This window comes from Haliotis rufescens, unplaced genomic scaffold (genome assembly GCF_023055435.1).
Source record: "Haliotis rufescens isolate VD_foot unplaced genomic scaffold, xgHalRufe1.0.p SCAF_38, whole genome shotgun sequence".
NCBI classification, from domain to species: Eukaryota; Metazoa; Mollusca; class Gastropoda; order Lepetellida; family Haliotidae; genus Haliotis; species Haliotis rufescens.
In genome coordinates, this window is record NW_025964090.1 from 2,480,469 (window position 1) to 2,604,509 (window position 124,041).

General features: G+C 41.1%; 7 protein-coding genes across 7 annotated transcripts; 6 read left to right on the forward strand and 1 right to left on the reverse strand.

The window, feature by feature from the left end:
- Positions 1 to 55,686: 55,686 nt before the first annotated feature.
- LOC124118493 (macrophage migration inhibitory factor-like) lies at positions 55,687 to 58,447 on the forward strand. The gene is made up of 3 exons (XM_048381352.1): positions 55,687 to 55,850; positions 57,118 to 57,300; positions 57,837 to 58,447. The coding sequence occupies exons 1-3, from the start codon at positions 55,687 to 55,689 to the stop codon at positions 57,913 to 57,915; spliced, it is 426 nt and encodes a 141-aa protein (XP_048237309.1). The 3' UTR covers positions 57,916 to 58,447.
- Positions 58,448 to 69,506: 11,059 nt separating this feature from the next.
- LOC124118497 (macrophage migration inhibitory factor-like) lies at positions 69,507 to 74,270 on the forward strand. Its single transcript, XM_048381340.1, has 3 exons — positions 69,507 to 69,977; positions 72,873 to 73,045; positions 73,670 to 74,270. Exons 1-3 carry the CDS (start codon positions 69,870 to 69,872, stop codon positions 73,746 to 73,748), a joined length of 360 nt encoding a protein of 119 aa, XP_048237297.1. The 5' UTR covers positions 69,507 to 69,869; the 3' UTR covers positions 73,749 to 74,270.
- Positions 74,271 to 75,797: 1,527 nt separating this feature from the next.
- LOC124117819 (macrophage migration inhibitory factor-like) lies at positions 75,798 to 82,876 on the forward strand. Its single transcript, XM_048381339.1, has 3 exons — positions 75,798 to 76,136; positions 81,901 to 82,073; positions 82,591 to 82,876. Exons 1-3 carry the CDS (start codon positions 75,813 to 75,815, stop codon positions 82,667 to 82,669), a joined length of 576 nt encoding a protein of 191 aa, XP_048237296.1. The 5' UTR covers positions 75,798 to 75,812; the 3' UTR covers positions 82,670 to 82,876.
- A 3,642-nt stretch (positions 82,877 to 86,518) lies between these two features.
- On the forward strand, positions 86,519 to 93,805 carry LOC124117820 (macrophage migration inhibitory factor-like). The gene is made up of 3 exons (XM_046479847.2): positions 86,519 to 86,970; positions 92,353 to 92,525; positions 93,078 to 93,805. Exons 1-3 carry the CDS (start codon positions 86,863 to 86,865, stop codon positions 93,154 to 93,156), a joined length of 360 nt encoding a protein of 119 aa, XP_046335803.1. The 5' UTR covers positions 86,519 to 86,862; the 3' UTR covers positions 93,157 to 93,805.
- Positions 93,806 to 103,213: 9,408 nt separating this feature from the next.
- LOC124117829 (macrophage migration inhibitory factor-like) lies at positions 103,214 to 106,107 on the forward strand. Its single transcript, XM_046479857.2, has 3 exons — positions 103,214 to 103,616; positions 104,785 to 104,957; positions 105,660 to 106,107. The coding sequence occupies exons 1-3, from the start codon at positions 103,509 to 103,511 to the stop codon at positions 105,736 to 105,738; spliced, it is 360 nt and encodes a 119-aa protein (XP_046335813.2). The 5' UTR covers positions 103,214 to 103,508; the 3' UTR covers positions 105,739 to 106,107.
- Positions 106,108 to 111,644: 5,537 nt separating this feature from the next.
- Positions 111,645 to 115,405, forward strand: LOC124117830 (dynein axonemal heavy chain 10-like). Its single transcript, XM_046479858.2, has 4 exons — positions 111,645 to 111,650; positions 111,942 to 112,122; positions 112,716 to 112,825; positions 113,895 to 115,405. Exons 1-4 carry the CDS (start codon positions 111,645 to 111,647, stop codon positions 114,039 to 114,041), a joined length of 444 nt encoding a protein of 147 aa, XP_046335814.2. The 3' UTR covers positions 114,042 to 115,405.
- A 1,628-nt stretch (positions 115,406 to 117,033) lies between these two features.
- On the reverse strand, positions 117,034 to 121,280 carry LOC124117833 (macrophage migration inhibitory factor-like). The gene is made up of 3 exons (XM_046479859.2): positions 121,053 to 121,280; positions 119,014 to 119,186; positions 117,034 to 117,858 (listed from the first exon to the last, which is right to left on the reverse strand). The coding sequence occupies exons 1-3, from the start codon at positions 121,158 to 121,160 to the stop codon at positions 117,786 to 117,788; spliced, it is 354 nt and encodes a 117-aa protein (XP_046335815.2). The 5' UTR covers positions 121,161 to 121,280; the 3' UTR covers positions 117,034 to 117,785.
- Positions 121,281 to 124,041: the final 2,761 nt, after the last annotated feature.

Sequence of the window (124,041 nt, forward strand, 5' to 3'; positions counted from 1 at the left end):
CGATCGGTCAGTATTGCTTTTACTGGATAGCACAAGTTACACCCTCATCATGGCTAGTACTGCGAGAGCACCTAAACAGTGGTGTTTAACCAAACACGAGACAGTTAATTCATTTGAGAACTGGCGTCAAAATCTTTTGTATACATTGTCACTAGATCGGAACTTTGCTTCATTCCTAGCGACAGGTGCTACATGGCTCAAGAAAACCGCCCATGCTCCCTTGCGTGGATTTACGGATGATAATGAGGAGGTTCCCGTCGCGTTGCGACGAACAGCTCTACAAAAGGTCAGTGCCCTGGAACTTATGCTTGGACAAGTAGCCAATTATTGCCCCGTTATCTCAAGGAACACTATGGTGAAGAATTCTACATCCATTGGTCAGATCTGGCAAGTTATCAGACTCCATTATGGATTTCAGTCTACCGGAGCTCACTTCATAGACTTTTCTGACATTAAGCTTGACCCTGAGGAACGCCCAGAAGATTTATATCAGCGCCTCATGGCCTTTATTGAGGACAATCTCTTGCGTCGGGAGGGTGCTATTACGCACCATGGAGTGATAATCAACGAGGACGAGGAACTTTCTCCCACTTTAGAGAACTTTGTTATACTCACATGGCTACGATTGATTCACCCTGAATTGCCAAGACTGGTCAAGCAAAGATATGGAACCGAACTACGCTCACGGACCTTAGCTTCCATCAAACCGGAAGTCTCACAGGCGCTTTCATCTCTCCTAGATGAAATACGGACAGGGGATGACGTGAAGATTATGAGGGCTGCAGCGTCCTCAGATGGCAACCGAAGATCTCCATTTACCAACAGACCTCCAAAGACCTCCCCCCAACGCCCAAACAAGATGTGCCCTCTGTGCAGCCAAGCTGGTCGTTCTGACATACGCCACTTCCTCAGTGTGTGCCCACACCTGCCAGAACGGGACAGGAAATACATGACGAAGGCTAGACAGATATCGCACATTTTAGACATAAACGACAATGACAATGAGGAGACAGAGGATGTTTTCACCATCGAGCCCCCAACATCATCTAAGTCTAACCTCTCAGCACTTAGGATCCAGGTCCGCCAATCTCCATATATTGATGTTTTCCACCATCATCATGGTGTCCGTCTCACACTCGACTCTGGAGCAACCGGCAACATGATTCGCCTGTCAGCCGCAATACGTCTAGATGCTAAGATTACCAAGTCATCACAGTCAGCCCATCAAGCAGATGGATCCTCTCCCCTAGAAGTCGTTGGAGAGACCTGCATGACATTTGCGCGCGATGACAGACAGTTTTTGTTCGAAGGCTTGGTGGTTAAGGACCTCGATGTCGATGTCATTGCAGGAACCCCCTTCCTTGAGTGCAATGATGTGTACACTCGACCAGCTAAACGACAAGTGCACGTCGGTGACAATGCTACATATACTTATGGCTCTACCGACGAACCGACCACTCGTCACACTGTGCGGCGTGCAAGCCTTATACGAGCTCCCCGTGTTGCTACAGTATGGCCTGGTGAATATCTGGAGGTCAGCCTTCCCGACGACATGTACTCTCAAGATGGAACCGTGGCAGTTGAGCCACGTATCGACTCTAGACAAGTGACTACAAAAGACGACTACATGTGGCCTCCACCTAGCCTCTTAACAAGTGTCTCAGGCAGGATCCGCATCCCAAATTTGACTGATAGTCCACAGGCCGTGAGACGACATGAACACTTTTGTCAAGTCAGACCAGTTGCTATCCTACCGGACAACAATGCGACAGCCCATGACCCTCCAAATTCGTGTCTTAAAACCTCAACTGTTCATCACCAGGGCGCAAACTACTCTAGCCATGTCAAGTTAGATCCTGATTCTACTATTCCCCCATTGGTAGTGGCCAGTTTCAAGTCGCTTCTTGAAGAGTATGACACTGTTTTTGACCCCCGGTTCCAGGGTTATAACGGGAAGTCTGGTCCATTCCAAGCTGTTGTGAACATGGGACCTGTACTACCGCCGCAGCGCAAAGGACGTGTTCCCCAATATTCCAGGGACAGACTTTTAGAACTACAGACAAAGTTCAACGAACTCGAAGACTTGGGTGTCTTCGTCAGACCTGAGGATGCCAATATCTGCGTAGAGTACTTAAACCCATCCTTCCTAGTCAGGAAGTCTAGCGGAGGCTTCCGGTTGGTCACTGCCTTTGCAGACGTTGGACGTTACAGTAAGCCACAACCATCCCTGATGCCTGATGTGGACTCAACGTTACGCCAAATAGCCCAATGGAGACACATCATTAGCACAGACCTCACAAATGCCTTTTACCAGATTCCACTCTCACGTGAGTCTATGAAGTACTGTGGTGTAGCGACCCCCTTCAGAGGAGTGAGAGTCTATGCCAGGTCAGCCATGGGCATGCCGGGGTCAGAAACTGCTCTTGAAGAACTCATGTGCCGAGTGCTAGGAGAATTACTTGAAGAGGGAGTAGTTGCTAAACTTGCTGATGACTTGTACTGTGGTGGGGATACCCATGAAGAGCTCTTACATACATGGAAGCGTGTCTTACAGGCCCTACACCGGAATGGTCTCCATCTGTCAGCCGCTAAGACTGTTATCTGTCCTTCTACGGTCACGATTCTGGGTTGGATATGGAACCGAGGCACCATTCACGCTAGCCCCCACCGAATAGCGACCCTCTCGACATGCGCTCCTCCAGAGACAACACGGGGACTTCGTTCGTTCATTGGAGCTTATAAAGTACTAGCCCGTGTCATTCATGGATGTGCCACCCTCATTTCACCGTTGGATGAAGCCTTAGCAGGTTCACAAAGCAAAGACAAAATCATATGGTCAGACGACTTGTCAACAGCCTTTGCTAAGGCCCAGGCTGCATTGAGTTCCAACCGTACTATTGTGCTCCCACGTCCGGAGGATCAGTTATGGATCGTGACCGATGGTGCTGTCAAGTCTCGTGGTGTCGGAGCAACACTTTACGTCACACGCGACAGTAGGCAACTTCTTGCAGGTTTCTTTAGTGCCAAACTTCGTGGACGCCAGGTTTCATGGCTTCCCTGTGAAATCGAAGCGCTTTCTGTTGCTGCGGCCACGAAACACTTCAGCCCCTTCATCATCCAATCTCACCACAACACATGCATTCTTACTGACAGCAAGCCTTGTGTTCAGGCATTTGAGAAATTGTGCAGGGGTGAATTCTCAGCGAGCCCACGCGTATCAACTTTCCTTTCCACAGTCAGTCGATATCAGGCTACTATTCGTCACCTGGCTGGATCGGCAAATGTACCCTCAGACTTCTCAAGTCGGAACGCCCCTGATTGTACTGAGCCAACTTGTCAAATTTGCTCCTTTGTCCGGAAAACTGAAGACTCGGTTGTCCGTACAATGTCAGTTCAAGAAATCATCGCCGGAGATGCTAAGTTACCCTTCACCAGCAGAGCTGCGTGGCACGACATACAATCTGACTGTCAAGATATGAGAAGGACCCATGCTCACCTGCTTCAGGGTACCAGGCCATCTAAGAAGCTCACCAACATCAAGGATGTCAAGAGGTATCTCCATTCAGTCACCATAGCTAAGGATGGATTGTTGGTTGTGCCAAGAGTTGAACCTCTAGGCCCAACTCGTGAACTCATAGCAGTACCCCGCAAAGTCCTAGATGGTTTACTCACATCCATACATATCCAGTTAGACCATCCCTCCTCCCACCAACTTAAACAGGTAGTGCACCGTTTCTTCTATGCTCTCGACATGGATAGAGCTATAGATCAAACAACGAAGAGTTGCCATCAATGCTCATCATTACAGAAGATGACCCATACCATCATAGAACAGTCGACCTCTGACCCCCCAGAATCAATAGGTACGTCGTTTGCTGCAGATGTCTTGAAGCGGTCACGACAACTCATTCTTGTCTTGCGAGAAACTGTAACCTCGTACACCAGCGCATGTCTCATCGAAAATGAGAGGGGAGATACACTACGCGATGGTCTCATACGCCTTTGCGTTGAACTCAGACCATTAGACGGTCCAGTAGCTGTGATCAGAACAGACCCTGCCACCGGATTTGCCTCTATCATCAATGATAAGCTCCTTCACAAGCACAGAATAAATCTTGAGATAGGGAGAGTGAAGAATGTCAATAAAAACCCTGTTGCCGAAAGAGCCGTCCAAGAGCTAGAAGAAGAACTTCTACGCCAAGATCCTTTGGGTGGCTCTGTCACAGTTCTGACGCTTTGTGTGACCCTAGCCCGGTTGAACGCTCGTATACGGGGACGGGGCCTATCGGCCAGAGAAATGTGGACACAACGGGACCAATTCACTAACAGTCAGTTACCTATCAGCGACAGGCAGTTGATAAATGACCAACATTCCCAGCGTTCCAGTAATCACCGCCACAGCCAGAAGTAAAAAGCCCTGAAGGGAGTTCTACCCTCTAGTGCCAAGGTACAGGTTGGTGACCTGGTTTATCTCCACACAGACCGTAACTAGACTCGAGCTAGAGACCGCTACCTTGTGGTCCACTCAGATGGTTCTTGGTGCAACATTCAAAAGTTTGCCGGGAAGCAGTTGAGGAGTGCTTCATACAGAGTGAAACAGTCTGAGTGCTTCACAGTACCTAATTTCATGCCGCTGACGTCAGTACGCACTCATGCAGGGGCCGATGAGGATGACGAAACTGAAGGAGACAAGTCAATGGCAAGCTGCCATCAACCACCAGACCCCCCTCATATTCCTCTAATCCTTTCTAGTCCTCCAGAGAATGACCCTATACCTGAGTATCAGACTCATGAGATGCCTGCACCAGCCTGCAGTTCCCCTACAATCCAATCAGACCAAGAAGATACAGTCAGCGATATTCCCGGCCACGTCTACACCTCTGAACCCGTGACTAGTCAGGTACAGACACAGAGGTACCCTACACGCTCACGTCATCTACCCAGCCGTTTACGTGACTATGTCCTTGACTGATATAGACAATCTGTGAGTTTATTCTCAAGCGAGTCATTGTGGACTCGCACAGTGTGTTGGGCAGAATAATCCCATAGACTTGAGGGCGGTCTACCCTATGACGGTCTATCCTATGCTTCATACATTTTGTTTGTCACTATTCCCATAATGTGACCTTTTCTCGTACATTATAGGCAATGTTTGTGTTACATTTAGTTCACACCGCGGTTAGTGTATGGTGCCACCATTATGTCCATCTTAATTCCCAGGCAGAAAGCCCAATTCTTTACTCAGTTTCTGTTACTGGCCTTCTGGAGAAGGAAAGAAGAAGTTACGCCAATAGTGTTGGCTGGTTATTAGCGGTACGGAAGACTCCCGAGTTACCTCCCTTGTCTTCGCTCTTCTCGCGCTCATTATTTTGTACTCGCCTCGTGTTGTTCGGAAATAAAACCTCTCGCAACCTAAAAGCCTCTCCATCTTGTGTCCCAATCGTCAGTGGCCTAAGAGTGTCCGTCAAACCTTACTGGCGCTGTGACACACAACAAAGGGCAAGTTTACTCTCAAAGTCATACTCGCACCATGTGATTGTTCACGTGCTAATCTCAAGAAGAAATAGTTCCTGCTTGTACATACGACGTAAAGACAGACAGATAAACAAACAGACAAACTCACAGGCATGTTTATTCAGTTGTAGGGCACAAAAGCCAAAATTACAAATACAATGCAATAACTTTAGCTTCCAGTTCTAAACATAAATTGATGAAGCGTACATAAAAGTATGAACAAGGAACATAGCTCAACACAACTGCAAATTTACATGTTGAATACATGGTTTTAGTAAATGGCAACAACTTTGATTGTACGTTGCTGCTATGACTGTAAAATACTTACAAGGTCTTATTTACATTATAAGGACGAGCAGTATTTGGTAAATACGTATTTCGTAACAACAGGTATTTGTTTTACTCTTCAATATAATATGATACGCATCTTACATTTAACCACAATTACAATCTGTACACAATCAGACTCCTGTACAATGGATCCTTTTATCGGAAAGTTTCTTTTTAAATTGTGCAGAGATATTTTCAATTTACAGAGTGACCGTCTTAAGGATTTATATGTCATTAACATTTTTCTAATGAAGTGTTTCTGCATATTAAACTTCAAGGTCACATAATTAGTAAATAAGGAGTCATCGTTGTTCTGGAGAAGATTGTCAGGAGTAGATTGTGTTATGAGGAAATACTCATTTTTCAACTATGAACATTAACACAATGAGTGTGCCACATGGAGTCATGTTAACACAATGAATGCGACACACCGAGATATGTTAACACAATGCATACGACACACGGAGACGTGTTAACACAATGAGTGTGACACACACGGACACGTTCACACAATGAGTGTGACACATGAAGACATGTTAACACAATGAGAGTGCAACATGGAGACATGTTAACACAATGAGTGTGCCACATGAGACATGTTAACAGAATGAGTGTGACACACGGAGACATGTTAACAGAATGGGTGCGACCCACGGAGACATGTAAACACAATGAGTGTGCAACACGGAGACATGTTAACACAATGAGTGTGCCACACGGAGACGTGTTAACACAATGAGTGTGACACTCACGGACACGTTCACACAATGAGTGTGCCACACGGAGACATGTTAACAGAATGAGTTTGACACACGGAGACATATTAACAGAATGGGTTCGACACATGGAGACATGTCAACACAATGAGTGTGCCACACGGAGACATGTTAACACAATGAGTGTGGCACAAGGAGACATGTTAACAGATTGAGTGTGACACACGGAGACATGTTAACAGAATGGGTGTGCCACATGGAGACATGTTAACACAATGAGTGTGCCACATGGAGACATGTTAACAGAAATAGTGCGACACATGGAGACATGTTCAAAGATTGAGCATGACACATGGAGACATGTTAACGCAATGAGTGTGCCACATGGAGACATGTTAACACAATGAGTGTGCCACATGGAGACATGTTGAACGAATGGGTGCGACACACGGAGACATGTTAAAAGAATGGGTGCGACACACGGAGACATGTTAACAGAATGGTAGCGACACACGGAGACATGTTAACAGAATGAGTGCGACACACGGAGACACGTTGACACAATGATGCGACACATACACACCACACACACACCCGCACACTATCACACCGTACATGTTGAGACACACTCAATCATACCAACAACCTTGCGCTGTGTTCGGAAAACCGTGCATGTTTGAAGCGTTTAGTTTCGACTTACAACCACCCCGAAGGGAATTAAGGGTAATCCTGTTTTACAAGTAGAGGTGTAATGTCAAACAAACATGACACACGAGGGACCGTCAGGCCAAGCGGGAGTGGGCTAAACCCAGCCATGTTTAGTGTAACTGATTTACTGAACATCATTCACGTGATTAATATGAGTTATATATGATTACAATTTTGTCTGAAAACTATGATACAAATATTCACCATCGTTCATTTTGACAGTCAGACGTGTTTAGCGTTTCCCAGCCTGGGGGTGTTCTCCGGCCCTGTTCTTTTCTGTATATAAACCTGTGGCCTTACATCCAACTCAAGTCTTTGTGTTTTTTCTTGCAATGGTGCAGCATCTACTTCTGCTAAAGCATTATCCTAAAATAATCACCATCGTTCACCTTGACAAGACGATCAGTATAAAATATGCACTTCATACTGACAAAAGCAGATAATTTATTCAGTAATAACATCCATATTATGAACAACAAGATTATCACCTGTTTGCATTAGCAAGATGAACTTCATCACAGAAGATTCAGTGTAATATGGTTAGAGGTACTTTCTTCCTACGGTGGCACAATATTCACATATAAACATAACATGGTATTCATATTAAATATATATTGACATTTTGGAGCCACGGAAATAGCAAAATCGTTCATAATGAGGAACTGAACCCTGTCTTACAAGCTCTACTCTTGAATGGAAAATGTTCCATCTCCACTCTGCGATACATATTTAGGTAATAGGGAATGCCGCTTGTTAAACAAAGATTTAAACCGCCTGTTATATGACGGTCGAGTTTCACGACCTACTGGAGAGTACATCTAGTAAATGAAGGGACTGTTAGGACTTTTTCACTGTGCTCAAAACACTTTTCAACATTTTATTTGGATGCCTATATGTAGCTATAATTTGCAACTCTATTTTCTTGTAGCACAATATGCTCGTACACGTGCTGGCATGATTGGCATGTTTAGGTGTTACCAAGAATATTATTAATTAATCAGTAAAATATTTCAAACCTTCTGGTGTTTTATCAACTCCACGAAGACTACCAGACGTGTTAGACAATTAAGTTTCTGTTCAGGCACAGTTCGACGTACACACACGAACATGTATTTCATGCAAATTCGGAAAACATGCCAACCCATGTCAATATTGTGTGGTCGCATTCTTGAGGGGTGATAAATGAATGAATGCTCTTTATTTCCCCCAATGATTTGGAGAGTAGAACAAACAATTACATTACATAATTTGACAACGGCAATGACAAAATACATACAAATACAACAGATTGAGCTGGGTAAGCACTAATGAAGTGATGCGTGAAACTATATTTACATGATGTGTGACATAGCTTCACAAATACAATATGGATGTTAAGGTCCATGAGCTGACCTGTTTAGCCACGATACTAGTCCTGACGTTACAGGTAATATGCCGAGCTTTACAAGAGCATATAGAAGAGGGGAAGCAATGTCATACCATACACACAGAGACCAGAGACGATGTGGGGCAAGGCGGGTGTGGATAGCACTAAACCTATGCATGTCTGGACGCTGTTGCAAAGTATTTCTCCAATTCATATTTTCAGACTCACTAATAGCTCGTTGTACCATGCTTTTCCATACACTTTTAGGTGGAAATTCCCCAGAGTTGATTAGTTTATCTAAGACGCCTGAGAATCCATTCTTTTGAGCCACATTCAGTAGATCATGTGTTATGGATCTGGTACTGTGTCAGAGAGTGGTGATATACTGGAATAATCTGAGATAGAAAATCGGCTTCACAATGGTTGTGCCTGCCTGCTGCTCTACAGAGTCGTCCCAGAAAGAGAAGCCTCATTTTCTCCACCTTGCACAGCATTGACCATAATCCTAGAACCTGAGTTGTAGCAGCTGTAGAGGATCTCATGTGAAGGTTTTGGACTCGTTGTGCAAAGTAGCGCTGTAGGGTTTCCATCTCAATGATCTCACGATCGTTGATATTAGGCCAGAGCTCACATGCATAGAAGGCAGTGGGGAAGATCACTCGTTGCCAGATATTCGATGAAGATACTGGGCTCAATCCTCCAGCTCTAAGACCAACATTTCTTAAGGAGTTGATTGTCTGTCGCGCCTTAGCACAAGCTCTAGTAGTTCGTTCATTTGCTCTTTCCGTGTGTAACAGAGAGCCGGCATAAATCGTACTACTTTGGAACTTCATTCTCACAACGCCAATTCTGAACACAGGTCTATTACAATGTTTTCTGCTATTGCTAAAAGACAAGACACAGTCAGTCAGTCAGTCAGTCTCCAGCGCCGAGCATACTTGTGGATAGTATCAAGAGACATATTCAGTCCATGTACACTCGTACTCACAACAGTAGTGTCATCAGCTCCTTACCAACAATTAGTCCACATTGTAGATTATCAAGCTGAGATATCAGGTCATTAATATAGACTAGAAACATCCATGCTGAGAGCACGCGACCTTTTCCTACTCCTTGTTGAACATTGAACAAATCACTTGTCCTCCCATTGTATTTAACACAAGCACTTGCTTCGTGGTAAGATTGACGGATAATGTGCCATGCACGGCCTTTCACTCCAAGATTGTATAGTTTCAGTAGCAGCCCCTCATGCCATATCCTGTCGAAGGCCTTTTCGTTATCCAGAAAGGCAACATATATATTTGAGTGTCTATCTTGTTAATAGGAAATAGCCTCTTTTAACATATGTAGCAACACTGGCGCCATGCTCTTTCCGGAAGCCGCACTGGAGACGATGTGGGAAATCAGGATTAATGGTTTTGATGTAGGATTCCAGTCTGTCTAGCAACAACCTCTCAAATACCCTCCCAATCACTGATGTTAGAGTGATACCGCGATAATTAGCTGGGTTGCATTTACCTTTATTATTCCCTTTGCAGATGGGAATAATAGTTCAAGTTCTCATCATGACAGGCGTGTAACAAGTACTGATCATCATATTGTAGAGGTGTGCCAGATGTTTAAACAGAAGATTGTCAGCTTTATAGAGGCGTTCTACAGCAATACAGTCTGCTCCAGGAGACCTTTTCGTTTTCAGCCTCCTAATGGTTGATTTCACTTCATTAGATGCAATACTTGTCGTCAGGATTGGATCGTTCTCAGATATGTTACTGTTTGCTATATCACAAACCTTTGATTTTGTTTCCTTATAAAAGTCCGTTTCAAACTCAGGCCAACCGAGTGGAGACAGCAGATCCCCATAGTAATCAGTCCACATATTGCAGATGTCCTTGGGTGTGCTGGCCGTCTTGTCATTATACAGTAGAGATGTACATGTTATATTAGTCCTCCTCTGTTTCCTGACAGTTCTATAAAATTCACCAATGTCCACTTCACAGGCAGAGTTCAGCTCTGTATACTTGTGTCTGTCCCATTGCCGTTCGGCTTTTCTTTTCTGTCGAGGGAAGTTGCATCTAACTGCCTTATACTGTTTATAAGAGCCATGTGCATCTCCTCTAGGTTTACCTTGATATATCCAAGGTCTGTAGTATCCTGTTGGGATGTACATTGCTGTTGACGTGTGGAGAGAGCTCAATATAGCATCAAAATAAAATTCCATCATATCGCTGTCAGCATGTGTCATGCCTGGAAGGGTGTCACCAAGTATTTTGTTAACTTCAGATGAGTACATCTTCAGTTCAAGGCCATTCGCCTTCTGTCATTTGTAAGTTGGGGGAGTCATTAGCTTTTGCTCTGTTATGAACGCATCAATTGAGGAATGATACCACTACTGGTGAATTATCCGATATCTCGAAATCGATGTTGTTATTGACAGGGGTCGTCAGCACAGATGATTGAAGAGCATCTGGCAAGAAAATATAATCGATCAGAGATGACTGTGTTCCAGCCCTGTTGCACCATGTCTTGAGGTGACCTTGAATGACACCACAGTTGTATGATGGTATCATGTTTCCTGTATTCAAGTATGACTGCAGTACAGTGGAGCGAGGGGATGCTGGGTAATTTACAAGATCTGTATTAAAATCTGCACAAAGAACAACATAACTGCTTTCTGATAGCTCATCAACCACGTCAAACACTTCCTTGACACTCGCCTCATACACTGCTGTGTTGTGATTAGTGGGGGGGAGGGTGCACGGGTGGCCCAGTCGTCTAAGGCGCCGCGATTCGCTGTGCAGAGTTACGTCCCCTGGACACGCCAGAAACCTATGGTTGTGGGTTCGAATCCCGGTTCACCCAGATTATGTTTCTAGGTTTGTCAGCACCATACCCGTGCTCGTGGGTTTCACCGAAGTGGTAAACGTCTGGGACCTGCATCACTTTGGTCTTTCCTCCCACATTAAGCTGACTAGCCGTGATATAACTGGAATAATGTTAAAAGTGGCGTTAAACCCAACTCACTCACTCACTCACTAGTGGAGGGGAGCACACACTACATACATATCAGCACACTGGGGACGGGAGAGTCTTACAGCTACAACACTATCATACTCACATTCACATATATCAGTGTACCTGTATATATTTTTCTTAACTAAAATTGCCACACCGCCCTCCCCTCTACATCCTCGATGGTTAGCCTTAACCTTAGCCGCGACGTCAAACCTATCATTAAGACAGTCAAACCAGCTCTGCCTAGTATAGATTAGGGTCAAAAGATCATTACCTCTTTGTGTATCCAGCAAAACTATCTCCAGGTACGTTGGTGGGACGTGCGTTTGATTTGCCTTTGCTGAGTACTTATTTTTCCAGTATATAAGAGGGGATTGTGTGTGTAATAAAAAAACATAGAGGCAATATACATCCGACACATATTTCTCAGTCACAGACTTCCTGGAATGTTCTCTTTGTACACGTTTTGGTTGATATCCATTTGGGGTATCGTGTCGAGTAGCCTTTGCTACGTCATAAAGACTTTGTCTCACTTCGTTTAGTTTTTCTTCATCATCATTGAATATGTCCAAAAGTTCAGTTTCAAAAGAGATTCTATCTAGTTGTCCAAGACGTCTGTGTATTTCATTGAAAATGCCATTGTCCACATAACCCACGCTTTGTGTAGCGTATCGAAGGTCATCTTCCTCGCTGACAGCGCTACTCATTGCTTCACTTACTCTACTTGGGCTGCCCATTGTTTGTTGATTAATCGGACGCTCAGTCAATCAGCACTGGTCCACTTGTGTAAATTCTCCTTCACATTTCTACATATTTTGGATACTTGATTTTAAGCAAAACCTAAAACCATCTTCATGATTCACTAACATGAGTCCATTGTAGGTATCTTCACAATCACCTTACCTGACTTTTGCGTCACAATATCTGATAATGATACAGGTATAAGATGATTTTGGTGGAGAAGACTTTTCAGCGACTTGCTGTTCTGACGCATGCGCATTCACCGAAGTGGTAAACGTCTGAGACATGCATCATTTCGGGCTTTCCTCCCACTTTAAGCTGACACGCCGTGATATACTGGAATACTGATATATTATACGCAGATTATACTGGCACTTTAAAGTGATTTTTGGTATACCGACAACGACTGATTACTCTTGACGAGGTCATTGGACCCGAGGACCCGAGGACCCGAACCCTTCGTCAAGAGTAAGTATTTGTATAATGTTCTGGGGCTATGTCTTCAGCCTCTGCTTCAAAACATACAATGTATTTCTGTGAAATGAAGAGCCGAACAATGAAGGTTTTCGACATTAGAGTATCTTCAAGAAACACAGCAAGCTCCAGGCAATTGGCTTTTGGGGAAAACCTGAGGTCAAATTGATATCTTCCATTTTTTCTGGAACAAATTATTAGTTCAAAAACAACTCAAGGCCCCTCCCAGAATATAAAGACGGTGGGTGCCTTAGTGTCAGAAGAGGTATTTCGTACAGAAGCTTGCATTGTTATGTGTAAGTTGGAAAAATGGATAATAGCAATGGAACTATGAAAATGTATTTATTGACAAACTCTTACAGTACATATCACCGACTTTACAACCTAAACTTAATTATATGTCAAACCTATAATCCCCAAATCACTATATCAGGGACACGATGCTGTACAGTTATATCAACTCTTTTGCCGACTTCAAATAAACGAAATGAGTCCAATAATCTACTGCTATATGATGGACATATATGGAGGTTCAAATATTCGTGTGGTGGAATATGTAGGAGATGGACTCACTGTGCTTTCGATGTAGAGCTAGGTTACTTGTAGATTTAACCGCAGTAAACTGAATTTGGAACCGAACGCTCATCGTTCCGAAATATGCCTACCGCCAATGACTTAAAACAGTACTATTCTATTAACATTAGCTAATCAAATCGGCTATTTCAATCAGAGTGGCTTTATTGTGATATGACAACCTCAGATTGACCAATCAAAATCGAATAATTTCCAAATTCATGATAGAATAAGAGATAAACGTACATGCTCCTCACAGCGATGTAAGGTGTCACGCGCTGGGAAGGAGCTCGATAAACATAAACGTACTGTGTTTTAATCCACGCAGCGCATACATATTATCGCTCATTGTGACGCAAATGATGTGACGTCACAGTCGGATATAGAAAGGTGCCTAATTTAAGCTCACTGTTGTCCCCAAAACTTAAAATACAATCACTCAGTTTGATTCCATTGTGTTTTCCTTCCATTGTCTATTGCCACTCGTGCTTTGAATGGCGGAACCTCTGCACTTTTGTAACGTAGATTTATACCATATAATGTACAAAAAAATGTCTAACAAAGCTTGAGAAAAAAGTACTTCTATAAATATCAGTTTCCATGGTGATGTGGACGCCAAATCATCTGTTTAAATCAGCTGTTGGTTATTGTAATTCGAAATTACTGAGTTGAGTATTTTCCAAATTCATAGTAGAATATACATCATGGAATTCAGGGAATCAAACACATAAGTAACCTACTGACCCCCTTCATGGATATTGACTGGAGAGTGTATGCAACAGTGTTGTATGTCACATCCACTGCACCTACAATAGTAGAACTCCAACCACTGAAGTAGATGGTGCCTCTATACAGTCTCATGTTCCAGGGTCTAGCGGTCAGTGTGGCCACCTCTGTACTCAAATGAGTGGACACTGCCATCTTCATCAGTTTTTTATCAATGTTATAATACAACACACCAGCTGTCTGATCTAGGGTTATAGCAAATGTGTTAGTTCCTGTGGCTAATGTTGCCAGACCTTGACCATCATAGGTCACTGTGAACAGTTTCCCGTAATTACACCCATATATCCTCTTTCTCTTTGTGTCAAGTGTTATTTGCCTTGGACTGCTTCCGTACTTGGATAAGTCAATGATGGCTGTAAAGTCTTTCCCCTGTGTAGACATGCTGCTGATTGAGTATTGTGGTTGATGCGTGGCTATGAATACAATGTCCCGATCTTCATCCACTGCCATGCCATATGTCTCTACACCTTCTCTTAGCACCGTCACGTGACTTGTATCCAGTGGAGATGACACTATTTTATCAGGGATCCGTAATCCTATCAGAAGTTTCTTTGTCTTAGCTATGTATGCAACATATGTCACCAGCTTCATGGTGTGATACTGATAGACACTAAGTGAGTTACTGTGAATGTTGAGTTGACGGAACTGGTGCTGGGTGTCTGACCAGCCTGGAGCAATCAGGACCCTACTTTTCGTCTCCTCTGGCGTGGGTGTCGTCACTGACGTGGTTGACACTGGTGATTTGGGGATTGAGGTGACGTTTACAGGTGCGGGGGTTGAAGTAGGCACGGCAAGAGCTGTTTTCAGTTGTGATATTTTGGACTGGCATGTCTCGTTCAATACCATGAATCGTTCAGTACTTTTCTGTAGATCAGCAGCACAAATATCACACTTCAGTAGTTCTATTTCCAGTCTGTGTTTATCTCTGACACAGGTATCACTTGAGTTTTCTCGATTCCACACATCTGCTTTCTTCAGCACAGATTCATGAAATTCACCCGTCTCGTCCTGGAAGTCTTTGAGGGATCTTGAGACATGACGCAATTGCCTCTTCATCTGATGGTAGCCCTGTTTCAGATGCCACACTTCAGAGACAACCTGACTTTTCACCATGTCCTGAAGAGACTCTCCTTGTAGAATCTCGGCCATGGCTTCTTTCACCTGATCCCGCATGTTTTCCTTCAATTCTGCTCTCAATGATGTCTTAGCGACATCTATGATATTAAGTATCCTTTTCTCCATACGGATAATGTCCTCCTTGTTATCAAGCAGTTCCTCTTGAAACTGATCTAGTCTCTGTATGACAGACACAATACTGTCCTGGCAGTTACAAACACAGATCAGGTAGGTACATAACAGCAACCAGGAAAGACATTTAAACTCGGCCATTCTCAGAATGAACAATATCCCCTGAGATGTCCTTGTCCGTTAGCGTGATGTGTGCGTGTATCTCTTGGTACGACACGACGTGTTCTGCTACTGACTGGCTGTCTTGAGGTACAAGTACATGTATACACAGATTGGGTTATCATTACGCAGTCCGTGTCACCGTGTCCCGGGTGCAAAGAACACTAGGTTATCTCAACTTACCTGATGTGGCATACAGTCCTGTCATTGGTGATCTAAGTATGTAGCAGCATATACTTCAACACTGCACTTTACATGTACTGTATTCACATATATTAGATGTAAAAAGTGGTCGCCCTTATTAAAATAACGCATGGTTTAGTTCATCACAGCAAACCATGATATCGACGTCTCCTCCCCATTGTGATGCAAAAGATGACTGCACATTCTCTCTTGCCCCTAAAATTTAAAATCTGCATTTTCATCACCTTTTCTAATCAAAATATATTGCAACATATAATTTGAATATTTTGTTCTCAATTCTGCAATTCTTCCGTTTTCTCGCTTCTCACTTTGCAAGACTGATGAATAATTCTTGGCCCAAGGGAGTAATTTTATCTATGATCTCACCTTCAACTAAATGCCCCAAGTATCACATGCTTGTCGAAGGAGCTAACTGATAATAAACACGCGCTCGTACCTGTGACACACAACAAAGGGCAAGTTTACTCTCAAAGTCATACTCGCACCATGTGATTGTTCACGTGCTAATCTCAAGAAGAAATAGTTCCTGTTTGTACATACGACGTAAAGACAGTCAGATAGACAAACAGACAGGCAGAAAGCCCAATTCTTTACTCAGTTTCTGTTACTGGCCTTCTGGAGAAGGAAAGAAGAAGTTACGCCAATAGTGTTGGCTGGTTATTAGCGGTACGGAAGACTCCCGAGTTACCTCCCTTGTCTTCGCTCTTCTCGCGCTCATTATTTTGTACTCGCCTCGTGTTGTTCGGAAATAAAACCTCTCGCAACCTAAAAGCCTCTCCATCTTGTGTCCCAATCGTCAGTGGCCTAAGAGTGTCCGTCAAACCTTACTGGCGCTGTGACACACAACAAAGGGCAAGTTTACTCTCAAAGTCATACTCGCACCATGTGATTGTTCACGTGCTAATCTCAAGAAGAAATAGTTCCTGCTTGTACATACGACGTAAAGACAGACAGATAAACAAACAGACAAACTCACAGGCATGTTTATTCAGTTGTAGGGCACAAAAGCCAAAATTACAAATACAATGCAATAACTTTAGCTTCCAGTTCTAAACATAAATTTATGAAGCGTACATAAAAGTATTAACAAGGGACATAGCTCAACACAACTGCAAATTTACATGTTGAATACATGGTTTTAGTAAATGGCAACAACTTTGATTGTACGTTGCTGCTATGACTGTAAAATACTTACAAGGTCTTATTTACATTGTAAGGACGAGCAGTATTTGGTAAATACGTATTTCGTAACAACAGGTATTTGTTTTACTGTTCAATATAATATGATACGCATCTTACATTTAACCACAATCACAATCTGTACACAATCAGACTCCTGTACAATGGATCCTTTTATCGGAAAGTTTCCTTTTTAAATTGTGCAGAGATATTTTCAATTTACAGAGTGACCGTCTTAAGGATTTATATGTCATTAACATTTTTCTAATGAAGTGTTTCTGCATATTAAACTTCAAGGTCACATAATTAGTAAATAAGGAGTCATCGTTGTTCTGGAGAAGATTGTCAGGAGTAGATTGTGTTATGAGGAAATACTCAGTGTTCAACTATGAACATTAACACAATGAGTGTGCCACATGGAGTCATGTTAACAAAATGAATGGGACACACGGAGACATGTTAACACAATGCATACGACACACGGAGACGTGTTAACACAATGAGTGTGACACACACGGACACGTTCACACAATGAGTGTGACACATGAAGACATGTTAACACAATGAGAGTGCAACATGGAGACATGTTAACAGAATGAGTGTGACACACGGAGACATGTAAACAGAATGGGTGCGACACACGGAGACATGTTAACACAATGAGTGTGCCACACGGAGACATGTTAACACAATGAGTGTGCCACACGGAGACGTGTTAACACAATGAGTGTGACACTCACGGACACGTTCACACAATGAGTGTGACACACGGAGACATGTTAACAGAATGAGTGTGACACACGGAGACATGTTAACAGAACGGGTGCGACACACGGAGACATATTAACAGAATGGGTGCGACACATGGAGACATGTTAACACAATGAGTGTGCCACAGGGAGACATGTTAACACAATGAGTGTGACACACGGAGACATGTTAACACAATGAGTGTGAAACATGGAGACATGTTAACAGAATGAGTGTGCCACATGGAGACATGTTAACACAATGAGTGTGCCCTTAGAGACATGTTAACAGAATTAGTGCGACACACGGAGACATGTTAACAGATTGAGCGCGACACATGGAGACATGTTAACAGAATGGGTGCGACACATGGAGACATGTTAACACAATTAGTTTGACACACGGATACATGTTAAAAGAATGAGTGTGGCACAAGGAGACATGTTAACAGATTGAGTGTGACACACGGAGACATGTTAACAGAATGGGTGTGCCACATGGAGACATGTTAACAGAATGAGTGTGACACATGGAGACATGTTAACACAATGAGTGTGACACATGGAGACATGTTAACAGAATGAGTGTGACACACAGAGACATGCTAACACAATGAGTGTGACACACGGAGACATGTTAACACAATGAGTGTGACACACGGAGACATGTTAACACAATGAGTGTGACACACGGATACATGTTAACACAATGAGTATGATACACGGAGACATGTTAACAGAATGAGTGCGACACACGGAGACATGTTCACAGATTGAGCGTGACACATGGAGACATGTTAACGCAATGAGTGTGCCACATAGGGACATGTTAACAGAATTAGTGCGACACACGGAGACATGTTAACAGATTGAGCGCGACACATGGAGACATGTTAAACGAATGGGTGCGACACATGGAGACATGTTAACAGAATGGTAGCGACACACGAAGACATGTTAACAGAATGAGTGTGCCACACAGAGACATGTTTACACAATGAGTGTGCCACATGGAGACATGTTAACAGAATTAGTGCGACACACGGAGACATGTTAACAGTATGGTAGCGACACACGGAGACATGTTAACAGAATGGTAGCGACACACGGAGACATGTTGACACAATGAGTGCGACACATACACACCCGCACACACACCCGCACACACACCCGCACACTATCACACCGTACATGTTGAGACACACTCAATCATACCAACAACCTTGCGCTGTGTTCGGAAAACCGTGCATGTTTGAAGCGTTTAGTTTCGACTTACAACCAACCCGAAGGGAATTAAGGGTAATCCTGTTTTACAAACAGGGGTGGCATGTCAAACAAACATGACACACGAGGGACCGTCAGGCCAAGCGGGAGTGGGCTAAACGCAGCCATGTTTAGTGTAACTGATTTACTGAACATCATTCACGTGATTAATATGAGTTATATATGATTACAATTTTGTCTGAAAACTATGATACAAATATTCACCATCGTTCATTTTGACAGTCAGACGTGTTTAGCGTTTCCCAGCCTGGGGGTGTTCTCCGGCCCTGTTCTTTTCTGTATATATACCTGTGGCCTTACATCCAACTCAAGTCTTTGTGTTTTTTCTTGCAATGGTGCAGCATCTACTTCTGCTAAAGCATTATCCTAAAATAATCACCATCGTTCACCTTGACAAGACGATCAGTATAAAATATGCACTTCATACTGACAAAAACAGATAATTTATTCAGTAAATACATCCATATTATGAACAACAAGATTATTACCTGTTTGCATTAGCAAGATGAACTTCATCACAGAAGATTCAGTGTAATATGGTTAGAGGTACTTTCTTCCTACGGTGGCACAATATTCACATATAAACATAACATGGTATTCATATTAAATATATATTTACTTTTTGGAGCCACGGAAATAGCAAAATCGTTCATAATGAGGAATTGAACTCTGTCTTACAAGCTCTACACTTGAATGGAAAATGTTCCATCTCCACTCTGCGATACATATCTTAGGTAATGGGGAATGCCGCTTGTTAAACAAAGATTTAAACCGCCTGTTATATGACGGTCGAGTTTCACGACCTGCTGGAGAGTACATATAGTAAATGAAGTGACTGTTAGGACTTTTTCACTGTGCTCAAAACACTTTTCAACATTTTATTTGGATGCCTATATGTAGCTATAATTTGCAACTCTTTTTTCTTGTAGCACAATATGCTCGTACACGTGCTGGCATGATTGGCATGTATAGGTGTTACCAAGAATAGTTATTAATTAATCAGTAAAATATTTCAAACCTTCTGGTGTTTTATCAACTACACGAAGACTACCAGACGTGTTAGACAATAAGTTTCTGTTCAGGCACAGTTCGACGTACACACACGAACATGTATTTCATGCAAATTCGCAAAACATGCCAACCCATGTCAATATTGTGTGGTCGCATTCTTGAGGGGTGATAAATGAATGAATACTCTTTATTTCCCCCAATGATTTGGAGAGTAGTATAAACAATTACATTACATAATTTGACAACGGCAATGACAAAATACATATAAATACAACAGATTGAGCTGGGTAAGCAGTAATGAAGTGATGCGTGAAACTATATTTACATGATGTGTGACATAGCTTCACAAATACAATATGGATGTTAAGTTCCATGAGCTGACATGTTTAGCCTAGATACTCATGAATGTTGCCCAGCTGTCAAGTGTCATGTCCTAGACCACAGGAACGTGTCAGAAGCTTGACGTTATCACTAGACGTGTCCTCAAGTCTGAGACAGGTGTCAAGCTGACATTGTCAAATAGAGACTCACTAAGCACATTTCTCTGTTCATTAGGCCATCCAGTAAAACAATTGGTGCTTAACAATGCCATCACATTCACAGTTACAGATAAGACACAATCCTGACGTTACAGGTAATATGCCGAGCTTTACAAGAGCATATAGAAGGGGGGAAGCAATGTCATACCATACACACAGAGATCAGAGACGATGTGGGGCAAGGCGGGTGTGGATAGCACTAAACCTATGCATGTCTGGACGCTGTTGCAAAGTATTTCTCCAATTCATATTTTCAGACTCACTAATAGCTCGTTGTACCATGCTTTTCCATACACTTTTAGGTGGAAATTCCCCAGAGTTGATTAGTTTATCTAAGACGCCTGAGAATCCATTCTTTTGAGCCACATTCAGTAGATCATGTGTTATGGATCTGGCACTATGTCAGAGAGTGGTGATATACTGGAATAATCTGAGATAGAAAATCGGCTTCACAATGGTTGTGCCTGCCTGCTGCTCTACAGAGTCGTCCCAGAAAGAGAAGCCTCATTTTCTCCACCTTGCACAGCATTGACCATAATCCTAGAACCTGAGTTGTAGCAGCTGTAGAGGATCTCCTGTGAAGGTTTTGACTCGTCGTGCAAAGTAGCGCTGTAGGGTTTCCATCTCACTGATCTCACGATCGTTGATATTAGGCCAGAGCTCACATGCATAGAAGGCAGTGGGGAAGATCACTCGTTCCCAGATATTCGATGAAGATACTGGGCTCAATCCTCCAGCTCTAAGACCAACATTTCTTAAGGAGTTGATTGTCTGTCGCGCCTTAGCACAAGCTCTAGTAGTTCGTTCACTTGCTCTTTCCGTGTGTAACAGAGAGCCGGCTTAAATCGTACTACTTTGGAACTTCATTGTCACAACGCCAATTCTGAACACAGGTCTATTACAATGTCTTCTGTTATTGCTAATAGACAAGACACAGCTCTTATTGACGTTATACGTCAGTCTCCAGTGCCGAGCATACTGGAGGATAGTATCAAGAGACATATTCAGTCCATGTACACTCGTACTCACAACAGTAGTGTCATCAGCTCCTTACCAATAATTAGTCCACATTGTAGATTATCAAGCTGAGATGTCAGGTCATTAATATAGACTAGAAACATCCATGCTGAGAGCACGCGACCTTTTCCTACTCCTTGTTGAACATTGAACAAATCACTTGTCCTCCCATTGTATTTAACCCAAGCACTTGCTTCTTGGTAAGATTGACGGATAATGTGCCATGCACGGCCTTTCACACCAAGATTGTATAGTTTCAGTAGCAGCCCCTCATGCCATATCCTGTCGAAGGCCTTTTCGTTATCCAGAAAGGCAACATATATATTTGAGTGTCTATCTTGTTAATAGGAAATAGTCTCTTTTAACATATGTAGCAACACTGGCGCCTTGCTCTTTCCGGAAGCCGCACTGGAGACGATGTGGGAAATCAGGATTAATGGTTTTGATGTAGGATTCCAGTCTGTCTAGCAACAACCTCTCAAATACCTTCCCAATCACTGATGTTAGATTGTCAGCATTATAGAGGCGTTCTACAGTAATACAGTCTGGTCCAGGAGACTTATTCTTTTTCAGCCTCTTAATGGTTGATTTCACTTCATTAGATGCAATACGTGTCGTCAGGATTGGATCGTTCCCAGATATGTTAATGTTTGCTATATCACAAACCTTTGATTTTGTTTCCTCATAAAAGTCCGTTTCAAACTCAGGCCTACCGAGAAGAGACAGCAGATCCCCATAATAATCAGTCCACATATTGCAGATGTCCTCGGGTGTGCTGACCGTCTTGTCATTATACAGTAGAGATGTACATGCTACATTAGTCCTCCTCTGTTTCCTTACAGTTCTATAAAATTCACCAATGTCCACTTCACAGGCAGAGTTCGGGTCTGTATACTTCTGTCTGTCCCAATGCCGTTCGGCTTTTCTTTTCTGTCGACGGAAGTTGCATCTAACTGCTTTATACTGTTTATAAGAGCCATGTGCATCTCCTCTAGGTTTACCTTGAGATATCCATTGTTGACTGGCATGACGCATCTGGTAGTGGTAGTAGTCTAGACTAGATCCTCTCCAATAGGGTCGAAGGTATGATCTTTAGTATCCTGTTGGCATGTACATTGCTGTTGACGTGTGGAGAGAGCTCACTATAGCATCAAAATAATATTCCACCATATCGCTGTCAGCTTTCTGATAGCTCATCAACAACGTCGAACACTTCCTTGTCACTCTCCTCATACACTGCTGTGTTGTGATTAGTGGAGGGGAGCAGAGCACACACTACATACATATCAGCACACTGGGGACGGGAGAGTCTCACAGCTACAAAACTATCATACTCACATTCACATATATCAGTGTACCTGTATATATTTTTCTTAACTAAAATTGCCACACCGCCCTCCCCTCTACATACTCGCTGGTTAGCCTTAACCTTAGCCGCGACGTCAAACCTATCATTAAGACAGTCAAACCAGCTCTGCGTAGTATAGTATGGACCCGAGGACCTGAGGACTTGAGGACCCGACCCCTTCGTTAAGAGTAAGTATTTGTATAATGTTCTGGGGCTTTGTCTTCAGCCTCTGCTTCAAACCCTGTAATGTATTTCTGTGAAATGAAGAGCCGAACAATGAAGGTTTTCGACATTAGAGTATCTTCAAGAAACACAGCCCGCTCCAGGCAATTGGCTTTTGGGGAAAACCTGAGGTCAAATTGATATCTTCCATTTATTTTTGGAACAAATTATTGGTTCAAAACCAACCCAAGGCCCCTCCCGCAATATAAAGACGGTGGGTGCCTTAGTGTTAGCAGAGGTAATTCGTACAGAAGCTTGCATTGTTTTGTATAAGTTGGAAAAACGGATAATAGCAATGGAACTATGAAAATGTATTTATTGATAAAATCTTACAGTACATATCACCGACTTTACAACCTAAACTTAATGATATATCAAACTTATAATCCCCAAATCACTATATCAGGGACACGATGCTGTACAGTTATATCAACTCTTTTGCCGACTTCAAATAAACGAAATGAGTCCAATAATCTACTGCTATATGATGGACATATATGGAGGTTCAAATATTCGTGTGTTGGAAAATGTAGGAGATAGACTTACTGTGTTTTCGATGAAGAGCTAGGTTACTTGTAGATTTAACAGCACTAAATTGAATTTGGAACCGAACGCTCATCGTTCCGAAATATGCCTACCGTCAATGACTTAAAACAGTTCTATTCTATTAATATAAGCTTCCGCGGTGATGCGGCCGTCAAATCGGCTGTTTCAATCAGAGGGGCTTTATTGTGATATCACAACCTCTGAATCGAGTAATTTCCAAATTCATAATAGAATAAGAGATAAACGTACATGCTCCTCACAGCGATGTAAGGTGTCACGTGCTGGGAAGGAGCTTGATAAACGTACTGTGTTTTAATACACGCAGCGCATAAATATTATCGCTCATTGTGACGCAAATGATGTGACGTCACAGTCGGATATAGAAAGGTGCCTAATTTAAGCTCACTGTTGTCCCCAAAACTGGAAATACAATCACTCAGTCGGTTTCCATCGTGTTTTCCTTCCACTAGTACTATCTATTGCCACTCGTGCTTTGAATGGCGGAACCTCTGCACTTTGTAACGTAGATTTGTACAATATAATGTACAATAAAATGTCTACCAACAATGACTTGGAAAAACGTACTTCTATAAATATCAGTTTCCATGGTGATGTGGACGTCAAATCAGCTGTTTAAATCAGCTGTTGGTTATTGTAATTCGAAACAACTGAGTTGAGTATTTTCGATATTTAAAGTAGAATATCCATCATAGAATTCAGGGAATCAAACACATAAGTAAAATAGTAGCACCCTTCATGGGTAGTCACTGGAGAGTGTATGCAATAGTGACCGCCAAATGAGCTTTTTAATCAGAGATGGTTTTTGTGATTCTAAACGACTCAGTTGAGTCTTTTCAAAATTCATGGTAGAATATCCATCATTGAATTCAGGGAATCAAACACATAATTAAAACAGTAGCACCCTTCATGAATAATGACTGGAGAGTGTATACAACATTGTTGTATGTCACATCCACTGCACCTACAATAGGGGAACCCCAGCCACTGAAGTAGATGGTGCCTCTGTACAGTCTCAGGTTCCAGGGGAGAGCGGTCAGTGTGGTCACCTCTGTACTCACATTAGTGGACACTGCCATCTTCATAAGTTTTTTCTCAATGTTATAATACAACACACCAGCTGTCTGATCTAGGGTTACAGCAAACAGCATACTTCCTGTGGCTAATGTTGCCAGACCTTGACCATCATAGGTCACTGTGAACAGTTTCCTCTCATTACACCCATAGATCCTCTTTCTCTTTGTGTCAAGTGTTATTTGATATGGATAGCTTCCGTACTTGGACAAGTCAATGATGGCAGTAAAGTCTTTCCCCTGTGTAGATATGCGGTTGATTGAGTATCGTGGATGATACGTGGCTATGAATACAATGTCCCGATCTTCATCCACTGCCATGCCATATGTCTCTACACCTTCTCTTAGCACCGTCACGTGACTTGTGTCTAGTGTAGATGACACTATTTTATCAGGGTTGGCTAGTCCTATCAGAAGTTTCTTTGTCTTAACTATGTATGCAACAGATGTCACATACTTCATGGTGTGATACTGATAGACATTAAGTGAGTTACTGTGAATGTTGATTTGACGGAACTGGTGCTGGGTGCCTGACCAGCCTGGAGCAATCAGCATCCTACTTTTCTCCTCCTCTGGGCTGGGTGTCGTCACTGACGTGGTTGACACTGGTGATTTGGGGGTTGAGCTGACATTTACAGGGGCGGGGGTTGAAGCAGGCACAGCAAGCGCTGTTTTCAGTTGTGATGTTTGGGACTGGCATGTCTCGTTCAATACTATGAATCGTTCAATATTTGTCTGTAGATCAGCAGCACAAATATCACACTTCCGTAGTTCTATTTCCAGTCTGTGTTTATCTCTGACACAGGTATCACTTGAGTTTTCTCGATTCCAAATATCTGCCCATTTCAGCACAGATTCATGAAATTCATCCGTCTCGTCCTGAAAGTCTTTGAGGGATCTTGAGACATGACGCAATTGCCTCTTCATCTGATGGTAGCCCTGTTTCAGATGCCACACTTCAGAGACGACCTGACTTTTCACCATGTCCTGAAGAAACTCTCCTTGTAGAATCTCGGCCATGGCTTCTCTCACCTGATCCCGTATGTTTTCCTTTAATTCCGCCCTCAATGATGTCTCAGCGACATCTATGATATTATGTATCCTTTTCTCCATACGGATCATATCATCCTTGTTATCAAGCAGTTCCTCCTGAAACTGATCTAGTCTCTGTATGACAGACACAATACTGTCCTGGCAGTTACAAACACAGATCAGGTAGGTACATAACAGCAACCAGGAAAGACATTTAAGCTCGGCCATTCTCAGAATTTACACTATCCCCTGAGATGTCCTTGTCCGTTAGCGTGATATGTGCGTGTACCTCTGGGTAAGACACGACGCTTTCTACTACTGGCTGGCTGTCTTGAGGTACAAGTACATGTATACACAGATTGGGTTATCATTAGGCAGTCAGTGTCACCATGTCTCGGGTGCAAAGAACACTAGGTTATCTCAACTTATATGATGTGGAATACAGTCCTGTCATTGGTGATCGAAGTATGTAGCAGCATATACTTAACCACTACACTTTACATGTACTGTATTCACATATATTAGATGTGAACAGTGGTCGCCCTTATTAAAATAAGGCATGGTTTAGTTCCACACCGCAAATCATGATATCGACGTCTCCTCGCCTATTGAGACGTTAAGATGACTGCACATTTTCTCGTGCCCCTAAAATTTAAAATCTGAATTTTAATCACGTTTTCTAATCAGAATATTTGAGTTCTCAATTCTGCAATTCTTAATAAACATGGCTGTGAGTTTGTCTGTTTGTTTATCTGTCTGCCTTTACGTCGTATGTACAAACAGGACATATTTCTTCTTGAGATTAGCACGTGAACAATCATATGGTGCGAGTATGACTTTGAGAGTAAACTTGCCCTTTGGTGTAGGTCACAGGTACGAGCGCGTGTTTATTATCAGTTAGCTCCTTCGACAAGCATGTGATACTTGGGGCATGCAGTTCAAGGTGAGATCATAGATAAAATTATTCCCTTGGGCCAAGAATTATTCATCAGTCTTGCAAAGTGAGAAGTGAGAAAACGGAAGATTCAGTTGTAGGGCACAAAAGCCAAAATTACAAATACAATGCAATAACTTTAGCTTCCAGTTCTAAACATAAATTTATGAAGCGTACATAAAAGTATTAACAAGGGACATAGCTCAACACAACTGCAAATTTACATGTTGAATACATGGTTTTAGTAAATGGCAACAACTTTGATTGTACGTTGCTGCTATGACTGTAAAATACTTACAAGGTCTTATTTACATCGTAAAGACGAGCAGTATTTGGTAAATACGTATTTCGTAACAACAGGTATTTGTTTTACTGTTCAATATAATATGATACGCATCTTACATTTAACCACAATCACAATCTGTACACAATCAGACTCCTGTACAATGGATCCTTTTATCGGAAAGTTTATTTTTAAATTGTGCAGAGATATTTTAAATGTACAGAGTGACCGTCTTAAGGATTTGTATGTCATTAACATTTTTCTAATGAAGTGTTTCTGCATATTAAACTTCAAGGTCACATAATTAGTAAATAAGGAGTCATCGTTGTTCTGGAGAAGATTGTCAGGAGTAGATTGTATTATGAGGAAATACTCAGTGTTCAACTATGAACATTAACACAATGAGTGTGCCACATGGAGTCATGTTAACACAATGAATGCGACACACGGAGACATGTTAACACAATGCATACGACACACGGAGACGTGTTAACACAATGAGTGTGACACACACGGACACGTTCACACAATGAGTGTGACACATGAAGACATGTTAACACAATGAGAGTGCCACATGGAGACATGTTAACAGAATGAGTGTGACACACGGAGACATGTTAACAGAATGGGTGCGACCCACGGAGACATGTTAACACAATGAGTGTGCCACAAGGAGACATGTTAACACAATGAGTGTGCCACACGGAGACGTGTTAACACAATGAGTGTGACACTCACGGACACGTTCACACAATGAGTGTGACACACGGAGACATGTTAACAGAATGAGTGTGACACATGGAGACATGTTAACAGAATGGGTGCGACACACGGAGACATATTAACAGAATGGGTGCGACACATGGAGACATGTTAACACAATGAGTGTGCCACACGGAGACATGTTAACACAATGAGTGTGACACACGGAGACATGTTAACACAATGAGTGTGACACATGGAGACATGTTAACAGAATGAGTGTGCCACATGGAGACATGTTAACACAATGAGTGTGCCACATGGAGACATGTTAACAGAATTAGTGCGACACACGGAGACATGTTAACAGATTGAGCGCGACACATGGAGACATGTAAACAGAATGGGTGCGACACATGGAGACATGTTAACACAATGAGTGTGACACACGGAGACATGTTAACACAATGCGTGTGACACACAGATACATGTTAACACAATGAGTATGATACACGGAGACATGTTAACAGAATGAGTGCGACACACGGAGACATGTTCACAGATTGAGCGTGACACATGGAGACATGTTAACGCAATGAGTGTGCCACATGGAGACATGTTAACAGAATTAGTGCGACACACGGAGACATGTTAACACAATGAGTGTGACACATGGAGACATGTTAACAGAATGAGTGTGCCACATGGAGACATGTTAACACAATGAGTGTGCCACATGGAGACATGTTAACAGAATGGGTGCGACACACGGAGACATGTTAACAGATTGAGCGCGACACATGGAGACATGTTAACAGAATGGGTGCGACACATGGAGACATGTTAACAGAATGGGTGTGACACACGGAGACATGTTAACACAATGAGTGTGACACACAGATACATGTTAACACAATGAGTATGATACACGGAGACATGTTAACAGAATGAGTGCGACACACGGAGACATGTTCACAGATTCAGCGTGCCACATGGAGACATGTTAACGCAATGAGTGTGCCACATGGAGACATGTTAAACGAATGGGTGCGACACATGGAGACATGCTAACAGAATGGGTGCGACACACGGAGACATGTTAACACAATGAGTGTGCCACACAGAGACATGTTTACACAATGAGTGTGCCACATGGAGACATGTTAACAGAATGAGAGCGACACACGGAGACATGTTAACAAATTGAGCGTGACACATGGAGACATGTTAACACAATGGGTGTGTCACATGGAGACATGTTAACACAATGAGTGTGCCACATGGAGACATGTTAACAGAATGGGTGCGACACACGGAGACATGTTAACAGAATGGTAGCGACACACGGAGACATGTTAACAGAATGAGTGCGACACACGGAGACACGTTGACACAATGAGTGCGACACATACACACCCGCACACACACCCGCACACTATCACACCGTACATGTTGAGACACACTCAATCATACCAACAACCTTGCGCTGTGTTCGGAAAACCGTGCATGTTTGAAGCGTTTAGTTTCGACTTACAACCACCTCGAAGGGAATTAAGGGTAATCCTGTTTTACAAGTAGAGGTGTAATGTCAAACAAACATGACACACGAGGGACCGTCAGGCCAAGCGGGAGTGGGCTAAACCCAGCCATGTTTAGTGTCACTGATTTACTGAACATCATTCACGTGATTAATATGAGTTATATATGATTACAATTTTGTCTGAAAACTATGATACAAATATTCACCATCGTTCATTTTGACAGTCAGCCGTGTTTAGCGTTTCCCAGCCCGTGGGTGTTCTCCGGCCCTGTTCTTTTCTGTATATAAACCTGTGGCCTTACATCCAACTCAAGTCTTTGTGTTTTTTCTTAAAATGGTGCAGCATCTACTTCTGCTAAAGCATTATCCTAAAATAATCACCATCGTTCACCTTGACAAGACGATCAGTATAAAATATGCACTTCATACTGACAAAAGCAGATAATTTATTCAGTAAATACATCCATATTATGAACAACAAGATTATCACCTGTTTGCATTAGCAAGATGAACTTCATCACAGAAGATTCAGTGTAATATGGTTAGAGGTACTTTATTCCTACGGTGGCACAATATTCACATATAAACATAACATGGTATTCATATTAAATATATATTTACTTTTTGGAGCCACGGAAATAGCAAAATCGTTCATAATGAGGAACTGAACCCTGTCTTACAAGCTCTACACTTGATTGGAAAATGTTCCATCTCCACTTTGCGATACATATCTTAGGTAATGGGGAATGCCGCTTGTTAAACAAAGATTTAAACCGCCTGTTATATGACGGTCGAGTTTCACGACCTACTGGAGAGTACATATAGTAAATGAAGGGACTGTTAGGACTTTTTCACTGTGCTCAAAACACTTTTCAACATTTTATTTGGATGCCTATATGTAGCTATAATTTGCAACTCTTTTTTCTTGTAGCACAATATGCTCGTACACGTGCTGGCATGATTGGCATGTTTAGGTGTGACCAAGAATAGCTATTAATTAATCAGTAAAATATTTCAAACTTTCTGGTGTTTTATCAACTCCACGAAGACTACCAGACGTGTTAGACAATAAGTTTCTGTTCAGGCACAGTTCGACGTACACAAACGAACATGTATTTCATGCATATTCGCAAAACATGCCAACCCATGTCAATATTGTGTGGTCGCATTCTTGAGGGGTGATAAATGAATGAATACTCTTTATTTCCCCCAATGATTTGGAGAGTAGTATAAACAATTACATTACATAATTTGACAACGGCAATGACAAAATACATATAAATACAACAGCTTGAGCTGGGTAAGCAGTGATGAAGTGATGCGTGAAACTGTATTTACATGATGTGTGACATAGTTTCACAAATACAATATGGATGTTAAGGTCCATGAGCTGACATGTTTAGCCACGATACTCATGAATGTTGCTGTCAGCTGTCAAGTGTCATGTCCTGGACCACATCTGTAATGGCACCGGGGAACGTGTCAGAAGCTTGACGTTATCACTAGACGTGTCCTCAAGTCTGAGATAGGTGTCAAGGCTAACATTGTCAAATAGAGACTCACTGAGCACATTTCTCTGTTTCATTAGGCCATCCAGTAAAACAATTGGTGCTTAACAATGCCATCACATTCACAGTTACAGATAAGACACAGTCCTGACGTTACAGGTAATATGCCGAGCTTTACAAGAACATGTAGAAGGGGGAAGCAATATCATACCATACACACAGAGATCAGAGACGATGTGGGGCAAGGCGGGTGTGGATAGTGCTAAACCTATGCATGTCTGGACGCTGTTGCAAAGTATTTCTCCAATTCATATTTTCAGACTCTCTGATAGCTCGTTGTGCCATGCTTTTCCATACACTCTTAGATGGAAATTCCCCAGAGTTGATTAGTTTATCTAAGACGCCTGAGAATCCATACTTTTGAGCCACATTCAGTAGATCATGTATTATGGATCTGGCACTGTGTCAGAGAGTGGTGATACACTGGGATAATCTGAGATAGAAAATCGGCTTCACAATGGTTGTGCCTGCCTGCTGCTCTACAGAGTCGTCCCAGAAAGAGAAGCTTCATTTTCTCCACCTTGCACAGCATTGACCATAATCCTAGAACCTGAGTTGTAGCAGCTGTAGAGGATCTCCTGTGAAGGTTTTGACTCGTCGAGCAAAGTAGAACTGTAGGGTTTCCATCTTACTGATCTCACGGTTGTTGATATTAGGCCAGAGCTCATATGCATAGAAGGCAGTGGGAAAGATCACTCGTTGCCAGATATTCGATGAAGATACTGGGCTCAATCCTCCAGACCATATACATTTCTTAAGGAGTTGATTGTCTGTCGCGCCTTAGCAAAAGCTCTAGTAGTACGTTCACTTGCTTTTTCCGTGTGTAACAGAGAACCGGCATTAATCGTACTACTTTGGAGCTTTATTGTCACAACGCCAATTCTGAACACAGGTCTATTAAAATGTCTTCTGTTATTGCTAAAAGAGAAGACACAGCTCTTATTGGCGTTATACGTCAGTCGCCAGCGCCGAGCATACTTGTGGTTAGTATCAAGAAACATATTCAGTCCGTGTACACTCGTACTCACAACAGTAGTGTCATCAGCTCCTTACCAACAATGTGTCCACATTGTAGATTATCAAGCTGAGATATCAGGTCATTAATATAGACTACAAACATCCATGCTGAGAGCACGCGACCTTGTTGGACATTGAACAAATCACTTGTCCTCCCATTGTATTTAACACAAGCACTTGCTTCTTGGTAAGATTGACGAATAATGTGCCTTGCGCGGCCTTTCACATCAAGATTGTATAGTTTCAGTAGCAGCCCCTCATGCCATATCCTGTCGAAGGAGGGGGCGGTCGGGTAGCCAAGTGGTTAAAGCGTTCGCTCGTCACGCCGAAGACCCGGGTTCGATTCCCGACATGGGTACAATGTGTGAAGCCCATTTCTGGTGTCCCCCGCCGTGATATTGCGGGAATATTGCTAAAAGCGGCGTAAAACCATACTCACTCACTCACTCATTCCTGTCGAAGGCCTTTTCGTTATCCAGAAAGGCAACATATATATTTGAGTGTCTATCTTGTTAATAGGAAATAGTCTCTTTTAACATATGTAGCAACACTGGCGCCATGCTCTTTCCGGAAGCCGCACTGGAGACGATGTGGGAAATCAGGATTAATGGTTTTGATGTAGGATTCCAGTCTGTCTAGCAACAACCTCTCAAATGCCTTCCCAATCACGGATGTTAGAGTGATACCGCGATAATTAGCTGGGTTGCAGTTATCTTTATTATTCCCTTTGTAGATGGGAATAATAGTTCCAGTTCTTATCATGACAGGTGTGTAACAAGTACTGATCATCATATTGTAGAGGTGTGCCAGATGTTTAAACAGAAGATTGTCAGCATTATAGAGGCGTTCTACAGTAATACAGTCTGGTCCAGGAGACTTATTCTTTTTCAGCCTCTTAATGGTTGATTTCACTTCATTAGATGCAATACGTGTCGTCAGGATTGGATCGTTCTCAGATATGTTAATGTTTGCTATATCACAAACCTTTGATTTTGTCTCCTCATAAAAGTCCGTTTCAAACTCAGGCCTACCGAGAGGAGACAGCGGATCCCCATAATAATCAGTCCACATATTGCAGATGTCCTCGGGTGTGCTGGCCGTCTTGTCATTATACAGTAGAGATGTACATGCTACATTAGTCCTCCTCTGTTTCCTGACAGTTCTATAAAATTCACCAATGTCCACTTCACAGGTAGAGTTCAGCTCTGTATACTTGTGTCTGTCCCATTGCCGTTCGGCTTTTCTTTTCTGTCGACGGAAGTTGCATCTAACTGCCTTATACTGTTTATAAGAGCCATGTGCATCTCCTCTAGGTTTACCTTCAGATATCCATTGTCGTCTGGCATGACGCATCTGGTAGTGGTAGTAGTCTAGACTAGATCTTCTCCAATAGGGTCGAAGGTATGATCTTTAGTATCCTGTTGGGATGTACATTGCTGTTGACGTGTGGAGAGAGCTCACTATAGCATCAAAATAATATTCCACCATATCGCTGTCAGCATGTGTCATGCCTGGAAGGGTGTCACCAAGTATTTTGTTAACTTCAGATGAGTACATCTTCAGTTCAAGGCCATTCGCCTTCTGTCATTTGTAAGTTGGGGGAGTCATTAGCTTTTGCTCTGTTATGAACGCATCAATTGAGGAATGATACCACTACTGGTGAATTATCCGATATCTCGAAATCGATGTTGTTATTGACAGGGGTCGTCAGCACAGATGATTGAAGAGCATCTGGCAAGAAAATGTAATCAATCAGAGATGACTGTGTTCCAGTCTTGTTGCACCATGTCTTGAGATGACCTTGAATGACACCACAGTTGTATGATGGTATCATGTTTCCTGTATTCAAGTATGACTGCAGTACAGTTGAGCGAGGGGATGCTGGGTAATTTACAAGATCTGTATTAAAATCTGCACAAAGAACAACATAACTGCTTTCTGATAGCTCATCAACCACGTCAAACACTTCCTTGACACTCGCCTCATACACTGCTGTGTTGTGATTAGTGGGGGGGAGGGGGCACGGGTGGCCCAGTCGTCTAAGGCGCCGCGATTCGCTGTGCAGAGTTACGTCCCCTGGACACGCCAGAAACCTATGGTTGTGGGTTCGAATCCCGGTTCACCCAGATTATGTTTCTAGGTTTGTCAGCACCATACCCGTGCTCGTGGGTTTCACCGAAGTGGTAAACGTCTGGGACCTGCATCACTTCGGGCTTTCCTCCCACATTAAGCTGACTAGCCGTGATATAACTGGAATAATGTTAAAAGCGGCGTTAAACCCAACATACTCACTCACTCACTAGTGGAGGGGAGCACACACTACATACATATCAGCACACTGGGGACGGGAGAGTCTCACAGCTACAACACTATCATACTCACATTCACATATATCAGTGTACCTGTATATATTTTTCTTAACTAAAATTGCCACACCGCCCTCCCCTCTACATCCTCGATGGTTAGCCTTAACCTTAGCCGCGACGTCAAACCTATCATGAAGACAGTCAAACTAGCTCTGCGTAGTATAGATTAGGGTCAAAAGATCATTACCTCTTTGTGTATCCAGCAAAACTATCTCCAGGTACGTTGGTGGGGCGTGCGTTTGATTTGCCTTTGCTGAGTACTTATTTTTCCAGTGTATGAGAGGGGGTCGTGTGTGTAATAAAAAACCATAGAGGCAATATACATCCGACACATATTTCTCAGTCACAGACTTCCTGGAATGTTCTCTTTGTACACGTTTTGGTAGATATCCATTTGGGGTATCGCGTCGAGTATCCTTGGCTACGTCATAAAGACTTTGTCTCACTTCGTTTAGTTTTTCTTCATCATCATTGTATATGTCCAAAAGTTCAGTTTCAAAAGAAATTCTATCTAGTTGTCCAAGGCGTCTGTGTATTTCATTGAAAATGCCTTTGTCTATATCATCCACACTTTGTGTAGCGTATCGAAGGTCATCTTCCTCGCTGACAGAGCTACTCAATGCTTCACTGACTCTGCTTTTGCTGCCCATTGTTTGTTGATTAATCGGACGCTCAGTCAATCAGCACTGGTCCACTTGTATAAATTCTCCTTCACATTTCTACACATTTTGGACACTTGATTTTAAGCAAAACCTAAAATCATCTTCATGATTCACTATCATGAGTCCATTGTAGGTATCTTCACAATCATTTTACCTGATTTTTGCCTCACAATATCTGATAATGATACAGGTACATGTATAAGATGATTTTGGTGGAGAAGACTTTTCAGCGACTTGCTTTTCTGACGCATGCGCATTCACCGAAGTGGTAAACGTCTGCGACCTGCATCATTTCGGGCTTTCCTCACACATTAAGCTGACACGCCGTGATATACTGGAATACTGATATAGCATACGCAAGTTATACTGGCACTTTAAAGTGATTTTTGGTATACTGACAACGAATGATTACTCTTGACGAGGTCATTGGACCCGAGGACCCGAGGACCTGACCCCTTCGTCAAGAGTAAGTATTTGTATAATGTTCTGGGGCTATGTCTTCAGCCTCTGCTTCAAAACATACAATGTATTTCTGTGAAATGAAGAGCCGAACAATGAAGGTTTTTCACATTAGAGTATCTTCAAGAAACACAGCAAGCTCCAGGCAATTGGCTTTTGGGGAAAACCTGAGGTCAAATTGATATCTTCCATTTTTTTCTGGAACAAATTATTAGTTCAAAAACAACTCAAGGCCCCTCCCAGAATTTAAAGACGGTGGGTGCCTTGGTGTCAGCAGAGGCATTTCGTACAGAAGCTTGCATTGTTTTGTGTAAGTTAGCTCGGAGTTAGCTTTTACAATAAAACTGATCAAAGCCTAAAATGGCTTTCTGGAAATTAGCCACGGGATCAACACACATTCAAAGACAAACAGAGAGAGGTTCTCAGGCAAAGCAGAAGTTCTTTATTAAATGTTTTCATCATCATCAAGCATATAGACATAATCAGACAAATAATTAAGCAGTAATACAAAAACTGATAAGATATTCGTTGTTATATAATAGGCATGAGTTAATAAACAATTGCTTTTTATGTGATTTCACTTGAGAACAATGCATTAACTTCAGAGACGTCTCAGTATCTATTCAAGTTACAGCCTAATATAACATTGCATAAGATTACGTAACACATTTATAATTAAAAATATCATTTGTAAAATAATAACAAGGTGTGAAGCGTAAGCTCAACTCATTGGATATTCATTAAATCATAGCAGTAAACATTTGATATAATGCAGACATTATATCAATTAGTATTAAATTACTCATTGATAATTACTCATAATGTTTGGTATATATTTAAGGTACTCATAAATAACATCTGAACAATGTTTACAAAAAGCATTCATATGAAAGATTATAACAACACCTTTCTTGAATAATGACATGTCTAGTAACTTATTCTACGTTAAATACGGTACATGTGATGTCATGAACTATAGCTGATTCAGATGTACACTTCAGAGTTAAATAGTGAATACAAGATTTAATACAGTAAATGATACTGGGACCTGCATTCAATGACTGAATACACTATACTAAATTCAGATAACAGCTATGCGCAAAATGGTTAAATACGGTACGTGCTGTCACTGCCAAGCGCTGGTGAGTGTGCCGTTATGTAACAATGAGCGGTGCCGCCTGTGCATGCCGCGCTATGCGGGCCGAGCTTATACAAATCACACATGACTGTAAACCGTGTTTGAAACACGCTGGAAATATATATATGAATTAAAACTGATTATTAGTGAACATATATTCTATTGTGAATGTTTATGGATCTTATTGGAGATATTGCCAAACAGAGAAATTGCTTGTTAACTGTAATTTAGAAATGGATATAAACACTGCTATAGGAAAGCCTGTTTTATAATAACTATTCTACAACATAAAAACTACTACGTTATCTGTAGCGTCCAAATCATGGTTAAAGTATAGTATCTGAGATATACATATATACATAACGTAAATTATATCGAGTAACTGGATCATGTTAATGCATATTGACGCATTTAACGATGTTGCATTATAAAACCACTCTACTAACGATACGGCATACAATAAGGTAAATAACACGACACACATATGAATACTGGTCCTACCGATACACGGACAAATAATTCATACATTATTATAATGCACGCTATTCACATTGAAACATGGTAATTATGAAGCATCCACGACACCTGTGATTAATAATAATTTGCCTAGTAGTTATAACCCGATAAATAAACATGTGGGACACGAACGCTGATTGTGGAATAGTAATATTTCTACATGAGACGCACGCATATAAATTACTGTAGTTAATTTGTGTCAGTAAAACTTGAATAATATGCATCTTAGATTCGATCGGCATTTCGAATACATAGAGTATAAGTTCATTGTTCAAGCAAGATATTCATACAAAATTAAAGACAATTTTAAAAGACAATTTTAAGCATAGTTCAACCTAAATGGCAAAGTAACAAGTAAAAGTGACTTACCTTAACGGTGCACTGGTAAGTGCCGAACTCGCTGATCACTACCAGTTGTTATTCAACATGTAATTAAAGTTTCGCCCACCGACCTGTTTGTGGCGGCGTAAATCTGAAGTGCCAGATGTTGTTATACAATTTCTTATCGCTAGTATGTACCGACAGGTCTTAAATGGTTAACCGACAACTTATGAATTGAAGGCGAATTTCACAAAAAGTTGAATAATATATAGCAATTTTAGCACTGTTACAATAACAATGGAACTATGAAAATGTATTTATTGATAAAATCTTACAGTACATATCGCCGACTTTACAACCTAAACTTAATTTTATATCAAACCATTATAATCCCCAAATCACTATATCAGGAACGCCATGCTGTACAGTTATATCAACTCTTTTGCCGACTTCAAATAAACGAAATGAGTCCAATAATCTACTGATATTTGATGGACATATATGGAGGTTCAAATATGCGTGTGTTGGAAAATGTAGGAGATGGACTTACTGTGTTTTCGATGTAGAGCTAGGTTACATTAGATTTAACCGCACTAAATTGAATTTGGAACCGAACGCTCATCGTTCCGAAATATGCCTACCATCAATGACTTAAAACAGTACTATTCTCTTAATCACCGGCCGTCAAATCGACTGTTTCAATCAGAGGGGCTTTATTGTGATATGACAACCTCTGAATCGAGTAGTTTCCAAATTCATGATGGAATAAGAGATAAACGTATATGCTCCTCACAGCGATGTAAGGTGTCACGCGCTTGGAAGGAGTTTGACAAATGTACTGTGTTTTAATCCACGCAGCGCATAAATATTATCGCTCTTTGTGACGCAAATGATGTGACGTCACAGTCGGATATAGAAAGGTGCCTAATTTAAGCTAACTGTTGTCCCCAAAACGTGAAATACACTCACTCAGTCGGTTTCCATTGTGTTTTTCTTCCAATATCTATTGCCACTCGTGATTCGAATGACGGGACCTCTGCACTTTGTAACGAAGATTTATACAATATAATGTACAACAAAATGTCTACCAACAATGACTGAGAAATTAGTACTTCTATAAATATCAGTTTCCATGGTGATGTGGACGCCAAATCAGCTGTTTAAATCAGCTGTTGGTTATTGTCATTCGAAACTACTGAGTTGAGTATTTTCAATATTCATGGTAGAATATCCATTGTAGAATTCAGGGAATCAAACACAGAAGTAAAGGTTGAGCCCCCTTCATGGGTATTGACTGGAGAGTGGATGCACCAGTGTTGTATGTCACATCCACTGCACCTACAATAGGAGAATTATAGCCACTGAAGTAGATGGTGCCTCTATACAGTCTCATGTTCCAGAGGACGGCGCTCACTGTGGTCACCTCTGTACTCACATGAGTGGACACTGTCATCTTCATCAGTTTCTTGCCAATGCTATAATACAACACACCAGCTGTCTGATCTAGGGTTACAGCATGCATGTTACTTCTTGTGGCTAATGTTGCCAGACCTTGACCATCATAGGTCACTGTGAACAGTTTCTTGTAAGTACACCAATATATCCTCTTTCTCCTTGTGTCAAGTGTTATTTGATATGGAGTGCTTCCGTACTTGGATAAGTCAACGATGGCAGTAAAGTCTTTCCCCTGTGTAGACATGCGGCTGATTGAGTATCGTGGTTGATATGTGGATATGAATACGATGTCCCGATCTTCATCCACTGCCATGCCATGTGTCTCTACACCTTCTCTTAGCATCGTCACGTGACTTGTATGCAGTGTAGATGACACTATTTTATCAGGGCTATATGATCCTATCAGAAGTGTCTTTGTCCTAGCTATGTATGCAACACATGTCACATACATGTACGTCATGGTGTGATACTGATAGACACTAAGTGAGTTACTGTGAATGTTGAGTTGACGGAACTGGTGTTGGGTGCCTGACCAGCCTGGAGCAATCAGGATCATACTTTCCTCCTCCTCTGGCCTGGGTGTCGTCACTGACGTGGTTGACACTGGAGATTTGGGGATTGAAGTGACATTTACAGGGGCGGGGGTTGAAGCAGGCATAGCAAGAGCTGTTTTGAGTTGTGATATTTGGGACTGGCATGTCTCGTTCAATACGATGAATCGTTCAATATTTTTTTTCTGTAGATCAGCAGCACAAATATCCCTCATCCGTAGTTCTATTTCCAGTCTGTGTTTATCTCTGACACAGGTATCACTTGAGTTTTCTCGATTCCACACATCTGCTTTCTTCAGCACAGATTCATGAAATTCACCCGTCTCGTCCTGGAAGTCTTTGAGGGATCTTGAGACATGAAGCAACTGTCTCTTCATCTGATGGTAGCCCTGTTTCAGATGCCGCACTTCAGAGACGATCTGAATTTTCACCATGTCCTGAAGAGACTCTCCTTGTAGAATCTCGGCCATGGCTTCTCTCACCTGATCCCGTATGTTTTCCTTCAATTCAGCTCTCAATGATGTCTTAGCGACGTCTATGAAATTTCGTATCCTTTTCTCCATACGGATCATATCATCCTTGTTATCAAGCAGTTCCTCGTCAAACTGATCTAGTCTCTGTATGACAGACACAATACTGTCCTGGCAGTTACAAACACAGATCAGGTAGGTACATGACAGCAACCAGGAAAGACATTTAAACTCGGCCATTCTCAGAATGTACAATATCTCCTGAGATGTCCTTGTCCGTTAGCGTGATGTGTGCGTGTACCTTTTAGTACGACACGACGTTTTCTGCTACTGACTGGCTGGCGTGAGGTACAAGTAGATGCATACACAGATTGGGTTATCATTACGCAGTCAGTGTCACCGTGTCCCGGGTGCAAAGAACACTAGGTTATCTCAACTTACCTGATGTGGCATACAGTCCTGTCATTGGTGATCTAAGTATGTAGCAGCATATACTTAACCACTGCACTTTCCATGTACTGTATTCATATATATCAGATGTAAAAAGTGGTCGCCCTTATTAAAAAAACGCAAAGTTTAGTTCATCACAGCAATCCACGATAACGACGTCTGCTCCCCATTGTGATAAAAAAGATGACTGCACATTCTGTCTTGCCCCTAAAATTTAAAATCTGCATTTTAATCACGTTTTCTAATCAAAATATATTTCCAAATATAATTGATTTTTTAGTTCTCAATTCTCCATTGCTTTCGTTTTCTCACTTCTCACTTTGTACGACTAACGAATAATTTTTGGTCTAAGGGAGTACTTTTATCTATGACCTGACCTTCAACTAAATGCCCCCAGTATCACATGCCTGTCGAGGGAGCTAACTGATAATAAACACGCGCTCGTCCCTGTGACCTCCACCAAGGGGCAAGTTTACTCTCAAAGTCATACTCGCACCAAGTGATTGTTCACGTGCTAATCTCAAGAAGAAATATTTCCTGTTTGTACATACGACGTAAAGACAGTCAGATAGACAAACAGACAAACTCACAGGCATGTTTATTCGTTGTAGGGCACAAGAACCAAAAGTACAAATACAATGCAATAACTTTAGCTTGCAGTTCTGAACAGTAAGCATACATGTATGAATTTATTTACATAAAAGTTTTTACAAGGGACATAACTCAATACAACTGCAGTGTTACACCTTGAATACATGGTTTTAGTAAATAGCAACAGCTGTGATTGTACTTTGCTGCTATGACTGTAAAATACTTACAAGGTCTTATTTACATTATAGGGGGCACGGGTGGCCCAGTCGCTTAAGGCGCCAGAAACCTATAATTGTGTCTTCGATTCCCGGTTCGCCCCGATTATGTTTCTAGGTTTGTCATCACCATACCCGTGCTCGTGGGTTTCATCGAAGTGGTAAACGTCTGAGACCTGCATCACTTCGGGCTTTCCTCCCACATTAAGCTGACACGCCGTGATATAACTGGAATACTGTTAAAAGCGGCGTTAAACCCAACTCACTCACTCACTCACTTATTTACATTATAAGGACGAGCAGTATTTGGTAAATACTTATTTCGTAACAACAGGTATTTGTTTTACAATTAAATATAATATGATACGCATCTTACATTCAACCAAAATCACAATCTGTACACAAACTCCTGTACAAGGGATCCTTTTCTCAGAAAGTTTATTTTTAAATTGTGCAAAGATATTTTAAATTTACAGAGTGACCGTATTGAGGATTTTTATTTACATTTCTCTAATGGAGTGTTTCATCATATTAAAGGTCACACACTTCGTGAACAATGAGTCATCGTTGTTCCGGAGAAGCTTGTCGGGAGTAGATTGTGTTATTAGGAAATGCTCAGACACACTCAATCATACCAACAACACAGGTTAACACACTGATTGCGACACACACTCACTCTCTCTCTCTCGCTCTCTCTCTCTCTCTCTCTCTCTCTCTCTCTCTCTCTCCCTCTCTCTCTCTCTCGATGTCAGTCCAAGCAGGAGTGGGCTAAACGCTGCCATGTTTAGCTTCACTGATTTCACCATCGTTCCTTTTGAGTGAGTGAGTGAGTGAGTTTTAACGCCGCTTTCAACAGTATTCCAGTTATATCGTGGCGTGTCAGCTTAATGTGGGAGCAAAGCCCGAAGTGATGCAGGTCCCAGACGTTTTCCACTTCGGGGAAACCCACGAGCACGGGTATGGTGCTGACAAACCTAGAAACATAATCGGGGCGAACCGGGATTCGAGCCCACAATCATTGGTTTATAGCGTGCCCAAGGGACGCAACTCTGCACAGCGAATCGCGTTACCTTAGACGACTGGGCCACCCGTGCCCCCTCGTTCATTTTGATAAGACTATCAGTATAAAATACGCACTTCGTACTGAGACTGTCAGACAATTTATTCAGTAACAGGTCACCTGCCTATAACACATTGATTTATCCTAAATCACACATGACGGAGTAAAGTATATAAAAGTATATATATATGTAGGCTTTGTCTAAGAACACATCCATATTATGAACAACAAGATTATCACCTGTTTGCATTAGCTAGGTGAATTTCATCAGAGGAGATTCAGTGTAATATGGCGAGAGGTACTTTCTTCCTATAGTGGCATAGTATTCACATATAAACATAACTTGGTATTCATATTAAATATATTTATATACTTTTTTGGAGCCACGGAAATAGCAAAATCGTTCACAATAAGGAATTTAACTCTGTCTTACAAGCTCCACACTTATCGAAGGTAATGTGGAATGCCGCTTGTTAAACAACGATTTAAACCGCCTCTTATAGAGTTTCACTACCTACTGAAGAGTACATATAGTAAAGGAAGGGACTGTTAGGATTTATTCACTGTGCTCAAAACCCTTTTCAACATAATTATTTGGATGCCTATATGTAGCTATATTTTGCATCACTATTTTCTTGTATAATTCGCTCGTACACGCGCTGGCTAGATTGACATGTATAGTGACAGTGTTACCAAGAACAGTTATTAATCAATCAAGAAAATATTTCAAACTTTCTCGTGTTTAATCAACTCCACGAAGACTACCAGACGTGTTAGACAATAAGTTTCTGTTCAGTCACAGTTCGACGTACACATACGAACAAGTGTTTCAGGCAAATTCGCAAAACATGCCAACCCATGTCAATATTGTGTGGTCCCATTCTTGAGGGGTGATAAATGAATGAATACTCTTTATTTCCCTCAAGGATTTGAAAAGTAGTACATACAATTACATTACATAATTTGACAACGGCAATGACAAAATACATATACATACAACAGAATGAGCTGGGTAAGCAGTAATGAAGTGATACGTTAAACTGTATTTACATGATGTGTGACACAGCTTCACAAATACAATATGGATGTTAAGTTCCATGAGCTGACCTGTTTAGCCACGATGCTCATGAATGTTGCTGTCAGCTGTCAAGTGTCATGTCCTGGACCACATCTGTAATGGCACCGAAGAACGTGTCAGAAGCCTGACGTCATCAGTAGACGTGTCCTAAAGTCTGAGATAGGTGTCAAGGCTAACATTGTCAAATAGAGACTCACTGAGCACATTTCTCTGTTTCATTAGGCCATCACAGTAAAGCAATTGGTGCTTAACAATGTCATCACATTCACAGTTACAGATAAGACACAGTCCTGACGTTTCAGGTGATATACCGAGCTTTACAAGAGCATATACAGGGGGAAGCAATATCATACCATACACACAGAGACCAGAGACGATGTGGGGCAAGGCGGGTGTGGATAGCGCTAAACCTATGCATGTCTGGACGCTGTTGCAAAGTATTTCTCCAATTCATATTTTCAGACTCACTAATAGCTCGTTGTGCCATGCTTTTCCATACACTCTTAGATGGAAATTCCCCAGAGTTGATTAGTTTATCTAAGACGCCTGAGAATCCATACTTTTGAGCCACATTCAGTAGATCATGTGTGATGGATCTGGTACTGTGTCAGAGAGTGGTGATACACTGGGATAATCTGAGATAGAAAATCGGCTTCACAATGGTTGTGCCTGCCTGCTGCTCTACAGAGTCGTCCCAGAAAGAGAAACTTCATTTTCTCCACCTTGCACAGCATTGACCATAATCCTAGAACCTGAGTTTTAGCAGCAGAGGATCTCCTGTGAAGGATTTGACTCGTCGAGCAAAGTAGCGCTGTAGGCTTTCCATCTCACTGATCTCACGGTTGTTGATATTAGGCCACAGCTCACATGCATAGAAGGCAGTGGGAAAGATCACTCGTAGCCAGATATTCGATGAAGATACTGGGCTCAATCCTCCAGACCATTTACATTTCTTAAGGAGTTGATTGTCTTTCGCGCCTTAGCACAAGCTCTAGTAGTTCGTTCACTTGCTTTTTCCGTGTGTAAGAGATCTAGAGAGCCGGCATAAATCGTACTACCTTGGAACTTCATTGTGACATCTCCAATCCTGAACATAGGTCTTTTACGATGTCTTCTGTTATTGCTTAAAGACAAGACACAGCTCTTATTGGCGTTATACGTCAGTCTCCAGCTCCGAGCATACTGGTGGATAGTATCAAGAGACACATTCAGTCCGTGTACACTCGTACTCACCACAGTAGTGTAATCAGCCAGTAATACCGTCGGGATGTGCTCCTTACCAACAATAAGTCCAAATTGTAGATTATCAAGCTGAGATGTCAGGTCATTAATATAGACTAGAAACATCCATGCTGAGAGCACGCGACCTTGCCCTACTCCTTGTTGAACATTGAACAAATCACTTGTCCTCTCATTGTATTTAACACAAGCACTTGCTTCTTGGTAAGATTGACGGATAATGTGCCATGCACGGCCTTTCAAACCAAGATTGTATAGTTTCAGTAGCAGCCCCTCATCCATATTCTGTCGAAGGCCTTTTCGTTATCCAGAAAGGCAACATATATATTTGATTGTCGATCTTGATAATAGGAAATAGCCTCTTTTAACATATGTAGCAACACTGGCGCCATGCTCTTTCCGGAAGCCGCACTGGAGACTATGTGGGAAATCAGGATTAATAATTTTGATGTAGGACTCCAGTCTGTCTAGCAACAGCCTCTCAAATACCTTCCCAATCACTGATGTTAGAGTGATACCGCGATAATTAGCTGGGTTGCGTTTATCTTTATTTTTCCCTTTGTAGATGGGAATAATAGTTCCAGTTCTTATGATGACAGGCGTGTAACAAGTACTGATCATCATAATGTAGAGGTGTGCCAGATGTTTAAACAGAAGATTGTCAGCATTATAGAGGCGTTCTACAGTAATACAGTCTGGTCCAGGAGACTTATTCTTTTTCAGCCTCTTAATGGTTGATTTCACTTCATTAGATGCAATACTTGTCGTCAGGATTGGATCGTTCTCAAAAAGTTACTGTTTGCTATATCACAAACCTTTGATTTTGTTTCCTCATAAAAGTCTGTTTCAAACTTAGGCCTACCGAGAGGAGACAGCAGATCCCCATAGTATTCAGTCCACATATTGCAGATGTCCTCGGATGTGCTGGCCGTCTTGTCATTATACAGTAGAGATGTACATTTTACATTAGTCCTCCTCTGTTTCCTGACAGTTCTATAAAATTCACCAATGTCCACTTCACAGGCAGAGTTCAGCTCTGTATACTTGTGTCTGTCCCATTGCCGTTCGGCTTTTCTTTTCTGTCGACGGAAGTTGCATCTAACTGCCTTATACTGTTTATAAGAGCCATGTGCATCTCCTCTAGGTTTACCTTGAGATATCCATTGTCGTCTGGGATGACGCATCTGGTAGTGGTAGTAGTCTAGACTAGATCTTCTCCAATAGGGTCGAAGGTATGATCTTTAGTATCCTGTTAGGATGTACATTGCTGTTGGCGTGTGGAGAGAGCTCACTATAGCATCAAAATAATATTCCACCATATCGCTGTCAGCATGTGTCATGCCTGGAAGGGTGTCACCAAGTATTTTGTTAACTTCAGATGAGTACATCTTCAGTTCAAGGCCATTCGCCTTCTGTCATTTGTAAGTTGGGGGAGTCCATAGCTTTTGCTCTGTTATGAACGCATCAATTGAGGAATGATACCACTACTGGTGAATGATCCGATATCTCGAAATCGATGTTGTTATTGACAGGGGTCGTCAGCACAGATGATTGAAGAGCATCTGGTAAGAAAATGTAATCGATCAGAGATGACTGTGTTTCAGCCTTGTTGCACCATGTCTTGAGGTGACCTTGAATGACACCACAGTTGTATGATGGTATCATGTTTCCTGTATTCAAGTATGACTGCAGTACAGTGGAGCGAGGGGATGCTGGGTAATTTACAAGATCTGTATTAAAATCTGCAAAAGAACAACATAACTGCTTTCTGATAGCTCATCAACCACGTCAAACACTTCCTTGACACTCTCCTCATACACTGCTGTGTTGTGATTAGTGGAGGGGAGGGTGCACGGGTGGCCCAGTCGTCTAAGGCGCCGCGGTTCGCTGTGCAGAGTTACGTCCCCTGGACACGCCAGAAACCTATGGTTGTGGGTTCGAATCCCGGTTCACCCAGATTATGTTTCTAGGTTTGTCAGCACCATACCCGTGCCCGTGGGTTTCACCGAAGTGGTAAACGTCTGAGACCTGCATCACTTCGGGCTTTCCTCCCACATTAAGCTGACACGCCGTGATATAACTGTAATAATGTTAAAAGCGGCGTTAAACCCAACTCACTCACTCACTCACTAGTGGAGGGGGGCACACACTACATACATATCAGCACACTGGGGACGGGAGAGTCTCACAGCTACAACACTATCATACTCACATTCACATATATCAGTGTACCTGTATATATTTTTCTTAACTAAAATTGCCACACCGCCCTCCCCTCTACGTCCTCGATGGTTAGCCTTAACCTTAGCCGCTACGTCAAACCTATCATTAAGACAGTCAAACCAGCTCTGCTTAGCTTAGATTAGGGTCAAAAGATCATTACCTCTTTGTGTATCCAGCAAAACTATCTCCAGGTACGTTGTAGGGACGTGCGTTTGATTTGCCTTTGCTGAGTACTTATTTTTCCAGTATATGAGAGGGGATTGTGTGTGTAATAAAACCATAGAGGCAAAATACATCCGACACAAATTTCTCAATCACAGACTTCCTGGAATGTTCCCTTTGTACACGTTTTGGTAGATATCCATTTGGGGTATCGTGTCGAGTATCCTTTGCTACGTCATAAAGACTTTGTTTCACCTCATTTAGTTTTTCTTCATCATCATTGTATATGTCCAAAAGTTCAGTTTCAAAAGAAATTCTATCTAGTTGTCCAAGGCGTCTGTGTATTTCATTGAAGGGGCGGTCGGGTAGTTTAGTGGTTAAAGCGTTCGCTCGTCACGCCGAAGACCCGGGTTCGATTCCCGACATGGGTACAATGTGTGAAGCCCATTTCTGGTGTCCCCCGCCATGATATTGCTGGAATATTGCTAAAAGCGGCGTAAAACCTCACTCACTCACTCACTATTTCATTGAAAATGCCATTGTCTACGTCATCCACACTTTGTGTAGCGTAACGAAGGTAATATTCCTCGCTGACAGATTTTGGTGGAGAACACTTTTCAGCGACTTGCTGTTCTGACGCATGCGCATTCACCGAAGTGGTAAACGTCTGCGACCTGCATCATTTCGGGCTTTCCTCCCACATTAAGCTGACACGCCGTGATATACTGGAATACTGATATATTATTCGCAAATCATATTGGCACTTTAAAGTGATTTTTCGTACTGCAACAACTAATGATTACTCTTGACGAGGTCATTGGACCCGAGTACATGAGGACCCGAGGACCCGACCCCTTCGTCAAGAGTAAGTATTTGTATAATTTTCTGGGGCTATGTCTTCAGCCTCAGCTTCAAAACATACAATGTATTTCTGTGAAATGAAGAGCCGAACAATGAAGGTTTTTTTCATTAGAGTATCTTCAAGAAACACAGCCCACTCCAGGCAATTGGCTTTTGGGGAAAACCTGAGGTCAAATTGATATCTTCCATTTTTTTCTGGAACAAATTATTAGTTCAAAAACAACTCAAGGCCCCTCCCAGAATTTAAAGACGGTGGGTGCCTTAGTGTCAGCAGAGGTATTTCGTACAGAAGCTTGCATTGTTTTGTGTAAGTTAGCTCGGAGTTAGCTTTTACACTAAAACTGATCAAAGCCTAAAATGGCTTTCTGGAAATTAGCCACGGGATCAACACACCTTCAAAGACAAACAGAGAGAGGTTCTCAGGCAAAGCAGGAGTTCTTTATTAAATGTTTTCATCATCATTAAGCATATAGACATAATCAGACAAATAATTAAGCAGTAACACAAAAACTGATAAGATATTCGTTGTTATATAATAGGCATGAATGAATAAACAATTGCTTTTTATGTGATTTCACTTGAGAACAATGCATTAACTTCTGAGACGTCTCAGTATCTATTCAAGCTACAGCCTAATATAACATTGCATAAGATTGCGTAACACATTTATAATTAAAAGTACCATTTGTAAAATAATAACAAGGTGTGAAGTGTAAGCTCAACTCATTGGATATTCATTTATATCATAGCAGTAAACATTTGATATAATGCAGACATTATATCAATTAGTATTAAGCTGATAATTACTCATAATGTTTGGTATATATTTAGGATATTTAAGGTACTCATAAATAACATCTGAACAATGTTTACAAAAAGCATTCATATGAAAGATTATAACAACACCTTTCTTGAATGATGACATGTCTAATAACTTATTCTACGTTAAATACAGTACATGTGATGTCATGAACTATAGCTGATTCAGATGTACACTTCAGAGTTAAATAGTGAATACAAGATTTAATACAGTAAATGACACTGGGACCTGCATTCAATGACTGAATACACTTTACCAAATTCAGATAACAGCTATGCGCAAAATGGTTAAATACGGTACGTGCTGTCACTGCCAAGCGCTGGTGAGTCTGCCGTTATGCAACAATGAGCGGTGCCGCCTGTGCATGCCGCGCTTTGCGGGCCGAGCTTATACAAATCACACATGACTGTAAACCGTGTTTGAAACACGCTGGAAATATATATGAATTAAAACTGATTATTAGTGAACATATATTCTATTGTGAATGTTTATGGATCTTATTGGAGATTTTGCCAAACAGAGAAATTGCTCCTTAACTGTAATTTAGAAATGGATATATACACTGCTATAGGAAAGCCTGTTTTATAATAACTATTCTACAACATAAAAACTACTACGTTATCTGTAGCGTCCAAATCATGGTGAAAGTATAGTATCTGAGATATTCTACACAACGTCCATTCATCTTACCGAATGGAAATAATATGCATAAATTGGAAAACATAAATTGATTAGGCATTGCTTAAATTTGTGTGCATTTATCTAGAACAAAAAAGTTACTTTCGAGTATTGTAGTCTAGTGATATGCCCTCACAAAGTAGTTACCTAATAAGAAATATATTTTGGGCAACAGATAAGAATAATATACTTTGCTGTACTTGCACTGATTTTGTTTTGTATATAAAGAATATAGTTGATGCAGGAACATAGGATATAAGTTATATTCTTGAACCGTATTTATCAGGCATAAGAACGCAAACAAATATACATAACGTAAATTATATCGAGTAACTGGATCATGTTAATGCATATTGACGCATTTAACGATGTTGCATTATAAAACCACTCTACTAACGATACGGCATACAATAAGGTAAATAACACGACACACATATGAATACTGGTCCTACCGATACACGGACAAATAATTCATACATTATTATAATGCACGCTATTCACATTGAAACATGATAATTATGAAGCATCCACGACACCTGTGATTAATAATAATTTGCCTAGTACTTATAACCCGATAAATAAACATGTGGGACACGAACGCTGATTGTGGAATAGTAATATTTCTACATGAGACGCACGCATATAAATTACTGTAGTTAATTTGTGTCAGTAAAACTTGAATAATATGCATCTTAGATTCGAACGGCATTTCGAATACATAGAGTATAAGTTCATTGTTCAAGCAAGATATTCATACAAAATTAAAGACAATTTTAAAAGACAATTTTAAGCATAGTTCAACCTAAATGGCAAGGTAACAAGTAAAAGTGACTTACCTTAACGGTGCACTGGTAAGTGCCGAACGCGCTGATCACTACCAGTTGTTATTCAACATGTAATTAAAGTTTCGCCCACCGACCTGTTTGTGGCGGCGTAAATCTGAAGTGCCAGATGTTGTTATACAATTTCTTATCGCTAGTATGTACCGACAGGTCTTAAATGGTTAACCGACAACTGATGAATTGAAGGCGAATTTCACAAAAAGTTGAATAATATATAGCAATTTTAGCACTGTTACATTAACAATGGAACTATGAAAATGTATTTATTGATAAAATCTTACAGTACATATCGCCGACTTTACAACCTAAACTTAATTTTATATCAAACCATTATAATCCCCAAATCACTATATCAGGAACGCCATGCTGTACAGTTATATCAACTCTTTTGCCGACTTCAAATAAACGAAATGAGTCCAATAATCTACTGATATTTGATGGACATATATGGAGGTTCAAATATTCGTGTGTTGGAAAATGTAGGAGATGGACTTACTGTGTTTTCGATGTAGAGCCAGGTTACATTAGATTTAACCGCACTAAATTGAATTTGGAACCGAACGCTCATCGTTCCGAAATATGCCTACCATCAATGACTTAAAACAGTACTATTCTCTTAATCACCGGCCGTCAAATCGACTGTTTCAATCAGAGGGGCTTTATTGTGATATGACAACCTCTGAATCGAGTAATTTCCAAATTCATGATGGAATAAGAGATAAACGTATATGCTCCTCACAGCAATGTAAGGTGTCACGCGCTTGGAAGGAGTTTGACAAATGTACTGTGTTTTAATCCACGCAGCGCATAAATATTATCGCTCTTTGTGACGCAAATGATGTGACGTCACAGTTGGATATAGAAAGGTGCCTAATTTAAGCTAACTGTTGTCCCCAAAACTTGAAATACACTCAATCAGTCGGGGATTCCATTGTGTTTTTCTTCCAATATCTATTGCCACTCGTGATTCGAATGACGGGACCTCTGCACTTTGTAACGTATATTTGTACAATATAATGTACAATAAAATGTCTACCAACAATGACTGAGAAAATAGTACTTCTGTAAATATCAGTTTCCATAGGGATGTGGACGCCAAATCAGCTGTTTAAATCAGCTGTTGGTTATTGTCATTCGAAACTACTGAGTTGAGTATTTTCAATATTCATGGTAGAATATCTATTGTAGAATTCAGGGAATCAAACACATAAGTAAAATAGTAGCACCCTTCATGGGTATTGACTGGAGAGTGTGTGCAACAGTGTTGTATGTCACATCCACTGCACCTACAATAGTAGAACTATAGCCACTGAAGTAGATGGTGCCTCTATACAGTCTCATGTTCCAGGGGGTGGCGCTCAGTGTGGTCACCTCTGTACTCACATTAGTGGACACTGTCATTTTTATCAGTTTCCTCTCAATGTTATAATACAACACACCAGCTGTCTGATCTAGGGTTACAGCATACATGTTACTTCCTCTGGCTAATGTTGCCAGACCTTGACCATCATAGGTCACTGTGAACAGTTTCCCGCCATTACACCAGTAGATCCTCTTTCTCTTTGTGTCAAGAGTTATTTGATATGGAAAGTTTCCGTACTTGGATAAGTTAATGATGGTTGTAAAGTCCTTGCCCTGTGAAGACATGCGGCTGATTGAACTTTGTAGTTGAAATGTGGCTAGGAATACAATGTCTCGATCTTCATCCCCTGCCATGCCATATGTCCGTACATGTTCTCTAAGCACCGTCACGTGACTTGTATCCAGTGTAGATGACACTATTTTATGATGCTCGGCTAGTCCTATCAGAAGTTTCTTTGTCTTAGCTATGTATGCAACACATGTCACATCCCTCATGGTGTGATACTGATAGACACTAAGTGAGTTACTGTGAAAGTTGAGTTGACGGAACTGGTGCTGGGTGGTTGACCAGACTGGAGCAATAAGGATCCTACTTTTCTCCTCCTCTGGCCTGGGTGTCGTCACTGACGTGGTCGACACAGGTGGCCTGGAGGTCGAGGTAACATTTACAGGGGCGGGGGGAAAAGAAGACTCATCAAGAGCTGTTTTCAGTTGTGATATTTGGGACTGGCATGTCTCGTTCAATACGATGAATCGTTCAATATTTTTTTTCTGGAGATCAGCAGCACAAATGTCCCTCATCCGTAGTTCTATTTCCAGTCTATGTTTATCTCTGACACAGGTATCACTTGAGTTTTCTCGATTCCACACATCTGCTTTCTTCAGCACAGATTCATGAAATTCACCCGTCTCGTCCTGGAAGTCTTTGAGGGATCTTGAGACATGACGCAACTGTCTCTTCATCTGATGGTAGCCCTGTTTCAGATGCCGCACTTCAGAGACGATCTGAATTTTCACCATGTCCTGAAGAGACTCTCCTTGTAGAATCTCGGCCATGGCTTCTCTCACCTGATCCCGTATGTTTTCCTTCAATTCAGCTCTCAATGATGTCTTAGCGACATCTATGATATTTAGTATCCTTTTCTCCATACGGATAATGTCCTCCTTGTTATCAAGCAGTTCCTCCTGAAACTGATCTAGTCTCTGTATGACAGACACAATACTGTCCTGGCAGTTACAAACACAGATCAGGTAGGTACATAACAGCAACCAGGAAAGACATTTAAACTCGGCCATTCTCAGAATTTACACTATCCCCTGAGATGTCCTTGTCCGTTAGCGTGATATGTGCGTGAACCTCTTGGTACGACACGACGTGTTCTGCTACTGGCTGGCTGGCGTGAGGTACAAGTACATGTATACACATATTAGGTTATCGTTATGCAGTCAGTGTCACCGTGTCCCGGGTGCAAAGAACACTAGGTTATCTCAACTTACCTGATGTGGCATACAGTCCTATCATTGGTGATCTAAGTATGTAGCAGCATATACTTAACCACTGCACTTTCCATGTACTGTATTCACGTATATTAGATGTAAAAAGTGGTCGCCCTTATTAAAATAACGCATGGTTTAGTTCATCACAGCAAACCATGGTAACGACGTCTGCTCCCCATTGTGATGCAAAAGATGACTGCACATTCTGTCTTGCCCCTAAAATTTAAAATCTGCATCTTAATCACCTTTTCTAATCAAAATATATTTCCAAATATAATTTGAATTTTTTAATTCTCAATTCTCCATTGCTTTCGTTTTCTCACTTCTCATGATCACTTTGTACGAGTAACGAATAATTTTTGGCCTAAGGGAGTACTTTTATCTATGACCTGACCTTCAACTAAATGCCCCCAGTATCACATGCTTGTCGAGGGATCTAACTGATAATAAACAGGTGCTCGTCCCTGTGACCTACACCAAAGGGCAAGTTTACTCTCAAAGTCATACTCGCACCATGTGATTGTTCACGTGCTAATCTCAAGAAGAAATAGTTCCTGTTTGTACATACGACGTAAAGACAGTCAGATAGACAAACAGACAAACTCACAGGCATGTTTATTCGTTGTAGGGCACAAGAACCAAAAGTACAAATACAATGCAATAACTAATAGCTTCCAGTTCTGAACAGTAAACATACATTTATGAATTTATTTACATAAAAGTTTTTACAAGGGACATAACTCAATACAACTGCAGTGTTACACCTTGAATACATGGTTTTAGTAAATAGCAACAGCTGTGATTGTACTTTGCTGCTATGACTGTAAAATACTTACAAGGTCTTATTTACATTATAGGGGGCACGGGTGGCCCAGTCGCCTAAGGCGCCAGAAACCTATAATTGTGGGTTCGATTCCCGGTTCGCCCCGATTATGTTTCTAGGTTTGTCATCACCATACCCGTGCTCGTGGGTTTCATCGAAGTGGTAAACGTCTGAGACCTGCATCACTTCGGGCTTTCCTCCCACATTAAGCTGACACGCCGTGATATAACTGGAATACTGTTAAAAGCGGCGTTAAACCCAACTCACTCACTCACTCACTTATTTACATTATAAGGACGAGCAGTATTTGGTAAATACTTATTTCGTAACAACAGGTATTTGTTTTACAATTAAATATAATATGATACGCATCTTACATTTAATCACAATCACAATCTGTACACAAACTCCTGTACAACGGATCCTTTTCTCAGAAAGTTTATTTTTAAATTGTGCAAAGATATTTTAAATTTACAGAGTGACCGTATTGAGGATTTTTATTTACATTTCTCTAATGGAGTGTTTCATCATATTAAAGGTCACACACTTCGTGAACAATGAGTCATCGTTGTTCCGGAGAAGCTTGTCGGGAGTAGATTGTGTTATTAGGAAATGCTCAGACACACTCAATCATACCAACAACACAGGTTAACACACTGATTGCGACACACTCTCTCTCTTTGATGCAGGTCCCAGACGTTTACCACTTCGGTGAAACCCACGAGCACGGGTATGGTGCTGACAAACCTAGAAAACATGATTGGGACGAACCGGGATTCGAACCCATTCATAGGTTTCTGGCGTCACCAAGGGACGCAACTCTGCACAGCGAATCGCGGCGCCTTAGACGACTGGGCCACCCGTGCCCACTCGTTTGTTTTTACAAGACTATCAGTATAAAATACGCACTTCGTACTGAGACAGGCAGACAATTTATTCAGTAACAGGTCACCTGCCCATAACACATTGACATATCCTAAATCACACATGACGGAGTAAAGTGTATAACAGTATATATATGTAGGCTTTGTCTAAGAACACATCCATATTATGAACAACAAGATTATCACGTGCACCTGTTTGCATTAGCTGGGTGAATTTCATCAGAGGAGATTCAGTGTAATATGGCGGGAGGTACTTTCTTCCTATAGTGGCATAGTATTCACATATAAACGTAACATGGTATTCATATTAAATATATATCTACTTTTTGGAGCCACGGAAATAGCAAAATCGTTCATAATGAGGAATTGAACTCTGTCTTACAGATTCTACACTTGAATGGAAAATGTTCCATCTCCACTCTGCGATACATTTCTTAGGTATGGGGAATGCCGCTTGTTAAACAAAGATTTAGACCGCCTGTTATATGACGGTTGAGTTTCACGACCTACTGGAGAGTACATATAGTAAATGAAGTGACTGTTAGGACTTTTTCACTGTGCTCAAAACACTTTTCAACATTTTATTTGGATGCCTATATGTAGCTTTAATTTGCAACTCTATTTTCTTGTAGTACAATATGCTCGTACACGTACTGGCATGATTGACATGTATAGGTGCTACCAAGAATAGTTATTAATTCATCAATAAAATATTTCAAACTTTCTCGTGTTTTATCAACACCACGAAGACTACCAGACGTGTGAGACAATTAAGTTTCTGTTCAGTCACAGTTCGACGTACACATACGAACAAGTATTTCATGCAAATTCACAAAACATGCCAACCCATGTCAATATTGTGTGGTTGCATTCTTGAGGGGTGATAAATGAATGAATACTCTTTATTTCCCCCAAGCTTTGGAGAGTAGTACATACAATTACATTACATAATTTGACAACGGCAATGACAAAATACATATAAATACAACAGATTGAGCTGGGTAAGCAGTAATGAAGTGATGCGTGAAACTATATTTACATGATGTGTGACATAGCTTCACAAATACAATATGGATGTTAAGTTCCATGAGCTGACATGTTTAGCCACGATACTCATGAATGTTGCCCAGCTGTCAAGTGTCATGTCCTGGACCACAGGAACGTGTCAGAAGCTTGACGTTATCACTAGACGTGTCCTCAAGTCTGAGACAGGTGTCAAGGCTGACATTGTCAAGTAGAGACTCACTAAGCACATTTCTCTGTTTCATTAGGCCATCCAGTAAAACAATTGGTGCTTAACAATGCCATCACATTCACAGTTACAGATAAGACACAATCCTGACGTTACAGGTAATATGCCGAGCCTTACAAGAGCATATACAGGGGGGAAGCAATATCATACCATACACACAGAGACTAGAGACGATGTGGGGCAAGGCGGGTGTGGATAGCACTAAACCTATGCATGTCTGGACGCTGTTGCAAAGTATTTCTCCAATTCATATTTTCAGACTCACTAATAGCTCGTTGTACCATGCTTTTCCATACACTTTTAGGTGGAAATTCCCCAGAGTTGATTAGTTTATCTAAGACGCCTGAGAATCCATACTTTTGAGCCACATTCAGTAGATCATGTGTTATGGATCTGGTACTGTGTCAGAGAGTGGTGATATACTGGAATAATCTGAGATAGAAAATCGGCTTCACAATGGTTGTGCCTGCTGCTCTACAGAGTCGTCCCAGAAAGAGAAGCTTCATTTTCTTCACCTTGCCCAGCATTGACCATAATCCTAGAACCTGAGTTGTAGCAGCTGTAGAGGATCTCCTGTGAAGGTTTTGGACTCGTCGTGCAAAGTAGCGCTGTAGGGTTTCCATCTCACTGATCTGTAAACATTTGAAGAACTCAAAAGTGACTGGGTAACGGTGACATAGTGTGCTTATTTTATGCAGCTGTGGAGTACCCTGGGGGATTCCTGGACACACTTCTTTTGACTGTGAAAGATGACCAGTAGTCATTACAAATAATTAATTTGATATGTAAGGTGAAGAAGCAAGGCATCGACTGCATGTAAATGGTTCATCCTGTTTTCAAATGAGTGTATGTTTGGTAGGTACACACATTCATTCACCAAACTCAATCATTCACCCAACCTACTCAATCATTTACTCAACTTCATCATTCACTTAATTCGTGAACTTACTGAATCATTGCGTCTTCTATATGAATCATTTACTCAGCTTACTAAAACATTCGCTCAGCCCACTCAATCATTAACTCAACTTCCTCAATCACTAACCTCATCAACTGCGAGACTTACTAAATGATTCCCTCAGTCATTCACTCTAATTGTTTAATTGTTCACTCATCTCACTCAAATATTTGCTCAGCTTACTCAGTCATTTCCTCATCTGAATGGTTCTCTCTGCCTACTCAATCATTTACTCAACTCACTCAATCATTCAAAAGTCTTTCACTCAACTTTATAACTCACTTACTCAAGTATATTTCAGTATGTGACGGTGAGGATTCATCCAGATCAGATGATGAGCCACGGGGGTACGACTGATCCATGTGCCAACTCCGAGCTGCAGAGTATCGGACACATGGGGAATGAGGAAAACATTCAGATGTCCAAAGACATTTCAGAATTCCTGCAACAAAAGCTTGGTATTGACCCAAAAAGGTTAGAAATATTACTTGGTTCCGTTTTGAAGTATTTCAGCAAATGTGTGCATAAAAATATGGTTAGTGTTCTGAGGAAGAATAAATCGCTGTACTTTATGCTTGTTGTAAATCAAGGCAACACGTGGCCACTGCTTACGGCTAGGGGATGTGACGATCAACTTCTCTAGACTACAACAGATATCTTACACAATACGATACATGAAAACTCCATATTCGACATGTTGAATTACAATGAAATATCTATCACGAGAGGATGTAAATATGAAGCCTTGTTGGCGAGTGAGTCCATTGAAGTTTCTGCATCCTCAATTGTCCATCTTAGCCATGGTAGTCTAATGACATTTATGTGTCAGTCAGTGAATTATTTATTTAGTATCGACATTCATAAAGTTGCATTGACACAACATAGACATTTACTGCTATATCTACACCACGACACACATCCCGAGACCTAGGTCAGTATTAGGGTGGGCAGTTGTCACACACAGAACCACAGTTGAGCAGAATCTGATTTCTGGTTTTCTTTATTTTCAGAAACTACATCAAATTCACCAACCTGAAACCACTTGACGTTTGGTTTGAGGGGACCACGATTGAAGACTTGAGGAAATAAATGAATTGGCTGGGCAACATATGAACTTCAAAACCTACAAATCAACTTATGGTCCATAGCATCAGTTGTGAAGAGTGGTCACTTTCATACTCATGTTTAATATGTCGTCACATCAGCAGCATCTATGTCATATGGCGACAGTGTAATAGTACAATACATGCTAGTGAGAAGCTTTAAGAACCCATCAATGCAATAAGGTAAATCGTAGTAATATCATATCGTTGAGATGAACTAGTTCGAACAATTGTGGTGTTTCCCTTGAACATACTAACTCTTCGTTTGCTGAATTGAAGAGTGTCATGAAGTGAAGTACAACAGTTCATTCAATAGCCTTTTACATGACTGGAGTATGCTGCACTGAGGCCGAAAACGCCGTTAATTCAGCGAGCCATACTTTCGTAAGTAATGGTCATTTTCAATCGACGATGCATTTCTAAAATTTTATGTCATTGTAAAGCGTGTGACCCAAGGGCGGAACTAGCATTTTTTCTAAGGGGAGGGGGTCCAAAATACAAAATAGCCCCCTGGATCCGCCTATGTGATTTTGTCAGTCGAAATACAGTAAACTACGGTTATAACGAACACGCTTATAACGAACTGACGGATGTAACGAACTTACTTTTTTGGTCCCGACTATTTGCTGTAGTTATGCTGTATATATGCTTATAACGAACTACGGTTATAACGAACTAAAATTAGTAGTCCCTTTGAGTTCGTTATAACCGTAGTTTACTGTACGTCGTTTGTTTCAATTCCTGACACCCACTGCCAAAGTTGGTTTTCCAGCTTCCTGTGCGACCATTGTCACCCATTCTAAGGGCTATGAGATATCAAGCTGTCTCATACTTCTCCATGATAATTTCCCATATGCATTCATTAGTATGAAGAAACTATTTGATTGGAATTTCTGCCTATCCATGCTGAACGTCACAGGAGGATTTCTGTAGAACTACTTCTTGAAGCGGAACAGTGGTAACAAAGGATCAGAAACTGACATGTTTGATTTGAAAGTTGAATATTTTAAATACAAATTTATTTAATTTGATTGTATACCAAAGTTATTTCTCCATGCATAATACTGTATGTAAGTTAATGCACATATGAAGTCTGATATTTTCCCATATGCATTTATTTATATTTGTTGATATTTATTTATCCACGTTGAACTATACATGATCTTTTCTACAGAAAGTGTTTTTGAAGCAGAACACAGTGGTAACGGATAATCAGTTTGATCCGAAAAGTTGAATATTTTAAAGACAAATTTATTTAATTTACCTATATTCCCGATAGAGATAATTATGCAGATTGCGATACGTATTAAACATGTACAACTGGAATCATCGGGTCTGTTTGATGTGTGAGTGAATGTTGTTTTACGCTACAGTCAGTATTATTCCAGCAGTTGATAATATGATCAGTGGTATATGTCGACCAGTGATTGCGCCTCAGCAGATTCAGTGTTAGAACTGACCCTGTGCTCGTTAATGCTGGTTGTTAGAGAGGATTTAATGGATTGGGTGGTCAGGCTTGGCGACTTGGTTGATGACATGTCATCGTTAACTTCGGAAAGGCTAGTTGCTCACAATATCATTCACTACGGCATATGGCAAAACACACACACACACACACACACACACACACACACACACACACACACACACACACACACACACACACACACACACACACACACACACACACACACACACACACACACACACACACACAATCACGGATACACACTGTTGAGTGCGATGACACACAAGCACCAGTACACATTGTTGGGATGCCAAGACACACAATCATGGATACACACTGTTAGGGTGTGATGACACACAAGCACCGATACAGTGTTGGGGTGTGATGACACACAAGCACCAATACACATTGTTGGGATGCGATGACACACAATCACGAATACACACTGTTGTGTGCGATGACACACAAGCACCAATACATATTGTTGGGATGCGATGACACACAATCATGGATACACACTGTTAGGGTGCGATGACACACAAGCACCAATACACAATGTTGGGATGCGATGACACACAATCACGGATACACACTGTTAAGGTGCGATGACACACAAGCACCAATACACATTGTTGGGATGCGATGACACACAATCACGGATACACACTGTTGAGTGCGATGACACACAAGCACCAGTACACATTGTTGGGATGCGATGACACACAATCATGGATACACACTGTTAGGGTGTGATGACACACAAGCACCAATACACATTGTTGGGATGCGATGACACACAATCATGGATACACACTGTTAGGGTGCGATGACACACAAGCACCAATACACAATGTTGGGATGCGATGACACACAATCACGAATACACACTGTTGTGTGCGATGACACACAAGCACCAATACATATTGTTGGGATGCGATGACACACAATCACGGATACACACTGTTAAGGTGCGATGACACACAAGCACCAGTACACATGATTGTTGGGATGCGATGACACACAATCACGGATAGACACTGTTAGGGTGTGATGACACACAAGCACCAATACACATTGTTGGGATGCGATGACACACAATCACGGATACACACTGTTAGGGTGTGATGACACACAAGCACCAGTACACATTGTTCGGGATGCGATGACACACAATCACGGATACACACTGTTTGGGTTCGATGACTAGCAAGCTCCATTACTCAATTTTGGGTCATGATGACACAAGCATTGACACACACTGTTATGGTGCGATGACACACGAGCACTGATACAGTGTTGGGGTGTGATGACACACAAGCACCAATACTCAATCTTGGGGCGTGATGACACAAGCATTGACACACACTGTTGGGGTGCGATGACACACGAGCACTGATACAGTGTTGGGGTGTGATGACACACAAGCACCAATACTCAATCTTGGGGCGTGATGACACAAGCATTGACACACACTGTTGGGGTGCGATGACACACGAGCACTGATACAGTGTTGGGGTGTGATGACACACAAGCACCAATACTCAATCTTGGGGCGTGATGACACAAGCATTGACACACACTGTTGGGGTGCGATGACACACGAGCCCCGATACAGTGTTGGGGTGCGCTGTCACACAAGCACTGTTACACACTGCTCAGAATACCATTCACTGGATTGCTTTGTCCACACTTGATTCGCCGTCATATAGGAAAGGTGAAATGGGGTTTAGCGTCGCGTCCAAGATTATTGCACTTACATAGCGACGTGCATGTGTGTGTGTGTGTGTGTGTGTGTGTGTGTGTGTGTGTGTGTGTGTGTGTGTGTGTGTGTGTGTGTGTGTGTGTGTGTGTGTGTGTGTGTGTGTGTGTGTGTGTGTGTGTGTGTGTGTGTGTGTGTGTGTGTGTGTGTGTGTGTGTGCGTGGCTGCTTGTACTAGTCCGGACTGATGCAGATTTATAGTGCTAGCTCACTGAGATACCGTGCCGCAGTTTAACATGAATACCCCACTCAGACACAGTATACTGGCTCCGAGCCGACCAGTCCTTGTTTTAGCCTATTAATTCCGAGCGCCAGACAGGGTAACAACAAGTACCATCTTTGAACGTCTTTTGGTTTGACCCGGCCGGGGATCGAACCCCGAACCTTCCGCTCTCCGGGCGCACGCTCTACCACTAGACCACGGAGGCGGTCCGCCGTCATATAGCTTGACTACAGCTGATTGCGGCGTCAAACAACAAACACAAACCAATGATTGACAGCACAAGTAGCGAAACACACTTTTTGAGTGCGATGACACACAGGCACCGATACACACTGTTGAGTGCGATGACACACAAGCACCAATACATACCGTTGAGTGCGATGGAGGCTGGGTGTTTTGAATTAAAATAAATATCATACAAATAAACTTTCCAAACATCAGCCTGCATGGTTGCATGTGAAATGAAACTTAAACGATGTGACGATGTGAGCAGAGCTTTTATATTTACCTACTGCCGAGCCATTCATAACTATTGAGCGGGACTCGGTTACATTCGTTCACAAAACCGTACCTGTGTATGTGTATGACCTCGTGGAAATAGTGGAATGTTTCCTTTATTCAAAATGAAAAGCTCATGGAGTGATAAGTAGGCTGCTGTGTTATTCAGAAGCATCTGTTTACACAGTTGACAGACGACTGGCTTTAACAATAGATGTGACATGTACCAGATAGCTGGGGTCTATCAAGATCTATTAGTAAGTAAGTAAGTAAGTAAGTAAGTAAGTAAGTAAGTAAGTAAGTAAGTAAGTAAGTAAGTAAGTAAGTAAGTAAGTAAGTAAGTAAGTAAGTAAGTAAGTAAGTAAGTAAGTAAGTAAGTAAGTAAGTAAGTAAGTAAGTAAGTAAGTAAGTAAGTAAGTAAGTAAGTAAGTCTGAAGTATGTTGGAAGTAAGTAATGACCTCTCATAACACGGTTTTGTTCAATAGCCTGGATGGATGCAGGTTACCGTAATTCCTCGATTAAACACAGTCCTTGACAAAACGTTGGGGTACGGACTATCTTGAAACAATAAACGCCAGGTTTCGATTTAATGCCACCGGGTAGTTTGTAAGCATGGAATTATCAACGCATAGTATGTCAACTACAGAAGCATTTTAAAAAACGTTTAAACTACGAAGATGGGTCTGAAGAAATAATTAAATAATATTATAAACGCCGGGGTTAAAGAATGTCTGAACTAAGTAAACGTTATGGCGTTTAATGGAGGAAATGCACCACTACCATAAAACTTCCAATATGTACTAGTGCTCCAGATACATGTTTGGGGCAATTGGGTATTCACTCACATTATCATTCATATTGGGTATTGATAGTTCTCTTTGGGTATTCAACATATTTTTACTTCTTTGAACCAATGAGTACGGGTAGACCTTTTTAAACAATAATTCTGCTTTGGATGCTGTTTCGGGTTACTTTTTTATGCATGATGCCTTTATTCGATCTGCAGAAAGCATCTGTAAAGAAATACGGAAATCCAGACTTAAAATGATGCAATGGCTAATTTATGCCCAATATTCGTCCACTATTGGGTTTTTCATGTATATTTGCACGCATTTAAAAAACTTAAAGGAAATTGGGAAATGGTTATATATATTGCATGCACATATCAAGTGACTGTGTACCTGGGGCATTTTTGGACTTCACAGACATTTCTATCCACTTTCACTGTGAAAGATTCCAAGTAGTCATGATAAAACCATTCAGTTCATATGAAGGTAAGGGGGCCAGGTGTCGACTGTAACTTTGGTTTGGTGGTTTGGTTGCTACACTCAATCATTCACACAACTTGCTCACTGAATTAGTCTACTTAATCAAACAATCAACTTAACCAATCATTCACTCATGCAAATCATTCACTTAGCTTACTCTGTCATTGACTGTACTTATTCAATAGTTAACAACTTACTCAGTCATTCACTCAACTTAGTCAGTCATTCACTCACCTTACTCAGTCATTCACAAAACTTACTCCGTCATTCACTCATCTTACCCCGTCATTCACAAAACTTACTCCGTCATTCACTCACCTTACTCCGTCATTCACTCAACTTAGTCAGTCATTCACTCATCTTACACAGTCATTCACAAAACATACTCCGCATTCACTCACCTTACTCCGTCATTCACTCAACTTAGTCAGTCATTCACTCATCTTACTCAGTCATTCACAAAACATACTCCGCATTCACTCACCTTACTCCGTCATTCACTCAACTTAATCAGTCATTCACTCATCTTACTCAAGGGGCGGTGGGGAGCCTAGTGGTTAAAAGCATCGGCTCATCATGCCCGGGTTATATTCCCCACATGGGTACAATGTGTGGAGCCCGTGATTTTCTGGAATATTGCTAAAAACTGCGTATATTCACTTACTCAGTCACTCAACTTTACTCAATCATTTACTCAACTTACTCAATCATTCACTCAGCATACTCAGACATGTATTCATCTTTCTCAATTATTCACTCAATCATTCATTATATCATTTACTCCACTTACTCAATCATTCAAACATCTTAGTCTTTCACTCAACTTTATAACTCATTTACTCAAGTATATTTCAGGGTGTTGCTGTGAGGATTCATCCAGATCAGATGATGAGCCACGGGGGTACGACTGATCTATGTGCCAACTCCGAGCTGCAGAGTATCGGACACATGGGAAATAAGGAAACATCCAGATGCCCAAAGACATTTCAGAATTCCTGCAACAAAAGCTTGGTATTGACCCTAAAAGGTAAGACATAGTACAAGGTTCTGTAATGAATTTCTGATTCAGAAATATTTCAACAATGTGTCTATAAAAATACAGTTAGTGTTTTGAGGCAGAATATATTGCTGTACTTTAAACGTGTTGTAAATCAAGACAACACTGTCCACTGCTTCAGGCCAGGGGATGTGACGATAAACTTGTTTATATTCCAATAGATATCTTGATAGTCTTGTAAGGTCGCTGTGAGATATACCATACGATACATTAAAACTCAATATTTCTCATGTCGAAATATTCTATCATGAGAGGAAATGAATATGAAGCCTTGTTGGCGAGTGAATACATTGATGTTTCTGCATCCTCAATTGTCGATCACAGCCATGGTAATCTTAAGATATGTTACCATTTTTGTGGCAGTGAATTATTCATTGAACATCGATATTTATAAAGTTGTATTGACACAACATTAAACATTTACTGATGTGTCTACATCACGACTCACGATGACACCCCGTGACCTAGGTCAGTATTAGGGTGGTCAGTTGTCACACACAGAACCTCATTTGAGCAGAATTCCGATTTCTGGTTATCTTTATTTTCAGAAATTACATCAAATTCACCAACATGAAAGCATTTGAAGTCGGGTGTAAGGGGACCACGTTTGAAATCTTGTGGAAATAAAAGAACCAGACAAAATATTTACTTCAAAACCAACCAATCAACTCATGATGATCCATAGAATCAGTGGTGAAGACGCATCAGTGGCATCTATGCCATATGGCGGCAGTGTAACAGTGCAACCCATACTAATGAGAACCTTTAAGAACCCATCACTGCAATAAGTAGTATGACATCTGATGTTGAGATGTGTCGGGTCGAGCAATTGTGGTATTTCCCTGGAAGGTATTAACGGTTATTCTGCTGAAGTAATTAGAAGAGTGCCATGAAGTGAACCATAAGTTTGATTTGAAAGACGAATATTTTAAAGAAAACATTATTTAATTGGCCTGAATACACAATAATTGTAGAGACTGTGATCAATCAATAAACATGTGCAACTGGAATTATGGGTTCAATTTTCTATGTGAGTGAATGTTGTTTTACGCTGCTGTCAGTATTATTCCAACTGTACAGCAGCCGGTAAATATGTCAACCAGTGATTGACCCCATGGTGATTCCGGGGTTAGAACAGGTCCCAAACAACCTATGCTGTAGGAGGTGACTAAATGGACCAATAGTCTGACTCAGTGACTTTGGTGATGGCGTGTCAACGTACCCCGACCATGAGGGTCGCTGCTCACAATATCAATCACAAGATTTTCTGGTCCAGACTTGATTCGCTGTCATATAACTGGGCTACTGCTGAGTGTGTAGTCAAACAACAAACACACAACAGTGATTGACAGCACAAGCACCGATACACACTGTTGGTACAGGATTACACACAAGCTTTGATACACACTGTTGGAGTGCGATGAGACGCAAGCATTGATACACACTGTTGGTACAGGATGACACATAAGCATTGATACACACTGTTTGGGTGTGATGACACACAAGCATTGATACACACTGTTGGGGTGTGATGACACACAAGCATTGATACACACTGTTGGGGTACGATGACACACAAGCATTGATACACACTGTTGGGTATAGGGGGGATCACGTTTGCAGTCTTGTTGAAGTAAATGAATAAGCTTGGCAACATATTCACTTCAAAACCTACCAATCAACGTATTAACAGTCTTTCTGCTGAATCAATTAGAAGAGTGCCATGTGAAGAAGAGCATTGACATTGAGTCACATTTTCAATTTGTTATGCAATTTTCCATAAGCCATACTTTTGTAAGTGACGGTAACGTTCAATCTCCGATATCCTGAAGTTGGGTATGAAATTTTCCAGCTTCCTTGAGAGATAGCAAGCTGTCTAGTCCTTCTCCATACATAATACTGCATGTAAATTAATGCACAGATGAAATCTGATAATTTCCCATATGCATTCATTAGTATGTAGGAACTATGTAGGAACTATGTAGGAACTATGTAGGAACTATTTGATTGGGATTTCCATCTATCCATGCTGAACTTTACAGGATGATTTCTAAAGAACTAATTCTTGAAGTGGAAGAGTGGTAACAAATAATCAGAAACAGACAAGTTTGATTTGAAAGATGAATATTTTGAAGACAAATTTATTTAATTTGACTGTATGCCCAAGGATATCAATAAAAATGTACAACTTGAATCCTGGGTTAAATTTTCTTTGTGAGTGAATGTTCTATTACGCTGCAGTCAGTATTATTCCAGCCTGTCAATATGATCAGTGCTATATGTCAACCAGTGATTGACTCCATGGTGATTCCGGGGATACAACAGGTCCCAAACAGCCTATGCTGTAGGAGGTGACTAAATGGACCAGAGGTCAGACTCAGTGACTTAGGTGATGGCGTGTCAACGTACCCCGACCATGAGGGTCGCTGCTCACAATATCAATCACAAGATTGTCTGGTCCAGACTTGATTCGCCGTCATATAGCTGGACTGATGTTGAGTTAGGCGTTAAACAACAAACACACATCAGTGATTGACAGCACAAGCACCTACACAAACGTTTGGGTCGTGATGACACACAAGCGCTGATACACACTGTTTGGGAGTGGATGACACACAAGCACTGATACACACTGTTGGGGAGTGAATGACACACAAGCACCGACACACACGTTTGGGTCGTGATGGCACACAAGCACTGAGACACACTGTTGGGGAGTGAATGACACACAAGCACTGATACACACTGTTGGGCTGTGATGACACACAAGCACCGGTACACACGGTTTTAATCGTTGAATATATGTTCTGTTAATATTCTTCTAAATGTGCCAACAATCGCAGTTAGGGAGATGGTCCTGCTGGGAGTTCCATACAGGTGGCAGAAGACCCAATGGTCCCTAGTTTGGTGGCCTTCCTTTGTTTGCTTGTTTCCTCAAGTTGTATTGTCCTTTCATAATATGATTATGATTTATTTCAATTTTTATTATTATTATTATTATTATTATTATTATTATTATTATTTACAGATTAATGTAAAAAATGCACTAAAGAGGGTTTGGGTGATCCTGGACAGTCAGGCTGGTTAGGCTCATCATCAACTCAAGGCCCTTGCCCCCTCTACACGCAGCCCAGACAGCGAATGGGACTTCTCCCAAGAAGCGCTGCCTGGTCAAACCCACACAGAACGTTTCGGAGAATGTGAAGACTCCCCAACACTGCAGCCTTCTGCATTACCCAGATTGTCAGAAGGGCTGTATTCCTGGTAGCAAACCCGGGTACTATCCCGATGTCAGTCCTAACCTAAAGCACCGAGAACAATGGGGAGTCGGACAACTTGGTACTTGGGATGCAAGCGTGACATTTCGAAAGTGGGGTCTGCATATTTGCCATGTATTTGATATATTTTTATAGTATTAATATTACTATTATTATCAGCATTGTTATTATTTGCAGATTAAAATCTACACGCAGGCCAGACAGCGAATGGAACTTTTCCCAGGAAGCGCTGCCAGAACCAGAGAATGTGAAGACTCCACAACACTCTAGCCTTCTGCAGTATTATACGTCAAGAAAATAGTGATGCAAAATCTAGCCTCATATAGGTATCCGAATGATTATAATGTTGAAAAGTGTTAAGAGCACAGTGAAAGATCGCTTCATTTTTAATACAAAGTACTCTTCAGAAGGTTGGGGACACTAGACCGTCATATAAAAGGCCGTCTAAATCGCTGTCTAACATTCTACTTTTCATTAGGCTTTGTATCTTAGAGCTCAGATGTTATATTTTCTGTTGAAGTTTGGAGCTTGTAAGACACAGTGCCATTTGTCATAATGACCGATTCTGGGATTTCTTTTTCTCCAAAACGTAAATATATTGAGGATGAATACCATGTTATATCTATATGTGAACACTATGCTTCTATAACAAGATAGTACCTCTCACCTTATTGGGTTTTCTGCGTTCTGCTTAAAGTTATATGATATCATCAATAGCAATACTGTTACAAAATAGTGTATGTCAAACACACACACACACACACACACACACACACACACACACACACACACACACACACACACACACACACACACACACACACACACACACACACACACACACTACACTACACTACACTACACACACTACACACACACACACGCACTTACAGAGAGAGAGAGAGAGAGAGAGAGAGAGAGAGAGAGAGAGAGAGAGAGAGAGAGAGAGAGAGAGTGAGTGAGAGAGAGAGCGATAGACACGTTTTCACACCCAGACACACCCAGTTGGGCAAAAATATCGTTTTATGTATTCTAGCAACACCATAATAACTGTGTATTGGAATTCTTTCATAATCCTAATCACTCTATTGAAACACTATTTCTGATAACTTCTATTTGATAAGTAAAAGCTGATAAAAAATGTCACATAAACAAAAAAACATCTCAAGTCTAGACATACCACGAGTGAGTGAGATAGCACTATTTTATTACTTGCCCGTGAAGAGATCACCCGTTTAATAAAAATACAGCTTATTACACATTGTGTAATACCAAAACGCGTGCTTATGTACTCTCGGAACACGTTTCACGAACAAATATTGAAAGCTCTTAACATCCCTTGGCTTATTCAACGACATTGCGTGTGGAGTTGATAGATCACTGAGAGGAGCTTTTGCACACTCGATGACCCCAGCAACCTTGTTGCGAGGCTGACGTCACATGGCATTGTTTCGCCGAGGGATCTTGCATCAAAATTCCACAAATTACGTCATCGGGTATTGTGACGTTATTGAAAACTTTAAGGTGCAAGGCCCGTTCCACAAGGCGATCGTATTGTAGCGCAACGACAGTCGTTGGTCTAAGTTAAAGTATGTGAGATGCGCAAGTCTTAGCCCTACGATAATTTTGTGAATTCTAAAGGTAGACCCGTTGTATGGTATGAAATTCATACGTTTCAACTTTTGACGTGTTTGAATAATTACTCTGTTAAACTCAATTGGACTATGTCGTGGATCATGTAGGTGTCAGCCTATTCAAACTCCACGGCATAATTCAAAAAACGTTATATATTGCAACTCGCTTTCGCTCGTCAGATACCACAACTATTCACTCGTTTCATAAAATTGGTATTACACGGGAGCTCGTTTAGTATTCTATATTTATCCGTCATAAGACATTGTGACCATGTATGGACTCTGCAAAGTCATGGAGCTTCGCCCCACGTTCAGTTAACACAGATGAAAAGCAAAACAACAAAAAAAACCTGTTCTGACCCAGAGCCCGATCAGGCGTGTACACACACGAACATGTACTGCATGAAGATTCGCATATGTGCCAACTCATGTTAATATTGTGTGAGCGCATTCTCGTGGATTGAAGTGTGGTGAAGCTTGAACCCGTCACAACAAAGCACATCAGAACGACAGAAGCTTGACAACGAAGCTCTCCATTTATAAAGCGAGGACAGCGTTGTGTGTCAGCAAAAAAGCTTCAGCTTCGGTCAATAGATATGCAAATTGTCGTTGTGGCAGTGGTGTAATGCTAAGTCATCACTGCCCAAGAGTGTGAACGGGCTTCAGAAGTTGACCACAACTGAGCTCTCGAGTTATCAAGCGAGGACAGCGGTGTGTGGTAGCAGAAAAGCTTGAGTGTCGGAGTCATTGTAGCCATGCCTGTTTTTCTTCTGTTCACGAATCTGCCAGCAAGTGCCATCCCAAAGGGTTTTTTGTTGGAAACCTCAGCAGTTATCGCCAAAGCCATTCGGGAACCGGAAAGTGTAAGTTCAAGTTAACAAGAAGAAGAATATTTTTTTCCAAACCACATTATGTGTTGTGACTAGTAGTGGTAGTATGGTAGTATTGTATAAACAAAACCAATAGAATATTACAATGTATCATCAAACTGATGGAGGGAAACATATTTTTAGAAATTCATTTTGACATTAAAAAAGACATTTTGGCCACAAAAATACCTAATATATTCACAACCGCCTCTAGAAGGTAGAGCGTCTGCCCGGGGAGCGGAAGATCCGGGGTTCGATCACCGGCTGCATAATACCAAAAGACGATAAAAGATTGTACTTGTTGTTACCCTGTCTGGCGCTCGGCATTATGGGACTAAAACAAGGACTTGTCAGTATACTGTGTCTGAGTGGGGTATTCATGTTAAACTGCGGCATGGTATCTCAGTGAGCTAGCACTATAAATCGGCATCAGTCCGGACTAGTACAAGCAGACACACACAAACGTGCATGCACGTCGCTATATAAGTGCAATAATCTTGGACGCGACGTTAAACCCCATTTCACCTCACCTCACCTCTCTCTGTGTGTATATGTCTGTAGATGTGTCTGTCTCTGCCTGTGCAGTGATTGCTATAAACTGATGTGACCTTTATTGTATCATTTGACAGTATTAGTATTGATGATATCATTTAAAATTGAAGCAGAAAATAGAACAAAAAAATATATGTATCATGAAAATAATAATGATGCTTTCAATCCAGTGATTGACATCATGAGCATCAAATCCACACAATTCCACTTACCAAAAGCACCAACATGAAGCTTCTTTTGGATGATTGTGTGTGAATGCCGTTTAATGCCGTACAGTCCAGCTGTATCATGGGCACCTGGAAACAATTAAGTTTGGACCCGGCATTTAAAGATTGATATTATGATCATAATCTGTCAGGGTATGATAACACAATCAACTACGTGACCGAGCCTGAATACCCGATCCACGAAATCACCTCCTACGAACCAGCATAGGCTATTTGGGATCAAAATATATTGAGGACTGACTTGCACATTGTACCATCTATTGCGTTGAGGACTGACTGCGATTGTAGTTTTGGTAGTTTGACATTGGATGTTCACACTGTAATCCCAATATGTTATGCCTTAAGGAAGTAGTCCTGAAGACATATGAAGAAAGTAAAACTGTCCTTGAAGTATAAAGAGTAAAACCTGGATGTAACAAACTGTGTAAATAGTGCTGTCATAGAAACCGTATTATTGCTGTGAAGGAAAAATTCCCAGCTGTGGTTGCCAATAATGTAGACAGGGTGATTTGGGAAAGGGGATGCCTAGCAATATTTAGGGCGAGCGTATTTGCATTGTGCAAGAATAGTGTTGGGTGTTACCGTCAGACTTGACTATGTGATATTTACATTTCGAGGTCAGTGGAAATGTAAATATGTTTTGAAAATTTTGAGACCATATTTTGTTTTGCTGAGAAGTGTGTTAACCCTTCAAAACTGGTTGTATTTTGTCTGATGTTTAATCCTAGAACTGAATAAGAAATTACGGCGACCTATTTTAAAACTGTTGACCCATTTTAATGATGTTAATGGACAGATAGTGTAATTATCAAGTCACAACAAGTTGTGATGCAAGGTTTTGTGTATGATGTCACGATGACATCTCCGTTGCGAGGTGTAACACTATTAGTAGTGGCCTCTGATACCAAGGCTGTGTTCAATGACCTGGGCCCACTTGCTCAAAGCGATCTTAGCGCTAAGATCATCGTAACTCCCATACTTTAGCATGGCTTACAATAGTCTTAGCGCTAAGATCGTTTTGTGCAAGTAGGCCCTGGTTGGATGTATGTTACTGTATTTCCTCGATTAATCGCCGGTGTACGAGGTATCTGAAAACAATAAATGCCGGATCCCCATTAAATGCTGGGCCTCGAGATTTAGAGAACCTTTAAGCTGCGGTGTCAAAGATAGGTCTGAGAAAACCATTAGTCGGAAATTGAAATTATAAACGCTGGGCCTCGACGTCTTATGGAGGAAATATGGTATTACCATATTTACTCACGTTATCATTCAAACTGGGTACTGAAAATTCCCTATGGAACATATATTAAACATATTTTACTTCCTTTGGGCCAGTCGGTTGGGTATTAAGGAACCAGTGAGTACATATAGACCTCTTTCAACAATAATTATGCTTCGGAATCAGTTTCAGGTGACTTTTGAGTGGGATCTGTTTATGTGTACATGATCCGTTTATTCCTTCAGTAGAAAAATTCTGTAAAGACACACAGGAGTACCAACTGAAATGGCTACATTGGCCATTAGTCACTATTGGTGTTTTCATGCGTATTTGTACACATTTGAAGAAGTCAAAACTGACTAGGTAATGGTGATATTGTGCGTATTTTGTGTAGCTGTGGTGTACCCTGGGGGATTCCTGGACATCACAAACTTTTCTTTACTGTGAAAGATGACCAGTAGCCATTAAAATCATTCATATGAAATTTAAGGTAAAAAAAAAACACTGTCCCACTCCATGTAAATTGTTCATTCTAAGTTTCAAATGAATGTATTTTTGGCAGTTAAACTCAATCATTCACTCAACTCAATCATTCACCCAACTTAATCATTCATTTTATCAAAATGATTCCGAAAACTTACTCAATCATTCTCTCAGCTGAATCATTCACTTAGCCTATTCAATCATTCACTCAATCATTAAATCAACCTCCTCAACTACTCACTTGCGCGACTTACTAAATGATTCCCTCAATCATTCACTCTACATGTTTCATCGTTAACTCATCTTACTCAATCATTTACTCAGCTTACCCAATCATTTACTCAATCATTCAAATAGCTTTCACTCAACTTAATAATTCATCCACCCAAATATTTTGCTATATTTCAGTATGTGACGGTGAGGAATCATCCAGATCAGATGATGAACCACGGGGGTACGACTGATCCATGTGCCAACTCCGAGCTGCGGAGTACCGGACACATGGGGAATGAGGAAAACATTCAGATGTCCAAAGAAATTTCAGAATTCCTGCAACAAAAGCTTGGTATTGACCCTAAAAGGTTAGAAATTATACTTGGTTCTGTTTTGAATTGCTGAAGTATTTCAACAATCTGTCCATAAAATACAGTTGGTGTTGAGGCAGAATAAATCGCTGTACTTTATGTTTGATGTAAATCAAGGCAACACGTGGCCACTGCTTATGAGGTACCATGAAATATTCTATCATTAGAGGAAGTGAATGTGAAGCCTTGTCGTAGAGTCCATTGAATTTTCGGCAACCTCATTGTCCATCTTAGCCATGGTAATCTATAGGTATTTAAACATTTTTGTTGCAGTAATGGGCGGTTGGGTAGCCTAATTGTTAAAGTGTTCGCTCGTCACGCCGAAAACCCGGGTTTGATTCCCCACATGGGTACAATGTGTGAAGCCAAATTTCTGGTGTCCCCCACCGTGATTCTGCTGGAATATTGCTAAAAGCGGCGTAAAACCATGTTCACTCACTGACTCACTGTGAGAGTGAATTATTTATTGCGTATTGATATTCATAAAGTTGTACTGATACAACATAGACATTAACCGATATATCTACATCACGACACATGATTACATCCCGTGACCTCGGCCAGTATTTGAGTGATCAGTTGCCACACACAGAAACACAGTTGAGCAGAATTCTTATTCAGAAACTACATCAAATTCACCAACCTGAAGCCACTTGACGTTGGGTATGAGGGGACCACGTTTGCGGTCTTGTGGAAATAAATGAATTGGCTGGGCAAAATATTAACTAAAAAACCTACCAATAAACTAATGATGATCCATAGTATCCCTGGTGAAGACGTATTACTTTGGCTGCATTTGGCTCTGTAAAAAAATTAATGGATGGGTACACTCAGGCATTGTATTCATGCGTTATTTCTACATTTATTTTAGCGGATGAAAATAACGGTTTAGGTTCAAAACGTTAGGGCAGCGAAATTATGGATACAACTGCAGGGAGTCTATATATCTTTGTATAGTCTTCTTGAGACGTCGGTGTGCACCCAGGGCAAATTTTGATTGTAAACCGATCACAAGTGACTCTATCACTATCGACGATTCGATCCATGCATTGACTGACAGCAACAGTCATCAATATTCTACAGCAATCTTTAAATTTACTTCAGTGTCCTTTTGACACATCCTTATAATCCCTTCTGAATTATCGTGACGATTATCAAGGATGACTGACGCCTAATCGGGACCGATTCATTGACAACCTCGACCCGTGAAGGTCCGGGGTGGAATAGGTCTTCAGCAACCCATGCTTGCCGTAAAAAGGGACTATGCTTGTCGTAAAAAGCGACTAACGGGATCGGGTGGTCAGGCTCGCTGACTTGGTTGATGCATGTCATCGGTCCCAATTGCGTGGATCGATGCTCATGATGTCAATCACTGAATTGTCTGGTCCAGACTCGATTATTTACAGACCGACGTTATATAGCTGGAATATTGCTGAGTGTGGCGTTAAACAAACAAACAAACAAACAAACAAACATTGACAACTTCGGAAATCTCACCGCGTCACGATGATCGTGTCGGCCATTTTGTCGTCTTTCAGTTGAACGAAATGTATTACGACAGTGACTGTGGTAGGGGTAGACATTTTCTCATGACGATATTATTTAAATCATACTTGTTAATCTTAGCAAACAACAAATGAGTTGACTGAAGAACAATTTAAATATACATACGTTCATCGCGGAACTATCGGTTTCCGGATACAGCTGTTTGTTTGTGTCAGTATAAACATGAAGTCACGCTTACTTATTGGAATACGTGTTTCGAGGTCCAGAGTAGGAATGTAAAAATATAAAAAAAGTGAGGGCCAAACATTGTATGAATGTCGTCGCAGGCTCCGAAGTTCACAGTTTGGCCCTCACCCAATGAAGGTTCATACTCAAGGGCACTCCCACAAAGTGAAAGTCAATTCTTAAAACATACCAATAAAGTGTTGAAAGTGCCTTTTGCTGTTCATTTTTAAAATGTTTTTATTGTTTGTGTTAAATTTCCAAGGAAGCAAGTCGGACTCATATGGAAATGGCGATTTCCTTCATTACTTGTTTGATATTATTAACGTCAGACAAGGGCCGAATCGATGTCCATCACTGGGCAGGAGTATAACAGCCTGGTTCCCTGGGTATGCTGCGCTGGCGCTACACTGACCCAGGTAATGACTGCACAATGGCGGCCTCCACTAGACGAACAAACATGGCGGGCACGACATGTATTTACTATAGAAAAACGGTAGAACGGGTGTAAGTACCAATGGACGTTATTCTCGTGACGTATACATTGCAACAACAGTGATGTAAATGTTAAAAGACATCTTAACCACCCGTTCTAGAGTTTTTCTATAGTAAATACATGTCGGGTCCGTCATATTTGATTGTCTAGTGGAGGTCGCAGTTGTGCAGTCATTGCCTGGGTCAGTGTAGCGCCAGCGCAGCATACCCGGAGAATCAGGCAGGGAATATGAAGGAATATTATTGTCTGTGTCTGCGCTTGCTCTCACATGCAAATTGCTTCAAATCAATAACTTATTTCTCCTATCTTCACATTGGTTGTACAGCCTCACGTGCTGTCATCAAAGCCCCAGGGGGAGCTGGCGATATAGTGACTTGGATGTGTGAGGATATATTGTCATGCACCTCACTGTCATAGTTTTCGAAGCATATTTATACACTTATGCAAAACAATCTGTATCGCGTACCGAAAGGCTTGCATAGGGCCAGTCTGTTCTGAATAAGGAATAAAGTATGCAAATTGTCCTGTGGCAGTGGTAAGATGCTAGGTTATGACTGCACCGGAGTGTTCACTATCAAGGGAAAATTCCGGTCACGTAATATGCAAATTGTCCTGTGGCAGTGGTGTAATGCTAAGTCATCACTGTCCCAGAGTGTGATCGCGCATCAGAAGTTCCACAACATAGCTCTAGATTTATCAAGCGAGGACAGCGGTGTGTGTATGCAGAAAAGTTTGTGTCTTGGAGTCAGTGTAACCATGCCTGTTTTTCTTCTGTTCACGAATCTGCCAGCAAGTGCCATCCCAAAGGGGTTTCTGTTGGAAACCACAAAAATGATCTCCAAAACCCTTCGGAAACCGGAAGAGGTTCGTTCAAGCATACATGCAGAAGTAGAAATTCTGTTTCTAAACCACAGTATTTGTTGTGAATTGTCAATAGTTCTTTGTAGCAGTATTTTGAATGAATTATCAGAATATTACAATGTATTATCAAACAGATAGAGGGGAGTCTCTTTTTAAAGAAATTGATCAAACGTCAAGATGGGTCATATCAGGACATGTTTGACATTAAAGCCATTACAATTATTGATTATATGTGTATCTCAACATGACGGTTATTATTGTCAAGTAAGGGCTTCCTTGGGCAAATGAACCCTCTTTCAACAACATTTTCATTCACGATCATTAAGATTTGGAAATAATGTCATTATTATGTTTTCGGTCCTATATTTGTGTGTGTGTGTGTGTGTGTGTGTGTGTGTGTGTGTGTGTGTGTGTGTGTGTGTGTGTGTGTGTGTGTGTGTGTGTGTGTGTGTGTGTGTGTGTGTGTGTGTGTGTGTGTGTGTATGTGTGTGTGTGTGTGCTTGTATGTGTGTATGTGTGTGTTGCTGTGTGTGTAGTGGAAAGTATAATTCATTATTGTAAGAGGAAATGTATTGGAATGTATTTCAGTTCTTGCAGTAATGATGTGATGATGTATTTTGTAACATTTAACAGTATTAGTATCGGTAATATATTAATTATATAGAAAACAGAGAAAAAACAATAAATATGATGAAAATAATAATTAAACTTTCAATCCAGTGATTGACATCAATTCACACAATTGGGTTACGGCAACACACAGTCACCCAAGTCACCAAACTTGACCACACGATCCACTTACTTGCCTCCGACGTCGAGTTCGTCACGGTATGGCTGAAATATTGCCGATGTGACGTAAACATTAACTCACTCACTCTGACGTCGAGCATTGGTTTCGACGGATCCATCTTCTGTCCTGAATCCAAATAATCTGATGATAATTTAATACATTTGGTCTTTGATCTTATAATCATAGATGGAGACTCTGATATTTATAAATGGGAGCCAGATAACGGGGAACACATAACGCCAGTGTTCGAAATACCTGCCTGCCCGACCGTCCGAGACGGGTTGATTTCAACTCGGGCTGCAAGATTTTCAAATCCCCCTGCCCGACGGTCGGGTTATATTTCATATGTGAAAATATTCTAAATATTTACCGATGATAAGCATTAATTCACATGTAAAGATGAATGATAAAATGTAACCAAAAAGAAACCCCGTTAGCTTATCCTGAGAAACATATGATTATAGTGGGAAGGCAGGTTTTGGTCAGGGCTGGCAAGTATTTCAGCTAGCCAGTCCTGTGGTCTGGCTGAAATTTTTGGGAGTTTCATACCCTGATAACGCACATATGGCATCTATTGCATAATTTTGTGTGTGAGTATTGCTTAATGCCGTGAATTCCAGCTGTATGATGGAGACCTGGGAGCCTGGCGCAGTGATCAGTGATTGATATTAGGAGCACAACCCGTCAGGGTACGTTGACACACAATTAACTTAGTGACCAAGCCTGACAACTTGGTCCTTTTAATCACCAACTACGACCAGCAGAGATTGTTTGAAACAAATTTCAATCTGAATCCCGGCAGGGTTCGAGGGGGAATGACTACATTTCATTGTTTGCCTTTATGCTGTTCTTCGGACAAGTGATCTGAAAATGAGTTGTTTAGCCCAACAATAGGGGTGAGTTTCAACATCGCATATCTTTCGTCCGTCCATACTTGGCAGCCATATTGAGAGACTCTAATTGTTCAGTAAGTTCAGGTTAGAATTAATAATGTTTTATTAGAAATTACAAATAACCATAGGGAGCTATATCTATAGGAGAAAACATGCCTCCGAGCCTTTGGTTGAAAATGTAAACACGAGGGAAAGGGAAAGTCTGAAGAGTTTGTTTGATATAAACAAAAATATAATACATTTTGGGCGTAAAAACGAGACTATTGTACAGCTGTTCATGTGTACAACTGTTAGCGAAAAGGGGCGCGGCACGAGAATTTCGTGCTCGTGTCGCGGTTTTATACCACGTGGCTGGTACGAGCGATCGCAGCGTGCGAGAGAAAGACCACGTGCAGCATGCAGCACAAACAGAGGTCTTGACAAGTAAAACTGAACTACTTGTAATCACCTCCACCGGTGGCTCAGTGGGGAAACTAAACACGAAATGTGAGGTTGCAGGTTCGATAACCTTAATCCATAATGAAAACTTTCATTCCAAGTCTTCGAAAACAAATTTCATCTACTACTCAACTCATCAGGTCTTACTATGGGAGACCGCCTCCGTGGTCTAAAGGTAGAGCGTCCGCCCGGAGAGCGGAAGGTCCGGGGTTTGATCCCCAGCTGCGTCATACCAAAAGACGTTAAAAGATGGTACTTGTTGTTACCCTGTCTGGCGCTCGGCATTAAGGGGCTAAAACAAGGACTGGTCGGCTCGGAGTCAGTATACTGTGTCTGAGTAGGGTATTCATGTTAAACTGCGGCATGGTATCTCAGTGTGCTTGCACTATAAATCGGCATCAGTCCGGACTAGTACAAGCAGCCACACACACACACACACACACACACACACACACGTGCATGCACGTCGCTATATAAGTGCAATAATCTTGGACGCGACGTTAAACCCCATTTCACCTCACCTTTCTATATATGGGAACGTAAAACCTCATACCAGGCCTTCCGAAGAAAAACTGAAACCTCCCAATAGGTTATTACGAGATAAGGATCAAAAGTGGCAGTAGTGCCCCCTATTTTATAGAGAGGAATGATTGTTCTCAACTAAATGAGCAGGTTTGATATGATGCCGCTTTTGACAGTATTTCAGTTATATCACAGATGGTCAGAAAGCCCGAAGTCATGTAGATTTTAGATCTTTTCCCGCTTTGGTGAAGACATACTCACAGGATCCCCATGTGGATTCCAGGTTCAACCTTTTCTGGTCATAAAAGGCGACCAAACGGAACGGATTCACAATATCAATCCCCGAATTGTCTGATCCAGACCTTAATTATTTTAAGACTGTCATATAGCTGGAATCTTGCTGACTGTAGCATTAACAAAGTGCTGCTGACAAACCAAGACATTGGCCCACATTCACAAGTTTCTGGTACCCAACTTTGCGTTGCGAGTGGCACCAAATAAATTTGAATTAAATTATCTTTGAATACCATACAATAAATCCAATATTTAAAGATTATTTGGTATTTCTTAAAATTGAAATAACACTTCAGAGTAACTTAATTTTTTGTGTGCATGAAATTAAGGAATATTTGAATGGATAGTTCCAAAATAATTCCATAATGATAGTAATTGTTCTTTTTTCGACTTAATGTCAAAACATAATTCAGATAAAATTCAGCTATAATTCAGATAAGATGATTCTAAATGATAAACAATTCGGAACATGAACTAGAAAAATTAACTAGGAACTAGTTTTCCGTTGTTTGGTCCTCCCAACAGGGTTTGATGGAGCCTGAAGAGCAAAAGCATACAAAATGTAAAACAACAACACAAAATATGCTTCATATCACGTTGGCTGAAGAATAGTTTTAACACTAGGTGTGACTTGTGACCTCTCATAAGATATTGTTCAATAGCCTGGATGGATGCAAGTTACCTTATTTCCTCGAATAAATTCAGGGATTTATTAAACGCCGGATGGTTGATATGGTTGTATTGTATTTCAACTACTGTATGCGTCCCCGCGAAACAGAAGCATTTGATAGAACTACGAAGATGTGTATGAGCAAATCATTAGTCGGAAATTGAAATATAATTATTATAAACGCAGGGCCGTGATAAAACGCCGGGGATAAAAGAGTGTCTGAAAAAATAAACGTCCGCGCGTTTTATGGAGGAAATACAGTACTACCATAAAACATCCAATATGTACCAGTGCTCCAGATAATGTTTGGAGCTACTGGATATTTACTCACTTTATCATTCATACTATTCAAAGTTTGCAGTAGGATCACATCCTTAATGCAATATGAAATTATGATATGAAGTCTTATTTTAGTAAAACCCGGTACACAGTGAGTGGGTGCCCCCCCACTGGAGCAACAGTAACACACTAAAAAGGTGAAGGAATGCTGTGAAGGACACCATATGCACGTGATGCACGTGATGCACGTGATGCACGTGATGCATGATAACCACAGTTGCCACCGTCTCATTTTACCGGTCGATTACGTGTTGCTTTGGTATTTTCTCAAACGCATTCCAATCATTTCCTTTCAATTAAACATTCATCTGCACGATTTTGTACATGGTTATTTGTATTTGTCATTGGAATGTTTTTTTCATATTCGGAAAATGTTATCCTTAGCAAACTTTGAGTGGTATATTTAGACATTTTTGGGTCCAGTCTATTAGGTATTTATGAACCAATGAGTACAAGTAGAACTTTTTTTAACAATAACTCTGCTTTGTATACATGATGTCTTTATTCGATCTGTAGAAAGGATCTGTAACTTAAAATGTTGCACTGGCTTATTTATGCACAATATTCGTACACTGTTGTTTTTTTCCATGAATTTGTGCACGCGTTTGAAGAACTTAACAGTAATTCGGAAATGGTTATTTCTTGTGAATATTGTATACGCAGCTTATCTGGAGTGTTGTTGGACACCACAAACATTTCTATCCATTGAATGCTTCACTGTGAAAGATTTCCAGTAGGCATCATAAACCCATGAAGTAATCACTCATCCAAATCATTCAGTCAACTTACTCAGCCATTCACTCAACTTACTATGCCATTCACTCAACTTACTCAATCATTTATTCAATTTACTGCGCCATATATTGAACATACTCAATCATTTACCCAACATACTCAATCAATTACTCAACATACTCAATCATTTACTCAGCTTAATCTGTCATTCACTCAACTTCCGTCATTTACTCAACTTACTCCGTCATTTACTTAACTTACTCCGTCATTCACTCAGCTTACTCCGTCATTTACTGAGCTTACTCTGTCCTTCACTCAACTTCCGTCTTTTACTCAGCTTACTCCGTCATTTACTTAACTTACTCCGTCATTCACTCAGCTTACTCCGTCATTTACTCAGCTTACTCTGTCATTCACTCAACTTCCGTCATTTACTCAACTTACTCCGTCATTTACTTAACTTACTCCGTCATTTACTCAGCTTACTCTGTCATTCACTTAACTTCCGTCTTTTACTCCGCTTACTCTGTCATTCACTTAACTTCCGTCATTTACTCAGCATACTCCGTCATTTCCTTAACTTACTCGGTCATTCACTCAACTTCCGTCTTTTACTCCGCTTACTCTGTCCTGCACTCAACTTCCGTCATTTATTCAGCTTACTCCGTCATTTACTTAACTTACTCCGTCATTCACTCAACTTCCGTCATTTCCTTAACTTACTCGGTCATTCACTCAACTTCCGTCTTTTACTCAGCTTACTCTGTCATTCACTTAACTTCCGTCATTTACACAGCTTACTCCTTCATTCACTCAACTTACTCCACCATTTACTCCACCACTGAATCTTTATTCACACAATGTACTCATTCAATCAGGCAACCTACTTCGTCATTCACGTCACTAACTCAAACAGTCACCCAAATTATTCCGTCATTCACTCAACTTACTCAATCATTTATTCAACTTTCTCAATTATTCAGCAAAATCATTCATTATATCATTGTCTCAACTTACTCAATCGTTCAATCATTTTACTCAGTCTTTCACTTAACTTATTAACTTATTTACTCAAGTATATTTCAGCGTATTGCAGTGTTGATTCATCCAGATCAGATGATGAGCCACGGGGGTACGACTGATCTCTGTGCCAACTCCGAGCTGCAAGGTATCACGAACATGGGGAATAAGGAAAACATTCAGATGTCCAAAGACATTTCAGAATTCCTGCAACAAAAGCTTGGTATTGACCCTAAAAGGTAACAAATTATACATGGTTCTGTTTTGAATTTCTGAAGTATTTCAACAGTCTGTCCATCAAAAACAAATCGCTGCACTTTATGCTTGTGGTAGATCAAGACAACACGTGGCCACTGTGACAATAAACCTCTTTATATCCAATTAATATTTGATAGTCTTGTAAGGTCGCAGTAAGAAAAAACATACATAAAAACTCAATATTATTCATGTCGAAATATTCTATCATGAGAGGAAATGAATATGAAGCCTTGTTGGCAAGCGAGTCCTTTGAGTTCTCAGTTCTCAGCCATGGTAATCTATAGATATGTGATCATTTATGTCGCAGTCAACTGCTCATTTAGTATTGATATTCATAAAGTTTTATTGATACGACATCAACATTTAACATGTACTGATGTGACTACATCCCGACTCACAATGACACCCCGTGACCTAGGTCAGTAGTAGGGTGGGCAGTTGTCACACACAGAGCCACAGTGGAGCAGAATTCCGATTTCTATTATTCTTTATTTTCAGAAACTACATCAAATTCACCAGGAATCAAGCATTTGAAGTTGGGTATAAGGGGACAACGTTTGAAGTACTGTGGAAATGAAACAGTTTGGGAAAATATTAGCTTCAAAACCAACCAATCAACTCATGATGATCCATAGAATCAGTGGCGAAGACGCATGAGCAGCATCTATGTCACATGGCGGGGGTGTAACAGTTCAATACACGCCAATGAGAAGCTTTAAGAACCCATCACTGCAATAAGTAATATGACATCTGTTGTTGAGATGTACCAGGTGGAGCAGGTGTGGTATTTCCCTTGAACGTATTATTCTGCTGGATTATTTAGAAGAGTGCCTTGAAATGACGTATAACAGTTCATTAAAATAGAGTCACATTTCATGAGCCATACTTTCCTAACTAATTGTAATTTTCCATCTACGATGTCCCAAAGTTGGGTATGCAATTTTCCAGCTTCCTGTGCAACAAGTGTCACGCAGACTGAGTCTAAGGGTTAAGCTGTCTAGCACTTCTCCATGCATGATACTGCATGTAAGTTAAAGCGCAGATGAAGTCTGATAATTTCTCATATGCATTCATTGGTATGAAGAAACTATTTTATCTAGAGTTCTATCTATCCACGCTTTACTTCATAGGATGATTTCTATAGACCTAATTTTTGAAGCGGAACAGTGAACAAAAATAAGGAGAAACTGATTTGAAAGTTGAATATTATAAAGACAAATTTATTAAATTTTCCTGTTTACGCAAGAATTGTGCAGATTGTAATCAATTAATAAACAATCTCAACAAGAATATCAATAAACATGTACAGCTGAAATCACGGTTTCAAGAGTGAATGTTTTTTTACGCTGCAGTCAGTATTATTCCAGCTGTACAGCAGCCTGTCAATATGATCAGTGCTATATGTCAACCAGTGATTGACATGGGGATTCCGGGGTTAGAACAGGTCCCAAACAACCTATGCTGTAGGAGGTGTCTTAATTGACCAGAGGTCAGGCTCAGAGACTTACATCATGGCGTGTCAACGTACCCCGACCACGATCGTCGCTGCTCACAATATCAATCACTGAATTGTCTGGTCAAGGCTTTATTCATAAATCTGGACTACTGCTGAGGGTGGCGTTAAACAACAAACACATATCAGTGATTGACAGCACAAGCACTGATACATACATTTGGGGTGCGATGACACACGAGCCTACACATAGTAACCTAACCATCTGATTCTCATGTTAGTTTTTCCCTTGAGAGGGTATGTAAGACATCCCAAAACCGACTTACACACGAGCCTACACATAGTAACCTAACCATCTGATTCTCATGTTAGTTTTTCCCTTGAGAGGGTATGTAAGACATCCCAAAACCGACTTACTCACGAGCCTACACATAGTAACCTAACCATCTGATTCTCATGTTAGTTTTTCCCTTGAGAGGGTATGTAAGACATCCCCATACCGACTTACACACGAGCCTACACATAGTAACCTAACCATCTGATTCTCATGTTAGTTTTTCCCCTGAGAGGGTATGTAAGACATCCCAAAACCGACTTACTCACGAGCCTACACATAGTAACCTAACCATCTGATTCTCATGTTAGTTTTTCCCTTGAGAGGGTATGTAAGACATCCAAAAAACCGACTTACACACGAGCCTACACATAGTAACCTAACCATCTGATTCTCATGTTAGTTTTTCCCCTGAGAGGGTATGTAAGACGTCCCAAAACCGACTTACACACGAGCCTACACATAGTAACCTAACCATCTGATTCTCATGTTAGTTTTTCCCCTGAGAGGGTATGTAAGACGTCCCAAAACCGACTTACACAAGCCTACACATAGTAACCTAACCATCTGATTCTCATGTTAGTTTTTCCCCTGAGAGGGTATGTAAGACATCCCAAAACCGACTTACTCTCATACCACCAGATGTCCACCAATACACGATTAATCTCTGTCAAACCTTGGAATCACTGGATCTAAAATATAAATGTGAATAGGGAACGCTTTAACCACTGAACTACCTTAGAGACCGTCTGTGTTTTCAGCTTTGTCTGGTTTAAATGATTATGTTCAAATATCCGCGTATAGAATACTAAATAATAACCATTCATCACTCATAGTCTGAAAAGATAAATAAAGATTATTAGATGAGTGTGTTTCCGTATCGTATAGACGATATGTTAGGAATACCAGTTGTTTAAGCGAGGCTGTGGTGAGTCTAATACATATTTTAATCCGACTATTTCATATTTATCACATACTGGATAGTGTTTATCACATACTGGATTCAATAAACCAGTGCGATAAACTTGGTATCACGATCCGATAAATATGCAGATGAAGTCACCTTGTTGAAACTTTTAATAAATCCATGCTTAGATATCATGGCAGCTTGCTAAATATTCTAGAAGTTAATTTCGGTTTCCCGACGTGCGAGTGATTATGTAAGCCAACATGTCTGCATTTGACACTGTATACAAATAAATGGATCGGTTCACCCGGCATTGTATTTCTACGTTATTTCTACATATATTTTATCGGATGAAAATATGGCCAAGGTACAAAACTCTGCGTTCAACTGCGTGGAATCTAAATATCTTTGTATGATCTGTCGGTGTGCACGCAGGGCAAATTTTAATAGTAAACCGATCACTATCGACGACTCGATCCATGCCTTGACTGACAGCAACAGTCTTCAATATTCTACAGCAATCTATATATCTACTTCAGTATCTTTCTGACACATCGTTATAACCACCCCTGAATTATTGTCCATATTATTAAAGATTAATGACGCCTAATCGGGACTTCGGAAATCTCCCTGCGTCACGATGATCCTGTTGGCCATTTTGACGTCTTGTAGTTGAACGAAATGTTATACCACAGTGACTGTGGTAGAGATAGACATTGTCCCATGACGATATTATTTAAATCTTACTTCTTGTAACCAAACAACAAATGAGTTCACTGAAGAACAATTTGAATATACATACGTTCATCATGTCATTGCTATTTGTTTCCGCGATGCAGCTGTTTGTGTGTATTTCAGTATGAGCTTGAGTCAGTGAGTTGGGTTTAACGCCGCTTTTAACAGTATTACAGTTATATCACGGCGTGTCAGATTAATGTGGGAGGAAAGCCCGAAAAGATGCAGGTCTTAGACGTTTACGACTCCCGTGAAACCCATCACCACGGGTATGGTGCTGACAAACCTAGAAACATAATCGGGTCGAACCGGGATTCGACTGGGCCACGCGTGCCCCCGTATGAGCTTGAAGTCTCACGTACTAAATGGAAATGTGTCTACGTCTTACGAAGTACATAATAAGAATATAAAAACTTATAAAAGTGAGGGCCAAATATTGTGTGAAGGTCGTCGCAGGCTCCGAAGTTCACAGTTTGGCCCTCGCCCAATGATGGTTCATAATCAAGCGAACTCCAACAAAGTGAAAGTCTTACAAACACACCAATAAAGTGTTGAAGGTGCCTTTTGCTATTCATTTTTAAATGTTTGCGTTTAATTTCCAAGGATGCAAGTCGGACTCGTATGGAAATGGCGATTGCCTTCATTACTTGTTCGATATTTATGACGTCAGACAAGGGCCGAACTGATGTCCATTACTAGGCAGACATATAAACAAATTATTGTGTGTGTTTCCATGGCTACGTGTGGGACATGAGTTCAAAATATAGGATCCCCTCTTGGTCAAGTAGATACAGCGTCTGCCCGGAGAGGTGCCCGTTGAAAGATGGAACTTGTTTCCCAGAGTGGGGCATCCATGTTAAACTGCGGCATAGTATCTCGACCAGTGAGCTTGCAGCATAAAACCGGCAATATTCTTATGCTGAGCAGACGACACACTAAGGGACGTAACTCCAATTTTTTGCTTCCCAGACTGATATCAACTGCCCATCAAAATGCACTAATAGGCTATATCAGCCCGGCAGGAGGGGTAATACGGGTCTGGTTATTGCAAAGCTCGTTTGATTACAAAAAAAAAGAGAAAGTCCGGTCACGAGATATCCAAATTGTCCTGTGGCAGTGGTGTAATGCTAGGTTATCACTGCACCGGAGTGTGCACCAACAAAGGAAAATTCCGGAACACGTGATATGCAAAATAATGTTTGGCAGTGGTGTAATGCTAAGTTACCACTGCCCCAGAGTGTGATCACGCTTCAGAAGTTCTACAACTGAGCTCTCGATTTATCAAGCGAGGACAGCGGTGTGTGGTAGCAGAAAAGCTTGAGTGTCGGAGTCAGTGTAACCATGCCTATTTTTCTTCTGTTCACGAATCTGCCAGCAAGTGCCATCCCAAAGGGGTTTCTGTTGGAAACCACAAAAATGATCTCTAAAACTGTTCGGAAACCGGAAGAGGTAAGTTTAAGCAAATATGCATAGATATAGGGGAGCTTCGTTTTAAAGAAATGGATCCAGGCTGAATGGTAAAAACGTAATTTTGCATGCAACGGGAGTTTTCGCTCCCGTACTGCACGAATCCCTCTCTGAATGTCACATTGACACAGTACAGTGACTGACAATCACAGCCAGTCTGGCCGGGGTGCATGCTTCTGCAAGAAAGAAACTGATACACCACTGAGCAGATTCAAGGTCAGAATATGTAGGTCATTCATTGGGAGCTGAAAATGAGGTCAGGTTACAGTGCAGCTTCACAATGTCATATGAGATAGATAAAACAGTTCTAACTCATTGCGCCATTGCAATGTTGACTTGGGTGAAATGCATTTTTGTGATAGAAATTTCCTCTTATAAAAAAGAAGCGATCAGAAATAGTGTGATCAAAATTTACAAAGTATCCCAATACAAACGTCATTGTCAAATAATATATATATATATATATCTGTGTGTGTGTGTGTGGCGTTGTGTGTGTGTGGCTGTGTGTGTGTGTGGCTGTGTGTGTGTGTGTGTGGCGTGTGTGTGTGTGTGTGTTCGTGTTCGTGTGTGTGTTCGTGTGTGTGTGTGTGTGTGTGTGTGTGTGTGTGTGTGTAGTGAGAAGTACAATTTAATATTATTACGGGTAATGTATTATGATGACTGCTTGCTAAAAACTGATGTAACCTATTTTGTAAAATTTTAAAGTTCGAATAGGGATTTGTTTTATTTCATTGTTTGCCTTTATGTTGTTAGTATTGGGACACGTGCTCTGAAAATGAATTGTTTAACCCCACAAAGCCCAAAGTGGGTGGGTTTCATCATGTCTGTGTTTCTGTGTGCGTGTATCTGTGTGTGTGTCTATCTGTCTGCGTGTGTGTCTCTCTGTGTCTGTCTATGTGCGAGTGTATCTATCTGTGAGTGTGCGTGCGTGTGTGACTGTCTGTCTGTGTGCGTGTGTGTGACTGTCTGTCTGTGTGCGAATGTGCGTGCGTGTGTGTGACTGTCTGTCTGTGTGCGAATGTGTGTGCGTGTCTGTGACTGTCTGTATATCTGTCTGCGTGTGGGTAGGTGGGGCAGAGTGTTCTAGTCCGGACTTATGCCGGTGATAAAGTTCAAGCTCACTGAGTTACCATACCACAGTTTGACTTGAATAACGCACATCATACTGACTTTGAGCTGACCAGTCCCCTAACTGCAGATTGTCAGGCAGAGAAACAACAAGTACAATCGTTTAACCTCATTAAGTATTGCACGGTATGGAATCAAACCACGGTCCACCCGCTCTCCAGGAAGGCGCTCTTACCACGCAGCTTGTGGTGGTATTGAGTAAACCATTTATTTTATATAGAGAAATGTCCGTTTGCAACTAAATGAGCGGGTTTGGTACGACTCTGCTTTTAACAGCATTACAGTTCTATCACAGCGTGTTAATCCAATGTAGCCAGAAAGCCCGAAGTGATGTAGATTATACATGTGTACCGCTTTGGTTACGGCATGATCACAGGATCACATGATCCCCATTGTGATTCCAGGTCCAACCTGTGCTGATCATAAAAGGCGACCAAACGGATCGGGTGGTCAGGCTTGCGTTATTCCCAATATCAGTCACTGGATTGTCTGATCCAGACTTGACGAGACTTTTTTTACAGGCTTCCATCATATAACTGGTGCCCTGCTGACTGCAGCATCAACAAAGTGCTTTTGACAAACCAAGAAACGTTATCAGGGTGAGCAGGGATACTGTTTGTTTGTTTGTTGTTTAACTCCACACATAGCAATATTCCAGCTATATGATGGCGGTCTGGAAATAATCCAGTTTGGACCAGACAATCCAGTGATTTATATAATGAGCATCGATCCAAGCAATTGGAATACGATGACATGCATCAGCCAAGTCAGCATGTCTGACCACCCGATCCCGTTAGTCGCCTCTTACGGCAAGCATAGTCGCCTTTTTACGGCAAGCATGGGTTGCTGAAGACCCGGATCTACCCCTGATTCTACCCGGATCTTCACGGGTCAGCAGGGACACTGACCCACATTCACAAGTATCTAGCACCAACCTTTGCACAGCGAATTGCAGCACCTTATAATAAGACGGCTAGGCCACTCATGTTCCCCTCTCAGCTCAATAGGAAATAAATTATCTTTGAATGAAAGTGTGACTTATTTTATTGCATGAATTTAAAAAGAAATATTTGAATGGATAGTTCCATAATAATTCCATGATAATAAAAAAATTAGCTTTTTTCGGCTTAATGACATAACGTATTTCATATATAATTCAGATATGATAATTCTAAATGTTAAACGATTCGGAACATAAACTAGAACTAACTAGGAACTGGTTTTCCCTCGTTTAGTCTTCCTAACAAGGTTTGAGACCCGTGAAGATTCCGGGGTAGAATAGGTCTTCAGCAACCCATGCTTGCCGTAAAAGGTGACTATGCTTGTCGTAAAAGGCGACTAACGGGATCGGGTGGTCAGGCTCGATGACTTGGTTGATGCATGTCATCGATCCAAATTGCGTGGATCGCTGCTCATGATATCAATCACAAGGTTAAACAACAAACAACCAACCAACCTAACAAGGTTTGAGCATACAGATGGAGCCTGAAAAGCAAAAGCATACATGGAAAACTACAACACATAGCAGGCGTTATGTCACGTAGGCTGAAGAATAGTTTTAACACTAGGTACGACTTGTACCAGATAGCTGGGGTCTATCATGATCTCAAGTATGTTGGAAGTAAGTATACGTAGTGACCTCTCATAACAAGAATTTGTTCAATAGCCAAGATGGACGCAGGTTACCGTATTTTCTCCATTAAACGCAGGCAGGCAGGCATTTTAGAAAACTTTTAAGCTACGAGGATGGGTCTGAGGATATCATTATCGGAAATTGAAATTATAAACGCAGGGCCTTGATAAAACGCCAGGGGTAAAGAGTGTCTGAAACAAAATAAACGTCCTGGCGTTTAATGGAGGAAATACAATGCGACCATGAACCTTCCAATATGTGCCAGTGCTCCAGATACGTGTTTGGGGCCATTGGGTATTCACGTACATTATCATTCATATTGGGTATTGATAGCTTTCTTTGGGTTTTTAACATATTTTAACTTCTTTGGATCCAGCCTATGAGGTATTTGGGGTGGTCAGGTAGCCTAGTTGTTGAAGCGTTCACTCGTCACGCCAAGGACCCGGGTTCGATTCCCGACATTGGTACAATGCGTGAAGCCCATTTGTGGTGTCCCCCGCAATGATATTGCTGGAATATTGCTAAAAGCGCCGTCACTCACTCACTATGAAGTTTTTATGAACCAATGAGTACAGGTAGACTTTTTTAAACAATAAGTCTGCGTTAGATGCTGTTTCAGGTGACTTCTATATTTGCATATGTATGCGCGATGCCTTTATTCGATATTCAGAAAGGATCTGCACAGAAATACGGAATACTTAAAATGCTGCACTGGCTAATTTATACACAATATTAGTCCACAATTGGGTTTTTCATGTATATCTGAACGCATGTGAAGAACTTCAAGGTAATAGGAAAATGGTTATTTTGAATATTGTATATGCACATATCAAGCATCTTATCTTGTGTACCTGGATTCCAAGTATTCATTAAAAAAACCCATTAATGTCATATATGAGGTGAGGAAGTCAGGTGTCGACTGTAAATTCTAACCTTCAAATGATGTAGTTTGGTTGCTGCACTCAATCATTCACTCAACTTGGTCACTCAATTACTCTAGTTAATCAGACGCTCAACTTAGCAAATCATTCACTCAATTTACTCCATCATTCACTCAACTTACATCATCTTTCACTCAACTTACTCCATCATTCACTCAACTTACATCATCTTTCACTCAACTTACTCCATCATTCACTCAACTTACATCATCTTTCACTCAACTTACTCCATCATTCACTCAACTTACATCATCTTTCACTCAACTTACTCCATCATTCACTCAACTTACATCATCTTTCACTCAACTTACTCCATCATTCACTCAACTTACATCATCTTTCACTCAACTTACTCCATCATTCACTCAACTTACATCATCTTTCACTCAACTTACTCCATCATTCACTCAACTTACATCATCTTTCACTCAATTTACTCCATCATTCACTCAACTTACATCATCTTTCACTCAACTTACTCCATCATTCACTCAACTTACATCATCTTTCACTCAACTTACTCCATCATTCACTCAACTTACATCATCTTTCACTCAACTTACTCCATCATTCACTCAACTTACATCATCTTTCACTCAACTTACTCCATCATTCACTCAACTTACATCATCTTTCACTCAACTTACTCCATCATTCACTCAACTTACATCATCTTTCACTCAACTTACTCCATCATTCACTCAACTTACATCATCTTTCACTCAACTTACTCCATCATTCACTCAACTTACATCATCTTTCACTCAACTTACTCCATCATTCACTCAACTTACATCATCTTTCACTCAACTTACTCCATCATTCACTCAACTTACATCATCTTTCACTCAACTTACTCCATCATTCACTCAACTTACATCATCTTTCACTCAACTTACTCCATCATTCACTCAACTTACATCATCTTTCACTCAACTTACTCCATCATTCACTCAACTTACATCATTGTTCACTTAACTTACTCCGTCATGCACTCAACTTACATCATTGTTCACTTAACTTACTCCGTCATGCACTCAACTTACACAATCATTTACAAAACTCACCCTGTCATTCGCTCAACTTACCCTGTAATTCACGCAACTGACTCCATTATTCACTCAACATACTCCGTCATTCACTCAACTTACTCCATTATTCAATCAACTTATTCAATCATTTGCTAAACTCACTCTGTGATTCACTCAACTTACGCAAGGTGTTGTGGGGTAGTATGGTGGTTAAAAGCGACAGCTCTTGCTGAAGGTCCGGGTTCGATTCCCCAGTTGGGTACAACGCGTGAAGCCTGTGATATTGCTGGAAAGGCGGTGTAAAACCATACTCAATTACTCACTAACTCAACTGACTCCATTATTCACTCAACTTAGTCCGTCATTTAGTCAACTTACTCAATCATTCACTCAACAAACTGTGTCACGTACTCAACTTACTCAATCATTTACTCAACACACTGCGTCACATACTCAAGTGACACAATCATTCACTCAACACACTGCTTTATGCACTCAGCCTTGTATTCAACTTTCTCAATTATTCACTCAATCATACATTATATAATTTTACTCAACTTACTCAATCATTCAAACAACTTACTCCGTCTTTCACTCAACTTAATAACTCATTTACTCAAGTATATTTCAGGGTGTTGCAGTGAGGATTCATCCAGATCAGATGATGAGCCACGGGGGTACGACTGATCCATGTGCCAACTCCGAGCTGCAGAGTATCGGACACATGGGGAATGAGGAAAACATTCAGATGTCCAAAGACATTTCAGAATTCCTGCAACAAAAGCTTGGTATTGATCCTAAAAGGTAACAAAAACGACAAGGTTCTGTTTTGAATTTCTGAAGTATTTCAACAATATGTATATGTTACAGGAAATATGTATAATCAGGAAATTTGTTTGTTTTTTATCAAGTTTGACCATATGAGAGCCTCAAAAGTAATTTCAGGGAATATGTCTTAAAAACTTGAAGTTAAATCAGAGAATGTGTATAATACCTGAAAATGTTAGGGATTATGTATATTCCCTGAGTGAATCAGACATTAAATATATTCCCTGAAAATTTCGGGGATTATACATATTCCCTGATTATACATATTCCCTATATAAATATAAAGTTGGTGTTTTGAGGCAGCATATCTCGCCGTGCTTTATGCTTGTTGTAAATCAAAACAACACGTGACTTAAGGCTAGGGGATTTGATGATAACTGAGACAATGATCAAAGCAATAAATCCCAAGCACTGGGCAGATAGGTTCCCTGGTCACAGTTGTCTCCTAACGTGAATGGCTTCTTGTATTTTTATTTGTCGTTACTTGTTGTTGTTGGTTGACAGGACTTTGGTTTTATTTATTTTCAGAAACTACATCAAATTCACCGACATGAAAGCATTTGAAGTTGGATGTGAGGGGACCACGTTTGAAATCTTGTGGAAATAAAACAGTGTGGGCAAAATATTAACTTCAATACCTACCAATCAACTCAAATGATCCATAGTATCAGTGGCGAAGACGCATAAGCAGCATCTATGTCATATGGCGGGGGTGTAACAGTTCAATACACGCCAATGAGAAGCTTTAAGAACCCATCACTGCAATAAGTAATATGACATCTGTTGTTGAGATGTACCAGGTGGAGCAGGTGTGGTATTTCCCTTGAACGTATTAACTGTTATTCTGAAGTAATTAGAAGAGTGCTATGAAGTGAAGTGTTCATTAAAATAGAGTCACATTTCATAAGCCATACTTTCGTAACTAATGGTAATTTTCAATCTAAGATGGCCCAAAGTTGGGTATGCAATTTTCCAGCTTCATGTGCAACAAGTGTCATGCAGTCTAAGGTTAAGAGATATCAAGCTGTCTCGTACTTCTCCATGCACATATGAAGTCTATCTATCTATCCACGCTGAACTTCACAGGATGATTTCTATAGAGCTATTTTTTGAAGAGGAACATTGGTAACAAATAAGCAGAAACTGACAAGTTTGATTTGGAAGTTGCATATTTTAAAATCAAATTTATTCAATTTGCCTGTATACCCAAGAATTGTGCAAATTGTGGTCAAATAATAAACATGTGCAACTGGAAATTATGTGGTCAATTTTCTATGTGAATGAATGTTGTTTTACGCTGAAGTCAGTATTATTCCAACTGTACAACAGCCTGTAAATATGATCAGTGCTATATGTCAACCAATGATTGACCCATGGTGATTCCGGGGTTAGAACAGGTCCCAAACAACCTATGCTGTAGGAGGTGACTAAATGGAAAAATGGTCAGACTCAGTGACTTGGGTGATGGCGTGTCAACGTACCCCGACCATGAGGGTCTCATTATCAATCGACCCGTGAAGATCCGGGGTGGAATAGGTCTTCAGCAACCCATGCTTGCCGTAAAAGGCGACAATGCTTGTCTTAAGAGGCGAAAAACGGGATCGGGTGGTCAGGCTGACTTGGTTGATGCAGGTCATCGACCCCAGTTGCTTGGATCGATGCTCATGATATCAATCACTGGATTGCCTGGTCCAGACTCGATTATTTACAGACCGCCGTCATAAAGCCGGAATATTGCTGAGTGCGGCGTAAAACAACTAACCAACCACAATATCAATCACTGGATTGCCTGGTCCAGACTCGAATATTTACAGACCGCCGTCATAAAGCCGGAATATTGCTGAGTGCGGCGTAAAACAACTAACCAACCACAATATCAATCACTGGATTGTCTGGTCCAGACTTGATTCGCCGCCATTACTGGACTACTGCTGAGTGTGGCGTTATACAACAAACACACATCAGTGATTGACACCAGAAGCACTGATAAACTCGGTTTTAATCGTTGAATATATGTTCTGTTAATATTCTTCTAAATGTGCCAACAATCGCAGTTAGGGAGATGGTCCTGCTGGGAGTTCCATACAGGTGGCAGAAGACCCCATGGTCCCTAGTTTAGTGCCCTTACTTTGTTTGCTTATTTGTTCACAATCTCATTAAAATCAGATTTTAGTTCTCGCTATCGCTAAACAAAGATCTGAGGACATCCCATTACGGGTCACGTCAGAACGACCTTTCATTCGACCAATCAAAGCGTCGCTTACAAGATCAGGAAAGTGAAAGTCGGAATGTGTTTTCTGATAAATGCAACCTCGAAAACGTTAACACGGGGTATTCCGAACGACAGTTACGGCCCGTACGACTGATCCCGTTGTCTATCTCTCGCTTCCATGGGATAAACATTTGAACGGAGGGGGCGTTGCACATTACGTGGGAAGCACTGCTATACAATCTCAACCAAATATTAGACATTCCGGAATGTTCCTTTGTTCAGTTTTCAAAATTTTAATCGAGAACTGTGTCAACATATTTTTCAAGCGTAGTCTGAAATGGAAGTCACCAGGTTAAAACGAGTGTCGTAAAGCTCGAAAAAGCTGCTTTCTAATTGGCTGTTGTCGATTTCTTGTTAGTCATTTCAGTGGTCGGTCAGAGTTCGCGAAAGGTCGTTCTGACATGACCCGTAATGGGATGTCCTCAGATCTTTGTTTAGGGGCAGAAGTGTTTCTCTTTTAATGAGATTGGTTTTTTTCACGTTGTATTGTCCTTTCATATTGTTATTGTTATGTACAGATTAATATAAAAAAAAGAAGCAAAGAGGGTTTGGGTGATCCTTTTCTGGTTAGCCTCATCATCAGGTCAGGGCCCTTGCCCCCTCCACACGCAGCCAAGACAGCGAATGGGACTTCTCCCAGGAAACGCTGCCTTGTCAAACCCACCTAGAACTTTTCGGAAAATGTGAAGACTCCCCAAACATTGTAGCCTTTTGCATTACCCAGATTGTCAGAAGGGTTGTATTCCTGGTAGCAAACCCAGATACTCTCCCAAAGTCAGTCAGCAGATTGGGAGGTACCAAACCTAAGGCACCGGGAACAATGGGGAGTCGGACAACTTGGTATATCCTTAATCTTGTCAATCACATTAGTGTCAATAGGGACAGAAAATTCCATGATAAGAATGTTTTCATTGATTTATTAAAAAGGACAAGATCAGGTTTGTTGGCCTGGATAGGTCTGAGGCTGTATGCGGGCCTTTTCCAAAGAATTTTGAATTGAGCATTTTCCTTGACGCCCTGTACATATTCCGGGTCGTACCATGGATTTACGTTTGTGTCAAACCATAAGCATGGCGAAGACAGTGTATAAAATGATCGAGCCACTCCAATCATGTTGTTTAAAATACCGTGATTGTGCAAACGCTGGGCAGCCACTGACAATATGTTGGACAGTCTCATTATATTCATTGCATATTCTTCATTTCATATTTACATTTTGATGCAAAATCACACATTGACGTTTTCGAGCGGAATGTGACTGGTCCGGAGCAGCAAACAGAAAGCCTTCTGTTTCACTTTTCAGGCCAGCTAACTTCATCCAAGCGAAGGACGCTGCAGGGTTGCTGACCCTCTCAACACACTGCTCATAAACTCGATGCAGTGGTCGTTCAGATAGCCTGAGCTGATTTGATATGGCACTTCGCTTGCTTTACACTCACTTCTGTACCGTCCAGCAGTACAGAACAATCAACAAAATCAACACTGACATTGAGTTTATATCCCACATACTTGGCTCGTTTAAGACAACTGTGGAATGCCTTGTTTTGATCATGAAAGGACGGGTACAGCACGAGTATTTGTGGCTTTAACTTTGTTGTGAGCGTTCAGCTCTGAACTCAGTCATTTGGTACTCATATTCTTCAGTCATTTGGTAGTTTTTCCTTGATATGGGCATTCTGGAGTTTGTCCCTAACCTGCATCCCTAAATACGTGAAGGCCTGACCTTCCACGAGATGGTCAATAACTTCTTCCCCAAGTTAACCGAATGATCTTTCCTCTTCTACCTTGCCACGTTGAAGAATGTTACTTACATTTTTCAGACAATCAGATGAAATGAAACACAACAATGGTGACCTTAGTTTTTCGTGTACACTATCATTGTAATCCTCTACCCATGGCTCCTCGAGGTTACAGTTGGTATAGTCCTCAACTGTTTCCAAACCCTTTCATTGTAATCCTCTACCCATGGCTACTCGAGGTTACAGTTGGTATAGTCCTCAACTCTTTCCAAAACCTTTCATTGGAATCCTCTACCCATGGCTCCTCGAGGTTACAGTTGACGGGTATAGTCCACAACTGTTTCCAAACCCTTTCATTGGAATCCTCTACCCATGGCTCCTCGAGGTTACAGTTGACGGGTATAGTCCTCAACTCTTTCCAAACCCTTTCATTGGAATCCTCTACCCATGGCTCCTCCTCGAGGTTACAGTTGCCGGGTATAGTCCTCAACTCTTTCCAAAACCTTTCATTGTAATCCTCTACCCATGGCTCCTCGAGGTAACAGTTGCCGGGTATAGTCCTCAACTCTTTCCAAAACCTTTCATTGTAATCCTCTACCCATGGCTCCTCGAGGTTACAGTTGACGGGTATAGTCCTCAACTCTTTCCAAACCCTTTCATTGGAATCCTCTACCCATGGCTCCTCGAGGTTACAGTTGACGGGTATAGTCCTCAACTCTTTCCAAACCCTTTCATTGGAATCCTCTACCCATGGCTCCTCGAGGTTACAGTTGCCGGGTATAGTCCTCAACTCTTTCCAAACCCTTTCATTGGAATCCTCTACCCATGGCTCCCGAGGTTACAGTTGCCGGGTATAGTCCTCAACTCTTTCCAAAACCTTTCATTGTAATCCTCTACCCATGGCTCCTCGAGGTTACAGTTGCCGGGTATAGTCCTCAACTCTTTCCAAACCCTTTCATTGTAATCCTCTACCCATGGCTCCTTGAGGTTACAGTTGCCGGGTATAGTCCTCAACTCTTTCCAAACCCTTTCATTGGAATCCTCTACCCATGGCTCCTCGAGGTTACAGTTGACGGGTATAGTCCTCAACTGTTTCCAAACCCTTTCATTGGAATCCTCTACCCATGGCTACACGAGACTACAGTTGCCGGGTATAGTCCTCAACTCTTTCCAAACCCTTTCATTGTAATCCTCTACCCATGGCTCCTCGAGGTTACAGTTGCCGGGTATAGTCCTCAACTCTTTCAAAACCCTTTCATTGTAATCCTCTACCCATGGCTCCTCGAGGTTACAGTTGCTGGGTATAGTCCTCAACTCTTTCCAAACCCTTTTATTGTAATCCTCTACCCATTGCTCCTCGAGGTTACAGTTGCCGGGTATAGTCCTCAACTCTTTCCAAACCCTTTCATTGTAATCCTCTACCCATGGCTCCTCGAGGTTACAGTTGACGGGTATAGTCCTCAACTCTTTCCAAACCCTTTCACTGGAATCCTCTACCCATGACTCCTCGAGGTTACAGTTGACGGGTATAGTCCTCACGATTTCCAAAACCTTTCATTGTAATCCTCTACCCATGGCTCCTCGAGGTTACAGTTGACGGGTATAGTCCTCAACTCTTTCCAAAACCTTTCATTGTAATCCTCTACCCATGGCTCCTCGAGGTTACAGTTGCCGGGTATAGTCCTCAACTCTTTCCAAAACCTTTCATTGTAATCCTCTACCCATGGCTCCTCGAGGTTACAGTTGGTATAGTCCTCAACTCTTTCCAAAACTTTTCACTGGAATCCTCTACCCATGGCTCCTCGAGGTTACAGTTGCCGGGTACAGTCCTCAACTCTTTCCAAAACCTTTCATTGGAATCCTCTACCCATGGCTCCTCGAGATTACAGTAGACGGGTATAGTCCTCAACTGTTTCCAAACCCTTTCATTGTAATCCTCTACCCATGGCTCCTCGAGGTTACAGTTGACGGGTATAGTCCTCAACTCTTTCCAAAACCTTTCACTGGAATCCTCTACCCATGGCTCCTCGAGGTTACAGTTGCCGGGTATAGTCCTCAACTCTTTCCAAACCCTTTCATTGTAATCCTCTACCCATGGCTCCTCGAGGTTACAGTTGACGGGTATAGTCCTCAACTCTTTCCAAACCCTTTCATTATAATCCTCTACCCATGGCTCCTCGAGGTTACAGTTGCCGGGTATAGTCCTCAACTCTTTCCAAACCCTTTCATTGTAATCCTCTACCCATGGCTCCTCGAGGTTACAGTTGCCGGGTATAGTCCTCAACTCTTTCCAAACCCTTTCATTGTAATCCTCTACCCATGGCTCCTCGAGGTTACAGTTGCCGGGTATAGTCCTCAACTCTTTCCAAACCCTTTCACTGGAATCCTCTACCCATGACTCCTCGAGGTTACAGTTGACGGGTATAGTCCTCAACACTTTCCAAAACCTTTCATTGTAATCCTCTACCCATGGCTCCTCGAGGTTACAGTTGCCTGGTATAGTCCTCAACTCTTTCCAAAACCTTTCATTGGAATCCTCTACCCATGGCTCCTCGAGGTTACAGTTGCCGGGTATAGTCCTCAACTCTTTCCAAAACCTTTCATTGTAATCCTCTACCCATGGCTCCTCGAGGTTACAGTTGGTATAGTCCTCAACTCTTTCCAAAACTTTTCACTGGAATCCTCTACCCATGGCTCCTCGAGGTTACAGTTGCCGGGTACAGTCCTCAACTCTTTCCAAACCCTTTCATTGTAATCCTCTACCCATGGCTCCTCGAGATTACAGTAGACGGGTATAGTCCTCAACTCTTTCCAAAACCTTTCATTGTAATCCTCTACCCATGGCTCCTCGAGGTTACAGTTGACGGGTATAGTCCTCAACTCTTTCCAAACCCTTTCATTGGAATCCTCTACCCATGGCTCCTCGAGGTTACAGTTGACGGGTATAGTCCTCAACTCTTTCATTGTAATCCTCTACCCATGGCTACTCGAGGTTACAGTAGACGGGTATAGTCCTCAACTCTTTCCAAAACCTTTCATTGTAATCCTCTACCCATGGCTCCTCGAGGTTACAGTTGCCGGGTATAGTCCTCAACTCTTTCCAAACCCTTTCATTGTAATCCTCTACCCATGGCTCCTCGAGGTTACAGTTGCCGGGTATAGTCCTCAACTCTTTCCAAAACCTTTCATTGTAATCCTCTACCAATGGCTCCTCGAGGTTACAGTTGACGGGTATAGTCCTCAACTCTTTCCAAAACCTTTCATTGTAATCCTCTACCCATGGCTCCTCGAGGTTACAGTTGCCTGGTATAGTCCTCAACTCTTTCCAAAACCTTTCATTGTAATCCTCTACCCATGGCTTCTCGAGGTTACAGTTGCCGGGTATAGTCATCAACTCTTTCCAAAACCTTTCATTGTAATCCTCTACCCATGGCTCCTCGAGGTTACAGTTGACGGGTATAGTCCTCAACTCTTTCCAAAACCTTTCATTGTAATCCTCTACCCATGGCTCCTCGAGGTTACAGTTGCCGGGTATAGTCCTCAACTCTTTCCAAAACCTTTCATTGGAATCCTCTACCCATGGCTCCTCGAGGTTACAGTTGCCGGGTATAGTCCTCAACTCTTTCCAAACCCTTTCATTGTAATCCTCTACCCATGGCTCCTCGAGGTTACAGTTGCCGGGTATAGTCCTCAACTCTTTCCAAACCCTTTCATTGTAATCCTCTACCCATGGCTCCTCGAGGTTACAGTTGACGGGTATAGTCCTCAACTCTTTCCAAACCCTTTCATTGGAATCCTCTACCCATGGCTCCTCGAGGTTACAGTTGACGGGTATAGTCCTCAACTCTTTCCAAACCCTTTCATTGGAATCCTCTACCCATGGCTCCTCGAGGTTACAGTTGACGGGTATAGTCCTCAACTCTTTCCAAAACCTTTCATTGTAATCCTCTACCCATGGCTACTCGAGGTTACAGTTGACGGGTATAGTCCTCAACTCTTTCCAAACCCTTTCATTGTAATCCTCTACCCATGGCTCCTCGAGGTTACAGTTGCCGGGTATAGTCCTCAACTCTTTCCAAACCCTTTCATTGTAATCCTCTACCCATGGCTCCTCGAGGTTACAGTTGCCGGGTATAGTCCTCAACTCTTTCCAAAACCTTTCATTGTAATCCTCTACCCATGGCTCCTCGAGGTTACAGTTGACGGGTATAGTCCTCAACTCTTTCCAAAACCTTTCATTGTAATCCTCTACCCATGGCTCCTCGAGGTTACAGTTGGTATAGTCCTCAACGCTTTCCAAACCCTTTCATTGTAATCCTCTACCCATGGCTCCTCGAGGTTACAGTTGGTATAGTCCTCAACGCTTTCCAAACCCTTTCATTGTAATCCTCTACCCATGGCTCCTCGAGGTTACAGTTGGTATAGTCCTCAACTCTTTCCAAACCCTTTCATTGTAATCCTCTACCCATGGCTCCTCGAGGTAACAGTTGCCGGGTATAGTCCTCAACTCTTTCCAAAACCTTTCATTGTAATCCTCTACCCATGGCTCCTCGAGGTTACAGTTGGTATAGTCCTCAACGCTTTCCAAAACCTTTCATTGTAATCCTCTACCCATGGCTCCTCGAGGTTACAGTTGACGGGTATAGTCCTCAACTCTTTCCAAAACCTTTCATTGGAATCCTCTACCCATGGCTCCTCGAGGTTACAGTTGACGGGTATAGTCCTCAACTCTTTCCAAAACCTTTCATTGTAATCCTCTACCCATGGCTCCTCGAGGTAACAGTTGCCGGGTATAGTCCTCAACTCTTTCCAAAACCTTTCATTGTAATCCTCTACCCATGACTCCTCGAGGTTACAGTTGGTATAGCCCTCAACTCTTTCCAAAACCTTTCATTGTAATCCTCTACCCATGGCTCCTCGAGGTTACAGTTGCTGGGTATAGTCCTCAACTCTTTCCAAAATCTTTCATTGGAATCCTCTACCCATGGCTCCTCGAGGTTACAGTTGACGGGTATAGTCCTCAACTCTTTCCAAAACCTTTCATTGTAATCCTCTACCCATGGCTCCTCGAGGTTACAGTTGCCGGGTATAGTCCTCAACTCTTTCCAAAACCTTTCATTGTAATCCACTACCCATGGCTCCTCGAGGTAACAGTTGCCGGGTATAGTCCTCAACTCTTTCCAAACCCTTTCATTGTAATCCTCTACCAATGGCTCCTCGAGGTTACAGTTGCCGGGTATAGTCCTCAACTCTTTCCAAAACCTTTCACTGGAATCCATGGTGGGTATTTTCACATCACTTCCATTGGTTGCATTTAATTGCCTGTAAAACTGCTTTTCATTAGATTTGAACAATTCATTTTGTTTCATGAAATTATTTTTCTTATCCCACTTTCTTTTTCTCTCTGTCCAAACCTTTAACTTTGCCTTCAGATAATCAAGAATTTGATTTAGAATTTTCTCTTTTCTTGTCTTGTATTTTGTTATAATTGTTTCCAAATTGATTTTTGGTGTTTTGACATTGATTGCCCTGAGGAACATAATTTTAAGCAAAGTTCTATCCAGGCGCATATACAACTTCAGTCGCCGGAGCTGGTCACAAACATTCTGCTCTGTCAGGTATACATACATTTGCATGGCTTTGTCCCAATGCTGCTTCAGTAATTTGCCATTTATACGTGGTATATCTGTCCATCGTGTTGCTTTCACACACCCATAAAGTGTGGACTTATGTTGGTACCTCAAAGATATTCTTGGATGGGTTCTGTGCCTCCCTCTGGGGCAAGTCCCATCTCCAGTTTGGTTGGTTTGTGTACGGAGCAATGTAACATTATGATGTTGAAAAGTGAAAAAATCAATCTCTTCAATTTTTACTACAAAGTACTCTTGAGAGGGTTAGTGACACTAGACTGTCATATAAAACGTCGTCTAAATCGCTGTCTAACATTCTACATTTCATTAGGCTTTGTATCTTAGAGCTCAGATGTTATATTTTCCGTTGAAGTTTGGAACTTGTAAGACACTGTTACATTCCTCTTAATGACCGATTCTGCGACATCTGTTTCTCCAAAACGTAAATGTATTGAGAATGAATACCATGTTATGTTTATATGTGAATACAATGCTTCTATAACAAAAAAGTACCTCTCATCTTATTTTGTTTCTGTTTTCTGCTCCAATTTACGTGATGTCATCAATACGAATACTGTTACAAAATAGTCTACATCAATACCACATACTACGTCACCTGTAATAACAATGAATAATGCACACACATCCACACACAGCAAGAGACACGTGTTCATAGTCACACACACGCACGCACGCACGCACGCACGCACGCACACACACGCACGCACACACATTCTGTCTTTCAAAAGCATTTGGTATGGGTCTGGTCTAACCTTTAGGTCCAAGGTTAAAATCCCACTTGGGCAATTTTATTTGATCATTTTATGTATTCTAGCAACAAACACCACAGTAATCTTTATCACACTATTGAAACACTATTCTTGACCGCTTCTATTTGACAAGTAAAAGCTGATAAAAAATATCACATAAACAAAGAAACATCTCAAGTCTTGACATACCACGAGTGGTGGAGTGATTCAGCACTATTGTATCCGTCATAAGACATTGTGACCAGGTATGGATTCTGCAAAGTCATGGAGCCTCGCCCCATGTTCAGTTAACACAGATGACAAGCAAAACAACAAACAAAACCTGTCCTGACCCCGAATCCGATCAGGAGTGTACACATACGAACAGGTACTGCATGCAGATTCGCATAATGTGCCAACTCATGTTAATATTGTGTGAGCGCATTCTCGTGGGGTAGCTTGAACCTGTCACAACAACGCACATCAGAACGACAGAAGCTCTCCATTTACAAAGCGAGGACAGCGGTGTGTGTCAGCAGAAAAGCTTGAGTCTCGGAGTCAGTGTAGCCATGCCGTGTTTTCTTCTGTTCACGAATCTGCAAGCAAGTGCCATCCCAAAGGGTTTTTTGATGGAAACCTCAACAGTCATTGCCAAAGCCATTCGGAAACCGGAAATTGTAAGTTCAAGCTAGCATGCACAAGAATAATTTTTATCCAAACCACAACATGTGTTGTGACCAGTAAATGTTCTTTATAGTAGTATTGCGAAAAACATATCAGAATATAACAATGTGTTATCAAATTGTTGGCGGGAAACCTATTTTTAGAAATTTACTAGATGTCAAGATTTATCATATCAGGACATGTTGGAAAAACCCTTTGTAAACTCCTCTCTAAAATGTATATATTCACAAGGAAATAATATATGAGCATATTAATATGGGTGTAAGAAACAATCTCCACTATGCTTTTGGCAGAAATTTCTTGTGCGGTTTGGTTGGTTGTTTGGTTGGTTTGTTATTTTACGCCGCACTCAGCAATATTCCAGCTATCTGACGGCGGTCTGTAAATAATCGAGTCTGGGCCAGACAATCCAGTGATTGATATCATGAGCATTGATCCACGAAATTGTTGTGCGGTAAGAAAGTGGTTCTAAAGTTACAGACATAAGAAGGAAGTGAAACTGTGCGATAAGTATTAGGTGAGAAGAGGTTAAATGGGGTTTAACGTCTCGTCCAAGATTATTGCACTTATATAGCGACGGGCATGCACGTGTGGGTGTGGGTGGCTGCTTGTACTAGTCCGATTTATAGTGATGCCGATTTATAGTGCTAGCTCACTGAGATACAATGCTGCAGTTTCACATGAATACCCCACTCAGACACAGTATACTGACTCCGAGCCGACCAGTCCTTGTTTTAGCCCCTTAATGCCGAGCGCCAGACAAGATAACAACAAGTACCATCTTTTAACGTCTTAAGGAGTAAAACCTACTGTCATTGTTCATAAAATCGGTGTAAGAATCTGTGTAAATAGCTCTTTCACAGCTCATATTGTATACATTGTGATGTTGAAAAGGGGATACCTCGCAGTGTTTAGGACGAACATAGTCATTATTTGCATTGTCCGTGAATAGTGTTCGGCGTCACCGACGTGATGTTTACATTTCGAGGCCTTTGGAAATGCGAGAGGGTAACATTATTAGTGACCTCTGATAACAAGGCTATGGCCTGAATAGATGCAGGGTACCGTATTTCATCGATTAAACGCCTGAGTACGAGGTATCTGCAAAAAATAAATGCATTAGAGTTTTAGAGAACTTTTAAATTACGGAACTGATTTCAGTATGTGACGGTGAGGATTCATCCAGATCAGATGATGAGCCACGGGGGCACGACTGATCCATGTGCCAACTCCGAGCTGCAGAGTATTGGAAACATGGGGAATGAGGAAAACATTCAGATGTCCAAAGAAATTTCAGAATTCCTGCAACAAAAGCTTGGTATTGACCCAAAAAGGTTAGAAATAGCAAATGGGTCTGCATTGAAATGCTGAAGTATCGGTCATGTTGGTGGATTTCTGAGGGAGAATAAATTGCGTACTTTATGCTTGTGGTAAATTAAGACAACACGTGGCCACTGCCTAAGGCTTGAGCATGTAACGATACACTTATTGGCTATACAATAGATATCTTGATAGTCTTGTAAGGTTGCAACAGGATACACAATATGATACATGAAAACTCAATAGTTGACATGTTGAATATTTATCATAAGAGTACATGAATATGAAGCCTTGTTGGCGAGTGAGTCCACTGACTTTTCGCATCCTCATTGCCCATCTAACCCAGGGTAATCTGTAGACATTTATGTGACAGTGAACTATTGACTTTGTATCGATATTCATAAACTTGTATTGATTCAACATAGACATTTACTACTATATTTACATCACGACACATGCTTTCCGTAAAAGGTGACTATGCCTGTGGTAAGAGACGACTAACGGGATCGGGTGGTCAGGCTCCAAACTCGATTATTTACAGACCGCCGTCATATAGCTGGAATATTGCCGTGTGCGGCGTTAAACCACAAACAAACATCACGACACTCGATGACACGATGACACCCAGTGACCTAGGTCAGTATTAGGCTGGTCAGTTGTCACACACAGAACCACAGCTGAGCATAATTCTGATATATGGTTTTCTTTATTTTCAGAAACTACATCAAATTCACCAACATGAAACCACTTGAGGTTGGGTTTGATGGGACCACGTTTGAAGTCTTGTGGAAATAAATGAATTGGCTGGGCAACATATTCAAATTCAAAACCTTCCAATACACTAATGATGGTGCATAGTATCAGTGGTGAAGACTTGTCACTTATATTATCATGTTTAATATGTCGTTGCTACAGCTACAAAAACAGATAAAGTTTTTATTGAAAACTATGATCCTGAATTTTTTAAAGAATTCTTTTGAGGCAACAATTTGGTATTTCTTTCTAATCACGTTGAACTGATTTTTGACACAGGACAGTGGTGACAGATAATGAAAGCTGGCAAGTTTGATTTTAAATTTCATTTTTTTAAAGAAAAGATATCTAATTTCCCAAAAGAGAGTATTATGCATATTGTGAAAAGGTATTAAACATGTATAACTGGAATCAAGGGTTCAATTTTCAATGTAAGTGAATGTTGTTATAGGTTAAAGTTTAGTATGATCAGTGATTGACACCGGGGGGTGCAATGACCCACAAGCAGCGATACACACTTTTGGGATGCGATGTCACACAAGCAGCGATACACACTTTTGGGATGCGATGTCACACAAGCACCGATACACACTTTTGGGATGCGGTGACACACAAGAAGCGATACACACTTTTGGGATGCGATGTCACACAAGCAGCGATACACACTTTTGGGATGCGATGTCACACAAGCACCGATACACACTTTTGGGATGTGGTGACACACAAGCAGCGATACACACTTTTGGGATGCGATGTCACACGAGCAGCGATACACACTTTTGGGATGCGATGTCACACAAGCACCGATACACACTTTTGGGATGCGGTGACACACAAGCAGCGATACACACTTTTGGGATGCAATGTCACACAAGCAGCGATACACACTTTTGGGATGCGATGTCACACAAGCAGCGGTACACACTTTTGGGATGCGATGTCACACAAGCACCGATACACACTTTTGGGATGCGGTGACACACACGCACCGATACACACTTTTGGGATGCGATGTCACACAAGCAGCGATACACACTTTTGAGATGCGATGTCACACAAGCACCAATACACACTTTTGGGATGCGGTGACACACAAGCACCGATACACACTTTTGGGGTACGATGTCACACAAGCACCGTTACACACTTTTGGGATGCGGTGACACACAAGCACCGATACACACTTTTGGGGTGCGATGACACACACGCACCGATACACATTGTTGGTGTGCGATGACACACACGCACCGATACACACTTTTGGGATGCGATGACACACACGCACTGATACACACTTTTCGGGTGCGATGACACACACGCACCGATACACATTGTTGGGGTGCGATGACACACACGCACCGATACACATTGTTGGGGCGCTATGACACACACGCACCGATATACATTGTTGGGGTGCGATAACACACAAGCACCGATACACATTGCTGGGGTGCGATGACACACACGCACCGATACACATTGTTTGGGTGCGATGACACATAAGCACTGATACACATTGTTGTGGTGCGATGATAAACACGCACTGATACACATTGTTGGGGCGCGATGACACACAAGCACCCAAGCACCGATACACATTGTTGGGGTGCGATGACACACACGCACTGATACACATTGTTGGGGTGCGATGACACAAACGCACCGATACACATTGTTGGGGTGCGATGACACACACGCACTGATATACATTGTTGGGGTGCTATGACACACACGCACCGATACACATTGATGGGGCGCTATGACACACACGCACCGATACATATTGTTGGGGCGCTGTGACACAAGCACTGATACACATTGTTGGGGCGCTATGACACACAAGCACTGATACACATTGTTGGGGTGCGATGACACACACGCACCGATACACATTGTTGGGACGCTATTACACACACGCACTGATACACATTGTTGGGGCGCTATGACACACACGCACCGATACACATTGTTGGGGCGCTGTGACACACGCACCGATACACATTGTTGGGGTGCTATGACACAAGCACAGATACACACTTTTGGGGCGCTATGACACAAGCACTGATACATACTTTTGGGGCGCTATGACAAAAAAACTGAAACACACTTTTTGGGTGCTATGACACAAGCACTGATGCACACTATTTCGTTTGTTGTTTAACACGTCACTAAGCAATATTCCAGATATTTGACGGCGGTCTGTAAATAATCGAGTCTGGACCAGATAATCCAGTTATTGATCTGTAGGGATGTGATGACACGCCATCCAAACTTGTTGTATAACTGACACATCTTTTAATCGTAGGAAATGTGTTGATAATCGGCTAAATTTGCCAACAATCACCAGCATCGCTATGCTTGTGTTCAACTATCCGCGTATCGAATACTAAATAATAACGGGGCGGTCGGGTAGCCTAGTGGTTCAAGCGTTTGCTCGTCGCGCCGAAGACCCGGGTTCGATTCCCGACATGGGTACAATGTGTGAAGCCCATTTCTGGTGTCCCCCGCCGTGATATTGCTGGAATATTGCCAAAATCGGTGCAAAATCAAACTCACTCACTCACGAAATAGTAACCGCTCAATATTCATAGTCTGAAAACATAAATAGACAACTTGTGTTTCCGTAACGTAAAGATGTTAGGAATACAAATTGTATAAAGCGAACCGATGGCGAGAATAACAAAAGGCTCAACTTAGATGTTGTTATACCAGTGATTTATGTGAGTGGTGATTGCAACAGGCAGAGAAGGAAATATTTACCCTTTCAGCGAACACCTGGTGTCATCATTGGTTTTCACCATTATTTTGCCTTTTACGCCCAGTGGAATCTATATTGATAGATAAGTTCTATATAATAGAGTGTGGTGTGCGTGGGCCGAGGCTCGATGAGGTTGCAGAGTCCATACCTGGTCACAATGTTGGTTTGTTGGTTGGTTTGTTGTTTAACGCCGCACTCAGCAATATTCCAGCTATATGACGGCGGTCTGTAAATAATCGAGTCTGGACAAGACAATCCAGTGATTAATAGCATGAGCATCGATCCACGAAATTGGGATCGATGACATGTATCAACCAAGTCAGCGAGCCTGACCACCCGATCCCGTTTGTCGCCTTTTACGACAAGCATAGTCGCCTTTTACGGCAAGTATGGGTTGCTGAAGACCTATTCTACTCCGGAATCTTCACGGGCCGGTCACAATGTCTTATGACGGATACAATAGTGCTGACTCACTCCACCACTCGTGGTGTGTCTAGGCTTGAGATGTTTCTTTGTTTATGTGATATTTTTTATCAGCTTTTACTTGTCAAATAGAAGCGATCAGAAATAGTGTTTCAATAGTGTGATAAAGATTACTGTGGTGTTAGTTGCTAGAATACATAAAATGATAAACTCGTCGTTAAGGTCAAATACAACTGCCCAAATGGGATTTGAACCTTGGACCTAAAGGTTAGACCAGACCCATACCAAATGCTTTTGAAAGACAGAATGTGTGTGTGTGTGTGTGTGTGTGTGTGTGTGTGTGTGTGTGTGTGTGTGTGTGTGTGTGTGTGTGTGTGTGCGTGTGTGTGTGTTATTAATTATTAAATTAAGCATTTATATAGTTTTACACACACAAAATAGTTTGCACGCATACAAGTGAAGCTTTTATAAAACATTGAATTGTTTTAATCCCCATATTCCAGCACCGTAAAGTCATATTGGTTTATTTAACATGAAAAATATTAAAGAATGACGTGCAAATTATTTGTATTTGTGTATTCTTCATAAATTTCTTCTTAAAAATATGTGTATATTCTTCATAATGCCAAATAAAATCTTCTTGGCCTGGACTAATACTTCTATCACATGTGTAGACCAATTTAGATTGTTACTGAAATGAACATCCAAATATTTATAGTGCGTAGTTACATCCAAAGTTTTAAGTTTACAGCTATTTGTTTAATACACTAATTTTCGTTTTGACTCTATTAACAGTGACTTTCCATTCATCACACTAATGTTCTAATACATTAATTGCATGTCACCAGCTGTGCTTGAGAACATGATAATATCATCTGCCAAATAATACAGAAAGCGTTGAACAGGATCTTGATGTAATTGAATACCTTTTGTACAACTATTATTGATTTGTTGAACTAATTAATTTATGAAAAAGGAACATAAAAACGGACGTAATATACACCCTTGGCATAGGCTAAACTTGCATTCAAACATTGCATTACACCCTTCTGTGGTATACACGTTTTAACATTGTCATATATTCTACAAAATAATGTAAACATTTTGGAACTAAGTCCACGTGCATTAAATAATCTCCATAATTTACACCTGTATATAAGTCAAATGCTTTAGAGAACTCAACAAATAATGAACAAAACTTTCCCTCTTCCTTGATGAGTGAGTGAGTGAGTTGGGTTTAACGCCGCTTTTAACATTATTCCAGTTATATCACGGCGTGTCAGCTTAATGTGGGAGGAAAGCCCTAAGTGATGCAGGTCTCAGACGTTTACCACTTCGGTGAAACCCACGAGCACGGGTATGGTGCCGACAAACCTAGAAACATAATCGGGGCGAACCGGGATTCAAACCCACAATCATAGGTTTCTGGAGTGTCCAAGGCACACAACTCTGCACAACGAATTGCGGCGCCTTAGACGACTGGGCCATCCGTGCCCTCTGGGTCTTGTAAGTGGCACACAAGTAACAAATCAGCTGAAGCTGGTGGCGGAGAGTAGATGGATGGGGAATCACGTTTGGAAAGACTCCCAAGGGTTTCTAGTGCATTTGCCAAATTATAAAACATGGAGTTTCTTTAAGCAAGTGAATGTTTCTAACCTGTTTCTGAGTACCCAGCAGTGAATGGTAGGTGAGATGGTAATGTAAATGCATGGTAGCTTTGGTTGTGTACTCCTACTGTAACTGAGAATGCAGTATGAACATACTCTGATCCATTGACAAGGTATAATATCATGCATTTTGAGCATGTCACTTGGTTTTGGGGAATTTTGCAATCTCATTAAAATCAGACCTAAGTTCTCGCTATCACTAAACAAAGATCTGAGGACATCCCATTACGGATCACATCAGAACGACCTTTCATCCGACCAATCAAAGCGTCGCTTACCAGATCATGAAAGTGACAGTCGGAATGTGTTTTCTAATCATGCAACCTCGAAAACGTTGACATGGTGTATTCCGAACGACAGTTATGGCCAATACGACTGATTCCGTCAAAATGATCGTCTATCTCTCACTTCCGCGGGATAAACATTTGAACAGAGGAGGCGTTGCACAGTACGTGGGAAGCACGGGATTCCGGAATGTTCCTTTGTTCAGTTTAAAAAAAATTAATCAAGAACTGTGTCAACATAGTTTTCAAGCGAAGTCTGAAATTGAAGTCGCCAGGTTAAAACGAGTGTCGTAAAGCTCGAGAAAGCTGCTTTCTAATTGGCTGATGTCGACTTCTTGTTAGTCATTTCGGTGGTCGGTCAAAGTTCGCGAAAGGTCGTTCTGACGTGACCCATAATGGGATGTCCTCAGATCTTTGTTTCGCAGCAGCGAGAACTTAGGTCTGATTTCAATGAGATTGGGGAATTTTATTATTATGATTATGATTATGATTATGATTATTATTATTCCTACATTGACACACAATTAGGCAAATCACATATTATAACACAAATTTTCTAACAAGACAAGCATGAGATATTTACCTATTCTGCACATATATCGGTATTCTGCAATACGCTTTTCAAATCATACATATTGCAATATGTGTTTCTGTAAAACAATGTAACAATTTACATTATTATTTGTATTGTAAAATCTGCCAAGAAACTTAATCACAAATGATGTTCCCCTTCAAATTTATAATAAAAAAAACACTGGTAACGTTGAAGTGATTTCACAATCATTCTGTTATCTACCCTGTATTCACAACTTCAAAATGGCGGCAAATAAAAATATTAACTTTAGTATGTGGAACATTATAATCTGCATGTACAATTAGTGTTACATCACTGTCAAACACTGAAGCTCCCAATATATCGCAATGCGTATCGCAGTACGATAACAGTGCAATATGTTGCAAGACATCCTTTATCATTATTTCAGTGGTCAACATTCATATTGGTAACACTGGTTTTCAATGAACTCATATATAACTAAATATACATAGTTGTTATTAGTGTTCTTAAAATGTACACAGGATAAATATTTGATTGTGAACGTCTGTTTGTGGCAGGTGAATGAAGGTGAGCCCTCTGTGATGTGGTTGTCCGGTCTGCACATACCGGAGTCCTATCTCACGGCCTTGGTGCAAGCGACATGTCGTAAGAACAGCTGGCCACTGGACAAGTCCACTCTGTACACCAGCGTCACACAGTACCAGGCCGCGGAGGACGTCACAGAACGGGCACATGCTGGTCAGTACACTGTGGACCCGTCAAGATCCGGGATAGAATAGGTCTTCAGCAACCCATGCTTGCCGTAAAAGGCGACGATGCTTGTCGTAAGAGTCGACTAACTGGATCGGGTGGTCATACTAGCTGACTTGGTTGATGCATGTCATCGTATCCCAATTGTGTGGATCGATGCTCATAATGGCAATCACCCGATTGTCTGATCCAGACCCGATTATTTAAGACCCCCGTCATATAGCTGGAATATTGCTGAGTGTGGCGTTAAACAACAAATATACAAACAAATAGTACACAGTGACATTTATAGACCCCAATTTTCAAACCCTTTAAATTATCAGATTGATCTGTAAGTTTATTTCTGCTTCAAAATGAAATTACATGTTTTTCTTTGAGCTATATCATTACCCTACCCAGAGTAGCCTAGCACTATTAAACTGGCATAGTCTGGACTAGCACAAGCAGTCACACTCATGTGCATGCATGTCTCTATGTGAGAGAAACAATCTTGAATGTGATGTTAAACCTGATTTGATCTCCTCTCTTTGAGCCATAAGCCTATACAATGCCATGAAAGTTCCATGTGTTGCTGTCGTCAGGTTGTTTCATGTACGGCCTGTGTCTCATCCGTCAGAAACCCAAACAGCTCATTCAAGAACTACCAGTTCTCAAGATCATCCCCATCGAAGCTCATCGGCTCAAACTCCAGGTGAGTAGGTCACTTTGAGATAACTGGTATCAAACATGTGAAATTGAATTCCAGGATTGGCTATTCCATGGTGATGACCTGAGGTCAGATTATGACAGACTACTTTCCTGACTGTAGTTCATTGATGTTTCTCATGAGTGAGTGAGTTGTGTTTAATGCCGCTTTTAACAGTATTACAGTTAAATTGCGGCATGTTAGCTTATTGTGGGAGGAAAGCCCGAAGTGATGCAGGTCTCAGACGTTTACCACTCCAGTGAAACCCACGAGCACGGGTATGGTGCCGACAAACCTAGAAACATAATCGGGGCGAACCGGGATTCGAACCCACAATCATAGGTTTCTGGCATGCCCAAGGGACGCAACTCTGCACAGCAAATCACGGCGCCTCAGACGACTGGGCCACCTGTGGCCCCGATGTTTCTCATGCTTTAGTCAGTCACCTATGTCTCTGAGCAGTTTATGCTTTTAGAGTGTTCATAGATGTTCTATCATCTTATCTAGTTTGCATTATCATCATTGTCTTGATAATCCACATATCGTGGAAACATTTTGTAAAGGTGCTCACTAGGTATCAGTAGTAAGAGAAAGATGGTGTAATGTATTAATGCACCAATGAAATCATGAGAATGGACAAAATATGCATCGATTTGATGCTGAAATGGTGTGATTTTCAGGAGCTTGTTAAATACAGTTTGAATCAACTAAGATAAATGACATCCGACAGACACTCTTGTAGTAATTTCTATAAGTCTATGAGTTCCTGGTTTGGAAAGTGTTGGCAAGGTATTTTTTAAAAGGATTTCAAAGCCATAATAACACTAACAAAAACTGAAAACAGTTTCTCCTAATTAAAGTGAGCAAGCTGTTTGGAAAAGGGTGATCGTGTAGTTTCGCTTGGTTTTCTTCACAATTGTCTTACATGTAATATTACATTTAAAACATCGAAAAGAAGTTTCAATTATTGATTCAGATATAAATAAATACCTGGTAGTCTTTAAAAATAAAATAAAATAAAAATGCAATGCTGTGTTGCCATGTAACATTGAGATAAACCTGTTTTGTTTTGCAGAACACATTCCGTACGCCTGTGTATGTGACCTCACAGAGGAGGAACGCCATGGGTGTCGAGCTGGTCTTCGAGGCCTACCTCGCCACATCTGAACACACCAGCCACTGGGTGCTGCAAGGAGCTTGTCTCATTCTCAACACAGATTAGATCACAACATGTTCGTCTTATAAGACTCCACCGCTTTAAGCTTTCCATAGAACCTAAATCCCAATCATTAGAACCAAATAACTGTCAGTTCAGGTGATTGTATAGAAGTATGTTTTTTCATTCAAACAGAATGTTTAATCAATTTCTTATTTTGAAATGATTCATGGTCGATCATTGTCCAAAATGGAGAACTTATTCAATTAGAAGTTGTCTACAGGGTCATTTAAAAAGTTTATGCACATAAAATGTCCAAAGCCTGACAGGAGATTATTTTCACTGAAGTCATCAGTATTAAATGTTACATTGTCTATAAATAATGATATAAGTATTCAGTGACTGTTGTTTATGATGCTAATTGGTGTCATAGTGCTCTTAAATGTCAATTTCATTTGACCTGTTGTTGTGTTCAATTTTGTACATAGCTTCAACAGTGAAGCAGTATTGTATATTTCTTGTTAGTGAACTGTTGTGATATTTGTATTGATAATGTAAGTTCTAACAATGTCATTTATTGATGTCACGACGGAGATATATGCATGAAACTCCATTCCGATTAAATCATAACAGTAATTCACAAAAATCAAATATTTCATCCAGTATCTACAAAGTGTGCATATTTATTTGTGTACTTTTGTGTGTAGAGCTTTAGCTGTGATATGATATATTTATTTATATCCATTGAAAGTATTTCTATCAAAGCATTCATTTATCATGTTTATCCTGAACTTGCCATGCAATATGTTGAAACATTCCGTCCAAATATGGTACCAAGATTAATGGTAAACACTATTCTATGAAAGTTCTAAAAGCGTTTGTATTATTGGGTATGGTTTGGAGAGTTTTTTCCACCCATCAAATCAGTATTTACTGTCTTCAGATGATTTCAGTTGGTATTGTGATAATGAACTGTACTTACATTAAATGGTCAATTCCTTTAATTCAGAATTATAAGAACTCACATTGTGCCAAACATTTAAGTACATTTGTCATGAAGTACACCGTGTGGGATTTTTTTTATATATTGAAAGGTTTTTTTTTGTTTTTATTTATTGATCTCACACAAAACTATGTTTTATTTTGTGTGAAAAAGAAGAAAACCTAAAAAAGAATGAATGAAAATAAAATAATAAAATATTATCTGTTTAGTGTTGTGATAATCATTGGGACATGGGTGGCCCCGCCTACATTCACTGTGGCTTGTGTGACCCCAGATTTCTCTGCATTATAAGCCTTGGCAATATCCGGTCTGTGTTCACTGGCTTCACCAAAGTGGTCAATGTCTAAGATCTGTGCCTTTTGAGGACTGACCGCCTCCGTGCATCTGCCCGAAGAGCTGAAGGTTAGGGGTTCGATCCCGTCCTTGTCATTCCAAAAGACGCTAAAAATTACTCTGCCTGGTGCTCGGTATTAAGGGACTAATAAGGACTGGTCGGCTCGGAGTCAGTATACTGTGTTAGTGGGGTATTCACTCGGGCATGCTATCTCCGTGGGCTATCTCCGTGGGCTAGCACCATAAAATTAGCCGGGACTAGTACAAGCAGCCACACACAGACACACATACATGGATGTCGCTAAATAAGTGCAATAATCTTGAATGCGACGTTCAACCCCATTTCACCTCACCTCACCTCACCTCACCCCACCTCACTTCAAATCAAGACAAGGGTAAATATTAAACTGAATAGAATGAAAATATATGTATCCATTCTCTGTCAACAACGGTTCATTTCAAGTCGTCAATAACGGTAATCCGGTCGTTGTTGTAATTAACTGTGAGTAACGTGATCTGCCGTTCAGTTCACACACGATAAAAAGATTACATACATCCAGCTATACAAGGGGCAGTGGGGTAGCCTGGTGGTTAAAGCGTTCAGTCATCACACAGAACACCCAGGTTCGATTCTCCACATGGGTACAATGTGTGAAGCCAATTTCTGGTGTCCCCCTGCATGATTTTGCTTGAATATTGCCAAAAAAGGCGTAAAACCATACTCACTCACTCACCTACAAAAAAACACTTTTTATAACCAGATAGTTAGACGAACATTTAGTCTCTGAAATCTTATATTACTTAATATTCTTCTTGACTCTAAGATAAATAAAAAATTCCCTATGCTGATTGGAATAGAGCTAGCAAGGGCTGGCTAGACTTGCTTTTGTATGCATTTCTAGATTGATTTTTTTCAATAAAATAGATATATTCCACGGTCATGGTGCAGAATAGAGCTAGCAAGGGCTGGCTAGACTTGCTTTTGTTTGTGAGTCTAGATTTATTTTTTTTCAATAAAATAAATATATTCCACGGTCATGGTGCAGGACTAACAGCTAGTGTATCAAGGCTTGTGCGCCAGTGAGTCCCAACAATGTGTACCGGTGCTTGTATTGTCAATCACTGATGTGTGTGTTTGTTGTCTAACCCTGCACAAAGCAATATTCCAGCTATTTGAAGGCGAATCAAATATGGACCAGGCAATCCAGTGATGGATACTGTGAACAACGATCTAGCCGTTGGGGTATGTTGACACACCGTCAAACCAAGTCACAGAACCTGACCACCCGATCAATTAAGTCGCCTATTGTTTTTGTATGTTTGTTTGTTGTTTAACGCCACACTCAGCAATATTCCAGCTATATGATGGCGGTCTGTAAATAATCTGGACCAGACAATCCAGTGATTGACATCATGAGCATCGATCCACTCATTTGGGATACGATGACATGCATCAACCAAGTCAGCGAGTCTGACCACCCAATCCCGTTAGTCGCCTCTTTACGGCCAGCATGGGTTGCTGAAGATCTATTTTACCAAGCATTTTCAAGGGGTGTGTCGCCTCTGATGACCAACAAAGGCTGCTAGGGACCAGTTCTAACTTAAATCCCCATGGGGGTCAATCATAGCTTGACAAATAAGATGATCATATTTACAGCTGCTGGTATAATACGGACTGCTGCGTAAAACAACATTCACTCACATATATAATTGAACCCATGATTCCAGTTTTACACATTTAATACAAATATCAGACTTCATCTGTGCATCAACTTACATACAGTACTGCATCATGCATGGAGAAGTATGAGACAGCTTGATATCTCTTAACCCTTGGACTGTGTGACAATGGTCGTACTGGAAGCTGGACATTTTTATCAGTTTCAGTGGATAATCTAGACTGGGTATTCTCTTGGACTGATCATTTATATTTACAATAATATTAACTAATAATAATTTGAGGGATTTTTCACCGAGATATAGATTGAAAATTCACGTTAATTAGGAAAGTATGGCATATTAAGTATGGCGGCATTAGTGCAACATGCACAGGTCATGTTAAAAACCATAAGACTGGTCATACAAAAGATAACACAAATATAAATCTTACTTAATGAACTGTTCTACATCACTAAATGACACTCTTCAAATTATTTCAGCAGACTAAGAGTTAATATGTTCAAGAGAAATACCACATTGTTCGACCTGGTACATCTCAACGACAGATGTTATATTACTTTGATTTCCCTAACTGAAGTGATGCGATTTTATAGCTTTTCACTGGCATGTATTGTACTCTTACAGAGCTGCCATAGACATAGATGCTGCTGATGTGACAAACAAATTTAACATGAGTATGAAAGTGACAAGCCTTCACCACTGATACTATGGTTCATCGTAAGTTGATTAAAATGAAGATTTTGCAGTCAATATTTTGCCCAATCCAGCTGTTTATTTCCACTAGTGCGTGATCCCTACAAGGCTGCAAATGTGGTCCCGCCATACCCGACCTCAAGTCGTTCCATTTTGGTAAATTTGATGTAGTTTCTGTAAATAACCAAAACCAGAAATCAGAATTCTACTCATCTGTGGATCTGTGTGGCAACTGACCACCCTAATACTGACCTTGGTCACTTGTGAAGATGACCAGGAAACCAGTACCAAATCCATTCTTATGTGACCTTTGACCAACTTACTATTGACCCTTTGGGTGGTAAGTGTTTTACATAACAAATTTTTTTCAGCCTGGACACGCTTTTTACATCTTCCCGGGGCAAGAGAGTTAACTGACTATAAAAGTCCAGTTTCCACCCTTGCCAAACTAGGCTAGTATTATGGAGTTACGTTTTGGCTGGACTAACGAGTCTATGCATAGTCCAATCAAAATCGCGCACCGAAATTGAAATCCGGTTCGTAAACTGTCGTCGGTCAATTGCAGGATTTGCAAAGCGTGTGCACCGCCAACTCGTTGTTAGCAGATATTTGCAAAAAGAAATTATGTTTTTAATCAAGGTGCTCACGTGATTTCATGCATTTCGCGATGTAAGATCCGTTTTATCACAATACAGATCTTGATTATCGATCAGATCGTCTTGACTAGGCGCCGCAATTTGCTTTGTAGCAAATGCAAGTGATACGAGAGGTGAAATCTGATTGGCTCAAAGAAGAGGCTTAGAAGGGACATAACTCGTAATATCCACTGGTGGCACTTTGATCTAGCGCAGTAATTCCACCCTAGTTTGGCAATGGTGGAAACTGGACTTTTAAAGTCAGTTAACTTCCTTGCCTCGGGAAGATGGCCTTTTTATAGATATAAACCTTACCTACAACCAGTACAAACCTATAAAATCACCAACAGGATAACAGATCAAACATCTTCGATTATACAGGGTACTTTATCCTCTTTCTATTAGGATAAACACCCTGTACTCATTTGTCAACAAGGTTTCATATTTATATCCTGTCACAATAAATCATGATAAATTTTTCAGCATGTCAAGTATTGCAAGGTATCGTATTGCAACCTTACAAGACTATCAAGATGTCTATTATTTAGCCAATAAGTGTATCGTTACATACTCAAGCCTTAAGCAGTGGCCATGTGTTGTCTTGATTTACCACAAGCATAAAGTACGCAATCTATTCTCCCCCAGAACTCCACCAACATGACCAATACTTCAGCAATTCAATGCTATTTCTAACCTTTTAGGGTCAATGCCAAGCTTTTGTTGCAGGAATTCTGAAATTTCTTTGGACATCTGAATGTTTTCCTCTTTCCCCATGTGTCCGATACTCTGCAGCTCGGAGTTGGCACATGCATCAGTCGTACCCCCGTGGCTCATCATCTGATCTGGATGAATCCTCACCATCACATACTGAAATATAGCAAACTACTTAGTCGGGGTGCATGAATTGAGTAAATGATTTATTGAGTTGTGTGAACAATTGAGTCAGCTGAGCAAATGGTTGTGGAGGTTGGGTGAATGATTGAGTAAGCTGAGTGAATGAGTATTGAGTGATGGATTGAGGTGATTAAAACATTGAGTAGATTGAGCAAATAATTGAATAGATTTGGTGAATGATTGAGTAAGCTGAGTGAATGGTTGTGTTAATGATTGAGTAAGTTAAGTGAATGATTGAGTAGGTTGAGCAAATAATTGAATAGATTTGGTGAATGATTGAGTAAGCTGAGTGAATGGTTGTGGAGATTGGATCAATGATTGAGTAAGCAGAGTGAATGAGTATTGAGTGATGGATTGAGGTGATTAAAACATTGAGTAGATTGAGCAAATAATTGAATAGATTTGGTGAATGATTGAGTAAGTTAAGTGTATGATTGAGTAGGTTGAGTGAATAATTGAGTAGATTTGGTGAATGATTGAATAAGCTGAGTGAATGATTGAGTAGGCTGAGCGAATAATTAAGTCAAGTGATTGAGTGAGCTGGGTTAATCACTGCTTTTAACAGTATTCCAGTTGCATCACTGCGTGTCAGCTTAATGTGGGACTAAAGCCTGAAGTGATGCAGGTTTTAGACATTAATACCTTGGGACAAACCTAGAAACATAGTCGGGACGAGCCAGGATTCAAACCCACAATCATAGGTTCCTGGTTCTGCCCAATGGACGCAACTCTGCACAGCGTATTGTGGTGCCATAGTCGACTTTCCGCCTATGCCCCGATTAAGTCAAGTGTATGATTAAGTGTAGCAATCAAATCACCTCATTTGAAGGTTTGAATTTACTGTTGACACCTGGCTCCCTTACCTTATTATGAGGTGAAGGAATTTTTAATGACTAGTGGTAATCTTTCACAACTGATAGAATTTTTTGCCGGGTCCTGGAACGCGTATTTGCATAACATTTGCAAACAATATAACCATTTCCCAAATGTGTACAAATATGCATGAAAAACCGAATAGGGGACTAACATTGTGCATTTTAGCCAATGTAGTCTTTTTATTTTCAGTTTGTATTCCTGTATTTCTTTACGGTTCTTTTCTGCTGATTGAATAAACTTATCATGTATACACAAACAGATGCAAATTCACCTGAAACTGCATCCGAAGCAGAATTATTATTTAAAAAGGCCTACCTTAACTTGTTGGTTCATAAATACCCAACTAAAGTAGCAGTAACAATATGCTGAACACCCAAAGAGAACTGTCAATACCCGATGTGAATGAAAATGGGAGGAAATACCCAGTGGTTCCAAACATTATCTGGATCACTGGTACACTATTGGAAGCTTTATGGTCGTACCATATTTTCTCCATTAAACGCCTGAACATATATTTCTTTCAGACTCTCTTTACCCCCATCGTTTAATCGAGAAACAATGATCGACTAACCATTTGCTCAAACACATCTTCGTAGTTCTCTAAATTGCTTCTGTTTAGCGGGGATTAGTGTTGAACGCATGTAGTAGTCAAAATACAATACGGAGAGAATTCTGTCCATAAAAGCTCCTTTTGTTTAATAGAGGCCCGGGGTTTGTTGATTTCATGTACCCTCTTCCCAGGCGTTTAATCAAGGAAATACGGTAGCCTGCATCCATCCAGGCTATTTAACAAATTGTTATCAGAGGTCACTACTAATTAAGTTTTCCTCCTTAGATTTGATAATACATCGTAATATTCTGAAAAACTATTCAACATACTAATATAAAGAGCATTGACTAATCACAACATATATTTTGGTTTGGAAAATAATGTTCTTCTTGTGCGTGATAGCTTGAACTTACAGTTTCCGGTTTCCGTATAGCTTTGGCGATGACGTTTGAGGTTTCCAACAGAAAACCCTTTGGGATGGCACTTGCTGGCAGATTCGTGAACAGAAGAAAACACGGCATGGCTACACTGACTCCGAGACACAAGCTTTTCTGCTGACACACACCGCTGTCCTCGCTTGATAAATCGAGAGCCTCGTCGTCGAGCTTCTGAAGCGCGTGGTTCAGAAACGGGTTCACGCTACCTCGCACTGCACTGCACGACAATATGCGCACCCACAATATTAAAATGTAACAGGTCGACACATCAGACGATTTGCATGAAGTACCTGTCGTTATGTGTTCTTCGAACAAAATTGTATTGTCTAGCACACCTGGTATAGTCAAAAATAAGAGAAAGATTGTAATGATTAATTAATAAAAGTTGTTGATAACACTGTACCAGAGATGGTATACAGTATATGGCTAGTGAGTGACAGAGTATGGTTTTACGCCGCTTTTAGCAATATTCCAGCAATATCACGGCAGGGGGACACCAGAAATGGGCTTCACACATTGTACCAATGTCAGGAATCAAACCCCGGGTCTTCGGCGTGACGAGCTAACGCCTTAACCACTAGGCTACCCAACGCCCCTCTTACAGACCCTGACACAAATATATAAAAAACAGCACATGCAAGTGTATAATGTTTAGCAAGTCTAGATTACTGCAGTATCTGAAAGTAAAGACATTCTGTGGATTGGTCCGTTCCGGCGTCTGGTCTGCACCTCGGATTTTCCAAAACGGACTGTCCCTCTCCCTGGGGTGAGCATGCTGATTTCTCCATCCTAAATAGACAACGCAACACTCATTTTTGTTCAATTTTTTTTAATCCCCCGCTCACATGAACCAACACAACAAAACAAAAGTCACAGGATTAGGGGCGTCCCTGTGATTTTTGTGAACCAAGGGTGGCCACTAGGGTGTGAACCTCTGTCCATTCCTAAAAACGTGGTGAACAGGAAACTTTGTTACTTGGAGTGAACAAGACACTCGACTCTTCTCTTCCATGCTTCTTCGGACATCAGACGTCTGTATTTTTAATTCACTTCTCCATCAGGACAATCAGATGTTCTTTCCAGGGTTTGTCTGTGGCTTCCCATTGGCAGAGTGTCACAACGCAGCAATAACAGATAACACGGTCACCTCGTCCTTGATAAAAATAACCAGCCATGGCCATAGCATAAGGGGTCTGGGTAATCTGTTTAGGCCACGTTTGAAAAGACCTCAGACATTCTTGAAATGAATCATAGTTAGGATGAGAAGGATGGCACAAGGTGTTAGAAGAAGAAGGTCCCTCCAGAATGTCACTGAGTCGCCATGTGTCATCCATAAGGAGTGTGTCGTCCATAAAGAGTGTGTGTAATCTCGCTTCTTCTCTCGCCTTTTCAGACACCCACTCGGTTTCGGGGACATCTCGGGATGGTGGTATGGCATTCATAGACTGTCTTTGCCCCATATACCGCGGCGGCGGCGGAGGCGACGGTGATGTCTCTGGTCTCATAGGTGATGGTGTTGGTGATAAGCCATGGATGTGTTTTTTCTGACAAAGTAAGACATCTCTTCTAGAAAATGTGCACACACATAACAGACAGGGGAGGGGGAGGTCATGACCTCTTCATCATTATCATCATCACCTCGTGACGTCATATGTGGACTCCATGACGTCTTGCATGTCACTGATGATGTGATAAGACTCTGTCCTGTGTACTGGGATGACTGACACCAGGCAGCTGATCTTTCAAGCATGGCCTTTCTCTTTTATCTATTTTTTATTCTTTACTTTTTTTCTTTACTTTTACAACGAGCATGTGCACAGACTTGACAGACAAACAGACAGACAAAGTAGACGACATCTCAACTAAGCATCTGCCCTCGGTTTGGCACCCTATTGGAGTTGAGATCAATCAAGACACAAAGAGTCAGTTCAATCAATCACTGTTTAATAATGAACAACAAGAACAACCAGATACATAGGAAATACGAAAAGACAACTGAGGAGGGAGTGCTTTGCATGTCCCTACAACAACGAGAAAACCTTTTCTCTTTCATCTTCAGGCTCTTCGAGTGAAGATGGGGTCACCATAAGATGTGGTCCTTCATCATATTGACCCAAATAGGTTCCAAACATGTTTGGGACGCCTAATCAGTAAAACAGGTACAGTCTATGGCCTCCCTGAAACAGAGATGACAAATCACTTGACCACTGTTACAGCTTATGTATATTGTTGTGGCGACAGGCACTACATTCACGCTGTATGGAAGTGAGTTGAGCTTCTCCATAAGCATCGTCGTCAACGTTGTCGTCGCAAACCATGTGCATACCTGAGGAGATGATATCCTCCGGTGATGCTGTTGACCAAGAAGCATCAAGCAGGGTTGGTGTGTCCAGACCCATGGAAGGGAGGGCTGTCAGCTTGAGCGCTTCATGATCATCATCGTCACTGGTCGTCATCATCACAGACGAATAGGTTGGCTCCCGTGGGGTTTGTTCCCACCACTGTACCAATAGGGTCTATGCTGAACTGACATCGGGGGAAAGAAGGATGGGTGTCCTGTCAATCCAACAAGAAAAGAACCCTTCAGTATACCCACGATCATCGTCATGCATTCGTGATACTCATCATCATCATCATCATCATTATCATCATCATCATTACAACATACACATCCCAAAGAATAGCATGGTACTTAATGTTGTTCTTGATGAGAGATCTTCAGAGACAATTTCTTCTGTGGTCGCCTTTTTGCAGGTGTTGCAGATGTTGCAAGTTTCAAGAAGGATGTCCCTTTTGTTTCGGTGTCTGTTGTTGCTGTTGTTGTGGTTGTTGCTGTTGTTGTGGTTGGTGCTGTTGTTGTGGTTGGTGCTGTTGTTGTGGTTTTAGTTGCTGCTGCTGTTGTTGTTGATGCTGCTGCTGCTGGTGTTTTTTCATCATCACACGTCGTAGGCCTTTATCTTTGCAC

Bases quoted from the DNA above. Each gene is read 5' to 3' on its own strand.
- LOC124118493 (XM_048381352.1), top strand. From the start codon at position 55,687: ATGGATGTTAAGTTCCATGAGCTGACATGTTTAGCCACGATACTCATG. The intron at 55,851-57,117 runs GTAGAGACTCAC...CACTTACTCAAG, and splicing joins GTCAAGGCTGACATTGTCAA to TATATTTCAGTATGTGACGG. The intron at 57,301-57,836 runs GTTAGAAATATT...CTTTATTTTCAG, and splicing joins CTTGGTATTGACCCAAAAAG to AAACTACATCAAATTCACCA.
- LOC124118497 (XM_048381340.1), top strand. From the start codon at position 69,870: ATGCCTGTTTTTCTTCTGTTCACGAATCTGCCAGCAAGTGCCATCCCA. The intron at 69,978-72,872 runs GTAAGTTCAAGT...GCTATATTTCAG, and splicing joins CCATTCGGGAACCGGAAAGT to TATGTGACGGTGAGGAATCA. The intron at 73,046-73,669 runs GTTAGAAATTAT...ATTCTTATTCAG, and splicing joins CTTGGTATTGACCCTAAAAG to AAACTACATCAAATTCACCA.
- LOC124117819 (XM_048381339.1), top strand. From the start codon at position 75,813: ATGCTAGGTTATGACTGCACCGGAGTGTTCACTATCAAGGGAAAATTC. The intron at 76,137-81,900 runs GTTCGTTCAAGC...AGTATATTTCAG, and splicing joins CCCTTCGGAAACCGGAAGAG to CGTATTGCAGTGTTGATTCA. The intron at 82,074-82,590 runs GTAACAAATTAT...CTTTATTTTCAG, and splicing joins CTTGGTATTGACCCTAAAAG to AAACTACATCAAATTCACCA.
- LOC124117820 (XM_046479847.2), top strand. From the start codon at position 86,863: ATGCCTATTTTTCTTCTGTTCACGAATCTGCCAGCAAGTGCCATCCCA. The intron at 86,971-92,352 runs GTAAGTTTAAGC...AGTATATTTCAG, and splicing joins CTGTTCGGAAACCGGAAGAG to GGTGTTGCAGTGAGGATTCA. The intron at 92,526-93,077 runs GTAACAAAAACG...ATTTATTTTCAG, and splicing joins CTTGGTATTGATCCTAAAAG to AAACTACATCAAATTCACCG.
- LOC124117829 (XM_046479857.2), top strand. From the start codon at position 103,509: ATGCCGTGTTTTCTTCTGTTCACGAATCTGCAAGCAAGTGCCATCCCA. The intron at 103,617-104,784 runs GTAAGTTCAAGC...AACTGATTTCAG, and splicing joins CCATTCGGAAACCGGAAATT to TATGTGACGGTGAGGATTCA. The intron at 104,958-105,659 runs GTTAGAAATAGC...CTTTATTTTCAG, and splicing joins CTTGGTATTGACCCAAAAAG to AAACTACATCAAATTCACCA.
- LOC124117830 (XM_046479858.2), top strand. The intron at 112,123-112,715 runs GTCAGTACACTG...TGCTGTCGTCAG, and splicing joins CACAGAACGGGCACATGCTG to GTTGTTTCATGTACGGCCTG. The intron at 112,826-113,894 runs GTGAGTAGGTCA...TTTGTTTTGCAG, and splicing joins CTCATCGGCTCAAACTCCAG to AACACATTCCGTACGCCTGT.
- LOC124117833 (XM_046479859.2), bottom strand. From the start codon at position 121,160: ATGCCGTGTTTTCTTCTGTTCACGAATCTGCCAGCAAGTGCCATCCCA. The intron at 119,187-121,052 runs GTAAGTTCAAGC...GCTATATTTCAG, and splicing joins CTATACGGAAACCGGAAACT to TATGTGATGGTGAGGATTCA. The intron at 117,859-119,013 runs GTTAGAAATAGC...GGTTATTTACAG, and splicing joins CTTGGCATTGACCCTAAAAG to AAACTACATCAAATTTACCA.